The sequence below is a fragment of the Suillus plorans genome, assembly GCF_016647745.1.
Source record: "Suillus plorans strain S12 chromosome Unknown HD556scaffold_24, whole genome shotgun sequence".
NCBI lineage: Eukaryota > Fungi > Basidiomycota > Agaricomycetes > Boletales > Suillaceae > Suillus > Suillus plorans.
Window position 1 is genome coordinate 182,525 of NW_024537408.1, and position 103,273 is coordinate 285,797.

Consider the following 103,273-nt stretch of genomic DNA (forward strand, 5'->3'; position numbering starts at 1 on the left):
TAAAATATAACTTCCCATTTTTCATTCTTCTCTCAAACCGTGTGAGAGTACGTAAGAATAAAAGTGCAGGCAACGTGCCTTGAAGTAAGACTAAGACACATCGTTATTCTATTCTAAAGTTATATACTACCTTACAGGGGTTGACTATATAACTTTCGTTATCATTATTCTACTCTAGGTTATACACTACCTTACAGGGGTTGACTATATAACCATCGAACAGCTCTCATTCTAAGCTTTACGTGTATACATAAGACTCTCTCTTTCAACGGAAAGTGAGACACATATCTAAGGACGACAAAGTTGAAACAGACTTTCATAGGTTGAAACACGACCTACTAGGCTGAAACAAACCTAACGAATTTATCCAGAACACAGAACATTCCACAACACTTTGTATCAGACTACACAAGAAGAGGACAACAAACTAAATCCTCCCAAGAACTCACCACGTTACCTCCCACGAAGTAGAAAAGTCGGAGACCGTGGACTTAAGGACTGGCAAGAAGTCTTCCCTGTGTATAATTGTGTTGTCATTATACACAACTTTTATATAAGACCCTTAAGTAACAAGACATCACTGGAGCCCACCGCGAGGGAGGCTTCTTCTTGTACCAAACATAACACAACAATCGTAAACAAAGCACACTTCGTATAAATCATTCCACCCACACAACAAAACGTCATCAAACATATTTAAACACCACAAAGAAATCACAACAATCGTAAACAAAGCCATACTTTGTATAAATCACTCCACCCACACACCACAACATCAACAATCATATCAAAGCAACACAAACAAAAGTCAAACATGACTACACGATCCGTATTAACATTACCTAACCCTGGAACTAAGGCAGCACCTGCCAAATTCAAGGGTGGATTTTCAGAAGTCAAGGACTTTCTAAAACACTATGAAAAACTGTGTGATTATCACAATGTAACCTCTGATGAGGAGAAATGTGAATCTATTACCCAGTACATGTCCCGTCACGTAACAGAATTTGTAGAGGGACTACCCAGTTTCAGATCAAATAACTGGAGCAAACTCAAGGCTGACATTCTGAAGTATTATGATGCAGACCTTGACACGAAGCGATATAGACGCAAAGATTTATTGTCCTATGTAAGGACAACACGAGGAAAGAAAATCCCTACACTCACTGCTTGGAAGAAGTATGTGAGAGGGTTTATTCGTATTGCAGGATGGCTTGAACAAGCCAAGAAATTAACAAGCGAAGAATATGCAAGTTACTTCTGGGAGGGGATTTATAAGAAACTCCGTATTAAAATTGAAACACGCCTCATGGCAAAGGATCCAGACAGAGATCTATCCGAAGCCTTCCCAGTAGACCGAGTTATCGCAATAGCAGAGAAATTGCTACACCGTGACCGGTTTGATGCAGACCTATTAGTTTCTGAAGTAGAGACCGAGTCTGAAACTGACTCCTCAACTGAAGAAAACTCTGATGCCAATACAGACTCAGAGTCTAGTGAGTCTGAAACCGAGTTTTTTCGTAAGAAGAAGAAGGCCCCAGAGCCAAAAGATAAGAAAGTAGTAAAGAAAGCTCAAAAGAAAGCAAAAGGACATGTCAAGGAAGCCAAGGCTAAGACTTCCTCAAAGGATACTAAGAGTCCTGGTATCACTTCACCAGAACCTATGGATGAAATGGAGGGACTCATCAAGAGACTTAATGCAATCTCACTCGATGACCCAGACTATGCTCTGTATTACTACAGGGCAACACGAATTGATCCTACCATCAAAGATATGATAGCAGCCCCTATTTTGAAAAGAGGTAATGCTACCCAAGGAGAATATAAGCCTTACAACAATCAAAATGGACAAAGTAATGTAAGGCAAAACAATAATGCAAATCAGACATTCAGAGGACCACAACCAGGTACTAGGTTCTATCACCCACCAAACACCCCTTTCAATGAACGAACATGCTTTGGTTGTGGCGAAAAGGGGCATGGCATTCCAATGTGTCCACAAATCAATAAACTAATTGCTGACGGTAAACTCCAACGTACACACCGTGGGCAAATCGGAAAACCAGATGGAAGAGCCGTAAGACGGTTACCTGAAGAAACGATTATTGAAGCACTAAAGCGAGAGGACAGTGTGCCAGTAGCTCACTTTATTAAAGTGAATAGTGGAGATGCACAAACCTATAGTGCAAATAAGCAAAATAAATTTCAAGAGTCTAGGACTGCATACATTGAAGAGTATGTGAGTTCTGATAGCAAAGATAGTGACACGGACGATTCAATCAACCGGCACGAAGAGACTGATGAAGAAGAAAGTGATACAGATGAAGAAACATATGCATTCCCGGTTGAAAGGGTCACACGAAACTCCACACAAGGAAGACGTGAAAGATTTGAGGAGGTATTCCCTCCAGGTCAAAGCAAAAATCTAAGGAAACCAAGTGAAAAAGATAAAGGAAAAGATAATGTTCCCACCACTCAAGCCAAAAAGGCTGATACTCATACCAAACCTAAATCCACACAACCCGTTCCAACCACAAAGACAAAGCCTGCAAATAAGAAAGAGACAGGAAAAGGTCTAGATAATGGGTGGGATAGTGAAGACATTGTCATGGATGATGTGGATGAAAGGAAGATCAACGAGAAACACCCAAAGACCAATGAAACACCTTACAAATCAACCCCAAACTCGGATCGTAAGAATATGACAACACGTCAACGCGTCTCCGACATAGCAGCTAAGATTAAGCCAGAGAAAATTCTTGAAACAGTATTGAGGACTCCTATCCGACTTGAGGTAGGAGAGCTTCTTGGCACCTCTCGTGAGCTTAGCGGAATCCTCGCTAATGCTATTAAACCGAAGTCCTTACCTAATGACTCAAAGATAGAAGCACATTCGGTATGGACAAAGACACGCGGGCTATTAATCAAAATAGCTATGCATTGTGACGGTCAAGCAATTAACGCAATAATTGACACGGGTTCACAACTCAATATCGTAAATAAACACGTCTGGAAGACTATTATTAATAGGCCTATTGATATTGCCAAGTCAGTATCTATGAATGACGCAAACGGTGGTGAAGGCAAACTTCGCGGATTGGTACAAAATGTTCCACTAGACTGTGGAGGAGTTAGTACTCACACGAATTTGTTTGTTGGCGATCACGTACCATTCAGTCTATTATTAGGTCGTCCATGGCAAAGAGGAAACTACGTCTCCATTGACGAAAGAAAGGACGGGACGTGGTTATTATTCAAAAATCCACTCGATTTAGAAGTCCGTTATGAACTTCTATGCACTCCTGACGGAAATGATCCTAATTGGGACTTTGAACCGTCCACTTGGGTCAGTAATATGGGCGAAACAACCATGTTTTGCGAAATTAATGAAGAATTGCCAAATTCGGAATTTAGCGCGTGAAACTCTAAACTCAAAAATCACGTGACTAAACTTTTGCAAAATGATCTCCGTGCCGAGAATTTTATTGGTAAGAAATTTATCAGCAAAGGCCGGGATCAGTCAGCCAAAATTGAAATAAAAGATTTCTCAAAAAGCATAAAAGAAGCGCCAGAACCAGCGCTACGCCCAGCGCCCACTAGCCTCGTGTCTGAGAAATACAGCGCGAGGCATCCAGAAATCACACACACATCCATTTTTGGTAATCTATTGCATTTTCGGAAGATGCCGGAACACGTGTTCGACAATACTCGCGCCAAACTGGCCGATTTCCTTTTTGAGAATCCCGGCAATTTCCGGTTCAGCACTTCCATTGAGAATGATGCGCTCACACTTTCCTTCCACGCTACTGCCTTCTCCCCACCTGCCGGCAACGACCAGCTTGACATTCCCTCTCCCTCTTACTCTCCCGTGCTCTGGGAGGAGTCATCTCTGGACACGGACGATCCTGTAGAGGGCACTGGAGTTGGAGATTTTGTTGGAAGGGAGGGTACGTCTTTTTCTATCTTTGATTATATTCAAAATCTAACTAATCAAAACACTATCTCATATTCACCCCCTCCTCGACAATCCTTGGCCAACGCCAATGCTAATGTTATGCGCGGCACTTACGCCAACACCAACACCAACCTCGCGCCACTAACGCCAATGGCGCTGCTCTCTGCCCTCGCGCCACCAACGCCAATGGTGCTCTCTGCCCTCGCGCCACCAATGCCAATGGCGCTGCTCTCTGCCCTCGCGCCACCAATGCCAATGGTGCTCTCTGCCCTCGCGCCTCCAACGCCAACGGTGCTCTCTGCCCTCGCGTCCCCTCCCAATGCCACCTTTGGGACGGCCGCCACCATCCTTGCACCCAACGCTACCTTTGGGACGGTTGGCACCATCCTTGCACCCAACACTACCTTGGGCACGGCCGGCACCATCCTTGCACCCAACACTACCTTGGGCACGGCCGCCACCATTCTTGCACCCAACGCTACCTTGGGTACCGGCGCCACCATCTTTCCACCCAACGCTACCTTGGGTACGGCCGGCACCTCACCTTCGCATATCGCTACTTCGGGTATTGCGACTTGTTCGCTGCCCAATGCTTACTTCGTACCTAACACTACCGGTACTCTATCAACTTACTCACGCATACTACCTACATTCCCTGTACACTCTACTACCAATGAACCTTGCTTTGCTCCTACCTTGCTCCCAGACCTTGACATGGGTTTAGACTCTAACTCTGACACCATAATCCCGCCTATAGAGACCCTTCCAGACACAGTCTTCGTCAAGGACTTTGCCCGTGGACAAAAACAGGGTAAGGAGCTTCCATCGGTCCAAGAATCGAGCAAGAGCGAAGTATTTGATTCATTTGAAGGTACGAGCATTGAAATGATAAATTTTAATGACGTGCTCACTCTAGTTCTATCATCTGTAGAACGAGACGATGATATCATATCCCATTCCTCAGCTGCATCCATCACGTCAACGCCATCACCTGTCTCTCCGAAAGAAGACTCCATTGATGTCTTCCTAGTCCGTCCGTCGTTTGACAACGACATCGAGTCTACCTATTCGAGTGCTTTACCATCCAGTGCCTTTTTAGTGGCACCACCGAACTCTGTCACCAGTCTTCCCCACGAGGATGAATATATGCCCTCGCTCATGCCCTCTCGTCCTTTTAAGGGCAATCCTGAATATAATATGCCGTCTACAGCTACCTTGAGTGATTCGAGGCTCGCGCAGGATGACGAAGACATCCCTATATTAACTCTACCTGATGCAGCACCCACACCTACAGAAGGGACCATCCCTTATTGAGGCCCGAGTCGACCAGATGGAAGGAAATATGTTTCGTTTGAAGGTTTAACAAGACTCGAGGCTGAAGAATATCCGAGCTCTGAATTTGCGAAGTACAATGACTATCATTCTGTTTATATTCCTAACGTTGTTCAAGCCATTGAGTCCTATTGTTTCTGCCAAGACGAGATTATTGCTAATGATTGGAACTACCATATGTTCCGAGATGGAAGCTACCCTGGACATCCTGTCATCCCTGGAACTGTCAAACTGCCCACTGGAGGTCCGCGTTCTGGGAGGACTTGGCACGAACGGGTCCGAGAACTCAAAGACCACAGGGCACACACTCGGCACTTAATCCATGTCATTGAAACTGTCCTTTCGACTCGCATGCTTGCTGAAGCATCCTCTCGCGCGGGAACCATCAAATGTGACCAAACTCTGCACATCCAGGGAGGTCTAACTAACAAAGTCTACACTGGACACTACGACGACGTCAATCCTTTTTTCTCAGAGAGTGAGGCTAAACGGATGAACTCATATGCAGCTATTGCCGAAGCTCATGGAGAAGGAGAGCTATCTTCTAAAATTCTTGATTCCCTCCTAATGCCTTTCCCTGACGAGGACACTGTCAGTGCCCTTACTGAATCTCGTCTCCTCGATGTTGGGACTGTCAAGGACATCCTTCGTCTCGCATCAGACAGAGACCTTGTCCTTGGGATCGCGCGCTCAGGTCTCACCATCATAGCTACCTCCCCCTTTCGCAGTGAGATGTTCGAAGACCCCTTTTATTCAAAAGAGTGGTTCGTTCTCTCAGATATTGCCGAGGAACCTGAGGAGGAGCCGAAATCTAAGGCTAAGAAGTTTTTTCTCTAGTGCTCTAGAGGTAAACTTCTATCCTTTGTTATTATTTTTTCAACTTATCAATTTCTTTAATAGAAAATCTAAAAAACTCGTTACTGGATCTTCAAGTCTCAAAATTTCGTATATGTCCATCATGTCCATTTCCCCTTCGACTTCTATTGCCTCGTGTGAAAATTCACATAATCCCAAAAACATGGACCCTCGCGTCTTTGAACCAGTGCCTATGTATTTATATCTCCATTTTCATGTCACTCTCAGACTCAGAGTCTCGTTTCACATGTTTGTCTTTGCTTGTTTTGATTGTCTCTAGTGCTCTTGCCTATTCACAAAAACTACATTGCAGGCTTATGTGTATGAGTATAATACTATGGGAAAAAGGTGTAAAAAGTCAAGTGATAGCCTTAGATATGAGTTACCTGTTCTGTAATTCAATTCTTTGGTGGTCCAAAACTTTGTCCGAAAATCCTAAGTCCCAACAACAACAAAATCAAGTTTTAAGTCTAAGTCACTCAAAACCTATTGAACAAAATTCAAGTAAGAAGATCCTAGTGTATCCTTCAGATTTACTTGAAAATGAGTCTATAGAAGACTGTTTTGAGAGACTTAGAAATAATCCCACATCAAAAAATCAATCGTCAAATTTCAAAGAAGACACTATACTTCAAGACTCAGACTATAATGAAAATTCTGATACTGAGTCTGATATCTTAATTTCCTGTGACTCTACCAACTATCCTGAGGGAAATCCAGTGCTTACAATGTACAAGAGGGTTGACAAAAATGTCAAGCCCGTGTCAGGAACTTTTCCCCAAGGAGCCAGAGTAGATCGTCATTTTCCTCATGACCCACTCCGAAATCTAATCCCGTTAACCCCACATCCTCCTGAATTTGTTCCTAATGGACGTCTAACTCATGATCGTATGGTTGACCTTAAGATAAATTCACAAGGATTTCTTTGGCCTGAAGAAGATAAACTTTTTCAACACATCATGAATTTAAATCAAGAGACCCTAGCATTTGAAGAAACAGATAGGGGGACTCTCAAAGAAACATATTTCACCCCATATATCATTCCCACTGTACCTCATGTACCTTGGGAATATAAGAATATTCCTATCCCACCGGGGATACGTCAAAAAGTTATTGAACTACTAAAGTCCAAGATTAATGCAGGAGTATACGAACCAAGCCAATCTGCATACCGTTCACGTTGGTTCTGTGTACTCAAGAAGAATGGCAAACTAAGACTAGTCCATGACCTTCAACCTCTCAACAAAATTTCTATTCGAGATGCTGGCCTCATTCCTATAGTGGATGACTTTGTGGAGTCATTTGCTGGAGCTCAGTGTTACACCATGTTCGATTTATTCTGGGGATTTGATGCACGTAAAATGCACCCAGAAAGTAGAGATCTTACAGCTTTCCTAACACCATTAGGACTGCTGCGATTAACAGCCTTGCCAATGGGCTATACAAATGCACCTGCAGAATTTCAGAAATGTACCAGCTTTGTACTGCAGGATGAAATTCCACACGTAGCCAATGTTTTCATAGATGACCTTCCAGTCAAAGGTCCACAAACTATCTATCCTGACAATAAAGGTAATCCCGAGGTCTTAGAAGAAAACCCAGGGATTAGACGATTTATTTGGGAACATGCAAATGATGTTCACCGTATCATGCACTGTATAAAAGACATAGGTGCAACATTCTCCGCTACGAAAATTCAGTGTTGCCTTCCAGACGTCCTTATTGTAGGACAGCGCTGTACTCCGGAAGGAAGACTACCTGATACCGAGAAAGTGTCCAAAATTCTCAACTGGCCAATTCCCACTACGATTAAAGAAGCCCGAGGATTTATGGGACTTTGTGGGACAGTTCGTATTTGGATACTAGGATTCTCTGAACTAGCAAAACCTATCACCCAACTTTGGAGAAAAGATGCCCCTTTTATTTGGGGAGATAAGCAAGATATTGCTTTCGAAACTTTGAAGGAACGTATATGTTCAGCACCAGCAATGAGAAGCATTAACTATACTTCTTCAAACCCCGTATATTTATCAGTTGATTCCAGCTTCATAGCTGTAGGAATCATCCTTTCGCAAGTAGACGATGAAGGACGACGACGTCCAGCACGATATGGTTCTTTACCTATGGGCGATGCAGAGTCACGATACTCTCAGCCCAAGTTAGAATTGTATGGACTTTTCAGAGCACTTCGACATTACCGACTTCACATCATTGGAGTTCAGAACCTCCATGTAGAAGTTGACGCAAAATATATCAAGGGCATGCTTAATGAGCCCGACCTACAACCAAATGCCACAATCAATAGATGGATTCAAGGAATTCTCCTATTTGATTTCACACTTCACCATGTACCAGCAACAAGTTTCAGAGGGCCTGATGGCTTATCTAGACACCCTCTAGCTTCAGACGAAGAGATTATCCCTGAAGATGACTCTTGGTTAGACGAAATAGCCCTATTCACGTCAATCTCAAATTTCACTACACATCCATATAATCCCAATAACCTACCATCTATATTTTTGTCAGCTGCTGATCAAGAGCAGACTTTGACAGATATTTTCAAGTTCCTTACCACACTTGAAGCACCAAGTTTTGAAAGTACTGCTAAACGCAAGAAATTTGTCAAGCGTACAACTCGATTCTTTGTACAAAAGGGAAAGATGTACAAGCGTCTACCAGATAGACCCCCTTTGCTGGTTATTTTTGATCCTGATAAACGGCTGTCTATACTATCAGGAGCACATGAAGATTTAGGCCACAAAGGAGTTCAGTCTACCTTTGAGACTATTCGATATAGATTCTTCTGGCCACATATGTATACCGATGTTAAGCACCATGTACAATCTTGTCATGATTGTCAGATTCGAAGCACAAAGAAAATGCACATACCCATCACAGTCTCTACACCTGCCACAATCTTCACAAAGATCTACATTGACATACTCAAGATGCCTGCCGGGAATGGTATGAAGCATCTAGTGTTAGCTCGAGATGATCTTTCACGATATGTAGAAGGAAGAGCATTACGATCTGCCTCCGCCAAAGCTATGGCCAAGTTTTTCTGGGAAGACTTGTATTGCCGATATGGAGCAATAGGGCAGATAGTCACCGATAATGGCTCCGAAGTCAAGGGAGCATTCCAAAATTTACTTCAACAAGTGGACATTCCACAGATTCAAATTTCACCTTACAACTCACAAGCAAATGGGGTAGTTGAACGTGGACACTTTAATATCAGAGAAGCAATAGTTAAAAGTTGTGAAAAGCACATCTCACGATGGCCTGAGAAGGTTCCTCAGGCACTCTTTGCTGAAAACATTACCACAAGCCGTGCAACCGGATTCTCACCTTTCTACCTATTACATGGAGTCCATCCTGTTCTACCTTTTGACCTTAGTGAAGCCACATTCCTTGTTGATGGATTTCACACGGATATGAATCCTGTCGATTTCCTCGCATTACGAATACGCCAAATTGAACGACGTCCTGAAGACTTGAGACGTGCCGCTAAGACATTAAAGAAGGCCAGATTTAAGTCCAAGCTTCAGTTTGAACAGAAATATCATCTGAGGATGCACAGAAAATCATTCGCACCAGGTGATCTTGTACTAGTCCGAAATACCCAAGTTGAGAAAGAACTGAATCGCAAAACTAAACCACGATACTTAGGACCCTTTGTTGTCGAGAGACAAACCAAAGGTGGATCCTACATTCTTAAAGAAATGAACGGAACTTTGTCTAGACGTGGTGTAGCCTCCTTTAGACTAATTCCGTATATAAGCCGAAATGATTCCACTCTACAATCAATTGCAGATACTCTTGATAATGGTCAAGACTCTGAGAAAAATTCATCAGGATCAGATTCAGATACTTCTTTCCTCTCAGAGGACGAATAACAAAACACATCACATCATGAACGGCAAAGACACCACAATAGAAAACCGAATTCAACAGAACATTGCAAGTTTATTTGACATCCTTTTAGAGGATTGCAATAAACTTCACGAGTACTTTATTTTTCAAGATATCAGAACCCATTATAATCAAATGATATACTTCTGGGATCACAATCACCAGGAAGCATTATCACAAATATGTCCTACATGTGCAGTATACTTCGAAATTTTCAGACTCCTAGATGAATGGCACCATCTTGTCAACCCAGAGAACAGATGGAGGAGTCACCAACATCATGATTAATAAAATGACATGACCTACCCTTCAACTGGGGACAGTTGCGATTTTTCGTTCGGGGTGGATGTCATGCATGGTATGTGATTCATACCATGTCAGATATATATAGAGAGTGATAAGGAAGATATGAGAGACTGTCTAGCCCTCTGTCACTGAGTTACCTTTCTATTTTTCCTTTATTTCATTGTCTTGTATTTTATTTCTCACTTTTCAGATTTATTTTACCTTGTATTTTTATGAGCATGTGACCTTCTGTTTATTTCTCATTATTTATTTTTATTTGGCTACTTTCAGCCACAGATTTGTTTGTCAAAGTTTTGTATCTCTATTTATTTCTGACTGTTTATTTTTATTTGGCTTCTTTCAGCCACCAGATTTTATTTGTCAGCACATCATGTGACTGGGGAATATTCTGGTTTGTAACATTATTTAAGCTGACTCAACATGTTTAGTCATGATTGGTCATGCTTTGTAACAACATTCACATGACTCATCATGTTTTGTCATGATTTGTCATGCTTTGTAAATTCTTTGTAAGATTACACTGTATTTGTAATGTACTTAGTAATAAGCTGATTCATCATCTGGTTTGTAAGCCACATTCTTACCAATCCATCTGATAAATCATGCTTAGTAAGGGGGTTCCCAAAAGGTATAAAAGGACCCCATTTTCACCCATAAAATATAACTTCCCATTTTTCATTCTTCTCTCAAACCGTGTGAGAGTACGTAAGAATAAAAGTGCAGGCAACGTGCCTTGAAGTAAGACTAAGACACATCGTTATTCTATTCTAAAGTTATATACTACCTTACAGGGGTTGACTATATAACTTTCGTTATCATTATTCTACTCTAGGTTATACACTACCTTACAGGGGTTGACTATATAACCATCGAACAGCTCTCATTCTAAGCTTTACGTGTATACATAAGACTCTCTCTTTCAACGGAAAGTGAGACACATATCTAAGGACGACAAAGTTGAAACAGACTTTCATAGGTTGAAACACGACCTACTAGGCTGAAACAAACCTAACGAATTTATCCAGAACACAGAACATTCCACAACACTTTGTATCAGACTATACAAGAAGAGGACAACAAACTAAATCCTCCCAAGAACTCACCACGTTACCTCCCACGAAGTAGAAAAGTCGGAGACCGTGGACTTAAGGACTGGCAAGAAGTCTTCCCTGTGTATAATTGTGTTGTCATTATACACAACTTTTATATAAGACCCTTAAGTAACAAGACACCGCTTGATGTATCATTGGACTTTTTAGGGCAGCAAAGGAGACAACGAGCAGCAGGCATATGTACACTATAATGTTCTGAGTCCTTTGACATGTCGCTCACCGTTATTCAGGATCATCCTTTGTTGATGTGGTTGAAGCACCGAGAATTATTTCTGCACGAAATGATCCGTCTTGAAGGAAGATGTAATAGACTTGGTGCTCAATCTTGCTCGGAGTGTAATTGTCCCAGCCCAGAGTATAGGTGTCGGGACTGCTTAGGGTCAGAGATCTATTGTTCACCTTGCATCCTGTTGGCTCATGTGCGCCACCCGCTTCACCGATTGGAGGTATGCTTTCATGTCTGATTGGGAGATGAGGATGTAAGGCTAATATCTAATATCAATACAGAAATGGAACGGTCAATACTTCGAGCGAATCTCTCTGAAAACCCTGGGCCTTCGCATCCAGCTTGGCCACACCACTGGCCTGAAATGTCCTAACCCTCGTCGCGCATTCAATGATGATTTTATTGTTGTCGACACCCACGGCATACATGAAGTATCTCTCGACTTCTGCAATTGCGCAACAGCCCAAAGCCATATACAACAGCTACTTCAAATATCGTGGTTTCCTTCGACAACGTCAGATCCAAAAACTGCTGCGACATTCCACGTTCTTGAACACTATCACCTACTCTCATTTGAGTCAAAAGTATCTGCCTTCGAATTTTACAATGCGCTCAGCCGGATGTCCGATAACACTGGCTTACTTCCCATCAAGGTAAACTTAATTTTTAGGTGCCTTCAAAGTTAATCCAGCTTCCTCCAGGATCGGTATGATTCGTTTACACGGATGATACGCGAGTGGCGCCACTTGAAGATGCTTAAGCGCTCAGGGCGAGGTCACGATCCCAGTGGTGTAGATGGGACGGTTGAGGGCGAATGTACTGTATTGTGCCCGGCATGCCCACACCCAGGGAAGAATCTCCCAGCCGGTTGGAAAGATGCTCCTCAACAGTAAGTTTAAAGCAAGCTCCAGTCTGGAGGGGAATTTCTACTGATATAGGTACTGTTAGGTGGCTATATGGATTATTCCTTGCTATAGATGCGAACTTCCGCTTAAAACGCAAAGCTGTTTCAAGTGACAGTGTTGACCCAAGCCTGAGTCGAGGCTGGGGATATTTTGTCAAGGATAAAGCATATAAAGATTTCTTGCACAGCAGTGCGGACAGCGTCCAGGAGGTTCGTGGTTTGAATTATTCTTTTTCATATATTAATGGTTAGATTTGCAGAAATCAACGTGTTCAAGTCACAATGCTGTAAACATGGCTGATACGAAATCTAACCGCGGACTCGCTACCACTGGTTTAGGTACTGTCGACTGTGCCCGCCATAACATGAAACTGCCCAATGCCGTTGGGGATCTTCAAAAGGGTGAAAGGTAAATTGTCATTTGCATCCAGCAGTTGGCGATCTAACGCACGCATGTAGATATATTAACATGGACTACTTGTTTTTCTCAGCACTACGTCATACTGTACTCGACACTCTCAATGTATCCTACGACATCGCATGCCAGTGGCACAAAAAATTATGGCACCGCATGAGTGCCTTTCCGATTTCGATGCATCTCTCGCATGCCGTCAAGACAATCTCATTTTTCGTGCTGAAGTTCCACCTTCCCGCTCATATTGAGCAGTGCCAAACATCATTTTCATTCAATTTCAAGAACGGGGTAGGCAGGACTGACGGAGAAGCACCAGAACGTGGCTGGGCCAACATCAACCCCGTCGCTTCAAGCACCAAAGAAATGGGGCCTGGCGCACGGCGAGACACCCTTGATGACTACTTCGGAGACTCAAATTGGAAAAAGGTTGTTAGACTTGGTGCGTTGATTTTCGTGAAAAAAAATGGCAACTTAGATTTTTCAGGTCATACTATGCTTCACAAGATAAAAAATGCATTCCCAGAGCGCGAGAACCATCGTGAAGCCTTTGAGGACCTCAATGATGGTTTGCGAGGCGAATATGGCGCCGCCCTCGAACAATGGAGAGAACAAGTGGAGGCTTGGGAGTACGACTCTACACAGCCTAATCCTTTCGAACGAAAGGCAGAAAGTAAGCACGAGACAGTGATGGTAATGCTTATGTGCTCATTTTGATCTTGACACATTGCAGCTGTCACTATGGCTTCGGTACGACTAGAACTGGCTAGGGAGGACGAGATCGACCTTCAAACAGGAACTTGCCTTGCCCTACATGAGGATTGCACGCCTAGCATATTAATTAGTACTGGCTTAGAACTTGAGGAACAACAGTGAGTGTACTGTTACTTTTATGACATTGTTCTTACTTCAATAGACGGCGAATGAAAGCAAACAGAGCTGGCCTCGGAGTTCACGCAACAGATAATCAAGAAGGGAAGATGGTTCAGCAAAGCAACACTCTCCGACGGAGGATTGATACCTGGATGAAGATGCAGGAACTATACATGCCGTCACTTGCTGCACTACGTGTGAGCGAGAGTTCAGTATCTGGCAGCGTGACTGCTGCACCAGAAGCAATCAAGCTCTGGCTGCCATCCCAGATCAGCAGGACCGCACCTTGCAACAGCCGCCTCCAGGCCATCGAATGGAAGCTGCGGTATGCACAAGGTCACGATGCACTTCGCTCTCTGCGTTCAAACTTACATGCTCAGACTGCAATCCTCAAGTACAAGGACCGCAACCTCCGTGGACAAGGAGCAAACACAAGGGCACGGAATACATTGAAAGCTGTTGAGGCGAGGATTGAGGCTGCTGCCAGGACTTATGAGTATGCGCATAAAGCCCTTGTGGTTCTTTCACCGCGAGTGAATCAGACTGGGTGGCACTCATCACTGCGACCGCTAGACCGAGCTGACGTCCGCTCGATGACGGACTTATTATGGGGAGAAACAGAGGGAACGAGAAAGTTGTCGTGGATTTGGAATATGCGGGGAGCAGCTGCCAACAAGATCGACAAGGACAATGCCTCGGAAGGTAGGTGGCTCTTCATTTCATGGCTTCCTAGTCAGACTCACGGACAAGCAGACATGCGAATAGAATGGTGCAAAGCCAGGGCACGGGCGATGCGCTGGACAGAAGAGGTGGAATTGTTGAAGGAGGAGATGCGAAGGATTCTGCAATTTTTGGAATGGGACGCGCAGCGCTGGGATGAGCGGGGCCTGGAAAACACGTTAGAGGATGCAGGTGAAGATGAACGCGAGGGCCGTATGGCATACGCCAAACGTCAAGCTTCCTTACGTCGAATGCTTGCTGAGTCCTTCAAGACCAGCTGGACCGACACCTTGGCACTGGTGGACACATTTGATCACAACTCGCTCGTTGCTCAGCAAGACATGGACATGGACACATAGTAGACCTTTGTTGTAATATTAGTAGATAAACAATAAAGGCAATACATGTGTAACGACAGGCACATGCGAAACAGCGGGAGGGCGCGAGAAAGTGAGCACAAGTAGATAAATAATAAACGCAATACACGTGTAACAACAGGCGGGTGTGATAGCACACGCGAAACAGCGGGAGGGCGCGAGTAATGGCAGGTGGGTGTGATAGCACACACGAAACAGCAGGAGGGCGCGAGTAACGACAGGTGGGTGTGATAGCACACGTGAAACAGCGGGAGGGCGCGAGAAAGTGAGGTCATGTGCGGGAGGACAGTGGGAGGGCGCGAGTAACGACAGGTGGGTGTGGCGCGAGTAACGACAGGTGGGTGTGATAGCACACACGAAACAGTGGGAGGGCACGAGTAACGACAGGTGGGTGTGATAGCGGGAGGACAGTGGGAGGGCGCAAGTAACAACAGGTGGGTGTGGCGTGAGTAACGACAGGTGGGTGTGATAGCACACGCGAAACAGTGGGAGGGCACGAGTAACGACAGGTGGGTGTGATAGCACATGCAAAACAGCGGGAGGGCGCGAGAAAGTGAGGTCGTGTGCGGGAGGACAGTGGGCACAAGACGGCGGGAGGGCGTGACAAAGTGAGGACTGATGCATCAGAAAACGAAAAGGATGCATCAGCGAAGAAAGGACTGATGCATCACAGAAAACGAAAAGGATGCATCAGCGAATGGAGGGGATGCATCAGAAAACAAAAAGGATGCATCGGTGAACGGAGGGGATGGTGGTGGGCATGCATCAACCTGGAGTGGGCTGATGCATCAGCGTGAGAAAAGCAAAGGTAGAATTGCACCAATGATGCATCATTGGTGCGCTACAGTTGTACTGTTTAATGCATCAATATGACACGAACCTGTGATGAGGGAGACTCAGACATTGATGTTGGGGAGGATGATTCAGAAGAGGGTGATATATGGGATGACGAGGATGATGGGAACAACGATGATGGGAACGGCGAGGATGGGAATGGCGAGGATGGGAACGATGAGGGTGATGAGGATCGTGTTTTGGCTGACGAGGGTGAAGAGCTTGATGATGATATTCTTGCAGAAGAAGGTTACGGAGCTCTCTGATTGTCAATTGATTACATTTGCGCTGCACTCTGGTGCACCATTCTAGTCTGAGGATTCGTACTTTTCAATTTGTGTACTCATCTCTATATACAAAATACATTGCAGTGTCTGGTATGTATCGTGTAGATACAACAACTATCTACTCATTGTCAGTGTGACAATATGCTGAGGGGGAAGGTATCATCCGGGGCGTTGATGACATCACACGAGTTGTTTGGAGTGCAGACGCACGTCATTGTGTCGTGTCTATATCGAGTCGCGACGTCAGCGACATGGCCTGTCAAGCGCTGTGGCGCACAGCAATCTAAATCGGGTAACATCTCACTTGAGCAATTTTTGTGATGGACGTTCAATTCTCTGGAGGAAGATGGATGGATGGTGGGACCTAATCGCTGGCTCTTATTCTGGATACCACCGGCTTCTCGTAAACCATTTTATAGGCCTCGGACTGCATTTGTGATACCCAGAGGTGTTGAGCTTGACTTGAGTTGCATGGCACATGGCTCACGCTGGCGGCACTGCTGCATGAAGTGAGTCTGCCGTTTTTTCTGTTCCTCGCAGTTAATCAATTCGATTCTTGTAGCTCTTGATTGCGATGATCTCGTTCCTGTAAATTGATTTGTAGAGATTTGTCGAGTACGATATGGAGTGTACATTTAATCCGTTGTCTATTATATATGTAGTATTACATTCAAGTTTGGAGTAGTTTGAGCGAACACCGTAACAAAATTTTTGAGAGCATGGAATGATCTTCGAGCAACGAATAAAGTTATCTGAGAGGTGGTTGGGCGAAATTACACAATAGACAAGAGTGTGTTCAAGGCGCCTCCCAAAGTGAACTCAAGAAACTGAAGAAGATTGCGGCGGCGGCAGTTGAAGTAGTTGGGGTCGTCTGGTTTCGTTTGCCGTTAACACACACAGGTTAAACGTTGAGAGAACTGGGTCGATGGAAAGGAACGTGGTTCATTGCGTACACTACATGTGTGCGGTAACAACGAGCTAGTAGCACCATGAGAATGATGGGTGCAAGGATATCGAGATTTGAGGCGCGGAAGGAAATGCAAAACTTTAAGAACACATGCCGGAAATGAGGAGATGGACGAGCGTCTAGGAAGCACAAAGCAAAAAGCAATACGAGAGACGACCCTTCATCAAGGAACATAATATGGGGGGAGGCTTACCATGACACTTGGTTGGGCCGTTTTGCCCCAGATGGTAAAGTATCCCCGTCACCCTCCTTCACGTGGAGTCTCAACTGCTCTATTCTTCTGCCCTCGCCGCTCACTCATCTACTTCTAGTGACCGCTTAAGCATTTCGCACAGGTCTTCCTGGCGTTGTCCAGCGAGGACTGTGTCGCAACGCCCTGCATTGCAGTTGTTTTTGCGTTTGATGGCGTGTGCTAAGCTTTGAAAAGTTGGGTAAGACGAAGTTTATAAGAGCAGCAACAGGTAAATGTGAATTCGAGGGTCTGATGTCGTGGGAAGCACCAGTATCCCTCTCAAGCTCTTCCTCGGAAGCACCTCACAATAACCTGAGCTTTCCTGCAACTACTGATACCTCCAAATTCGAAGGGTCGCAACAACTTAATGTCCTTCGTTATCTCTGCAAACTCCTGGATACCTCATGTCTGCGGTTGTGTGTTGCTAGCAGAGACATCGTTTGTATCTCACATACTACCTCTCCCGCTGAGGTCTACCCTTTACAGTACTGCAATTCGGCTTGCTTCCCTCCCTTATCTCTGTGAGTTATTTCTTCCTTTTCCAATAGGAAAGCAATCCTTCTTGTTTAGAACCACGAGTCTCGTCTTTCCACACGTAGGTCTTTCTTTTCTTTTCTTCGCAATATTGGCTCAATGATAGTACTGCACATTAATCCCTAGGTACCTCTAGACCATTCTCCATCAGCAGGTTATAACCGGATGATTATACTCAGACATCCTGCGATAATGTGAGCTCATGTCCAGTCGATTGGTACGGTATTCGAGTATACGTGGCTATATATAGCCCGATCAATAAATCTTCGATTCATTCTTCCTTGCGTTTCCTGGAGTTCCGTCACAGTGGCGCCCACCAATGCTTAGCACTTGAAGCAGCAAACATTGCCTCGAGGCCCACCGGCACCCTTTATCCAACTTCTTGTTTTACTTTGATCATTAACCTCAACTATTCGCCATGAACAACCCCGGTCAATCGGGGAACTCTGAGTTGAGGTCAGTTCCTCCTCCAGACATCGAGACACCCAACGAAACAAATACTGCTGAGCCTGAGCGCCAGGTAAGTGGTTGATATTCATGAGGTTGAAACACAATGACGATCCATCCTTTCTTTAGGCCAACCCCGTAGCAAAATTTGTCGCTTGCTGAGCAAGGTTAAGAACTTCGGCCGTGTCACGGTCAAACTAGAATGATGTGTACGACTCGGATATTCCTAATGATTCATGATGTTGCTTTGACCTCATCCATCGTAATTAACGCCAGATATGATGTCGTGTTATCGAGGGTTTGAACGAATTTTGCTGAGTGGTTCAAATGTGTCAACTAAGATATTTCACTGTCGCGCGGATTGTATAGTGCTGAGATCAGGGGATGTGAGCTTTACTTCGCCTGCATGCCCTATAATTGAGAGTATCGTCATGGCACACCTTGAGTGGGTGAATTTCGGAATTGGTTGAAACAACAATGCAAGGGGGCGTCGTCCAGCCTGACATGCACCATCTTATTTTAGGGACGTATTCATATCCTATTGAATTCAAACTGTGTCAAAAGATCTAAATTACATCTCTGCAAGTCTTAGATATCCTGGAGTTCTGCCAACAACACTGGGATGGAGTCAGGAATTAATGTAGGCCGGCTATCAGCAGCTTTGACGTGGCATCTCTTGCCTCGTCATAGCCGCGTCACCGGTCCATCACGACTAAGGCGGACCGCAGGACCCACAAGATGACCGAAAGGGATAGGTTCTGCTGCAGTATCATCCGCCAAGCATAACCATTTTGCAAAACCTGTTCGTGATCATATAAAAGCAAGTCATTTTGCTACCGTCACCAGCATCCACCCACCTCAAAAGAATCATTCGAGCACCTCAACTATACCACCTCAAACAAACAATGCGCTTCTTCTTCCTGACCTCCATTCTTGCGTTGACAGCATCTATATTGTCTGTCACAGCAAGGCGACCAACCTGTAATCCAGCTGAGGATGAATGTCAATGGCACAATAGTGACTGTTGCAACGGCAATGACACCTGTGATGATGCCGTGTGCGTGCCTACCGACGAGCCCCCTCCAATTTGAGAACGGGCCGATTTTCACGTAGCGACACACTAGTGAGTGTTTCCGCATTTTCATTGGCGCAGTTGTTGAGCAATATGAACATGTAGGACGCTGGGGATTGAGAAATGAATAGAGGGGATATTGGGTGAAAGGAGTACACGATATGAGTGTATGAGGTTTCTGCGTACTGTTTGGTCTTGGCGTGAATATCACACCAGCATCACAACCGAGGCAGGCACTTCAAAATGGCTAGCTGCTATAACCATTTCGCTAAACGTTTTCGTGATAAAATAAAAGCAAGCCATTTTCCTACCGTCATCAGCATCTACCCACCTCAAAAACATTGTTCGAGCCCTCAGCAAATCATATCACCTCAAACGAACAATGCGTTTCTTTTTCCTCACATTGCGTTGACGTCATCGACAATGTGTGTCGCAGTAAGGGGACCAATCTGCAGCCAAACGTGACCAGCCTTGCGAAGCCGTTAGTGACTGCTGCAATAAATTCGCTCTTTGCGCTGGTGGAATATGCATCACCTAGGATATCCCCTTGCAAGTCGATTTGCATGTAGCGACACACTAGGGAGTGTTTCCACTTTGCCTTTGGTGCTGATTGAACAATTTGTGGGACACTGCTGATCGAGAAACAGATAGAGGCGATATTGAGTGGAAGGAGGACATGATACGAGTGTACGAGGTATCTGGCTTGGAGTAAACAGAGCACCATGGGTCGGACCTGCCAGCGATAGATCAAAGGCGTATTAGCTACGAAACGTTGATAAGATCAAAAGCCCACTTTTTCACCCACTTTTACTCGTTCACTCAACGTCCAGAGAGGGTCGGCGTCGATAGAGTGACAGTCCTCGTGCTGGCAATTTCAATCTCGAAGAGGTGCTGACCTGGCCATACGCGCTAACATTGGATAGCTCACAGCTAAGATGAGCATCTGAGGTTAAATTTGAACGTGATAATATTGTAGAAGATGTATTGTTCGAACTGCACTCACTGCAGACTCACTGAATGATCATGATGGGGTTATGGGTTACAACCATTGTTCATACCAAGCATGAGCGACTCAATTCCTTCAAAGGTTGATGGTGTGTCTTACTTTTCTCGTCGTTCCATCAACTCCACGACATCTACTCCTTCGCAGTTTGAGCCTGGGAGGTAGTTGCGCGAAGATGCGAAAGAAATCGTTGATGGGGTAGGTGACGAGCAGTGGGACGGGAATGGTCGACGGTTCACTTAGAATAGTTGTTCTTTACTATGCAACAGCACGCAAATAGCATGAAGGGAGAAATTTGAAAAATTACAAAGACTGGAGCGTTGCAAAGAGACAGAATCACAGACGGTTGAAGTCAATATTCACTAGCACTGATGAGTTTGCAAGTTCAAGTTGCCATGATATCGGCACAATATTATTATGTAATACGAAAGTATCCAATGCTTACGCCCAGTGAGAACCGGCCCTCACCGTATCGACGGAAAACGGCCGAAATATTGATGAGCCACAGACGTAATATTTCCGTAGATGAGCGCTTCATGCACGAGTTGTTCTCGAAGATGAGAAGCAGGAGCAAACAGAAACTTGCATCTAACGTTCCGGTAACATCGCCTATAAACATCTCTCGCTCCTCGACTTCCCTGTTCTGTACACTGCTTTCCTTCGTTGGTACAGTAGAGATATCCAGGACGTCGGTTGAAACATTGTCAATGTCAAGACCTATAGCAAATGAATCAAATAAATACTGCAACGAAAATATCACCTAAACCTATATCTCCTTGAGATCTTTTTTGTGAGACTAAATAACTACTTGAGCACCGCAACGAGGCTTGGAATAGAAACAAAAAAAAACAAATTTCCCGTGCTCCCTGCGAGCACTAGACAACCGTTCGCGCTAACTTTACCGAGCATTACACACTACTGCTAGTCGATATATGCACACGCTCTTGGAACGCGATTGAGGTCATGCCGGTTGCTGCATCGGAGTCAGCCACAAGTTTGGCATGATATTCTCGAACACCAAGGATCAGCCGTGGTCCTAGCACGAACATCTGCACGACCTCTAAAATCTGAAACAAGCCAGAGAAAGTCTGATCTTCTAGGAGATATTGGCTCTATAGAAATGATAGATCGTGGTCACATGTAGAGGTAAGTGAAAGATTGACATACCGTTAAAAATGTTGGAGAGAAATCAATAATGAGCTCGAAGCAAGAGACAGCAACAAAGCTATCATGTCCGACCCTTCAGTGGAAAAAAGGACAATAATCACGATATGAACTTACCTCGCAAAGTAAACCACATGAGTTTTCATCAACACAGTAAAACAGTCCCCGATAATCCCTCCTGCCGCATGTAATCGCAGTTCACGGAAGTGTTTTACCGCAATCCAGACTGCGAGACATAGTGTGAGGACCTCCCACACAATGGAGAGTATCCAAGCAGCAGAATACAGAACTAGGACATCTCCTGTATAGCCTAGTGACATTCCGGCCCGGCTTGGGCTCAAAGCCCCGGCTTAGGCTTGGCCTGGGGGGGCTTAGGCTTGCCATATTTCAAGCCTAGGCCGTGAGCCCAAGCCAGCCCAAAGCCGTGGCTTGAGCCGTACTAGGCCGCGGCTTGGTGGTATGCAAAGTTGTAGATTCGTAGTATAGTAGCACAAGAAAATACATGAAGTAACGCTACTCAGAAACCTCGTCATCATCTGAAATCAAAGCATCCCAAGCATCCTCCTCGTCTGCAATAACATCTCCGGTCCTCTCCTCACTGTCAGCTTCCAATTCAGAGTCGTCAAATTCCTCCGACTCCACAAGAGAGGATGGTCCAGGCTCGCGAAAGATAAGGTCGTGTCGTATCGCACATTTGAGACATTGGAGAGCTTCAACAATGTCTCCTTTAAGCCGGTTCCGTCGTTTACTGATGGTTATGCCACCTTGCGAGAATGCACGCTCGCTTGAGACTGATGACAACATGATGGATAGGTAATCTTGTGCGAGCGAGGCCCATACTGGATATCTTGGTGCATTTATCTTGAGCAAAATTGACATCAGTGCGAATTTTCCAAGTAGCGCAAGCCATAGAACGTACCCCCCACCAATGAATAGCAGATACACCTGCTGGTAGAGCTGCCTCAACAGTCTCCAAATAGCTCATAAATTCAGCCCTCCATGGCCGTGATGGATCGCCAATGGAAGTAGGGGTGGGGTTCATAAGTAAGTCGTCCTCCGAATCGCTGATGACTTCGCGGATGAGTGACTTGAGACCACCTGCCTTGCTTTTCTTGGATGTGGGCTGGGATGACGACAAAAACATAGTGTCTTCATTCAGCTCACGATAACGAGCTTTGAACTGGCAGCAAAATCAGACTACTTATTGTGCAAAGCCAAAAAAAAGCTCAACTCACCACTTCCTTCGCAGTGCTTACCACGTCATCATGCAAATTTTCTGGCCAGTGGCGCTTGAAATAAGTCATTTTCCCTACTGGATCAAGCACTACATTTGCAAGCATTAGAGTGATTATTGAACAATGAATAACAACTTACAGATTGCCATTATATATGCAGGGGACTGCGTTGTCTTCTCATAGTACTCGTCTACCTTGGCAGCAGCTGCTTGAAGGGACGTAGCGAACGATGCATACTTTGACCTTTCGGCGCGCGAAGACCAAGCCCTGTAGAGGGTTTCAAGCGCTGGGATTGCGAGATGCAGAGTCGAGCCACGTTCAGATGAGAATGCTTGCTGTGCAACATCGGAATACTAAACAAATTAACATAAGAAGTTAGTACACATAAATTAGAAACTCTCGTACTGAAAGAAGATCAGCGAATTGGCCGACACGTGTCCATTCACCAGCTGAGAGTTGAAGAAAGTCGATCTTGGCACGTTTTGCCAAGTCACGCTCTTGACGACCTATCTCGTATACAAAAGTATCAATGTGCTAGAGCCGATAATAAGCATCAATGAGTAGAAGTATGACAATATGAAATATGTACCTCCTTGTTTGTCTCGGCACGATTAAGCATAATATATGTCGAGGACCAACGAACTTTCATGTCAATCAACAGTTGGGTTGGTTGAGACACTCCTGCTTTGGTCTGCACACTCCGGTACATTTCCTTTCGCTTCGCGGATGACCGTTCCTGCAGGACATCAATATATCTTAGTAGTGTCATATGATTCTAACGAAAACGAACATACCTTGACACAAATACTTCGAACAAGGGCTATTTCATCCCGAGTGGTCGGTTCATGACTTTTTGGTTCGTGTGGGTTGTAATACAGCGATTTGCTGTACGTGCTGATCAGACTCTGTGTTGCAAGATTAATGACATGAGCCAAGCAGCTGCACAAATAATGAGTGTCATAGCGAGTTCGGACAATGACAGGACTTACTTGATTTTGCGCTGGCGCCAGGGAAACACTTTGTTATATTTAGCCTCGTATAGGCGTGCAAATTCTTGTAGTGTCGTCCCATTGTTTGCAGCATTGTCGCAGGTGACATGCCTAAGCTAAGTTATATGAGCGCTGTAGGACGTCGTAGTCAAATAAACTGATTTACCTTCTGTGCAATCCCAACACGATCAAGAATTTTGAATAAGGCCCCGCCCAGCCGCTTGCCGCTATGTGCATTGTTGACTTTCGTGAACCCGAGGAGTGAGCTTTCAATTTCCCATTGCATGGGTACCTTCTCTTCAATCCAATGCCCCGTGACAGCAAAATAACCATCGATGTTCTCCGCTTGCCATGTGTCGCAGGTGGTATTAATGTTTCCCTTGACAGCAGCACTCTATGAAGCCCAATGAGACAAAATACAACAAACAGACATCAAACAGACATCACTCACGTTCAGCGTGGTCCTTAGCCTTGTAAGGTGGTTTTTAAACATTCTCATAATTTCGGCACAAGTGCCCTTCCTACCCGGAATCCTGACTCCGTTGGTTGCGCGAGAAGCAACATGAATCAGCTCTTGAAATTTAGGGTGCTCAAGCGCTTGTATAGGCTAGAAAAATAAGCCATCAGTCGTGGTTTTGAACTGAGGAAGGCAGACATACCTGATCAGTCGCCACAAGCCATTCAATGGCAGCTTGTCTGAACAACTTGTCAGAATACGGTACGACTCGTTCGGCCTTGTGTTCAGTGAGATGGGCATTGATCCTCTGCTGCGCAGCGTTCTCCTTGCGAGCCTTGACGTCGCCAGGTAACATTGATTCGAATGAATGTTGGTTTGCCCATTTGCGATACTTGCCGGAAAAATGGGCCTCAGCGTGGCGACGAAGGGTGGTGATTTCATTGACAAGGACACATTTTTTCCTACAAACGAGTGAGTGAGTAGTATGAGAGTACAAAGGTAGACTTACGGGCAAACACTGCACTTTCGGTGTTTCTTCACTTTGCCATTGGCCCCAGTTTGCTCAAATGTTGCTCCAAAGAATGCGTCGATATCAGCAGTTTTGCCTTCCCGAGACAATCCTGGGTCCGCAATAGAGACATCAATGTCGATGAGAACCCATCTCCATCAACCAACTCGGGGGACTTCTCTGGGGCCTTCTGTTTCTTTCTACGAGGCTTAGGGTTGGTACGAGCATTCTCGCGGACTGAGTCGTGGTCTTCGTCGACAGATTCATCTTCGATGTCGACAAAGGCATCATCAGGATGCAAGCGTTTGTTGGATGAGGGAATAGGTGAGGGTGGGGGAGGCACGTTGGACGAGGAAATAGCTGTGGGTGGGGGAGGCATGGGCTTGGGTTGGGCAGAAACCTCCAAAGCACGCTTGGCTGCCTCCACGGCACGGAATTCATTGATGGCTTTGGTTTGGGATGGAAGGGCGGCCTTCTCCGAGTGTTGGAGGAGAGCAGCAGTGGGTTTGATCCTGCGTATGGGACGAGAATGCACGATAGGTTCATCTTCACTATCTGTGTGGACTGTGCTGGTCATTGCAGGCTGCTAGGTAGATACAACACATATACACGTACCACATATAAAAAATCGAACGTGGTTCAAAAACAGATTAAGTTTGCGAAGGCAGCGAAGTTGAAGCGCCAGGCAAGACTGTAAAGGCGCATGGATTGCTGAATGTTTGCTTTTCAAGACCGGGGTAAATATCAGCGAGCTTTAATAACATGACAACGGCGACTCACTGTGATCTCATTCTGACATACCTCATGGTATGATTGACTGAGAAGCTGATACCGATCGCAAGATGGCAACATAAACATAAACAGAAACTTACATACCGAAATAGATAGTGCACTGCTAAGCCACGGCTTGGGCCGGCGGCTTAGGCTTCGCAAAATTGAAGCCTGGGCCAAAGCCCTGGTCAGGCCGTGTCCTGGGCCTGGGCTGGGCCTGGCTCAATCAGGCCCGGCTTGGCCTGGCCCGGGGCTTGAAGCCGAGCCGGAACATCACTAGTATAGCCAATCGTGCACTGGTAGGTGCCGGAGAGAATGAGTTCCTCTGGTATCCATCAATGAGCCCTATGCACGTTCGTTTCCATCCATAATTAGGCGTACCTCCTGAAGTATGCATCGTTGACATTAAGGCTGTCACTCCAACAAAAGTGTTGATTGCCAGGAAGGTGACAATGAGAAATATCAGGATCTTTCTGGATTGTTGATACATGGCATGCAACCGAGTGATGATGATGACTTGCAGCATGTTTCAGTCAAGTTGATTATTCCTGAGGTCTCGCAAGCGCCAAGCTCACCCCACAGCAGTGCAGATACCAACACACCCATCCAATTCTGTACGATGTATATAATGAAGCCTGACAAATTTAGTCAGTGACCAGCCTCGGATAACACACACTCCAAAGACTTACATCTGTGGCAGTATAGTGTGGTAGTTATTAGCGAACCAAGAAGTTGGTAGTAAAGAACCAAACCCACTGCTACAGGGCACCACGGTTAATTGAAGGGGAATGGCAGGCATCTGTGCAGAAGACTCACTGTATCTGTCAGCGAGATGGTCGGAACACTCTCTGCATGCCGCTGGTTAGAAGAAACGAAGAAAGTGAATATACTAAGGCGACATACCCAGGATAGCCATGCTGATTACGAGACATAGATGATTAGCACAACATCGATTGTTTAGTCTTCTGAACATATGCAGCATATAAGATTCCAAGATAGCACACCTAGAATACTTTCAAGTCAGCACATCCTGATAACTGCGACACTCAAGCTACATACACTGAGGTACAGAACTGTCATCAGGGACCAGTGTTGCCTCTGTAAATAAGTGTATCTTCATGTGAGTTCCCTCTGCCATGAGACTCTGCTCACCCAGACGAGTTCGACCTATAAAAGAATTCTTAGCGAGATGGCTGCTCCGGTCATGGCATCGACATACCTCTTGTCCGAATGTGAGCGCTGAAAATACTTGTAAGATATCAGCAATCCTCTAATATTATCGTGCTCACACCAATCATACGTCACCCCAACAAAGGCGGCAACTGCGATACTGGAGCCAAGGTTAGATTGAGACATCGAAGTCAGTGCTCAGCTTCAACATCCGATTGCTCTCTACGAACCTGGAAAATAGCTGGCAAAACGATATACATCGATGGACGGCCACCACGCGGGATCATTTGAGATTGTTGACATATTGGTAGAGAATGGGTGTGGGTGAGAGGTGAACTTGGTAAACGTATAGCGGTGACATTCGCGCTATATGTACGCCGCGCTCGCTATAGTTTGGTAATCAATATATCAACAAGATCAAGGTAAATATTTGTGCATAGATCAAGTTGGCGGTTCTTGTGTTAGAAAATTGATGAACTTGTTCCCTGGCTTGAAGCTCCGTCTGTGGCTAGGTTGGGCTGTGCTTAGAGGGTTACATAACTCTTCACAAGCAGACGAATATGAGATTCGGAGGTACAATAATTCATGTTAACATGGGACAACACGAAGAAAGGAATGGTACAAGCTTGAAGCTTGAGCTCAGTAGGTGTGGACGTGCCATGACGCGACAATAGTAGATGGATTCCATCTTTGGCAGAAGCAGTGTTGGCACCAAATATGAACACATTGTGTAACACGAATATCACTGATTTCTGGCCATGCTATACATGGCAATGAATCATTTGCATTAATCATTAATCAGTATAAGCGCTTACGCCTAAAGTCAACATAGCAGCAAACATTGCCTCAAGGCCAGCGCGCACCCTAATTCTCCAACTTCTTGTCTTACACTTAGTGCTGCCGTGGTCCGGTCCTGAACCATGGTTCGAACCGGACTTTTGGTCCGGTTCTCCTGTGGTTCGGTCCACGGTCCAGATGTCAGCCAGAACCGGACCATAGTACGGTTCTCGGTTCTGCCATTGGGCGAACGGTTCAACTTTGGTTCGGACCGGTCCCGAACCGTTCCGAACCGCAAACCGAAAGAAGCTTGCCACATTGTTGAAGCGCGCCTTGACACCTTCCTTTGATGATCCACTTCGGCCTCAGAGATTCTCAAGCTTCAAGATTTACTTGTTTCCATCAAATGCAGAGGCCTATTGACAAGGTAAGTCATGATATGCACTATTCAAACTGACGAATCAGACCACACGTCTCGTTGTGCAACTCCTCCCGCAAACCCATCGTCCCACTCCCGCGAAACCACCGCCTCCACCCCTAAAGTCAACGCGCCGACAAAGACCAAGGCAACCAAAACCACTGAGTTTGAGGTGTCAGGTGAGTGACTTCATCTTCAATTAATTTGATGCACGCTCTAACTCTTTCGCTTGTGCTCACTATCTTGCGCCCGTTTTCTCATGCTTGCTCTCTCGTACCTGTCCTCTTGTGCCCGTTCTCTCGTGCTAACTCTCCCACCGATCCAAATCATTGCCCACCATTCGCAGTTTGTGAGTGTCGATCCTCGTTCGAGCAGCCTTTGACGCCTGAGGCGCTGGCAACATTCAATGCTGCGCAAGCCCGCACTGGCGTAATCTACATCTCACGAATACCTCCTGGCATGCGTCCTGTAAAAGTACGACATTTAATGAGTGCCCGTGGTGAAGTGGGGAGGGTTTATTTCCAACAAGAAGGTGCGTCTGCTCTTCACCATGCTCTTATACACTAATTGGATTTTTGTTCACAGGAGTCCGACGCTATCCCTAGCTCATGAGTATAGTTGTTCTATCAATGATGGGAAAATGCCGGAGTGTCCTCGAGTGAGCTGTACTAAAATTATACCACAACTAAATTCTTATTTTTTTTGTTTCAATCAGTGTTTTGACGGTCTTATAGCTGATATTAACTTTCATTCACCTCGAGATGTCCAACCACCGTGGCTAGATGACGAATTTGAGAAATGGTACTGGCTTGACTATACGCTGAAACTCGGCTGAGATCGTCGTTGCTCCTCTGAAAGTGAATGCCATGCCGCTGGAGGGTCTTCTCAGGTAAGTTGATCCTATATATGCACAACTATGGTGTTTGACTCCGTCCCTTTGGATTGAAGAGTCGCGAGTCTTCTATGACACTATACATGCAGAGTATTTCCTCTATTCTTTGTTGCTTTGTCATCCACGTTTGGCTCGCTACAGTTGTTAAAGGCGGCATATAGGAATGGCCATGTTTCTGTGACAGTCGAGGCAGAAGCAGCTGTCTTGTTGGATGTGTAGCTATGAGTAGGAGTCCTACCTATGTTTTTTTTGCTCATTGTAAATAAATCTGGTTCGGTTCACGTTCGAACCTGAAAATGACCCGACCTGACCATTCTGAACCGTTCACCAAGGTCCAGTTCGAGGTTCGTCGAGTCTGGTAGAACTGGACCTAGGTCCGGTTCTTGGTTCTCACTCGACCCTCTGTGAACCGGACTGAACCGGACCACGGCAGCACTACTTACACTACTTGGACCATTAAACTCAGCTATTCACCATGAACAACCCCAGTCAATTGGGGAACCCTGAGTCGAGGTCAGTTCCTCCTCCAGACATCGAGACACCCAACGACACAAAATACTGCTGAGCCCCGGGTAAGTGGATGATATTCATGAGATTGAAACTCAATGGCATCCGTCCTTTCTCTAAGGCCGACTCGCCCCATGGCAAAATTTGTCGCTTGCTGGGCAAGGTTAAGAATGGTGTTGTCAAAAAGATTTCCGTAAGTCGAAATCAATACTCAGTCCAGGGATAAGGCTGATATCTTACACGAGTGTTCAAAGTTCAACGATTCACGCAGCCGCGACCTCGTCCAGGTAGGTGACATTCCGATATCTGCTTTCTGTCTAACTTCTACTGGCTACACTGGGCTCAGGATACTTCTGCTATTATGGAACGAGGCACCGATCTCCACTCTCAGCTCAGCTCATGGTTTTTTACAGCAGGTGACGATTGATGGCATTGTCTACATGGGCAATAGCCTGAACGTGAAAACCCTGTTGTTGGGATCCGACGAATCCGAAGGAGACAAGGCCGAACGGATGAGAGCCGAGAGGGAGAGGCAGCAACCGGCCGAAGCGTAGAGCCAAGGGACATCACTGAAATTCACTTAGCATGATATGACAATACATAAATGATAATTTTACCCAATTTTGTGTGGCGATGACATGCTAGTATAATGGAATATAATAGTGTGCCATACTGTCGCCCTTTGATAATATTCTCCCTGCACGCAGCACTTCATAAGCAATTATAATGATATATCGAGAGACACACAGATGCTCACGATTTCCACTGTTCCTGACCTGAACGATTTCATGGTACAATTTCCTGCAGAAAATACCTAGCTATATAGTCATATTATATCTCACTGGCAACACTGGTCATGACTATGGTACCTGCCCACAGATTATCACTAACTGTCGCTGTTGTATGATGAGTACAGTTACTTTCTAAGATGTGATAGCATTGTCAAATATACTAAAATAAAAAACGACATATTAAGCCACTGCCTAAGTCAATCATTGTGGCTAGAACATATAACACGGTGTATGCTTTTTGATGCGTTGACTACTAGATAGAATTTTGTAGATTTGAATATAATTCATATGTATCCCTTTATCAGATATCTTGCTGGTTTTGACGCAAATGTATGGGAATCAATGTATTGCAATATAGCATACGAGGAACATTAAAGTTGGATTGAGTGTGGCGAAGTACGAAATACTCGAGAGCATCAATGTATGAGTGAATAAACAAAGAAAGTAGAGTGCGAGCACCATCAAAACTTGAATCTACTAGTACTAGACCTCTCATCCTCGGAGTCACTACACTCATCACTGTCTAGAGTGCGAGCACCATCAAAACTTGGCGCTGTTGAGATTGTTGATGAAGCGCACGTCATTTCGTTCCGCATCCATAAAGTCTCGTTCATCACCGTCATAGTCCAAACACAGTAAGCGGGAAAGGAGGTGGTCTTTGAGTTTGGGAACAAAGTTCTGTCAGATGATATTAAGGAAAGAGTCAAAACCATCACATGTGAACACAGCTTACTAAGACAGCGGGGTCACCATGGTGTTGTTCAAGATAGTGGGCTAAATTGACGGTGATGCCTGGATAGCTTGCTAAGCAATGGTGAGCTTCCAGGCTATACTGTTAAAATTAAGCATAATACTCACTGACTAGAAACGGTATGGTTTTGTAAGTTTGTTTGTAAACTATCAATCCCCTACAATTAAGCTTAACGGCTTCTGATTCCTTTGGTGATTCTCAGGCTTCCAAGAATAGCGCTACCACCGGAAAAATTACCAAATTGGGATATTCCAATAATCTCACTATTCCCACATACCTCCCTGGCTCTACTGCTGCACCAGAGCTTTCCCCTTGCTCACTCATGTATATAAGTAGTAGAATGGCATGTACATACATAAAATGATACAATAGACCACTTTTTTCATTGTCTGAGAGCTTGTACAGCAGTCTACAGTGCTGACTACAATATGTGCATCTCAGGACTAAAACATATTCGGTTTTTTGCCCCTTTAGCAGGGAAGCAATTCTGACTGTATATATCATATATTAGAGTGTTAATGAATATATTACACCGCTTGTTTGAGCCTCTGTAGTGTCCTACATCAGTAGATATGTTAAATTCATGAATACCTCTCAAAAAACATAAACCAGTTCGCATTTTTTAGTGTTTAGGTATATAGACTGGTGAATATTATTTCTAACATCTCTTTACTAGTATATACATCATATCAAGAGTATAGGTCAGCAGGATCAGTCCCTAGGGTCATATGTATTGTCATCTTCCTGGTGGTTCACTCCCTGAGAAAATTTTTCCTGCAGCTCCGGCCCTCTAGGATGGTAGGTAGTCTTTTACTATGAACATATGGAATATATTTATTACATAGGTATACCAGAACAATACCAGGATCCTTGTCTACAATCCAAAGTCACTTTTTGCCTACAATGTACCATATTTTCGCATTTTTGAGGTTTTTCACTACATTCTCACTACATAGACTATACCAGCTGTTCATATATCACTTATAGTACATATATGAAGCCTTCCCAAGGCCATGATCAGGTAGAAATATGTCAGAGTAATGATATCAAGCACATATCTCCTATTCTCACTGATAAGAATTCCCAGACATGAATATAGTAAAATATTATGATCAGACTATCTTGGAGTACACTATATATACCAAGTAATACAGTCCTCGACTATCAGAAGGATCCATGAATAATTGACAGCAGGGGAATCCAATAGATAAGAAATAGGTCGTGGGAAAGTCAAAAAGTCCAAACATCGAAAAAGTACTATGCACCAACAGTCTATGCAAGGGTGGTTGTTACGACTGGGATGAGTCGAGCTATCCTTGTCTGAGTAGACAATCGGTAAGATACCGGATAGACGTGAGTCTGCTCTCGAATGAGAGATCAAAGGTTCTGGCTAAGGCGAGTGTCGCTGACTCCCTTAGAATAGTGGTTCTTAGACAGTAAGGTTGGAGACCTTACTGAAGGACAATGTTCCAGGTAAAACCCAGTAGATTAAAGTAAAGAATACAACCGTAGGTAGCTAGGTTTATATACAAGTGTTCAAGCGGAGCTTGTAAATGTGTTATCAAGATAGAAGCGTGATAAGAGAAAGATAAGGCGGACAGCCCGCTTGGCGCAGATAGCGAAGATAAGAGATAAGCATGGTACGGACGGCCCGTTTCGTAAGTGAGATAAAAGAAATGAGTATAGGGGTTAAATGTTACTGTAACACAAACTCATCATCCAACAGGATGCGCCACAGCGCATGGAAAAGTTCACGTTTGCAATGAGCGAGGATGTCTTTGATGTTCTTCTTCTTGATGAACATGCTAATGAAGCGCACAATGGACTCTGGTAGCTAGAGATAAAGCACATTAGAACTTTCAGATGGGAAGGATGTAAAGCTTACAGAAGGGATAAATGCGATCGGGTGGCAGGCATTGGTAGTTGGGCACGCACGCATGTATTTTGATTGATTTCCAAAGAAAAGATATATTGGCCATGCGGAAGCATTCCCAAACTGGGTCAAGTGTGTTGCATCGGACCAGAACATCAGTCCAGCGATTACCCACTCCAATTTACAGCTACCATCCCTCTTCTGTTTCTGGAGCTCATCGTGAGCTTTGTTCCAGGCATCCGATGTGTAGAGCTCATCATACACTCGCTGCTCTTGACCAGTCAAAGGTGATTTCCAAAAGCGTTTGAATGGAGTGAAATGAAACCAGCACGATGACGCCTCTGAGAAGGCAGCACGGATAACTGCCACAAGCAGACGGTGATGAAAACCCGGGACAGTAAATAATTGCCCATTTCCATCTGGGTTCTTCTCCCTGGTTGGAACTAATAATTCGGCAGCTGACTCCCTCCAGCCATCTCTTTGGAAGATACCATTGGGGTCCAGTGTTCCGTCAGAGGTGTCAAAGCGCATCATTTCTGTGTGAATGTTTAGATTATCTGGTAGATCACCAATACTGAAATCCTTGGCCTTCAGTACGTCACTAACGAGGCGGGTGACCTGGGCTTCAGATGTCAACCCGCTAGTACTGGTCATCTTCCATGTCATGAGATGCCAAATGCTCATATTCTTCCATGGCCAAGGGGGCAACTGCGATGGAGGTGGACTGCCAGTTGAATGGTGGCCCGGGGCTGGCTCGCTGATGGATTGGGGATCAGATGGAATGTTGGATAGCTGGTCGACAGAAACAAAGGCATCCGGGTCATATGATGGACGGTGGCGATACTCCCTTCCAATTCCGAATTTATTGAGTGATGTCCGAAAAGAATCAAAAACATGAAGAATGATACGACGAAGTGCTGTTGGAGGTGGTTCTTCGATGGCAGGTGGAGGTACTGGAAGTTCGTCTCTAAATTGTAAAGGTTGCCGATGCAGTCTAGAGGGTCTAGAGGTAGGGACAGCTCCACATTCCCACTGCATCTCCAAGTCTGGAGCATGAGTTGATGTACCGGCCTCAGGCTCTGGGTCTTGTGGGGCATTACAAGCCGAGGTACTAGATGAGGCTTCTCCCTCAATGCTGGTGGTGAACTGAGGCACGGGACCATCAAGAGACTCGGACACTATGGCATTTGTGGGTGGAAAGCTGCCAGTGAAGGCAGGGGTTGGCTATTTATCTCTAAATAAGCAGGGACCAAAGCATGCTGAACTTACTTACCTGGGCAACACTGAGCTTTATTTTCTTTGCAGCAGGAGCTTCCTGCATAGATGCCGATATACGCTTGAAATGTTGGGACTGCAGATTCAACTGATTCTTCCAGTGCTTACAGTTCTGACGATGACGGGTCAAGCCACTCGGTCCTGTGAACGATCGGCTACATTCTCCTCCACATACGAAGTGAGTGCTCATCAAAGCGAAGAAGACCAGCAGAAAAGATGCCAAATGCTTCAGAATAAGTTTCATGGCCTCTTCATGCTAAAGGAAAGACAAAGTACAGGAAAGTAGTAGGATCCGAGTGATCCGAGTTATCTGAGTCATGCCTGGCGCATAGCAAGACCCCCGGCACCAGGTCTGCAGCGGTCATGGACTCCTTTAGACCCAGCTATCGTCTCTCAGGAAGCCATATCACGGGGTAAGTGCAGTGAAACATGAAAGGACGGGTGTGATATGCATGCAGCTAAAGTAACAGTACAAAAAAATAAAGTATATACTTGGCAGACCCGAAACATTTTACATGACATACGGTCAAGTGATCATAGAATGGATGTAACAATTTCGGAGCAGCATCATAACAGTCTGATCTATAAGAGAAGCTATACACAATCAGTGGAAAAGTACCTGTCAGAGCCCAGATACAATCAATCCAGCAGTACAATACTTACACAACATTGAAAGGCATCTCATCAATTTGAGTGTTGTAGAGTTCTGGTCCCAGTCTCAGCATCAATCATGCGGCAGAAAAATATGCTCACATTCAATATCTCTCATGGGGCCTGGTATACTAAAAGGCCCTCCTGCTGATGTGGTGAGCTGGCTACTAGCGTACTTGTGATGAAAGACATACCTTGGCTAACCCGCCTCCAATCTACTATTTTCTCAGCGCCCGTCCAGAGAGATGATATGTCCCCACGTCCAAAATCACCATGGCTAATGAAATCTTGAGATACCAGGACAATGCGAAAGTTGCTGAGAAGATTGGATTCAAGGAACGCTTGCACTACATTGATGCCTTCTGAGATGCGGAAAACTAGTACTCGGATGCATGGATGGCTAAGAAGGGGTATCACCAATCCTGGCTTGGTCCTCCGTGTGTGAATATGCAGGCACAAATGTGTCAGTCCATGAAGATGCTCCACACCCACTGTAGAACTCCACAGCACCCAGCCATTCAGAATCTCCAGATGAGTCAGAGAACGAAAGACTTGAAGTGTGGAAAGCGAGAAAGATGGAGTGTGACTAAATAACAATGATATGCTGAGTGAGAGTGATGTCAGCACGAGCTCATCCAAGGGCACCAGGAGAGGATTTGTTTTCTGGTCCAAATCAGATGGGCCTATCCATAGTGCCAGGTTCGTAGTACCTCTGCAGAGTGAAATGATCTCTGCAGCTATACTGACACATATGTTCCCCTTCAAGCACAAAGATTTTACAGCCTGGCGAGCAAAATTGTGGGGGTGAGGCCGAGAGTAAACCGATGACAGAAAGCGGGTGGCGACATTTTCATTCGGTAGAACAATTGTACGATACAGAAGTTTTTCAATCCTGCCACAGTAGTAGTACTGAGTAAATGCTCTCCTCAGCCAAACATAAGATGAGGGACTCACCAGTAATGTACTGTCTGAGAAACAAGGAGGAAAGAGCAGGCCATTTGCGTGGAGTCTGTACTAGCAAGAGAAAAGATCTCCCTCTCTAATTCGAGGGGAAGCATTGAGGAAGCCTGCCAAATTGCTAGTGCATATAATTGAAAGTAGAGCCACAACAAAGACAAGACCATCCTTCAGAAAGTATACTCTATGTATACCGAATTCTTACAGCCAAATAATGACATAAGCAACCTCTTGAATCGACTTGGATCATCCATGGTGCAGATCTATCCAAGTCGCCACCATGAAGACTTTCATTCCTAACTTCACACCCTGCCTTTGAGCACATCATCTACTTTGGTCTTGCCTTGTACTCACTACATGTATGTTTTATCCATGTATGTTTCTTTCCTTTCACACTGTCTTTTGCTCTCATCTGCGATAGATGGATCTACGCGAGCACGCTGGCATGCATTGTCGACGCAAATACTGGTCGCTCATTGACGGCAGTAGCAACCAACAGTTCTTTCTGCGGTCTGTTTGCTTTTGTTGCTACTGAGATCGCTCTACAAGTGAGTCGACGTCACGATTGCTTGCAGAATATCAGATCTGAGGTTGGTTCCAGGATAGTATTGGTGACGGTGGGTTGCGCTCATTGAGTGCCAGATGACGACTAACTACTGTACAACCCGCTTTGACTCATTCCCTTGTGGGTGAATATATTGACCGTCTCATTGATACCTCCTTTGGCTCCAACTGGATGCGTCTTTATGACTCCATGAGTAGAGACTAATGCAATTGCGCATTTCAAGCTGATCTCTTCTTGCAGTATCAATATCATTCGCAATCCATTCTGTAGCCTTGGTCGAATTCCCATCTGAGGTATATGGATCGTAGAGCGTGGTTTAGTCTTTTTGTGTATCACAGTAGTAGCAATGTTAATTGAAACATGCGTGCCAAGTAACTTATCTCAAGTAGGAAGTAAACAAAAATTGTAAGACTAAGCTATGGAAGTGATAGACCCAGAGCCTTCCACAAGGACTCATGAGTGAAATGGGCTATAGAAACTCTCTGTCCGTCAAAAAATGCCTCAACAACATGGGGGAGAATGTGTCCACAAAGTAAAATGATAGTACCAGGCTCATACCACAGCCTAAGATTGAGACGAGGTATAAAAAGATGACCACCCTTGAAAGTTCCTAGAGCCACCAAGGCTACCCAACACTGGGAAGGATCGGTGCTGTCTGGATGCAGTGGTGTTTGCCTATTGAACTGGATCGACCTACCTTCCCACAGGAGTCCATCTATTGCTGACCAGGCTTTGACGTGCACATACTTATTGCGGAGAGCCACCGCAAACTTAGTCATAGCCAAGAATTGCGGCGGGTCTACAAATTCCAAAAGAGCATTGACTCTCAAGTTCAAGAGTTCGAGATCGGATACCAGCTGGGTGGAGAGAGAAAATTGTTGGGCACTGGAAATAACATCGGCGGAAATAACAGGTTCCTTGTTCTAGATAAAACAAGGGATTAGATGAATATCCGAATGATTATAGCATATTACCTGTTGGCCCACGGCATGCCAAGCTGAAACCAACTTAACATTACCAGCCAGCTGGCCCGCCACTACATGATATGATTCCTCTTGATCTCGCCCTTTTTTGTCCGCCCCTTTTCCCATTTTAAGGGGGACAGCCATCCCAAACTGCATCACAGACTGGTATAAGGCCTCCTGCACCACACAATGAGTATCTCAAAATTAATCAATCAGTAACCATACCCGTCCTCATTCATTAATAGCATTGGGAATGTGTAACACAAGAGGCACTCCATCAGTGCTGACTGCCAACCGGGGTTGGTTGGGATCAAGCCACTCACGCAAGTTCTCCATTGATTGGTTCCAATGAGGTGGTGTGAGGTGCCGATAGGCCCGCTCTTTCACAGCATCATGGAACTTGAAGCTGGAAAATTCAACTAATTTTTGGCCGTCAATCTCAGTGAGAAAAAAACAGAAACCATTTACCTTGGGACACTTGGGCCTTTTGCACCAACCTTCCCATCATTGACCGAAGCTTCGTTCGAAATTGATTAGCCTCAGCTTTCTGGGTGCGACTGAAAGGAAATCAGTGACATTACAGCAAGAATTAAAATGAATGCACCGTTTTTTATGGGGTGGTGGACACCCATCATGTATCTTAACCATTGGGTCCTGGCTAGACTCCGGAGAGGAGGGCTCATCCCCTAAGAATATGAGTAGATCTTCGTCAGTCCAAATATCAGCATCGGCATCAGCCCCATTGACAGGCCCATAATCTTCGTCGGTGACACTAGAGGCTACCATCTAGAAACTCGTATCACAGTCAGAAGGAAAGTGTTGAGGCAAATGACAACAAAAAAGTTTCAAAAAGAGGCCCCACCACACATGTAACAGTCGAATAACCTACAAAAGGCTTGTCCAACCTCGCATGGTGTACCAAACCTCGCTCACCTACAAAAGGCCGGCGAGGACAGTAGTGGATGGGCCGCAACAAACAATTAAAGTAAAGATGGACTAAAGTTTACCTATCAGCCGGCCAACCAAAAAGAGAGGGTGGAGAGGTAATGTGAATTGAATGAGTAGCACAGTTAAATCGTGGAGAACATCAGGAAATAGACGATCGGGGGACCAGTCAGTCACCGGGCGGCGATGGACGTTAAGAGGAAGGGTATGCGCTCGGTCATGAATGAAATTAACATTCAAAACTCCAACCAGATTATGTAAGCCCAGCGGCTGACACAACGAGTCGACATATCCGAGTTATGAGTCCTACAACTACATTCATCTTATCTTCTTACTACTACAATCATGTTGTCTTCTCTCTTTTTCATCATCGCAATCTCAGTTTTTACAGGACCTCTGCCGATTTTTTGTCTCCCACTGAGGCCATAGAGTGTAAGTGGTATTGTTATTATTCATAAACAGACTTGATTTTTAACACAAGTCCTGTTGCGCCTGCCACATTCGTGACGCGCTGTGACACAGTACTGCACCGTCACAACATGTATGTCGCTATATGAATTCCAAACACTTTGAACTCTTGCTAATGATCAATATAGGTAAGTACTACTTGGGAATGTTATGAGCCATGCTGATCAAAGTCGTTGCTTATTGTTCGCAGGAAGTGAGTATGTCAAGATTTTCGAGCTCAAACCATTCTGATCCAAATTGTTGGCCACCGTTCCTCGTTCGAACAAGAGCTGTGCTGATCCAAGACATTGGCCACCGTTCGCAGGTCGTGAGTGTGTCAATCCTCATTCGAGCAACAGCCATGCTGATACAAGTTGTTGCCCACTGTTACAATAACATGTAACCGAGAACCCCTCCTACGGAGGTCATCATGACCTTAGCCCCTATCCCACCATATGCACCGTCTTGGAAGACTTACCGACTCAACAGAGACTCGTAGAGACGCCTAGAAACGGCCTGGATGCCGTTAGATGACCTAGACCAGCCTAGGTTACATCTGAACGGACCTAGATGGTCCTCGACCCGGATCATAAGGAAGCTCTGCCTCATGGTCAGAAGAGAAGCTGCATGCCTTAGCATGCGCAGTTAGACTCCAAGACATGCTACGCCTTGAGGACAGATAGAAGAGGCATGGTAAGCCTCATGTGTAGATAATCGCCCGCATGGCATCAGATAAAGATGCCCTTGTATAGACACACTCATACCTACCGAACGTAGTATTGGTCTGTGCACACGGACGACAGTATATAGAGCAGACAGAATCATGTATATTCCCTACTTGATTCTACTAGGTTTTATCCAGAACTTCCTCTGAAAGACAGTCCCAGTCCTTCAGTCTAAGCCGCACCTTAAGGAAAGCCGACGCTACCTTAAGTGGAATCCCTGAACCTCTCATTCGAGAGAAGATCCCCGTCTCTCCAGTAGCAAGCCCGCTATCAGATTAGGCAATCCGCCTAGGGAGAGCTCAAACTATCCTAGTCCGTAACACCCACCGTTCGCAGTTCGTGAGTCCGTTGATCTTCGTTCGAGCTCGAGCTATGCTGATCTAAGTTGTTACCCACTTCAAAGACAAGGATTTGGGATACATTGCAGGAACAATGTTTGGGGCCAGTTCTGAAATGGTGAGCTCTTACATTGCATTGCGTCTTAAGTTGACAACTGTGACTGCGTTCGCAATCACAATCATAATGATGGCTGCTGCCACTCACACAGATGCGCAGGCTCGCATACAAGAGGAACTCGATAATGTCGTGGGGCGTACACGGAACCACACAAGTTTAATCCTCAGCGTTGGATCGACGATGCAGGTCGTGTGCGCGGTGATCTCAAGTTTTTCACTTTTGGTTTTGGCCGCTGGTGAGTGGTTGACTCTAATCTAATTTTCAGGTCACTCACAGATTGATGTTTAGTCAAACGTACATGGACTACCTCAACGAGAAGGCCGCGATGTGCAACCTACTAATTGGATATTTGGTATGTTGCACATGTAGACTCGACTCTGGATGGGGGACTGATATGTTCCTAGTCGGACACTCTTCATCAACGCAGCTCTTATTCTATGGGCCTTCTGCCTTTCGGAGAATCCTGCAGCGAAGATTGATACACTTGCATTCTCGGACATTGCAAACATACATGCTACTCTGTTTGAGATATGTTTTACAAAGAGGATCTAACTGCATCCTACTCTCAGAAAGTGCGCAGTGTTTTCGTCTTTTGGCCTGCTTACCTGATGTTGATGGTGCTCTGGCTATGTCCTGCTCTCAGTATGTGCGTGTTCTTGTCTTTTACTACGTTGCATACTCGCTGATGGTGCTCTGGCCGCGTCCTGCTCGCAGTTTGTGTGTGTTCTCCTCCTTTGACCTGCTTACCTTACGCTGATGGCACTCTGGCCACATCCCGCTTTCAGAAAGTGCGTGCTCTCGTCCTTTGACCTGATTACCCCACGCTGATGGTGCTCTGGCTACGTCTGGCTCTCAGTATGTGCGTGTTCTCGTCTTTCGACCTGTTTACCCCACGCTGATCTTTCGAATATCTTGATAGGGTGGATATATGTGCACGCCAAGTGCCAGCACTTCCTCCGAAACTCGAACATACAAATCACAACGCATCAAGTTCGAAGATGACAACGCTAACAGTGCTACGGCCATCACTTTCTGGCTCTCTGCTCAGTGTTCCCCCATCTTTCGTGCTCCACCATCCATGTCACTCAGCACCGAGCTTCCACCATCTATCATCGACGGATTCACGCGTGCATTGTTTCTTGTGCTCTAAGAACGACACGACGCATTGAGTAAGTCCTTTTCATTTAGGCCATTTGTTTATCCTCATTTTTGTCGTTGCAGCCCCAATATATCAGATGCATGTTTGAATTATTGAATTCATCGTCACACGCAGTAAAGTACGAAGCTACTATGATGCTCACTACACTCATGCAGAACCCCGCTGCTGTGAAAGGTATGTTTATGATCAGGTCCCGTACGCATATATGCTCACTTTCATAATTAGCGGCTGCCTCGTGCTTTGTTAATTTAGATGCCGGGATACAGACCCTGGGTGGAGGTTTAGAACTGTGGCGTGGTTACTTCCAGTAAGCTCAGGATCTCTGTGGCGACGCACATTTGACCAACATACAGTAGGAGTGTTCACCCTACCATTTCAAAGAACATTGATGTATCGACAGTGGTTATGTAAGCAAGCCTGTTCCAATGATCGCTATACATTAACCCTCATCTAAATCTCAGGTTCAAGCAGGGTAGCTTTCAGACCACCGCTCTTGCTGTTCTCAAGCAGAACGATGTTCATGCACTGGACCTCCACCCAGATTTGCCGCAGTTCAGGCAGTTGAAGAACTTCTTCAAGGGCGTTTCTGTCACACTCATCCACTGGCCAGGCCTCAAAATTCATGTGGCCACATTCCTGCACACACTCTCAGCCCTTCACCAGCAAGCGTGTGCAGTGCAGACGTATCCGGAGCCAAAGGTTCTTTGTACTATGAAGTCAACTTTCAGAACCTATAGGGCTAGCTATAGGTGCGTCGTTTTACTTATTTATGTATGTACATCACCGACAAGTATTTATATATTTATTAGTGCCGGTGTCTCTTTTGCATTTCAGCACTGTGACTTCATTTTTGAGTCATTTTTTGTGTGCTTGCGCACATCTAAGCTTACTACTCCCAAGTATAATTCACTTCCGCAGGTGAACAGAACGCTTGTATGTGAGTACAATGAAACACTTTGATGATATTCTACATACACTAATTGCTAGTACTACCTCCCTGACATTCCATAGCATTCAGTATCGACGAAAGAAGTTGTGTTTGCCTATCGATTGCTGCTTCAATCCCTCCCGCAACTTTCAGCAGTGCCTCGGCTACTGACAGACTCGGACTCGGAGCTTCAAACTCGAATGCACGTGCTAACTTCCGCCGTTTCCGTGGTGCTTCAAGGGCTGCCGGTACTGATGTCCCCCGCTGTCCATTGAAAAGGTCATGGTCAAAGTAGCGCCGAGGCTGTTTGCAGTTGTCATTGGTCAGGTTGATTCAATCCTGAGTAGTACTACTTACCGTGACAGCCTGAGTGTGTTCTTCAACTTGAATGAAGTTAGACTCAGAGCGCTTTCTCTTCTGCCGAGTCGGAGTGAGCAGTAGTGGACTTGCACACTGAGATTTCCAAACTTGAATATCCTACAAATGAGTATGATGAGGATGACTACTGTATGTGTTTGATCTAATTACATACGAGTTTGAGTTTGGATGCGGAGTCCAAGTCATTTTGAAGCTTGTCTGCAACGTTAGACTCGGCTGCCTTGTTTAGTAGGTCTGTAGCTTCAGCCTGAACTTGATAGCGCGGCAGTTTATTGTAATTATAATATCCACAAGAATAGGTAGGGAGACCTTGCCCAGTTCCTCCTCCCCTGTTGCAGTTCTCGCCGTGACTCGATGGAGTAGTGCTGCCACCCTGAAAATTCATCAAGAGAGCCTCAGCGGCATCATTAAAGTCTGAAGGGCGGGAATCAAATGACATGTTTGTGGCTTTCTTCTCGGAAAGCACATGTATTTGAATCATATTTTCCAGACCTTACATTCTACTGCAGACCTTGTGGACAACTTGAATACTCCATGCAGTATGGCTTGTGCCGTGATTTTGCCTTCCAAAACTTTCTTCAAGCCTTCAATGAACTTTGTCTCCTTTTGATTAATGCTGCCATCAGATTTATACTATTCAGGGTGGTGTAACCAGTGCTGAGCTCCGTGACTATCATTTTTTGAATCCTTTTTACATATGTCATTCTGACCAATATTGTATTGTCGGCCGAACACAATGTGCACTAGACATGGTGTCACAGACGCGTCATGACCATGTCAATGGTGTCACAGGCGCGTCGCTGCACACAACCATGTCAACTAGAAGAATCTACTAGATGAGTGACGACACTGAGTTGCTCACTAAAACTTGGAAGGTAAGTATCTTCATTTATCTAGTCTTCAACCTTTTTTTTTACCCTTTCAGAGGTATGTGCCAAGGTAGCCTCATGATTCATCTCGAGCAGGGATAATGCAGGCTCCTTTGACACTTGCAGAACCTAGTGGTGACACAGACATTGTGTCAAAGTCCATAGGAATACAAGAATTTGTCAAAGAACATGGACAATAAACTCGACAAGGAGAAGGGCCGGTATGATTCCTTTCACTTCGATCTACAGCATTTTACATTAATTACTTTCTGCAGCGCTATCAAATCTTTCAATACACTATGCTGACCTCGACCAACCTCATCTCCGCCCCACAAACCCTCGTATACACTATGGTGAATTGAAGGCATTAGTGGTCACGTTGTACCACCTGCATAATTTGACAGCTGTACGCCCACTCAGACTTGCACTCTCCTCCACCTCGCTCACTCAGATGCAGTCTGCAGGCGTGTGTCTCTGTATGCAGTTGATTTGCTGTGAGTATTATATTTCAACTTTACAGCATCAAAGATGTGCTCTCACCTCGTATTGCAAGCCTTCAGATTACCAGCTTCAAGCTTGTCAAAGCAATTGGCGATGTGGACATATAAGTCCATCACCATAACTGGACAGAGCCGGTAGAAAATGGTAAGACATTCCGGTGTAATTATTTCCATGTCGTCTAATGTTCTGATGCCCATTGAAGTCATAGGACCGTGAAAAATTCTGATCCACCCTCTTCGTGGCTTCATCTTCTCAAGATCAGCCAAAATTTCATTGATCGATGGATAGGAAATATCTGGGTGGATCTCAAGTTCCAAGTCGGCGAGTATTGATGACTCGGACATTGGGTATATTGTGCTTGAGAAATTCAGTGTCCAAGCCGGTACTTCTATACTTATTACTACTGTTAAATCAGCAGATCGGTTCAAGATGACTGAAACTGTATTGGGATAGTTCCCAAATCATTCCACATGACTAGTGACAGTGAAGCTCCGGAGACGTACTATTGTAAATCTGTGTGTCCACCTCCATTTCTTTTTTTTTCAAAAACTTTAGATTCCCAGAGGAGAAGGAACATTACAAAGGCCAGGGTCAACGGGAAACTCTGAACCTTGTCTGATGCGGTCTGTATGGATCCGAACAAAGCAATCGGCTGCTGTTTTCTGGGTACTATATGTACGTGGCCCATGGTAATGCTGCAACACTTTTCCACTATGTTAGACTCACCTCCATCTTGCGCTGATGAGACCCAGATATTATCATTAAAAAGGCGTATTGCTCTCCTGGAGGAGCAGAACGCTGAGCTTCGCATGCCAACTGCCAGTGAAAAGACCACGTATGTCAACATTTTTGACCTTGCTATATGCTAAGCATCATTGGCAGCAAAAATCACACTCTTGAAGGCCGTGTGATACGAAGACTGGTGTGTCTCACTGAGCGTGTTGATGACATGGTTGCAGAATTCGATAGACGTGTTGCCCTTGGTGCATCTGATACATCGGAAGCTGATGCACTTGAATCCTCAGACCCCATGTATGTGCACACTTCATACGTGAACAGGAACTGACTTTTTATTGTTAGAGAGAACAGACGGTACTGAACATACAAGAAGCTCCTAGTATGGTGCCCTTCAGTGCGAAAGCTCGTATAATCCTCGGCCGACAGCTTTGAACTGGCTGAATTATATAGCAAGGTGTGAGACCTTACAACAACAGCGTGCTCATTAACTCTTAGATTTCATTAACTTAATCGTGGTGCTGATGCCGCAAGAGCAGATGACACTACGAGCCTCAAGTTTATCATCGCTGTGTGGTTGATGCAGATGGTACCGACTCCAAAACCCTCCATTCAGTGTCGAGACAAATCTGGTTGTGGGTTCTACCATGACGTGACAGGGAGATTACTATGCCCTGTTGATTACAACTGGAATGATGCTACGTGAGTATTCATTGTATCAAGGGTGCAACTTGTTAATTATATACAGTGTCTGAGAGGCCATTCGCTCTTACCATCCTGACTATCATGTAATGTCATACTCTTGGCCATCATTTCTATACAAGGATGGACAATACGACGCAATCAATCCTACAAAAGGATTCCTCAAAGGTGAACTCCTTCTGAAGGTACATACTAATCAGAGGATCCTATGTTTGATGCCCACAGTACTGACAACAGATCACAGGCGGTCAAACATATATTTACATCTCCTACTTCAGCAGAAGAAGACCCAGAAACGTCACAACCTGACACTAGCACCAAGACACCTTCACAAGTCCATCTCCCTAAACGTCAGAGGACTGCAGGAGAGAGGCGCACACAGTGTGATGTTGCAGGCCTCCTGCAAATGAAATCGATGCAGCCTAGAGCTCTTGCATATGCGGCCGTTCAGGTAGGACATAGCTCACATAATGATCACTTGCTAATGACAGAATGGATTCAGCTACGTTTTGCATTGTCCAGTGCAGGCGCATGGCGGATTATTGATGATGACTTCAACCACAATGAATTCTATCACAACATTGTCGATTATTTCGAACTTCCTTCTTCACCGGATGCAGCACAAGATGTAGAAAACCTCTTGTTATGGTGGAACCGGTGAGTATCACAGCCGATCAGTCTACCTCACCAACTCAGTGACATTGATGCTTTTCAGCCAAGTGTTTGGCTGCAGGAATGTGTCGCATTACCGACCTCAGAAGACCAGCACAATGTCAGTTGCCATGACTGCTCGACGTGCCTAACGAGAACCTTCTTTAAGACATTATGTACAACACTGTTTAATAGTTGTATTTGTACTGATAAAACAATCATGTAAAATTTTAATGCCACCACATTTTTCATGGACACATTATTATGTATATGTCCTGAGGGTTTGGAACTACATTATGCCTGTGTAAGATTCACCCCATATTTATGGCAAACTGGCAAAACTACATTTTATGAACTAGTGCGGTACGAGACTCTTTGCTGCAAAGATCCGCATAATGATTCCTCTATTCATTTTGCAGAATTATCTAATTAGATGTTACATACGATCCAATGAGATTTGCAATATATGAACTACCATATAGTCTTTCTGTGTAACATTTTAGCCGATACTCATATGATGTCTGAACTTAAGGATTTGAAGTCTCATGATATGTGTATCAACTTCGCTCCCTATAATGTGGCAAACTTCCGAAACTATATTTTTTGAACTAGTACAGTACAAGACTATCTACTGCAAATATCTACACAATGATTTATCTATTTACTCTGTGGAATTTTCTAGCTTGATTTTACATGCTGTTGAGTGACGTGCAAAATATGCAACTGGCAGTACAAAGGAAGTTGGTGACATATGATCCGATGTTCACATGGTGGCCTCAGCTGGAAAATACACAGCTGTATTTGACTGGTGAAGACTTGGTCCAGTCTATGTCACAAACTTCATGAGACTATAGTTTTGAAACTTGTGCAGTACCAGACTCTTTTTTACATAACTGAAAAATGAGAAACACTTGGTCTACATATCTTGATAAATATTGATGATGGAATATTGCACAATTATCACCGGTAAGACTCATACATCTCTTGGAGTAGCAAGTTGTGAGAGATTGCACAAAGCTGGCTTATGGTGCTTTGGTGATAAACCAATATAATACACTGAATATATGAGGGTGTCCGCACTTTTGATGCTTAATGCTAGTGTAGCTAAGTCTATGCAAACATGCTTCAAATTGGTCAACGAGGATACCCATATATGTATATACACGACCATATATAACCAACTATCATATTGTGACGGATTACGGTTATTGTCTACATTATATTGTCAAGATATGGGTTTATATTACATCTTGAATTTCAGTGATGGAGAGGACACCAAGTGCGAGCGCATCCAAACGGAGAATGAGGTCGACGTGTCGTGGCCAACTCGTGCGCTGTCCATCTTTTAGTTTAGCTTAGCGTAAATTACTGTACCTGGGAGACTCACCTTATAAGCCCAGGTACCCGCATCCAAACATCTCAGTTTCAACTCGAATACTGAGATGTAAGTTAGTATTTTCGTAATGTTCGACTCGAGGTCTAACATTATATTAGATTTGTACCTTTGTGTCTAGGTACAACGATTTGTTAATCTGAGTTTCAACTCGAATACTGAGATATTCGTACCTTTGTGTCTAGCTGCGCGTGACCGTCTCGCTATACTCTCAATAGGTTATGAGCCCTGCCCCGGCTATGGACACAACGCTCCCCGCTACCAGTTTGTCCCTATTCAACGTACCCAAGTTAGCTGAAGATGGCACAAACTGGATCACATACAAAGAACATACGTTGACGGTGATTGGAGCAAGAGGCTTGATGCGTTATGTGGACGGCCGGGCAACGAAACCTATAGCATTCCTGGTCGATGCGAAGACCGGCGCCGTGACGAAGAAAGACGGTACCATACCCACTCAGACAGAGATCGACGACCTTGATACGAAGCTAGACGAATATTATCAGCGCAACTCCCTAGTAAAGCAGCAGGTGTTTAGTACCATAACGGACAGGCTCCTGTTGCGCGTGCAAAAGCTGGAGGCTGCATCGGACGTCTGGACTGAGGTGTGTCTGATTCACGAGGGGAAAACAGAGTTAGTCCAGATCAACCTTCGTCGTCGCCTGCAGGAAACCAGATGCGAAGAGAATGGAGACGTACGAGCACATTTCGGCGAGATGCTATGGCTCCGTGAATTGCTCGCGGGAATGGGAGCCTCCATCGACGAGAAAGACTTCTACGCCATAATCCTAGGATCCCTCCCTGAATCGTACCGTCCCATCCTGTCATCCATCAACGCCACAGCCAAAATCACGCAAAAGGCCCTAAGTACCTACGAGCTTGTCAACGTTATCAGCGAGGAGTACGAGCATCGGTTGCTCACCGACAGGCGTCCGTCAAAGAGAGGTGCCAACTCGGCCCTTTCAGCGCGTGCTAACGACGCCAAGTCAAAGAGCACCGATGGCGCAGCACCCCAGTACAATCCCGATGCCCTCTGCCACAATTGTGACCGAAAAGGTCATTATAAGAACGAGTGCTGGCGAAAATGGGGAGGAAAAGAGGGTCAGGGACTGAAGCAGAAGGCAAGAAGGGGAGGACGCACCCAGAAGCAGAGTGCAAACGCTGCAAAAGACTCTGAGGCCCAAGACAACTATGCATTCGCAACATCAGACCTTGCGAGCATTGCTGAGGCCATGCACATACCTGCTGCATGCCGTGGAGCAATAGTCGACTCCAGCGCGACGTCGCACTTCTGTCCCGACAGGTCCAAGTTCCAAAATTTCGTCGAAATAAACCCCCAAAAGGTGTATACTGCCAATGGATCGATTGTCAGTGCTACAGGTCGTGGTGATGTAAGAATAGACTTACCATTGGGGTCAAAGAGAACGAGCGTCACGTTGAAGGACGCCCTATACGCCCCCACTATGGTGTTCACACTGATCTCCACGAATCGTATCGCCTCCGCCGGTTTGGCTGTCCTTTTCGAAGGGAAAATGTGCAAGATACTCTCGCGTGCACCCCAAAGGGACGTCATCGCGGAGATCCCACAGGTGGAAGGACTGTACACTGTTGGGACGAAAGCGCGTCAGGGTCACCACGCAAACATAGCAAAAGAAAAGCTTACCCTTGGCCAGCTACATCGTAGGCTGGGCCATGTTGGCCAAAACACATTGGCGGACGCTGTGAAGAAGGGGATGATAGTGGGCGTGGACCTAGACCCGGAATCCAAAGCCGAATTCTGCGATACCTGCGTGAAAGCTAAGTCAGCGCAGCAATCCTTTCCCAAAGAGACGAAAACGCGCGCACTCACCTATGGGGATCTAGTCCATACGGACCTCTGGGGACCGGCCCAGACGACGAGTTTGGGTGGCTGCAAATATTATGTCAGTTTTACGGATGACTTCAGCCGCCAAACGCGACTGGAATTCCTCAAGCAAAAGAGTGACGCACTTACAGTGTTCAAGTCCTACGAGGCGTGGGTGACCCGGCAGTCGCCAGGGGTGCGCGTGTTCAAAGTCTGTTCGGACAGAGGAGGGGAGTATCTGAGCACTGAGTTCGAGCAATACTTGCGTCACCAAGGCATCGAACGACAACTAACAGTGCACGACTCACCGCAACAGAATGGTGCCGCCAAACGACTCAATCGCACCCTGGTCGAGCATGCGAGAGCGATGCTCCTGGGCAAAGACATGCCAAAGTATCTGTGGGCCGAGGCCATTAGTTATGCGACATGGCTCAAGAACCGCTTACCTTCGAGAGCCATCCCAGGTAGCACGCCCTACGAGATGGTGCGCAAGTCCAAACCGGACTTGTCCCGAGCCCACAAGTTTGGGGCAACGGTTTTCGTCCATGCCCTGGAGGCTGGCAAGCTGGAGGCGAGAGCAGAGGAGGCAGTCTTTGTGGGGGTAGACACTGAGAGTAAGGGATACCGGGTATATTGGCCCGGCAGGCGTCGAGTCACGGTGAAAAGGAATGTCACCTTCACACCGATCCTGGCAGCCGATGGTATGCCGGACGAGGGGGAGTCTACTGCTGTTAATGAACATAATAGCGGCAACAGTAATAATAACTCACCTAATAGTGTCCAGCCCATCACCATGCCACAGCAACCTCAGCCATCTACTCCTCAGCAACCTCAACCATCTACTGCCCAGCAACCTCAGCCATCTACTCCTCCAATGAGGTCGACGAGGGCAAGACCACCCCCCGGATACTATGCGGCCCTAAACGAGGGTCAGACGGCTGCCCTAACGATGGAGAATCTGTTAGAGGCATCAGAGGTAGACCTAATGGATGAAGAAAATTATCTTCACCTTGCCTTGGCCGCCGCAGAGCCGGAACCCACACTCCAACAGACCCTAAATGGTCCTGATGCCGTTGAATGGCAAGAGGCGGTGGACTATGAGATAAGTCAGTTGGAGAAGCTAGGTACGTGGGAGGTAGTGGACCCACCCCGAGGCGCCAACGTCATACCGTGCCATTACGTCCTGGCCACCAAACGCGGACCGGACGGCGAGAAGCTGAAGTTGCAGGCACGACTCGTGGCTAACGGGCAGAGGCAGAAGCTCGGCGTCAACTACTTCGAGACCTTCGCCCCCACCGCCAGCATGATAATGATCCGGATGGTCCTAGCAATGGCGGCTCAGCGAAACTGGGAGATACACCAGGTTGATATCAAAAGCGCTTACCTATATGCCAGCATCCAGGAGGAAATATATATGTGTGCCCCGCCCGGCTACTTGAAGGAGGACCAGCATGGAAAGGTGCTGAGATTGAGGAGGAGTTTGCCTGGCCTGAAACAGGCAGGATTCGAGTGGGCTGAGGAACTATCAGGCGTGTTCCTAGCGATGGGATTCAGCCGGTCCAAAGTCGATCAAGCCGTTTACTATAAACGTACCTCCAACGAGCATACAGTCATCACAGTGCCCATGGACGACATGGCCATAACGGCGAACCACGTAGCCCACATCCAGCGATTCAAGTCCGAACTCCAGAAGCATTTCGAGATATCGGACCTGGGAGAGCTAAAGTGGTTGTTAGGTCTGAAGGTAACAAGGGATAGAGTGGCACGTACCATCACGCTGTCTCAGAAGGCATATGTTGCGACCATCGTTGAACGTTTTTGTTTGGGCGACGCCAAGAGCGTACAGACCCCAATGGAGGCTACAACAACCCTGTCAGTAGAGCAAGGCCCCGCGGCCCACGCCAAAATCCAGGATATGCGTGATGTACCTTACCAAAGGGCCATTGGGTCCTTGATGTATGCTGCCACCAGTACGCGACCGGACATTGCATTCACGGTCGCAACATTGTCGCAGTTCATGAGGAACCCCAGCAGAGCCCATTGGGAAGCTGCAAAACGAGCTCTCCGTTATTTAAAGGCAATGGACGGCATGGAACTTACCTTGGGAGCCACAGACGCCGGCCTAGAGGTGTTCGTCGACGCCGATTGGGCGTCGCAGTCTCATAGACACTTGATGTCAGGATATGTCGTCATGTTCAACGGTGCACCCATAGCCTGGAGTGCAAGGAAGCAGCCGTTAATAGTGTTATCGACGGCAGAGGCTGAATATATCGCGCTTACCAGTGTGGCGCGCGAGCTCCTCTTCCTACAGCTCCTCATCGGCGAACTCTACGAAGCCCCAAGCCTCCCAACCTCCATATACTGCGACAATCAAGCAGCCATTGTGTTAGCCTCCAACGGGAAATTCCAATCGAGAACAAAGCATATCGACTTACGATATCACTTCGTCCGTGGACACATCAAGAACGGCATCTTCAAGCTGTTCTATTGCCCCACCGAGGACAATGTGGCCGACACATTCACCAAGGCTCTACCGCGACCCAGACTCCAACGACTGAGAGGGATGATGCGTTTGGATAACGCTCGAGGGGGAGTGTTGGGATCTGACAAATCCGAAGGAGACAAGGCCGAACGGATGAGAGCCAAGAGGGAGAGGCAGCAACCGGCCGAAGCGTAGAGCCAAGGGAGAGGACACCAAGTGCGAGCGCATCCAAACGGAGAATGAGGTCGACGTGTCGTGGCCAACTCGTGCGCTGTCCATCTTTTAGTTTAGCTTAGCGTAAATTACTGTACCTGGGAGACTCACCTTATAAGCCCAGGTACCCGCATCCAAACATCTCAGTTTCAACTCGAATACTGAGATGTAAGTTAGTATTTTCGTAATGTTCGACTCGAGGTCTAACATTATATTAGATTTGTACCTTTGTGTCTAGGTACAACGATTTGTTAATCTGAGTTTCAACTCGAATACTGAGATATTCGTACCTTTGTGTCTAGCTGCGCGTGACCGTCTCGCTATACTCTCAATACCTGTCCCTTCTATCATCCGTCTTGTCAATATGAACAGTCCCGTTAAGGGTGCTCAGAACCCGTACGGCAAGACGCTCAGTTCGCTTCCCTGGTAGGAAATGTGAACCGTGGCTCCCAGCTCGAGATTCTATGGGTCGGCGGAACAGATGGCTCATCCAATGTACGTGACTTCACACATGGTGCCATTGACCAGTGATAATCAATCTACAGTGACCGCATGACACAGGCCCACTGATGCACTACATGGCCAAGCGCAACGGCTCTTGCTCAACATACAACTCGACGAACTCCGAGTGGTTCAAGATCTCTGACCTTGGTCTCGAGGCGGACGGCAATACCTGGTATCAGGCAAACTTGAGTCAGTACTGTTCGTACTTTGCTTCGAACATGGCACTAATCATCGCGCAGATCTACAACCCTCCCATTCAGTACACGTTCCCCGGCCCTCCTGTTGCAAGCTTTGTGGACGCCAGCTCAAGCTCTGCTGAGCCTTCTTCCGCCGGCTTTGTATCGGGTTCCTCAGCAGGGACTACATCAACCTTTGCCAACGGCCCTTCCTCCACCATTATCGCGTCATCCACCCCAAGTCCAACAGTGATAGGGCAGTGCATGCTTAGTGGCCGTTCCGTCAACGAGGGTGTTGTCAAGTGAGACAGCAGGAACAAGCGGACGCACAAACAGAGACTTGTCTGTTCGCACTAAATGCGAATATTAACTGGCGAGGGTGGGCTTGACGTCTCCCTCCCTCATGGTTATCATATAACAAGGTTTGAAACCTCGTGGCACTGCGTGCTGCATCACGATATTATTGATTCGGTTATCCACGTACATACACAATCATTTTTAACTCACTCACTCACATTCACTCTCACTTCGGCTCCTTTGGAGCGAGCCACTCTCTGTTGCATGTTCGTTCTGCCTTGTGGATACCTTATCTAAGGCTTTGTATGTATCATTGCGGGCCGAGTTTAACATACTTCCTTTTTGTAGTGGTGGCAACAGTCATCTTTGAACTTGCTTTCAAGGTCAGTCACTAAGTCTTCATTGTTTGGGACGTCCTCACAACCTCAAATCGATAGAGCTACCTTGTCGTTCCTTTACCTAATTCATGGCACTGCTACAATTCTTTCTGCTGCAATGTCTTTGTCCGTCCGTTTCTTAGTTGCATCTGAAAGCATTTAAGCAGTAAGCAAAACAGCTTGAGTGGTTTCGACACTCCACTGCGTACACGTTCTTCAGCTAAGTCACTTCTCAGGCTATTACTCGCAATCGTGTTCGCTGTTGACAATACAAACTCTGGTCAGTTCTTCATTTTACAATCGCTGACAATGCTGACATCAAGTCTCAGCATATCGAACAGTAGACTATACCGAGAAAAAATGAAGACCGAAGCAGAGTTACTGTCTCTTCCTGAAGAACTAATATTACATATTCTAAGCTTCCTTCCTTGGCAAGATATCATACGTTGTACATCCGTAAGCTACTATCAAATCACTGATCGGTGTTACTCTGGTACTGATGATCGTCTGGTAGCTTTGCAAGGCCCTTCGCAAGATGTATATATCGTCCTCCGAGCTTCAGTATATCACCGAACTGGGTGGCCACTGCTCCCATACTAGCAGCACCACGAATTCAAATATGTCCTGCTCTTGTTGAACGATGTACTTGTGAGGTTAGTTACGACTTCAAGTACTCTCTCATACAATGCTGCCTTCTGGGGTCAATGCGGGATCATCGAATCCAGAATCAGGTCGAGGCTGGTGCGTCTTGACTCAGTTTAGAGTGTGGAGGACGCATAGGATGGAAAATGGAATTTGAAACACGAATCGCGTCGCTAATGCCATATCTCACCACAGCACTAATGCACCCAACGCGGAGCCCATTCAGTCACATAGTCTGTAAAATACAGGCAGCCGAGGTTGAAAATATGCCGTTCCACACAGGCCAGCGGATGTCGGCCGATTGAATGTGTTTGCCCGAGTCTAACATTCGGCCGACTGACTAACTGATGGACCATTGGAACAGCTGGGCCTATACACGGTGTTGCTTAATATTAACATGTCGGCCGGTCGCCAAGAAACAAAGATGGTGGATTGTGACGCTCTCAACCCGGCCCATGTAGACAATAGTGAGTCGTGACTGTGTGTACCAGTCAGCCGATGCGAATAATGGGTATGAAGGTATCATGCAGGCCGATGCAGAATATATCTCCTGTGCGTGTCAGTCAGCCCATCGAAAATATATTGCTCGTGCTGATCAGATGGCCCATGCGATGACAATGAATTCACGATGGTCTCCAGTCGGCTGATAGGAACAATTGTCTGGTATAATTAGGTGGGCCATTGGAACCTATCCTATCTGGTCGGTCGATGAAAACATATTCCCGATGCCATCAGGTCGGCCAATACACAGGAATGTCTCATACAATCATATGAGCCCATGACACTGACACCATCATGTGGGCCGGTGGAAAGACATTTCCGATGCCATCAGGTCGGCCAATATAAAGGCATGCCTGATACAATCGGGTGGGCCAGTGAAACCAATACTATCCGGTCGGCCGATGGAAAGACATTCCCGATGCCATCAGGTCGGCCAATATAAAGGCATGCCTGATACAATAGGGTGGGCCAGTAAAACCAATACTATCCGGTCAGCCGATAGAAACACATTCCCGATGCCATCAGGTCAGCCAATATGAGGGAATGTCCGAGGCAATCGGGTGAGCCGATGAAAGCAATACTATCCGGTCGGCCGATAGACACAATTGCCTGATAATCGCAGATGGGCCGCTGAAACTGATGCAATCAGGCCGGCCGATGAAAATAAACCCTCTATGCCATCAGGTGAGCCGATAAAAATGAATGCCTGAGAAAATCGTCCGGGACAATGAGGAGAATGCTCGGGTTCTATCAGGTGGGCCGGTGTGGAACGGGTCTCCTTTGCACATTGGTCGGCGCATTTTAGCACCATCGCTCTGTCGCCAGCTTTGACAATTCAACATCAATTCAAATGAATCTGGAACATTTTGATGACTATGTACAAAGTTAAATGTAACTGTAATGTACCATTAGATGTAATCACGCATTTGTCTAGGCTGAAACTGAGAAATCCCAATCTACATTCATGTAACTTGCATACTGTGGCCGAGGTGTCCCCACAAAATTGTGAAGGCTATCGCGCATGAACCACGTCCACACAATGTGATCACCGGTGAATGTGACCCCATGCCTCACGATCAGTCCAGAGCAAGCAACCATGGCGCCAGAGTTGTATCGCAACTGTATACCGAGGTTGGATAAGGTCATGAGCCCGTCGTAATATTCGCCGACACTGGTCATTACGTCGAACCCCTCTGGAGGAGATCATGGATCTCTGTGAAGAGGGCATTGCCGGTTACAAATAACCGCTGCGCAGTTGAGCACCGAGGCCCAAAGTTGCAAACAAGTATATATCTCATCGTGGCCGTTGTCCATAGCCCATCGGGCGAGTTTGATCTGGGTTTTAACCGAAGCCCAATATAACTCTGGATGCATCACCCGCAGAGCCGCAGAGGCCAGGAGCGCCGAGCGCTGCATGGATGTTATAACTATATGAGCTCCTTCCCCCTTGAGCGTACCTGACACCTCAGGAGCGAATGCACCGGTGGGTGGAAAACCATATGGCTGGAACAGTTGGAGTGAGCAGACATTACAGTGGAAAAGCAGGCCTGACCTCTCGGCCTTGCTGGAACCAGCAAGGAGCCATGTTGATGCATCCGGGAGTCAGCGGGCGCCGGTCACTCTTATGAAAATACCCAGCGTATGTTCGCCAATGGGTCTCTTCTCCACTGGTCATGCTTGTCTTGAGGAGATGACCCATGCCGATGGTGGCTTCTTCCATCTCGGCCTGTTGTGTCAGTGTGAATGTTGGCCGATAAGCAACAATACATCGGCATACTTGTATCCAGAGGCTAATAGCGTCTGGTAGGTACCATAGGATAATCCGGCCACCAGAATCCACCAAAACCGAGGGCTTGTCAAGCAACTGTTGAGAACTATGAGGGAACTTTTTAGACAGAGCCTCTTCATGTTTTGTGATCCGGCCGGTAGAGCGTTTGTTGAGGGCCTCGTTGTAATGAATCATATCAAGATTAAGGTGAACTGTGGTCCGTCAGGAAACCACTGATTATATTTAGGAATGACTTACTTGGGTGTAAATATGCATCAGCAAGAACTCGGGCCAACTGCTGACATGCAAGCATGGTTGGCACATCCAATGTGAGCGGAGGCAAGACCGACTGTTGCTGGCGACCAACGTGGAAAGCAAACAGCTGGTGCACAAAGTCACCAGCGATGGTTGTGGTATGTAACACCCAGTCAGTCTGAATTGGAGTCATCTGCGGGGGCAGAACAACTGGCATAATTGATGGTTAGCTTATATGGGACAGGACCGAGATTCATTGAGTAATACTATATACATTTAGAGCATGAACGTAAATTCGGCGATACTACCGATGTCTATTTCGTAAGTATGCACACATTGCCGGTAATGAGGGTCAGATCGGCGATAGAACAGCACAATTGATGTGAAGTCAATCCTTGCCAGACAATTGCCTACCAGAATTTAAGAGCTCTTCCTCCAGCTCGGCAATCGGTCCCTCAAGTTGAGACATGGTGGATGCGGCTGCAGCGGCAATCCCGGCCTTCTGCTCCAGCAAGGAAGCCATTGATTCGCCGAGATGTTGGAGGTGGGCTCTTGCAGCCACAATTTAATTGAAGAGGGCTTCACCGTCCACTTGACCGGTTACCGCAGGACCCGGTTCAAGGATAGCTCCCAGCGGCTAAGGATTGACATGAGAGTAAGTCCATCATCATGAAGCAGAAAGAAAGTGAGAGAGATAAAATGACCGACCAGTTGTTCAAAGTGGTCATGGGTCATCTCCATGACCTCTTGCAGGTTCAAGACTGGCAGCTCAAAACTCAAGCGGTCAAAGCGATCCTTCCACCAATCATAGGGATAGTTAGGAACAACTCAGTGGTGGGACGTCAATCCAGGGCGATGCGGAGAGCAGTGAAGAAAGAATTCATCATGCAATTCCTCGGCTGTGATGGTTCCAGTTTGGAATCGGGTAAATCTGCCGATGATGCTGCAGAGAAGGTCGGGCATGGTTGGGTGGATGTTGAGGACCACTGATATGTTAATATATTGGAATACAAAACACTGATTTGGCATCAGCTACAAGATCACAATGGCCGACCGACCGACGGACGATGATGTACTTACATCTGCCTCCCACTGAAGATGCCAAATGAAGGTGGCTTTGTAAGCCGGCGTTCGAGGGATGTGGTTTCGGTCGCAAGCCAGCCAGATCGCGGCGAATCGAGACGTAGCAAACTCTAGAACATTGGCAGCATCCCACGGAGTAAAGTCACTCAGTTCATATGCAATGTTAGGGAGTTGGACATGATGGTGGTAGTTAACATCAACACGGAAAAAACTTTTATGGGGATCAGCATTGTACTGATGACTAATCTAGCAGCTGCATGTGGACCCCGGTCACTCCGCAACCTCAGCCACCCCTTTTGTTCTCTCAAAGCTGTCTTCTGCATGCTGGGATAGTCGGAGATACATTTTAGCCTGGCGGGCTGCACAGCAGCGGTGCCCAATGATGTCCTTTGCATCGGCCTCCTGCATTCTGCGGACCCATTGTTGAGATTTATGCATAAAGAATGCAACCGTCCATGTCATTTCTCGACCGACCAGCAGTAGCTCCTCTTCCCAACGATTTCGCAGTGCCAATGTCCTGAGCCAATGGACACGGTAAACTATTTGGCAAGTAAATTACGACTATATAGGAAGAGGTAGGTCGGCGAAGTACATACATTCATTCATCCAGTCATTGCTGGTAGAATCCCCCTCGACGTCAATGGACCAAAACCAGGCTAATGTGCTATTTCTTTGACCACGGGCATTTGGGTCTGCCACCACGGTAGTGGCCTTGAGGTCGGCCTTCTCCAATAGCCGATACTTCATCAATAAGTCATCGGCACCGAGATTAATGAGCTGCTTCCGGCATTTTGCGTAGATCTGTGTGTTGAGGTTAAGAACTCTGTCAACTGAGTGCACACGAGCCCATGCTCTGGTCGACCGTGCTTGTGACTTTGCTGACCGAACCGTGGTGCGAAAGAGAACAGCCTTGTTGGCCAAGTTGACCCTCACAGCATGCAATGCATCGTTTGCTTGGCCCTCTCTTAAGGATATTTCTTGTAGCACAAGGTCGGAGACGCCCCACTCGGCGCACCTTTCGATTCCGATGTTTGACGGTAATGGAATCACCACGGTCTCGGGATTGAACTCCACCGATATATTACGTTGGTCTTCATCATCTGACCGATCGGGAGCCTCCGATGATGATCCGACGGAATCCAATTCTGTTGCGTCCAACATAACTGTCATACCGTCCAAATGGTCGCAGCTGTTGAATTCATTGCCAAGAAATGTCGGTGCGACCCTCACAAATTCATCTAGTTGACCTTGCAATCTGTCACAACGCCGGGCAATAGCCAGCTTCTGATTGTCGGTCGGCCGTTTCCCCAACTTGTTGACATCGATCAGGAGGGCTACTTGCACTTCCTCCAGTGTCATTCCACAGGCCAGCCAAGTTGCAGCACCCCGGTGAATCTCACCAGCGGGCCATTGTGCCTGACGGTTCAGTAGGTGCAACTCTTGCTGTTTTCTTGTTGGTGCTGTGCCACAAGGACATCAGCATATTCAATATACAAGAGTCCCATTGCAATGGACCTTTGGTCAACTGAACTTCGTATATATCCATGGAGCTGGGATTATGAAGTCGGTCATCTTCAGCAGCAGTGGCCTCTGCTTCCCATTTGACAAGGGTGTCATCCTCGGCGGTCTCGCTCAACCGGTCAAATGCATGTCGGCTGTCTTGGACTCCCTGCATGGCCTCCTTAAATTTTCGGCAAAGGAATTTGCCTAAATGCATTTGAATTTGCTAGCTGGATAACATGATATTGCTCACTGATGCGTATCATCTTCATAAAATTGCAATCATTCATCTGAAAGTCCAAACACTCCTTTCGGTGAGGGGTGGACATCCCTCTTGCTGACGGTGATATGATGTTCAAGGGCGCCCACAGGGTCTCCATGATTTCACCGTCGATTCTGGCGGCACCTGTTATGAAATTGGATGCATACCGCACATAGCATTTGTCTTGATGGCCGTGGACATGCCAGAGCCCGATGCCAGGAATAATCTCCATGCCCCATGGAAGGTCAAGATAGGGCGAGTCCTCAATCCGCTTGCTCAGATGCTTGTTGTATTGACAATTGATGTCATAGAAAGTCAATGCCCGATCAATACCATCGGTGTTGTACCCCAGAGCTTGACACAGCGCGTAATCCATATTCATTTGTCTTTGACCGGCCGACTCATCAGTTAAACCTGGCCGATTTAGCAGTTGGAACGGCGAACCTTTCCCCCTTCTGAAAGTCCACCATTGAATGAGGGACAAAACACCCGTGTCTCGCGCAAGCACACCCTCCTATCCCTGTGGCTTCCAGCCGGTGGCGGGAAGCATTTGCTTGGTTGACTGCTCGGTGGTTATTACAGTCTGACCTTTGTACAATGTCCTGCGCCTGGGATAGATGCATTTTGTATTGGGCGTCGCTGACCATGAAGCCCAAGCCGTCAGTCAATGCCACTTCATCGGTCGGATTGGTGGGATGTAAATGCTCGGCCTTGAAATTGCCATCCATGACCAAAGATCTGGAATATAGCCATGCAGGGTCGGATCCATTTCTGTCTGACATACTGAGGTTTACACCGGGCTGAGGACATGCAGGACAGAAGAGTGCAAGCTCCCCTGCCTTCGGCTTTCGCTTCTCATGGCCAAACCCATGCCACTTGAGCTGCTTCACTTGTCTCCACTGCCTGCCGACCCTCATCAATTCTCTGTACCGGTCCTTTCGGCTATTGTGAGCAATGCAATGCAGGAAATCCACATCACTCACTGGAACCAGATGAGGGAACACGCTTGATGTGATTCTTCTTAATTTACTGTAGTAGTTCATTGCCGATGTCCCGCATTCCAGGTTGTCCAGCAGGAAGTCGTCCAACACCGCAAATGTAAATGCTGTCTTCGGCGAAGTAAAAGATGCAGGGAAGAGGCCGGTTTCAAATAGTTGCATGTCCGGGCTCAGTGCACCGGCGCACTGACAGAATCTGATCATCATGGAGTGGAGCCCGGACGTATCCACCACCATAGTCATCTGAGGATCATTAACCAATGGTATCCATGGGCCATCTGTGAATTGGTCTCCTTCATCATCTGTGTCGCACCACTCATCGGTCAGTCCGGGGCAAGGCTCGCCTGCATGGCCAAGGTGGACTTCAAACCCAATCTTGGTCAAGGAAGTGTCTTCGAAGAATCCCCCAGTCCATTGACTGATCCGATGGAAAGGCATGCGGCTGTGAAACGTCCGACAGCAATGGGTACAGAAGAGCGGTTCACCCATGCAGCCATGACATCTGTAGACTCCATCCTTTGGACAGACAGAGCACATCCTGTTGGAAGGTGGACCCTCTCGCCGAAGGAGCAAGTCTAAGTAGTCCTCGGTCTTGTACTGCCACTCGCGCAGATAGTCATTTTGACTCTTGATATTTGGTGTCAGCACATGAGACAAGGCAAGTGAATGGTGAGCTTGCCATGGACTTGCGAAGATGAAAAGGCTTCAAGTTACATTCACCTAGGTCGTAGTGTTCATGGTCGCCCTCCTCATGAAGTCCTCTGGTAGATCGGTCCTTTGTAGGCGATTTTCTGGGGGATGAATGAACCGATGTTGTTTTGTTGTAACGTCGAGCTTTGACAAATCGTCCCATATCTCCTCTAGATGTTTGTTTGTTCTCCCATTGAACCAAAGAGGATGTCTTTGGAGGACTCCAGGCCTTTGGCTTTGACTTGACCATGGACGGAAGTAGTGCTGCGTTTGTCAGGATGTGTTGTTTGGAATGAGATGCTTAGACTTTGGGACGGTGTAGAAACAACAATACTGAGAGGAACAAATGAAGCTCCTGACTGTATCTGTAAATGTTGTAAGGTCGCGCGTTGCCTAGTCTGCTATACTTGAGACGACAAGTGCGTTCGACCCTAAAGGGGAAGCGAGTGCAGCAAGGATCTAGTAGTGCGCGCCGAAGGCGCTACTGGTCGGCTGATGCGAAGCGCGAGAAAGCGCGCAGGTGCGCGCGAGGCGCGGGAAAGCGAAGGTACGCGCGAGGCGCGGGAAGCGCGCGCGCGTGAGCGGAAGCAAGTGAGAGTAAGTGTGAGTTTGCTTAAGTGGTGATATGATGCAAGACAAGAGATATGAGCGCGAGGTGTCAAGGAATAGATTGCAACTATACTCTGCTAGGTAGTATGTGGGTGGTAAGTGGGAGGTCGAGTCCAAAGTTCGAAAGTTTGAAGGTGGGTAATAGTATGTAATGCTGGCGCTTATATACGGCGCCTAAGTGCTGTCATGCAGAGCCGAAGCGCTACCGAGTAAGGTATGTAAAGCTATATGTAAGTAAGGGTCCATGATATAAATAAAGGTGGGATGATATGTAAATAAGGGAAATGGAAATACACGCACTAGAGAGCTTGGTGGACAGTGGATGGATGCTTCCGGAAGGCTGGCGCTATAGGGCGATCAAGCGCGGGAAAGCGCGCGCGTATATACATCGTGAAGCGCGGGAATGGTGCGCGCATGGCGCGCGTTGCATGGGAAAGCTGCGCCTCGTATAGGGATAGCTGCAGATAGCACACAGAGTGATGCTGCAAGTTTGTGCTGTGTACTCCCTAGTGAATACTGCCATATCACACCATGAGAGGCATGAGTCTCTACAATGGTTTAGTGCTTACATTCAACTGCCAAATGCAATGCCTAGTATGTAATAGTCACTTTGATCTCTCGGTAATCATTGGCATGGATATTCACGGCGCAATTCCAATGACCGATAGTGATTTGTGTATATGATGTGTCAAGAGCACTTCAGATCCTCCAATTTCATGCCACCCACCCACCTATGCATCTACACCACTCAATAAGTCTTATAGTGATAGGGCTCACACTATTCGGCACAATCTAGCCCTTACGTTCACTTATGACATGGGTGTGTCACTTATGTGAATCATAACTCACATGAGCTTCCTTCCATTTTTCGTTCCATCAACCACATCAACGCTCTCCTACACGTACATTTCCAGGTTCTTTACTCCAAGCTACCTACTGTGATATGCCTCGGACAAAGATAATCACCGGTGATCAGCCTCGGTTGAACGACCAAGAGACAACCACACTGCAGTCCCATGTTGAGGACTGGGAGAAGGCAAGTGGAACTGAGCAACGACAGATTTTCAAAGCGGCCGCCAGAGAGGCAAAACTTTTTGCTCCAAAGATGGACAAAGAGTTCTTGAAGCAACGAAAAGAGGTAAGCTTTTCGGCTTTGATCTCGGGTCATGCTGCATTACAGTCATCATGCACAGAGATACAGGCAGTGGTTCTACAATCACAAGAAACCCAAGGTTAATGCCAAAGTGCCGATGAAGCTGCAAAAGAAATGGACAGCCCGCCGAGTCATCGAAGAGGAGCGGAAGGCCGACATTCTTCAGCAAATACATGAAGAAATCGAGGAGGAGACTGGGCAGAAGCCTGAGCAGAAAGAAGTCCTCAGAAGATATCAACCTACCATGACGGCAATCATGAAAGGGCTCAATGATGATGAGTTGGAGGAAGCCCGGGCAAAGGCCGACCAGTGGACAAATCAAGCGCCTGACCCTGTAGTCCAGGCCAAGACAGCTAAGAAGAAGGGCGAAAAAATGATCAAGCACTTCGCCAAAGAGATGTTTACTCAGGCCGGTATGAGACTCTTTGTATTGGGATCCTGGAAAGACGAGAAGGGCGCCCTGCTTACATCTGGGCAAGTTGATATGCTCGGTCGGTCGGTCATTGTGCTTACATGGTTTGGCAGGTTTGACTTCAATGAACACCTCGGAAGAGGATCCAGCTTCATGAAATGCAAGGACTGGCAGGTCATCTTACCGGCATGGGAAGATTTTATTGGTGATGAATTCGGTAAGTCTCAAGACCATCTGAGAGGCGCTTCATATAATTCATGTTGCCTCCACCAAGACCAGGATCAAGACCAGGACGGCACACTGTTGGGAGGCACTCGCCGAGTCCCCAAGCCTCATTACGAGTTCGACCTGGACCGTATGGATTTGCCGATATTGCCTGATATTAAGGGTGTCTCGCTTGAAGTCAAGAAGGCAATGATTCGGTCATTCCTCACCATTTATTACAGTAAGCCGTATGATAGAAGACCTGTGCCATTATCTGACACCCGCCGCCATAGGAATATGTTGCGGAAAACGGAAGGTCCCAGTGCCATGGAGTGACATAATGAAGGGGCAGTCACGGTTCATCTCCAGCACATACCTGCCAAATGATATCAAGATCACAGACCCATCCAAAATGCAATGGAATGAAGCCAATGCCTTGTTGGAATGTTGGTTGGACCGACAAGACCACCAGGTTGGACTAACATTAAAGTTCAAAGCGTGGATTGACGACAAGGGCAAGATGCATTCACCGGTCGGTGAAGGGTCTGATGGGTCTGATGGTGATGCTGATGATGAGGGCTTATGGCCCAGGCCAACTGCAAAGTCATCGGCCGCTGCTGCACTCTCATTGGCCAGACTTCCAAAAAGGCCGCCGAGGTTCATCAAACAGGCTCATATCGGTTCTGCTGATGAAGACTCTAACAACACCGATGCCTCCGACCGTGTGGAGAAAGATGCAATTACCGCACACAGTGACCAGGTGGGGCGCGAGTCAGAGTCAGATGACCGACCGCGACCGAAGAGCTTGCGTAAGAGAGCTACAATTGAGCCTGCCATCATCTCACTGCCAACAGACTTCGCACAAATGGGCCGACCAGTGGTAGAGTTGGTCAGGAAAGTTACTCATAACAGACAAGCCACTACTGCAGGCAGGACCGGCATGCCCATCGAACAGGTGACCGAGGGATCAGCCGATGAAAGTGGTGGCAACACTGCACCCAAAGCCGGCTATGACGCAAGTGGTGCTCATCATCGTGGCCAGCACATTCGTAGCTTCGGCCCACATTCAACTCGTCGGGGTATGGAACATCTTCTGGCAACACCAGCGGCAAATGACCGGCCGACCAAGAAGACCAAGGCAACTAGGAATATATCGCCCGCGGTAAATGACGGGTTGCCGAAAAAATCATTTGCCGCCAGAGACAGGTCACCGGCGGTGAATGACCGGTTGCCCTCGCCCGCAGTAAATGACCGGTTGCCGAAGAAATCACTTGCCGCCAGAGACAGGTCACCGGCGGTGAATGACCGGTCGCCCAAAAAGACCAAGGCTACCAGATCGGCGGCTCGCTCGCTATCTGATGCACCAGCCAGGAGCACAAGGAGTAAGATTGACAACGGGCTTGGCGCCCGAATTCGACAAAAGCCCAAGAGATATGCCGACTATGTGTAGTTGTCGGCGGTCTCACATGTTATGTGGCTTGTTCCATTCTCCTCGGTCTTCAATGAGTTTGGTATTTAGATGGTATTTAAACACATGATATATACATTGTTATCTCCACTCAATCTTCTACACTACTGAATTGGAGACTGTCCCCGGCCCATTTTCCTCATTGCTAGTAGCAATATATGCAGGGGATCATCGATCTCGCAGGTGCATGTTCATCAGATGTTCAATTTTCGCGACATCAGCGCTGGCTGTCACAAATTGGTTACGGGCATCCTGGTAATCAGAAATCAAACCCTGGTTGGCAGTCCAAGAGATCTCTGCAACGTTGCCCTCGGTCATCTCCTGTAACACGGCGATCCTTGACATGAGTTCGATGATGAGAAGACACATAGACCTACTCATCGCAGCATCAATATTTTCCAGCCTCAAATTGGCTCGGCGCAGCAATTCTTCGCCTGCCTCGACTGTCTGACTCGGCGAGCCATCACTCGGTGCTGGAGATGTGGTCGGCAATATATTTTCAAAACACATGTCATATGATGCCTGAGTGTCCGCTGTTGGATTTGATTGTCAGTGTCTGTGACTTACATTCAGAAACCATTTGAACCCACCTGCGTTGACCAAGTCAATCACCGGTGCAGCAATCAAACCACTTTCAACGTGATCATCTCCTGCCATTGGTGAAACGCCCCAGCACATGTCAAAATCGCCTAAGTAATATTTAGTCACAGTCGTCAGTGCTAATAACCAATGCTCACCTATATATCCCACTGCTTCTGCAGATGCACAGTCATTCCAACACATATCGTATTGACCGGCTCCGCCGGGTATTGTGATATCCATGGTCTTATTCTTTCTGGTGTCCGTAACATCGATGGTCTCATTTTCTTCGGTGTCCGGCTGGAGGATCGGCGCCAAATCGATCGTCGGTAGACCTTCCTCGCCATTCCATCATAGATCATATTCACCTGCTTTCAGTGGTACGGCCGCTTCCGCCGGATCAGTCAGCGCCGGAGTTACCTCAGTGTCCCAACACATGTCAAACGCTAATCACTTCGTTAGATGTCTAAAATATTCTAAAGGGACTCGAGTTACCTTGGCTTCGCATGTGCGGTTCAGCCGATGGAGTTTTATTCGGTCTTTCCACCGTTGGCATTGGATCATCCTTGAAATTCCAGGACATGTCAAATACTAACTGTTGTCAACAACCACTAAAGATAAATTTAACATGAAACTTACTTTCAGTACCAGCATGTTGGGTGGGAAGTGCTTCGGTTTGTGTCTGCCAGGATGGCATAGTTGAAAGTAAATAGTTTGTTAGTTTATATGGCCTGGATATATTCGGTTGCTCAGGGCTAATGCGAGTTTGATGGTGTTTCGGGCCGTTTTGAGGGGAGGGAGTTGTGCACAACTTTGGTGGCACCCACTGGTCCCAAGTGACGAAAAAATTGCAGTCGGTTTTGATGCGGTCGTCCTGTAGCCTTCGAGCGTTGTCAACCAAATTCTCGTGGGGACCCATAGAGGTCTTTGGGAACTTACACTCTGCAGTTGGTAAACAATGAAGAAGTCCGAACGTTGCTGCCGCACTTCGGCCATTTCCGTACTTCGGTCATTTCGTACTTCGGTCATTTCCGTACTTCGGCCATTTCCGGCGGCCTTACAATGTGGCGCCCTTTGTTGCATTTTCTCATTCCTCACTCACATTCAACATCGTCGCCGTCACCTCGCGCCAATTCTGAACCATGCCGTCACAACACGAATCCGATCTTGCTTTGGCGCTTGCCGACAAATCTCTGCGCGATTCGCTTAGCCGAATCACACACTGGGCAGCTGATGGCCGGGAAGTGATGGATCAGGCGCATGAGATAGCGCGGCAGCTGGTGTGTCTTTTTTCACTCTCATTATTATGTACCTACTCACCATGCACAGTCTCAAGCGCTGCAGCAGCATGGCAGGACGTGCTCGGTCATCTCGCCGTTCCTCCTTTCTGCAGCCGCCGAAATCCGGGCGACCATGAATCAAGGTCTTGTCCCCCAATGGGATCGTGTGTGCCATAACGATTATCGTATGGAGTCACATCCGTTCTTCCCACAGACTGCTGGATATCGTGAGTCGGCATTCTTTTCATTTCAAATGGGTGCGCTAATACCATCACAGAACACACAGCTGCTGCACCGGCCTGCCGGCATGCACCTGCACATGTGCCTGATCCGGCACCTGATCCGGAACCTGCAGTTGCACCGGCACCGGCACCAGAACCAGCCCCCACAAGGCTGTCTGTTCCGCCGATCGCCTCACTCCCTCGCATCGGTCATTCTCAACAGCCCGTTGTTCCTAGCACCATTACTGACAAGGGCAAACGATCTGACCGGGGGGCTCGTAGAACCAGAGAAGACAGCCCTGATGCCAAGTCGGGCAGGAAGAAGCAAAAGGTGTTGAAACGTCTGTCAAAGGCTATCATCTCCGACACCGAGGATGAGGACAGGCGGCCAACAGGCACCATCATAGTCAAGGTATGTTTTTCTTTGACCATTTTCAACTAACCACTTACATGAGATTAGCGGGCCAAGGTTGCTGAATCTTCCGGTGTAGCGCCGGTCAAATCACAGGTAAGCATGGCAGTAATGCCAGTGCCTATATTATCGCTGAGGACTTTGCAGGGTACGACGAAACACGTCAAGCAGGTGAGATTTACCTCATCCTGTCAATCTGCCGAACTCAAGACTCTTCAGCCGGCCGCCGAACCAAAGATCGGCCGAGCCCAGCAAAAGGGCAAAGGAAAGGAAAAGGCTGTTGACATTGCCGGGCCTATCAGAGGGCGCCGGCCACTGAGGGCCAATGATGAGGAGGAGGAGGTCAGTGAGGCAAGTTGATTTCGGTGACAGAGTACTAACTTGTTCACAGTACACTCCACCGTGCGACAGATGCATCGGGGAATCTTGCCTTGTTGTGGTCGGCAGGAAGGGGCAGGCCATCAAGTCCTGCGCCAAGTGCCATTTTATGAAGGTACGGTGTGAGCGACCGATGTCGGTCGATACCCGCGGCCCTGCAACAATGCGGGCTCCAAAGTCACATCCTCGGCCAAAGGCCGCACCGGCCTCCAAGTCCAAGGCCCAATCCAGGACCACCAGAGCAACCTCGCGCGCACGTCCACCGACTCCCATGGTGGAATCTGAGGATTCTGTTGAGGATCCCGGTAGGTAATTTTGTTTTTTTTTGCCATGACACGCTCTAACTCACCTTCGCAGAGGTGTCTGGCCACGATGATGCCGATATGGATCTTGTTACCGACGCCGAGCAGCACACTGACATTCCTACTGAGATGTCGGCTGAGGCCGCTGATCAAATCATGGTTGACCAGCCTGGAGCCATTGCTTCTGCGGACGACTTCCCCCACGACCATTGGCTGGAGAACACTGACGATTTGCCCGTCCCTCATGTCCCACCAACTCGTGTCGCCGATGCTGTTTCCCTTCCTTCGGCGCCACCAGCACCTACCATCCTCGAACGTGTGCTCGCCTTAACGGCTCAAGTCAATGCCATGCAAACGGCCGATGACAATGCCCTTGCTAGGGTGAATGCGATGGAGCACGATTTTGACGCTCGCATCTCCTCGATGCGTGCCGAGCTTTCCGCCGTGCAGCTTGATGTCGGCACCACTGTGACATTGGTGAATGGACTTGTCGGTCTTGTTGAGAAGCTTCGGCAGGAGCGGGTCCTTGCCAATCCATCGTTCCCACCACCGATGGTGAGCCATGGCAATGATTCCACTGCCACCGCATTCGGCATGAGGTACTTGAACGGCGTGTTTGGTCCTTCCATTGCTCCTATCCCCCTTTCTGTTGGCGTCGGTCAAACCTCGGCTTCCCGCTCTTTCGGTCGTCCTGACATGCAGGGCAGCACTTCCATCTCTGGAAATTTGTCTTCGGCGTCAGCACATGCCGGTCCCTTGTCAGCTCCTGCTCCAGGTGGATCACATTTTCCTTCGGCCACACACTCCCCCCCCTGATCACTCAGTTGATTACATAGTTGTACTGTAGATCACTTGTCCGTCGGCGAATTACATCTACATATCACTTGGTTTTGAATTGAATAGTTCTGATGTGAATCCTATCGTACATTGACTCCTGTGTGATTTAAATGTCAGCCCAGTTGATCTTGATGTGTTTCAGTGCCCGTGGCAGAGTATACTTCTGTCTGTTCAGATTTGATTTATGAATACTTCTTGCCTCCTGGCCTGTCGGCATAAATTATATTGGTCTTATTGATTTGGCACAATAAAATTATACTGCATGTGCCCGCTCAATTGTTCTATATAATTTTGTCATGATATTGGCACAACCATTGCAGTTTCTGCCGATTTATCGTACATTATATATGACCGAGATTAGCTTGACTGACCGAGGTGTTTCTAGCACACATAATAGCAGCTAGTCTATAAAAAACCTATTGACCGACTAATTTCACAAGTCCATCATGCATGCTCGTCCATAAATACCTACGTATTGACCAACTGGCTCATCCACGATATTTGACCGAGTGCCTTTTGACCGAGGCGGTTCTGCCAGGTGTATTGTGGGAGCTGTTCGCTGAACACCAACCGATTGACCGACCCATGTCCATGATCGTTCTATATACTTAGACTCTCGCCCTATCTGTGTATATCAGTACCACCGCCCACTCGGCCCGCTTGTTCGTATCAGGCACATACTTTATACACTACCTACCAAAGTCAATAGAACAGTCTGCACTGGTATACTACACTACACAGTACTATGGGCCCACTGTTTGTATCAGCTAAACACTTCCATTGGCCCACCTGTATTTAACACAGTAATACATTTATGGGCCCACCTGTATGTAACACAACAATACATTGATGGGCCCACCTGTTCATATCAGATATATATTTCATACCCTACCTACCATATAATACCTACCAAAGGCAATAGGAAAGTGTACACTTATCTACTATACCACACACTATGGGCCCACTGTTGGTATCACATATACCCTTGACATGGGCCCACCTGTATTTAACATAACAATATATTGATGGGCCCACATCAGCTGGCCTGTTCAGAACAGGGTACTTTCAACCTTGGCTGTATGTATTATACAAGGTAAAGTGACTGCAGTATGTGAATTTGAAACCTAGCGTACCGTGTCCAGATTGTGATTCCTGTTGTTGAGAATGCACGCACCATGAGGTGCCGCTGGGCCAGAATCACGTCAGCCATGTCAAGGGTTGACCTGCCTTCAACGGACTCATCAGGAAAACGTTAGTGTGCTTATTTTGCCTTATTCTACTTGCAAGCCACATAAGGCCGTTAAGGAACATAAGAAATTTCGATCACTCTAAACTAAGGACAACAAGAAACATAAGGAAAAATAAAGACGCATAAGCAAATTTTATTTCTAAAGGGACATTTCTATATAGTCCTGAAATAATGATACTGCCGCGGAAGTGTATATATTAGTGGTGTCATCGAGATGTGCAAAAATGAGCACGGAAGTGACAATAGTAAAATATAATGATGGTTACTTGACTGGCTGGAACGGACAAAAGCAGTGATAGGAGCAGTACAGTCCTCCATACCCAGGGGTGTTGGGGGTGATGCTGTTGACACTGGAGATGTCGATTGGATGCGAGCATGAAAGCGGATACGAAAAGACGGTGACCTGAAGATCCTCAAGCAGAGGGGAAGCGCGCTTTGAGTTGCTGGATGGTGAATGGTAATTAGGCCGACAACTCACCTGATTTATTTCTCGCAATTGGAACATGCCCTGGGCTACAATACTCCAGGATTTGTTGGAGTAAGTGTCGTCACAGATAACCTTGGATGCGAGCATGAAAGCGGATACGAAAAGACGGTGATTTGTTGGAGTAAGTGTCGTCACAGATGACCTTGGATGCAAGCAAGGTTCATGTAGATAGTCCTGGTAAATGATTAAACTGTAAAAGGGGAGGACAGAGGATGACGACAAACCTGCCTCTCATGCTACTTCAAATGCATGATGGTCGACATACTTATTGATGTAGAATGCGCGAAATACATTGTAGCTGTCATGAGGGGTGATTTCACGAGGCAAGAAATCAGCACCATAGAGAGGAATAAGATGAGCTGTGCGGAATATACAATCAATATGGATAAGTGAGATATCTGGTGTGCCATCATCATTAGTCGACGGTGCAACAATGTGCATTCCAGTGTCAGGATCCCGGCTGTCTGTGATGTACGAGAACCAGTGAACAACTGCACATTGCAGGTATTTCGTCCGGTACTTGAAACCGAGAAAGCGCAATACTCTTGCAACGGCAAGTCCATCCAAGCCACAATTGACCTCGTTGTTTGTACTGACCAATACACAGTCATGCCTAGCAGGACCTCCTTGCCATGATGTCGTCGCCCGAATGTGCTCACGTCGCATGCCTCCAGTGCCACTGAGGTCACTGGGGGCATGGAATGATGCTGCTGCCGAGCTGAAAACCGAAACTCGGCCCATGAAAGATGGTGCTGCCACAGGGTCGAAATTGGGGGCCTCGTGGTCTCCAACATGAAGCTGGTCGTAAAGGAACTGCTGGATCATTGTGGGGAAGTTCGGGAGTTCAAGTTCGAGTGCAAGTGCAGAGACATCATGCGCACCACCCGGTACTAGAAAGTTTTAGCAAATAATGTGTGATAAAGATGAAGACCTACTGGGGAGCGCAGCAAGTTCCACGTGAGCCTGGGCAGCAGGTCCATCAACTATCTCGGCCGCATCTACCTCGACGGACTGATTTGGTCGCTCGTTGATGCGCAAACGGTCAGGAAGAGCCTGTAATGTGTCCGCAAGTTCGTTGTTGTCATTGTCATCACTGTCATTGTCGTCACTGTCATTGTCTGGAAGCTCGCGACTACCTGTATATTACAAGTTAAAAATCTAAAAAGCCTTAAATACAATGAACACTCACGATTTTTCAGTGCACGCAATGCATCAGATACACACGAGCCTTGAAGCATGCCACGAGCTTCAAAGTCGCTTCGCACTGCTGCTATTTTATCGAGGCGTTGGTTGGTGAGCAGCATTTGGCCTAATGCTTTGTATCTGCTGGAGCGACGCCAAGGCTCTTTAACGGCCTTGATGTGCTTCGACTCGGTAATTGACGAGCAAAGGCCATTTGGGGCACCAAAGAGTCGAATCATGAGGAAATAGTGGTTAAGAGAGTGTTGGCGTGGAAGTGAGAAGTCAGGCACAACTCCTGTCGTCTTGAAGATTTCGCGGTACTGGTGAAAACGGTTGAGTGCATCTTGAAGTTGGGTGAGGTCATCCTCTGTGAGCGTGTCTCGTCGAACTATGTAACAGAAATCGAGAAATGCGCTAAATGCGCGAATGACATCCCAAGGTACATGTCCTTTGATGGCGGGTATATATACCTAGATAGTAGTAGTATTAGCTTATGCATTATAAAGGAATTCAGTCGCAACATACCTTCATCAGCGCCTTAGAGTCGTCACCCGTCCACTGCTTGAATCCACGCCCTTGTGGAAAGCGTCGTAAACCTGCAAAAGGAGCAATGGCTGCGATCCTGTCAGAGTAATGAGTACAGTGTGTAGATAATGATTATGTGTTGACAAAAGACTCGTACCTTCGATCAATATCATCCATAATTTCAGCTGCGCATGAAGCCCTGTGTGTGAGTAACAAATATTCTTCTACCCAGTTAACAAGGTGATCTTTAAACGTCCCCTTGATGATCTGGTGCAGGATGTCCGGAGAGATAAGTTCGTGGATATCGGCTCGAGGGAAATCATTTGTGAATGGCTGAAAAAACGAATGAGAAGTTAATCTGAGCAAAACATGAGAACATACCACAACCTCTTGAATGATGCCATATTCATGCCAGAGGTGGGCATGCTGCAGTTCTTGAACCAGGAGGTCGGTGTGTTCTTGGCACCGGAGCAAAGATGGACCACCGCTGTCGAGATTCTTACGATGATTTAGACACCTTGAACAATGTCAGTGTAAGTTAATGAATCAAACAGAAGGGGACGCACTTTGGACACCAGTTTTGAACAACTCCTGACAGCATGAGTTGCTCTGGATAATCTGCTATGTATGGGCCTAGCCCATAGATGATACGTCGATAATGACTGTCGGGGCAGCGCACAATGTCAGGGATCGTCATATTCAACTTCACAGACTCAAATATCTTGGCGAGCGAGGAGTGAAACATTTGACAGCAGAAATTGCGGAAGTCTTTGTCGTCCAAATGTTCCTTTGTGCCTATAGTACATATAATGCGAATCAGTATTTAAAACAGTGCGTCAAAGTGACGATGCACTTTTGGGAATAGCCAGAAAGCCCACCAGTACTACACCGTTGTGATGTGCGCGCCGAACTCCATTGAAAATGTTGCCGATTGACATATAGAGTGGATGATACTCAGTGTGTCCCGTAGTGACCGAGACTGTAGTCTTGTCGCTGCCAATGATTAAAGGCACAAAGGTCGATCCGTGAGTTTCTGGATCCTCTGCGATAATGTCCTGTATAAAAATGTACTATTAGTTCAAGGAAAGGAGCTGCGAGGCGTGAAATCCATACCGCTTGCTTCCAGGCCCAATCACCAGAGAAAAAGTTCTTGTAACAACGCTGATCATTGTTAGTATAGTCCCGATACGGAACATATTCTATCTCAGCGTCAAAGTCAGGGTTGGAAAGCATGTGATGAACAAGTAGACGCGGATCACGGAACCACACATCGTATTTGGCAGTCATCCAGGGTGGAATGTCTTCAGCTGGCTTGACTCCATCATAAGACATGGTGAAAGTCTCCCAGGCGACATCACCGAGGGGAGTCGAATCGATAGTTTCATATAAGTCACGATGGCCAGTGAACGGAGGACTATCATTGTGTTGAATAAGTGTTGCTGCCCAGAGGTCGAGAAGAGTGTCGATTTGAGCCGCAGACATTTGGTTACGTGTATATAAGAACTCTGCTGTCTCAAATGCAACCCGGCTTTCATACGGCGTCCAGTCAGTAGGTGAGGCTTCAGTTCTGGATGGTGGAGGCGCATTCTGGTTAATAAAGTTGCCATGAATATCGCACTTTCGGCCTGTACTATGAGTGAGAACTGAATGGGTGAATGATGCGAATCAGTTACCTGTAAGAAGAGGATGGAACGTCCGGAACAGTGGCCCCAACTGCAGGCCCTCCTCTGGCATAAACGCTCCATCATTGTTTTCATCAAAGTCGTGGTGCTGGGGACTTGGAGGTTGATCGTCAAAGGCAGGATTCTCGAGACTTGGAGAGCGAAGGTCGGGAGCTGCTTGATGGAAGGTTACACGATTGTGCAAAAGGCTGTGTGCTGTGCGGACATGCTTCGTTTGGCCTGACTTATTTTTGAAGACCCGTTTGCAACCAGGAATGCGACAAGGCAGTCGGATCATTTTGCTAGTAGAAATGATAAACACGATGTACTAGCTCGATGTAATGGCACTGTGTGAACTTGTTCGTTTCGGGTCAGATTGAATTAACAGAACTTGAAACCGAGGCTCACCCTGAAGTGTTGAACTTTGTGACGAACCTTAGTCAGTAGTTTTTTTCTTGAGTCGTTCGTTTTTGATTGTCCCTCATTCTTTCATCACTCTCTTCCTAATGTCCCGTCCAAGAACACGCCCTGGCAATGCAAACAAACATCCTGGAAATATTGTCCGGGAAGCAAACCGAGTGCAGCGCCGATCCAAGGAAGAAGTCGCTGCTGAAAAGGCCCAGAAGCAAGCTGAGAAGGATGCACATGCTGCAGTGATAAATGAATCACGTACGACAATTGCTGCAGCCGAGGATGCAATGGCCATCCAGCAGAAGACCGTGACAAACGGTCCCCCCAAGCTCATTCGGCCACGCATCATCACCAGCAAGAAGAGTACGCAACCTGTAGTTCATCGTGAGTCATGACCCAATGCTTGAATTACTTACCCGACCATTTCATATATAGCTTCTCAATCAACTACAGCTCCTCAAGACAATCAGACCGGTCAACCGGTAAAGAAGAAACATGCCGGGTTGAAATTGAACTTTCGGGACAGTGTTGATGCCAACCGCAAAGTGTCCAACAGTGGAGTCACGATTCCGACTAGTGACAGTGACACACGTGTTGGAAGTACAATTGGCGATGGGAAAATCAAAACATCGTAAGTCTTCTTTTGACTGTGATGCTGATTCTAACAGAACTCACCCTATACTACTTCGATTACATCTGTGAATGCCGAATCAGCTCCAATCTCCGGCAAGTCATCAGTTCTGACCTAGAAGGGCCCATTCCCGACTGGGCAGACAAAGTCGCATCACAGACTCAACGGAAGCCATGTGCGCCACCAAGCACCCAAGCCTCTGTGAGGATCGCCCAACATCAACTTGCTGATTCTGACCTGGATCTTGATGATGATGAACCTGAAGAGTACAGTGAGCCGACACCGACAATGCAGAGGGGAAAGGTCAGTACCCATTTGAATTGTGAACATGTACTCATGTAAATTAGAAAATTGTGCATGTGAAAGAGAAACCGAAACTCACATCGAGAGGCAAGAAGCGCTCGTTCCAAAATGCAGAGCATTCTGCTGAAGAACTCAATGCTGCCGATGAATTCAATGCTGCCGAAGAATTTGAGATGATGCAGGATCCAGACACTGCCGAGGACCCAGACACTGCTGAGGACCCAAACGCTGCTGAAGGATTCAAGGAGAATGAGGAGGCTGCCGAAGATGAGAGCTATGTAGTTTCGATGACGGATGACAGTCGACGCACCATTGGTGCTAAGGCTAGCGTGGCACGACGCACAAGCTCTGTAAGAACTTTTTCGCTGATTACGAGAAATGACTGATACTCTAGTAGATGTCAGTTAACATCTCCAACCAGAAGACCATGGGACAGCATACCGAGGGCAAGGGCAATACCAAGGTTGAGGCCCAGGTCAAGACTGAGGTCGAAGCCCCAATAAACATACGCTCAAAGATCAAGAAAGGAAAGGCCAAAAATTCAAACTTACCTTCCGGATGCCTCGAAAATGGATTATGGCGCACGAAGTTCCTTCCATGCCTGATGTTCTGGGTTGGCAACAGTGACTATGGATGGTCCATACCGGAGAATGAACTTGTGTATGTTCTCGAGAACATATTTAACGCGGTATATGATTCGCGTAAACGAGGACCTTGTGATTTTGACGTCGATGGCTTTCCATTTCAACTGGTCTGCATTTTTGTTTTGACTTATAATGGCTGCTGATTCACATTTCCTAGGCAAGCCAACGCATTCACAAGTGGCGGGCTGCATTCGGTTCAACAGCTGTCAGTGTTCTGATGGCATTCTTTGCTTCAACGCCAGAATATGAGACTCAGGAAGCTCGTGAGGAATATGCTGAGTATCAGCTTCAAGACTGTCGCTTCGTGTATGACGATCCCGATAATGACGAGCAGCCAGGCGCATTTTTGTCCGAGTACATTTTGCGCATTTTTGCTGCCCACCTCACCGCAATCTCTGGCAAAGTGAGGGTGGATGCACTCGTCGAATTTGGCAAGCCTGGTTACCTTACTGCACTCGCGCTATCGGCTGTGTCAGTAAGTCTCCATTTTATTTTCTCTTTCTTTGCTTCCATTAAACTTGAATGCTGACTATATTTATAGGCTGAACGTGCTCTCGTCTTGGTTCAAAATTGCTTATTAGTCGACGCTGATCCCTCTGACAACTGTGGTAAAACCCACAAGATTATACAGACGCTGAACGAGGCAACTAATAAGATTAGCCATACTGGAACAGCGTTTTCATCTGGAAACTGGGAGACGGATACCATGGCGTACATGGAGAGCATCAAGGATCTACCTCACGAACATATCCAAGAAATCCTTACTCGAGCAGAAGGTTACATGAAGCATGCACGTCCCCAACGTCGCACTAGCGACACAGGTGACGAACCTTCTGGTTCCAGTGGCTTAATTGCTCCAGTCAACAAACGCTCCCGCCTTCGTATCTGTAATGTTCATTTTTCCTCTTTTTTTCAACCGCTAATAACATTTATTCAACAGGAGTCTCGATGCATGATTTTTCGAGTACGTACTTCTCAGATCTTGTACTCACTAGAGTCACCTCACAGATACCATCATTCCCCATCGTTTTCCAGGTCGTTCATTGCCAGCCGCAGTCACTCGCTACTCGCATACTATACCATGTTCCCAAGCCGACTCCATTTACTGTCAGATTCGGACGCTATGCACCAGCTTGCTTAAACTCTTGAATGTCCTTATTTCGCCTTAGTTTACATTTCTGGCCTGGTTTTTATGCTCCTTAATAGTATCGCTTTTGTGTCCTTGCGGGTCTTATATGTGCCAGTGGCCTTATTTTAAGGAGATGGACCTACTTAATCTCCTTGTTTTGAGCAATGAAAATCTTGGCCTTAAGTCGAACTTAAGGCAAATAGAACACTTTAAGGAACGTTTAAGCACACTAACGTTTTCCTGATGCTGGCGAACGTGGCTGACAATTCTATCTGGACACTGGCTATAGGACCAGGCCATGAGTTTCTGCATGTCCTCAATGGTCATGGCCGACGCGTGATTTCTGCTTCCACCTTCAGCACCCTCGTTGTTCTTGAGGACTTCCATCATATCCTGTGCAGCCGCAGACAAGGCTGGGTTTCCTGTGACCACCCCAGTGCCCTCGTTGCAGTGATAGGGACCACGGTAAGTCTCACCCTTGCTGTAGTATTTATGTGGAGTCCTGAGGCCTCGAACACATGCACAGAAATACTAGACGAGACGTACGCGTTCTTCCACATATCCTTGAACACGGAGAAGATGCCCCATGTTGTGCTCAAACTCCATCCCTCCGTCAATCCCTTCTGGACAAGGAACAGCTCGAGTGCCGATGCCGAGTATCTGTTAGGGATGATGTCGAACGCACGACTGTATGCATCGATATCAGACTCGCCATCAGCCTGAGAGTGAGTGCCCTCTGCTTGGGTAGTTCTCTTCTGCTCAACAACGTCCGCGAGAAACCATCAGCCCCATTCAAGATGGCCGGCGTACTGCGATCGAGTCCCTTTCGCCTTCAGCAGTGTTTGTCGTGCTTCTTCGCGCTGTTCCTGAAGAGCTGAGGTCAAGGCAGTAGCTGCCTTCCGTCCTGGTTTATTTATGGCCACCACGATTTTCTTTGTTGTGCCCCGTGCCATTTATTTAAAGTACAATATAGTATAGAGTATGATTAGGATAAATATGATCGAGCGGATGAGAAGGAGGTGTTGTACAAGCGGGGTGTCACACTCTAGATATGAATTATAGGAGTCAGTACATATAGAAGTTCAAACACTTAAAGGGGCATCTTCGCCTTTTTCCACAGCATCAAACAACAGCGCCGGTTTGCACTCGTCACATCATATGAACTACACGCTGACACACACCTCTCTACAGCCACAATGCTCCAGCTCACGTTCTTCAAAGACAGCACGAGAGGACAACAGCCCAGCAGCCATTCTACTACAACAGCTTCAGGCGCGTCCACCACTCATAGCGACATACATGAGGGTGACATCGCACACTTTGCCCAGGTTGGCTTTGATGCCTTAGTCCAATCGCTCGCAGTCCAGCAAGGGTTTCAGGCGGATGTCATCAGGACCGTTTACAAGTACCTCTCAAGCTATGAGAAAACGGTTGAGGTCATTGAGGCGATGAGGGAGGCAGCCGAGGTGCACGCCGTTGCTGAGATTCTAAGCAGGACAGAGGGCGACGACGTTGAGGACGACAGCATTATGGATGATAGCGTCAAGGAAGACAGTGTCAAATCGGAGGAGGAGGAATAGGTGTATTGCCAAGGGGCCATAACTTAAGAGCCCTATTTACGTGGAAGCATCTGTAGCAAGAGATCAACGAGTTGAAGTGCACTAATGACTAGAGAAGGATGGTCTTTTGATGACAGAATTTGGGAGTGCGGTGCTCGTTCAGACTTGCCCTCGCGCCCTCGCCCTCGACGTGTTCTGTCCGAGGTCAAACACCTCCTTACAGCTCAACTCTGATTCTCACCTTCTGCAACCAATGCAAACCCTGATTAGGCGTTCAAGACAGTGATGACGACAGCTTCAAACGACGTGTCAGAAACAGACTGAAAGTGCCTGGAGTCGTACATACGCATGTCAGAGTCAATAGCGTTAATTGAAACACTGGCTTGCATTGCAGACGCAGATCTGCAGAACAAGATAGGCATTTCGAGACGAGGCAGCAATGTTCCATGGCTTACCTCGTATCTGAGCTTCAGGAGCATCGTCCAACTTGGACAACATGATTGTGAAGGCCTCAATGGCTTCATCGTAACGTTGCGTGCCACGCAGCGCTGAGTGACAAATGGTACCCAACATGAGACGAAGGGTTCAGTTCGGTGACCTACGCATCGCCGAAGTCAACATGGGCTACGAAAACATGGATGCCATCGCACCTTTCGGGCGTTGAGGAGCGCATCCTCCCACAGCATTTTACTCAACTTTACCTGGCTGCAATTTGCAAAGAAGACATCGGATGCAGAACCCAGGTCGATTGCCATCGAGTATAGGTCGATAGCCTTGTCGTAATCACTTGCAGCGAAGGCAGCCTCTCCATTGGCAGTGCAGAGTGCGCTGCATTCCTGTTTGAAATCTGAGAAAAATGCAGGTGAGGATTGTCGCCTGCTCGACATTAAGGGCTCTAGACTCACCGTTGGACCAATCAAGGCAGTCGGCTTTGGTCATTTCGTCACTTGAAGTCATCATGTGTTGGTATGACTTCACGGCATCTTGGAGTTTACCCGCCCGAAGGAGTGCATCACACCGTTTATGGTGTCTTTCGCCACAACGGCTTTAAGTCCCAGCCAAGGAACTGGACAAGAGATTCTGTTATGAAAAGCGTCATATAGGCATCATCTTGACGTACCACCACCAAATCTTCATATACTTCATGAATGTCCGATTCTGATGATAAATTGCTGGAGTCAATAGCGGCAGTGAAATGGTCGGTGGCTTCGTCGTAGTGTGCGCCATCCAAGGCTTTGATCCCAAGTTGAACGTGTAGATATGCCTAATGTGCGAGTTGTAAAGATGAGTGTTGATGAGAGTAAGTATGGATGTCACTTACTTGCACGATGCCACATGCGAGAGTGTTGGCATTCGGACAACCAGCAGCGAGCTCTTTGAGGAGCAGGTTTGCCTCGTCATGTTGATCTGCATTAAAGAGCGTGATGGCCTGAAATACGCAATGAAGAGAAGAGTATGCGAGACAAATGTAACATACCATACCTTGATCAATAGCAGAAAATGAACGATTTCTGAATCCTGGTCCGTGTACATGGATGCAACATCAAATGCTGCCCTCGCATCCAGGATGCAGCCTTTTCCACAAAGGGCAATACCCTTGGAGATATAGCCCATCAATGAGGGCCGAATCCTGATGGACTATGTCACCGTCGAGTTTGCTCTGTATAAGGCGGCAATGATTCTCACCTTGATTGCGTCCAGGAGGGCGTGGTCCCAGTCGCATTTTCGCGCCATGACGAATGACCGATGGGCATAGGAAGTATGGTTGTTCGGACTGGTGTTGATATCTTGAGTGAGTAGTCCTTCGGCGGTAGATAAGTCTCCATTTACACAAGCAATACGGGAGGTCGTGATGGCTAGGATCTGCAGGAAACATGCTCTAATTGTGGTATATGAGTCAAAAACGGAAACATGCCTTTGAGCAATGGACATAGGGAATATGGTTGTTCGCATCGGTATTGATATCTTGCATGAGTAGTTCTTCGTCAGTAGATAAATCACCATCTATGCATGCATTGTGGGCTGTTGTGGTGGCAATAGTCTGCAAGAAGCATGCTCAATTTGTGGTAGATGAGTCAGAGACGCAAACATGCCTTTGGAGCATCTGCTAGGTGATCACGAGTGGTTGGTACTGCAAGATAAAGGATTGCGTCAGTTCCCACATCGCGTCAGAAAGTCTCGGTGAACTTTACAGAGTGACAGTATTCCCCCATGCTACAAATTTATCAGGTGATACCGGGGCGGGTGTGATGCATGGCGGGAGGGTACAAATGAGCAACAGCGGGAGGGCACAAGATGGCAGGAGGGTGCGAGAAAGCACGTGGGCAACAGCAGGAGGGCACAAGACGGCGCAAGGGCGCAAGAAAGCGGGTTCGCACAAGACAGCACGAGGGCGGGTGGGATGCATCAGACGGAGGCCCAGGGATGAGGGAAGCAAAGGGTCAGCGGTGCGGTTCATCCTACTACCAAGTCAGTGAGTCATTTATGAGAAGAATGGCGCTGAAGGAGCAGACCTTGACATCTTCGCGTTGTTTATGAGCTGCTACAGCCTGGTAGTGTTCCAAAGCAGCGTACAGATCTCATGGAGAGTTATGCAAGATGCACTGAAGATGGCGGAGCTGTGGGAGCTGATGGATGTAGCAGGAGTGATGTTGAGAACAACTAAGGGCATATCAACTTACTGTTCACTAAGGCAAGAACATGCTGCAGCGTGATGTTAGCCGCAAATATATCCAGAGTACTGAGTCACATGGAGTGGTGTCGGCGTTGAACAAACCGTGCGGCTAGATCTAGATAGTGCTAGTGCGGGACAAAGAGCAATGCAATTGTGACAAACGGTCACGCTGCCTTGTTAGGGCAGCGCGGGACTGGTCTGAGTTGAGGCGCGTTGCAACATTTAAATGAAAGGGTAAGAACTACACACCTCTAGGAACATCTGGAGTAGCAGAGACTGTAGTGAGAATGTAAGGCTACAGTTAAAGCAAAATTTGGAGGGAAGGGAACCAGAAATACGATTTTTCGCCGCGCTGCGCGCCGCATTTTACAAGAAAAGAATGGAAAAGTTGTGGTAAAGTGCCCGCCGCACTTTATTTTACCGTAAAATCTTGGGATTTTACGGGTGGCTAAGAGCTCCGGCGGCAGAATTTTACATGGATGGGGCGGGCGGGCGCACTCGCTCATTTTCGCCATACAATTAAGCAAATTTAAACATGTATATTGCATGGGTGCACGTATATACAACTATACATTATAGACAGAGAAAAAAGCACAAACCTTGCCTTCTTTCTGCGTGTGCGCACGCGAAATTTCGACAGAATTGTGTCGCAACAACAGCTTTGATGGACGCGACATATGACGACACAAGAGGCCCGGCGAGCTCCGTCGGTGAGTGGTTTCTGTGCTTACGAGTAATCCTCAAGTGCAGGTACAGCAGCGCATCCTGTAATGGGAAGACGACGGAACGGGAGCTGCAGATCTGCACGTTGAGCGTTAGCACTGGTAGGTGAGACGCGCCGGGTCGCGGATTTGTCAGCGAGGTCACGTGCTTTGGTGTTTTACACGCCTGCAGTAAAATGAGGCAAAAAAACCAACTTTTCAACACTACACTACATCTCAAGCCTTGTCACATACTATCATGTCTAGCTCAATAGCAACACTCCCCACAGATCATCAATCAGCCATCACTTTCTCACAGACTACACAAACAGCTTCAACAAATTTGAACCAATCTCCCGGCCCCCTATCAACAGGACTTGTCATCACACTGTTTGCAGTCCCCCTTGTCCTTACTGGCTCTTCTTCATGGTTATCCAAGGCCCTTTCCCTACCCTCCCTTGAACACACCGCCATCATTGCATCTATACTCAGCACCTTATTCTTTGCCTATCTCCACACCAAGCTTCTCAGAAGATTTGCACACCCTGCTGGGGTGCTTCTTCAGTGTATCAATTGGCACCTCATCATTGTATACTATTTTATTGATTTGTATTCAGGCAAGTCCACTAGCCCTATCCCTAACTTAAACTTACTTGGGCTAATTCTTGCTGACTCAGCCCTACCTACACATACTGTAGAGTTATGACCGTAGCTTCATGCCCTTTCGAGTGTGACCATGTCACACTTAGCTTCGCAGCTTTGTACGCCCTTGTGACGTGTGACCTATCCAAGTTAGCTTCACCCCGACTGACTCGGGGTTGCAACCCAACTCGGTGCAACAATCTTCTCTCTTCCTTTTGGTGGTGACATGGACCAAAATATCCTCACATCATTGCCTTGGGCCCTCTGCTATGGCACATTTAGAATGGATAAAGGGATGGTCAATACCCTATATAACGATTTTTGGTCGCACTGCTAACTTGTCTGTAGCAATTTTTGGTCTTTTTGTTGATGATTTTTCCTGTTTTACCGCTTGTCACAAAATAGCTTCGCTCCCCAAAATTTAGTGTGACCGTCACATCAAATAGGTTCGATTCACTGTGGGGTGGGACATGTGACAAAGTTATGGTTGTAACTCTACAGTACTCCATCAACTGTAGTCATTGATTGTATTCTTTTTGTCTTGATGATAGTCATGGCAGATACAGTCTTTTGGGCTGTTGTAGCCTGCAGGTGTAGTGAGGATAGCCTGGGATTGTATGCAGGAGTGCAAGGTAGGGTTTGGGCTGGCCTGTGTTGGCTTGGGGTTTGGCTACACTCATTGGGACAGGGTATGTATGGTTATCTAACTCAGAGTCTCTTCTGACATCATCTTTCAGTGATTGGAGATTTATTCCAGCTGCTTAGCCAGCTATTCACATGTGGACTAGTCACACAGTCTAATGTGACTGCAGGTATGACTCCTCCTCCACTGTATTCTGTAAGTGTCCAATTTCTATGCTTAAACCTATATTCTAATCATGGTTTCAGCTTTATGATACTGAAGTTTTAACTTATAGGAATGTACATAAAGTTTAGTTGAACTACATATTGTACCACCTGCAGCTGGCTGCAATGTTATTTGATTTGTCATCAATGTAGTGCAATAGCTACAATAACAGGCGATAGTGTCATAATGATCTATTAATCACCTATCATTGTAGAAGGTATATGATACATCCACGCCTTTGAGTAAAAATGTAAGACAATGATACATCAGTTCACAGAAGGTGATACATCACCTACTGCCAGAGATTGGTATATTGAATTTTGTGATACATCACACTGTGTGAATGATATATTATCAACCCTAGTAGTAGTGTAGTAGCGGGTCCGCCGGGTTGACAACAGACCTTTCCAGGATCATGATATATCACATTACAGTAGGACTTGGATACCTGCAATGGTCAGTGATATATCACTCAGGCTGAAAGTTTAGCAATATGTGATATATCATCAGCTCTAGGCTAGCAAGCTGTATACTACAATGATAGACCTTTCCAGTACTAGGTTTAGAAAATGAGTCACTAAGATTGTGATATATCACTGGTAGGTTAGCAAAACGTGATATATAACCTGCTATAGTACTCCTAATACTCAGCACTCTAGCCAGTGATATATCACCTCCTAGCTCGCAGATGCATCTGTGAGCTAGGAGGTGATATATCACAAGCTGTGTTGCATGATATATCGCCTACTGTGGCGATATATCACCTCCTAGCTCGTGGATATATCACCTCATAGCTCACGGATGCATCTGGGTTGAAGCGTTTAGTCTTGTGCAAGTCTGGCAGCTGTGACGAGGTCTTGTTGCATTCACACAAATCTAGTCCAATACACACCAAAGTCGAGTCACAGGGACACCACAACAATCTCACTATTAACATCTCTGACACAGGTTACAGGTACTATATAGCGCAGTGATTTCAAGAAGAGGTTGGTTCCATCGATGCCCTCTTTGTGGAGGGAGTGATCTGGATGAACGAACACATCCTGTGCTAACGATGCCCTCTTTGTGGAGGGGGTGATCTGTATGAACAAACACATCCTGTGCTAACGATGCCCTCGAAGCACAGCGATTTCAAGATAAATGAAAGCATCCTGTGTCCGATGTGCCTCTGGTAGTGCTTGGTGCCTGTGCAATCAATGATTTTCTGTCAGCAGGTTGTTATTGACTGAATCTATCATACCATTCAAAGAAAATATCAGTATAATGATAATACCCTGGACAAGGGAATTGGGGACTGGCGCTCGCCGATGCTATGGTAGAGTTAAAGGATCCAGCAAAAACCGGTATTCGACACAACACACTGTCGACAGGGAATGCTCCGGCAGTTCCAGCAAAATTTCATCGCTCACAACAATCTCCATATTAACATCTCTGACACAGGTTATGGGTATATTGGTATAGTAAGCAGGTAGCTATGAGTGCAAGACCCATAATAACATCACTTACGAGTTTTTTTCCTCGACTCCGAAGCACTGGGCTGTTCAGAGTTTCGCTTCTTCTTCGGCACTACATTTCCCATCTCATTCGCTTCCTTTGCTCGAGCTGAAGGACGTCCCTCACGTCCCGAGCGCCTAGCCTTGGTTCCAACTATCTGTTCCGAGGACATCAATGGCTCCAAATTAGGCACCAATGCGCCCTGTTCAGCTTCAAGTGGTAAGGCAGGCTGGGGTAACAAGAGCGACAGGGTGGGCTGGGGTAACAAGAGCGGCATGGCAGGCTGGGGTAACAAGAGCGGCAGGGTAGGCTGGGGTAACGAGAGCGGGGGTAATGAGAGTGGCAAGACAGGCTGGGCTAATGAGAGCGGTAAAGCAGGCTGTGGTAACGAGAGCGGCAGAGAGGGTGATGAGAGTGGCAGGGCAGGGCAGGGTAAAGAGAGTGGGAGAGAGGGTTGGAGTGAAGGGACTGGCGGGAAAGGCTGGTGAAGAGAAAGTAGCGGAGTTACATGTGTAAATGACAGATCGTGTGCGGGGAACAAATTAGCATTATTCGAAAATGAAGATGGCAAGCTTGGTTCCTGTGTTTGAGGGAGCGCAGTGGACATGATTGGATTTTCATCAGATGTATATTCGTTTCTCCAAGCGGTGATTGGTGAGTCTGGTTGCATTGGACCTGCCAGATTGTAAGAAAACAGGTCAGGGTACTGGTAGCCTTGCGGTCCATTCAGTTGCGGTGTGAGGTTAAAGTCCATGCTGTAGACATGCGCGGACAAGGGAACAGGATCGAGCACAAGTCCACAGGTATTCGATTCCTGCCCTAGTGGCAGACTGGAGCTTGACGCATGGTGATCTAATGGATCATCTAGTGAGATGAGGTTGATGGGAAATGGGAAATGGGAAATGGAGGAGGCAGACTGGGTCCAGATGTCGAAATGAAGTCGATAGTTGATGGAGATGTACTGGGTGCAGATGCAGGAACTGAAGTTCTCGGTAAAGAAGCACCTATTGATATATTAATATATCAGTTGTTGACCTACAAACCAACTAAAATTGTACCTACCATAGATGCGACCCAGGTGTCTTTCGAATGGTAATAAATATTGTTCGTGGAAATTGGCTGTTGATGTCTTGAAGCTCAGACCATCTAATGTTTTACCATGGTGATAACTGACACGGATGTGGTACAAATAAGATCAAATTCTCTATAGCTAATAGTATTAGTAAGAAAGATGTACCTCAACGTCATAATATCGCCTTCGCACAGAGGATCCTGCCCACCCATGACAAGTGAGTAATGCCATCCGCCAGTCAAAGTTGAGAGTTCCTCGAATATCTGACCCAGGACAATAGGCAGTTCTTGAATTGCGCATCCAAGAGAAGAAATCAGTTGAAGTCTAACAAATCGCAAGGAATCAGTTACTGGTAAATTTCCTCCTTGGTCCGATCCTTTCCCACTGTAACAGAACCTAACTTTCTGGCTGCGTTAATACGTAGAGTCTCATCGCGGACCTCATCCTTTACATCTTCCAACTCCTTCGAAAAACATTCGCTAGTGTGGTGCCAGACCGCACGAAGCTTCTGGTCAGGTAACACAAGTTTATTTTCCTTGATGTCGTCAGACACCAACACTTTGACTTTTGTTTCATAGTGAAGTTGCGAATACACCTCAACTTCTTTGAGGTCTCGGGTGCCTCATGCACGCTGTCCAAGCAATGTAGATAGGATTTTGCTGGTCGAAGTCCCGCCAGGTGTAGTCTTTCCTTTCGTGTTGTTGCGAAACCACTCTTGCAGTTTCTGTGTGACAACTAATCAGTTTTCTATAATTAGCTCATAGTCAAGAAACACACTTTACGTCGATGTTGGGTGGCATCGTTGAGTACCTCCATAAGTTCCGCATCCAAGTCGGTCAGTTTTTCAAGATCACTGACAGGAATAATAGTGTTTTCATCACCAAGCTCGGCAATGACCTCGTCAATGGCTGCATCTGAGCCAAGACCAGATTCACCAATGTTGACGTCCTCGTCAGGTAGGTTTTCGTCCAATCCCATAGGCCAAATCCTCATGTGTTCTGGGAACTGGCTGAACCATTTGGGGTACAGCAGCTCAAAAAATCGGACTAACTTTTTTTCTTTTTGCATTTGTAGGTACATCAGTACTTCATTTTGTAGCCATGTAAGTTGCTCTGTGTTTGTCCATCTTGGAGGGGCCATCTGCACCTACAATGTTAGTGTGACGTCTATCCATTTTGCCTGGTATGCTTTTTGCTCACGTTTTTTCCAGGTACTATAGACCAAGCACAAACTTTGTCGCCTCAACCTTATTTATCTAAAATTTTGTTAGGTAGACCAATCAATACCAATCAATCGGTCAGCAGTACAAATACTATTTTATTTCCTGCTAACTTGACCTTACTGCTTTCATTCATACTCGTGAATATGTCCCAGCCAGATATTAGGTGTCCCCACAACCGCCGTGTCCAAATGCTACCCCATCCCTGCTTCAGACTCGAGCAGTTCATCGAGGCGATTCGGTTGGTTCAATGTGGATATGGTAAGCTGTTTTCTTTAGTTCTCCATAGTGTTTGCCGATACTGACATACTTTTGTAAAGTTCCTCCATCATCTCCGCAACCATTTGGTTGGTTCTACTGAGCTGATGGTGAAGAATGTGCACTTCATGCACGATATGGTATGTACAGTCTATCTACTACTTTTTTGGCTCACACTGCTTATACGCTGTACAGTAGACCCTCGCCAGGATGTAATGGACAGCCCGGGGGAGGATGACACCTCCATCGAAGACATTTGGATTGGCCCTGCCGACAATGCTGCTGAGGATGATCAGCCTGGTTCCCAGCTCAAGTCCCATTCCAGTGAGAGGGAAGAATTGGAGGTAGAACCTGTTGATGCCAGTACCAACGCGAGTGCCGAGACACTCATTGACATTGACCCTGCCAGTGAGTTTGACTGGTTCATAAGTGTTGGTCATTATGGAGTGGGAATATTCAGTGACATGTAGGCTACCTCTTCATTACTTTGATCTGTACCGTGTCTAACGATACCCATCAAGCTATACTGCCCGAAAACTTCAGTCTGCCAGCACATCAGTGCATTACTTTACCACGCTCCATGAAGCCCAGGCACACTTCCAGGATGTTTTCAATGTATGGTGTGGCGAGGCGGCTTGATATCTCTGCACAATAGATACTTTGCCATTTGTATATATTAAAAAATATCGTGTGACATGCTCAATGAACTTCATATTACAGTGTTGCTCCTTTGAGTGTGAGTCAGACATACTCAATCATTTCTTATATTAGTGCTTGTCGCAATCTTTACGCCGAAATCAAAGATGCTCAGAAGATCCTTGTATTTGGTTACCAAGGTATTTCTGCATGCCGAGAGTGATCGACGCAGGCGCAGCATGATATATCACAGTGCAAAACATACAGTCCTCTGAAATATGTCCTATGGTGTCTGGTGAATGTGTAAATTTTCCTGTTCATCCAAATGATTGACTTGACTGATTGACATATGGCAGTACGAGTATTCTGGGCATGAAGATTACAGTACATGACAGGATAGTATGGTATAGTGTACGCGGATCAAATCAAATTGATCTATCTGTCCCAAAGTGTGGCCCATTTAACACTGAGTTACCTGCAAAGCTTCATAGTATTCAGCCCATATCATCAATGCCCCCAAAATACAAATCTGAGGAAGATCGTCGCAATGCTAGATTGAAAAGCAAGCGAGCTCACTATGCAAGGTTAGTTTTAATTACTATTCTCTAGAATCAATTGTCATTTTATTCATTCTACTCTAGAAACAAGACTATGGAGCAAGCAAAGTCACGAAATCATTGGCGAAAGCAGTCTCAAATGAGTGATGTACGTCTTTCTCCAGTGTCACAGTTCACAGATATCTGCTGATTCTGAGTCACAAAGTCCGTCATCTCAAGCTTTCACAACCTCGACATATTATACATTGAGCTGGGCTACAAAGCAGGAGTTCTTGAGCACAATGCCCTACAGAGTCGCTTTCTTGCACTACTCCAACGCATCGACACAGAAGGATGGGATGTAATATCCCCTGAGCTCGAATATGTGTGTGCTTTTGTGCACAATTTGCACCGGCGTGTTACATTGCTGTTAGAGACTGTACAGCTACGTGCATCGGGGATCGGACACAATGATCTATCGCAGCAGTGTGAGCAATTGCTCTGTTTGATAACATGACGGCTGGCTGCAGAAAGGGAGCTCGTTGCTCTTATAGATCAAGGAGGTACTGAAGTCTATGACGATGCCATGTTGGCAGGTTCACTTAGCTGGCAAACACCATCAGAATGAGTCGCTCATTTGTTTTTCATATTATTTGTAGTGTCTACTGTGTATTGCATAGTCGTACTTAGAATGTCTACTCTACAAAACGGGTGAGACATGGCGCAGGCTGGATTCAGTTAGAAGACAATCGGAGTAAGGAAGAGATATAAGGTTTTTGGTGAGGCCCGTGGTATGCAGCCAGTATCTCAGGTATTCCACCTGAGCTGAGGAGAAGAGCAATTGCGTCTCAAACTTCTGGGTATTCCACCTGAGCTGAGGAGAAGAGCAATTGCGTCTCAAAATTCTGGGTATTCCACCTGAGCTGAGGAGAAGAGTAATCGCGTCTTCAAAATTCTGGAGCATCCCATAATAGAGATAATACATACTATGCTGCGCAGCCCAGTGATTTCAATCACTTAAGAAGGGTTTGGCTCCATTGATGCCCTTTTGTGGAGGGGGTGATCTGGGTGAATGAAAGCATCCTGTGCTAACGATGCCTTCAAGGGACTCTGATATGCTTCTAAAGGATGAGGTTCGAGATGAGACTCTACATATTAACGCAGCCAGAAAGTTAGCAGTGGGAAAGGGTCAGACAAAGGAGGAGATTTACTGGCGACTGATTCCTTCAGCTGATTCCTTCTCTTGGAAGCGCAATTCAAGAACCATGGCAGTGCTTGGTGCCTGGGCAATCAATGATTTTCCGTCAGTATGTTTTTACCTACTAGATCTATCGTACCATTCAAAGAGAATATCAGTATAATGATAATACCCTGGGCAAGGGAATTGGGGACTCGCCAGTGCTATGATGACGGAGGTAAAGAATCCGGCAAAAAGCGGTATTTGATGCAACACACAGTCTTGTCATCAATCATGGTTACTAGTTGAAGACAGCGAATGCTCCGGCGGTTCCAGGAAAATTTCTTTGCTCACAATGATGCTGCAGGAAGAGCAGTGAGAAATGAGACAAACGATACTCCACAACAGACTCGCCAGGAACAGCAACACAAACACACTAGCTTCGAGGCAGCACCCAGTGGTTGTCTTACAGTTTCTTCTGTTTACTACATGGTTCCGCATTCACCTGCCAAATGCCAGTTTGAAGATCCCGACTTACGAAGCACACACGATTTACCAACAGATGGTTTTGACTTTTCCTCACTTGATAATATTAATGAGGATCTCTATGATACATCTACAGAGCCTCACAAGCGAAAGCGCACTGCTGGGGTAAGTGTATATCAGTCAAGACTTTGACTATGTTTTCACTGGCATTAGGATGATCCTTTACGTGTATGGAAGTCTGACGCCAGCCTGTTCTTACTGGAATTTCTTTGCTTGGAGGGCCGTGGTGACTTTGCGCAGGTAACGCGTTTCTGTGGGGAAGAACACCCAATATACCGGTGTCAAGACTGTCATGGAGCAGATCTGGTGTGCCATTCATGCGCTGTGCATGTACATGAGAGGCAACCACTTCACAGGATGGAGGTATGTGCACTACTTATTTGTGCGTGAGCAATGATCTAAATAACATTGCAGTGTTGGAATGGTACTTCATTTCAGACCACCACGTTGAAGGCCCTGGGAGTCCACTTTCAACTTGGGCATCCTATTGGTGTTCGATGTATGAATCCGATATCTGCATTCAACAATGACTTCGTTGTCCTCGACTACAATGGTGTCCATGAAGTCGGACTTGATTTCTGCGGATGCGAGTCTGCTCAGCCGCACATCACCCAATTGCTATGTGTTCGCCTCTTTCCTGCAACTACAGGGGACCCTAAATCAGCCGCTACATTTTGTGTACTGGAGTATTTTCAAATGCTGTCATTCGAATCTAAGGTATCGGCATGGGAGTTTTATAATACAATTGCTCGCAGATAACACAGGCACACATGTCCTAAAGGTAGGCTATGTGTCTTACATCTAAATTCATCTTTACTCACTGTATCATCCAGAATCGTTACGAGCCTTTCCTCCAGATGATACATGAATGGCGCTTCATAGTCCAAATGAAACGCTGCGGCCAGGGTCATCATCCTGGAGGCATTGAAGAAACAGAGGCAGGCGCTTGCGCCGTCTTATGCCCTGCCTGTCCCCATCCGAGCAAAAACTTACCTGTTGGGTGGGAAAATACACCACCGGAATTCCAGTAAGAATGTCCAGATCAATTTCAACGTTGATTTTTACCCTAGCTACAGATTTTTGTATGCAATATTCCTCGCTATTGACGCAAATTTCTGACTTGTTCATCGTAATGTATCATCAGATGCCATTGATCCTGGATTGAATCATGGATATGCATTTTTCGTCGAAGAAACTGCATACAAGGACATCCTGGCTTCACGCAACAGGGTAGCCAATGCGCAGGAGGTAAGTCAAATACAATTACACGAGTCTCTGTGCTAACTATGATCAATTGTAGAAGAGCACATGTTCTAGTCACTCTGCAGTGAACCTGGCAGATACGAGGGCTTCTCATGGACTTGCAGCGACAGGTGCAGGGACTATTGACTGTGCGCGGCACAATTTCAAATGCCCTTGTTCAGTTGGCGACTTGCAAAAGGGGGAGAGGTGCATTCTTTCATCGATCATATCATAGTCTTGTTTCCGAACCCACCGTTCATAGGTACATTAACATGGATTATCTATTTTTTTCAAGCATGCGTTCTTCACGTGATGTTCATGTCCTCAACATATCTTATGATATCGCCTGTCAGTGGAACAAAAACCTTTGGTCGCGCATGTCGGCATTCCCACACAAGTATCATATCAACCACGACGAAAAGGTCATCACATTCTTCATGCCTAAATTCCACCTGCCAGTGCACATCACTAGTTGCCAAACAAAGTTTTCATTCAACTTTATCAAGGGTGTTGGGTGAACAGATGGTGAAGCTCCGGAGCGTGGATGGGCAGATATCAACCCTCTTGCTACCAGTACTCGCGAGATGGGACCCAGATCCAGGTGAGACACTATAGATGACCATTTTAATGACTGGAATTGGAAGAAGGTCTGCGCTATGGGTGAATGATCATTCTATCAATCAGTGTTCAAAGCTAAGCTACTCCCACAGGTGCCATTCTCCTCCAAAAATATAAGGCCGCAGTACCCGAGGCTGAAGAACACAGTCACGATCTTAATGAATTTGAGGCTGCCCTTGATGCAGACCAGTTAGCTGGATGGAGGACAGAGATTGAGATGTGGGAGTCAGACCGCTCTTTGTCAAACCCGTTTGAAATGAAAGCGAGGACTAGTATGTGCCGTTTTGTGCCCGAAAATTAGTGTCACTGAATGAGTAATTTACCAGCTGTGACCCAGGCTGCCGTGCGTCTGGCGTTATCGAAGGCTGAGGCAGAAGCAATCGAGCGTGGTGAACATATGTCCCTTGACGATGATATATCACCATTGGTCCTTATCTCATTGGGAATGGAACTGGAGGATCAGCAGTATGTGTAAGTATCATTTGTTACACTCATGGCTGAATCGCCTCTACCTAGACGACGTGTTGAGTTTGAGGCGAAGAGCATTGGACAGCATGCCACCGACACTCAAAAAGTCAAGATACTTCAGCACATCAATGCCCTCTGCCGCAGAATTGGCACCTGGTCCCGCGTACAACTGTTGTACATGCCCTATGTCTCCCGCCTGCGATCGCCTGATGACATCACCTCCGAGGACAAGGTCCACAAAATCAATCTTTTTCTCCCTTCTTCATTGCCTTCGAACTTCCCATGCGACATTCACTTGCTAAGGTACGAATGGGATTTATGTGAGGCACAGGCAAATGATGCTTTGACCGACCTTCGCACTGTCATCAATATGACCTACCACCTCTACAACTACAAGGACACCTTTGTTCGAGGTCAACACGCGAATACTCGTGCTCACAGCATCATCCATTCAGCTGAAGGCCAAATCGGTGCAATATCAGCCAAGTACATCGTTGCCAGAGATGCGCTCATAATACTCGCATCAAAACTCGGTGAGAATGATGACTGGCAACGTGTACTGAAGCCACTGGACAGGACGAAAGATGCTGTCCCGCTCAAGCATGACGAAGGAAAGACAGTCGGCCAACAAAGTATTTCATGGATATGGAAAACTGCTGGGGTGTCCAACAATCGGGAGGAAGGGCTACAGGATTGTAAGTATTCAATTATGATGTGTATAACTTGATTAATAGGCTGTAGCGTTACGCGTGGAATGGTGCAAGGCACAGGCACGGGCTCATTGGTGGGACGAGGAAGTACAGCTCCTGCGTGAGGAAATGCGCCGTGTTCTTGCTTCTCTTGAATGGCAGGCTGGATGGTGGGAAGCGCAAGGGTCATGACGCCAATTTGTCTCACATGCATTCACAGAGGGCGCGGTTGCATATGCACACCGTCAGGCAATGCTACGCCGGAGAATGTCTGCACGGTTCAAGTCATTGTGGGAAGCTGTCCCTTCATGGACTGTTCAGCCTTTCGTAGCCTGATAAATTTAGCGTATATACAGATTTGTTTATGACGGAAATTTTGTTTATGGTGGTTTATAATCTATGTTTTATGCTCACTGATATATCATGGTACCTGCAGGACACTCAGAGTGATATATCAGTAACGAGAGACAATGATATATCGACCGCTGACGACAGACAATGATATATCGGCCACAGGACACTCAGAGTGATATATCAGCCGTTGACGACAGATAATGATATATCGGCCACAGGACACTCAGAGTGATATATCAGTAATGAGAGACAATGATATATCGGCCACAGGACACTCAGAGTGATACATCAGTAACGAGAGACAATGATATATCGGCCACTGATGATAGACAACGATATATCAGCCTCTGACAGACAATGATATGGGCTGATACATCGCTAGCAGGATGATACATCACTTGCTAGCAGGATGATATATAACCCTAACGCAGGACAACTAATACATCACTGTGTAGGGATTGAAGGTGTGGATGTATCACGTACCTTCTACAATCACAGTATATGATACATTATACTGCCAGGAACTTCTGACAATAAGGTACCATCTTTAACTCATGATGGACATGTTCATACATGGTCAGTTTCTTTGAGTGAGTCAGAGAAGGAGCTTCAACAGGTACATCAGTAAATCACAAATTCTTCCACAGAAAGTATGAAAATTGTGTTCACATGACAGTAAGCCACAGACTTCACAGTTCCACCACAATCACAGCAAATAGTGGCCGCAAAGTATACATCGTCTCCAGTCACTCACAGTTCTACAGTACAACTTGAAAATTTAAGTAGCCTGAGTACTACTAGTATGACTTGTAGTAATAGTTGTATTGTTAAGTCTATCACTAGCAAATGACTTGGTTTCGTGTGACTTAGCTTTGATGATTGAACTTAAGCCGGCAGCAAAAATGGTTTCAGATCTGAGCATGACATAAATTCATTCATGCCTACAATACAACATATACTATGTACATATTCATGCAAGAACAGTGTATCTATCGAGTGTCATAATAATGTGAAGGGGACCCAGAAGCACTCAATCCAGTAGTGCTGCTGAAGTCTGGTTCAGTCCGGTTCTTGGGCCTCTGAATGCGAACCCCGAACCAGACCATTGGTCAGGTTCGGGCAAGGAGTACAAATACTGGACCAGACCCTTGTGAAGGTCCGGTTCAAGTTCGAAACACATTTGAATGCTCAAACGCAACATATAATTTGAAAAAAATCGTAAAAATTACATGAAAAAATCGACACAAATGAGTAACTACACGACATCCATGAGGGGGTATTCACGAGCAGCCGCAAACTCAGCTTGTGCCATTGCAGATATGTGACCCTGATGATACGCACTCTTTAGCAGTTGCAGGGTCTCAAACATTGTTGGCAACAAGCAGTTTTGGCGTGTGGTCCCAGTGATTCCACAACTTGAAAAGGCCCATTCTGATGCAATGGCAGAGCCCTGAATGGCCAGATAGTCTTTTGTGATACAGGAAATGGTAGGATATTGAACCAAATGATGCTAGGAATATGGTGAGCTTGAGGAGAAATAGCAATACAAAAAACTAAACTTACCCCCCACCATGCCATTGCCACCACATCATCAATGTTCTCTAGTGGCACTGCAAGATAATCATCAAGCTCTTGATGAGGCCTTCGGCTCATTGTGTCATTAATGACATGAGATTTGACAGCATCATGCATCCAACCGTGGCCATACAACCCTTGACAAGTGAGTGAATAGCAACAGCTCGCTCTGCATTAGGCGACGAACTTAAAGTATGATGATAATATTTGTCAAACTATGTGAAATTAGCGCATTTGTGACCATGAGACAGACATGGACTTACAACTTTTTGCAAGCATTCCATACCTGCCTCAAAGTCATGACACTCCCATTTACTCTTCGCATATGCGACCTTATAGTTAGGGTCAAGTGCTAGAGTACATTAGAGGGGGTGTTATATAGTAAATGTAGCATGTACTGAGACAAATAAAATAGACATCGCTTTTGTCGATCTTGTGGTACCATTTGTGAAGATTATCGAGACCAGAGTTGATGGCCATTGAGAAGTTGTCGAACTTTGAACAATTGGCCATGTTTTGCCAAGTCTCTTGCAGAAACTCGAGGACTGGTGTAGGAAATAATTCCTAGCTAGCCTTGCAGAGACTGTTTTACCTAGTAGTATGTTTGCACCTTAGCTTACATAATCAAGTTACCTTTTCACCAGTTCCACTATGAGTCTGAGTATTCAGCAAGTTTCTATCATATTTCCTCTCCTCTGAGCCTTGAGCCTGGTTCAGAAACCCTTTAGGGTCAAATAGCAGCTAGGTTCTGCAAGACCCAACACATTGTTCAGTATACACCATCTGAATTGTTGTACCCACACTGGTTACCAATATATCACCTTGCTTGTAACAATCTGCATCAATATCATGACATTTTGCTGGCCTGTCTATCTATGGGCCTATGAGTATGCTGGCCAGGACAGGTCCTATGGGCCTGGCCACTCAGAATCTACAGGCATGTCCCATGTTACTTACATACTGGCCAGTACTGGTCCTATGGGTCTGGCTGATCTCATTCTACAGGGTTGTCCCATATTATATACATACTGGCCAGTACTGGTCCTATGGGTCTGGATGGTCACATTCTACAGGCAAGTATGACATCACTTACATACTGTTCAGTAACGGTCCTACGGATCTGGCCAGTCACATTGTATTTCTTATATTACTAGCTGTTACGACAAAGCAGTCGTGTGCGACTTGGATGGTTCTAACAGCGACAACCACAACAGTGGTACCAAGTGCTGAGGATCGTCGGCCTCTGGAGACAACCAAAGGTTGCATACGCTGGCGTAGCTTGCCGGTTGACGAGTGTATGAAGCTCGTCGATGAGCAAGGGGTTACGTAGCGATGATAGCAGGGGCTATGTCAAGCAGGTAGCTTTAGCAAGACAGTGAGTTCAAGGGAAAACCAAGTAAGATTAAAGTAAGGAGCATCTACTTTAATCTTCGTCCTTATATAAGGCTACTCTATCGTATCTAAGCTCAGCTTGAAGCTGGGTTCTAATCTGCTTATCTATCGAGTCAGAGATACCATGCATGAGGCAGGCTTCTATCTAAGATAGGACCACAAGGTGTCCTTCTATCAGTACACGAGGCAACACGAGGCTTGCCTTCTATCTTGATAACATAAATAGGTCTTCTAGACCTATGTCGTCATATGCGGTCCAGACCGCTTACTAAGCCAGCATCTTCTGGGCTTCTCTTCTGTGTTCTATCATCAGGGCACCTGATGCCTGGGTATCGTGTTGTTGCCGTGCAAGGTGGCAGAGGGCAGTGGTGGCAGAGGGGACTCATGTAGCGTGTTGTAACACTAGCCTTAACTAGTCCTACGAGGCTGGCCAATCACAATCTATGAGTGTCCCATATTATTTATTTACTGGCCAGTACTGGTCCTATGGGTCTGGCCAATCTCATTCTATGGGCATATTTCATATCACTTGCATACTGGTCAGTACTGGTCATACAAGCCTGGCCGGTCACATTCTACAGGCATGTCCCATACTACTCACATACTGACCAGTACCGGTCCTATAGGTCTGGCAGATCAATATATAGAGACCATGAGCCTGGGACCTGTTGCTTGGATGCTGGCCAGTACATGCTCTATAGGCCTGGCCGGTCACAATCTATGGCTCAGGTACTGGCCAGTACTGGTTCTACGTGGCTGGCTGAAGACTATGGACCTGGGACCTGTGACTTGGATACTGGCCAGTACATGCTCTACAGGCCTGGCTGGTCACAATCTATGGGCATCTCTCTTTTTACTTAGGCACTGGCCAGTACTGGTTCTATGTGGCTGGCCAGTCACCCTACCACCCCCAGCTCACATTTTATTAATCATTACAGTATGTACAATGAGCTTCAGCCAGAATGGCCCTACAGGCTGGCCAGTACAGCACCTACATGAATCTAGTACAGTTGGCCAGCCTCCGGCTGAACACATTGTACAGCCATTTGGCACATCTAGGGTACAGGTTTTACGTAGGGTCTTGACTGAACTATGTGCTGTTAGGTCTTATCTGTGTGTTTATGATCTCTAGAGGGCGGTGTAGCACTCAGGCTCACACTGAGCACATATTCAGCTAATTCCCAATGCATGTCAAACACTCGAATCACTTCCCAATGTTATCCGACACTTACCCGCTCAATCCGATGTTTATCCGCTAACCCGACACTAATCCGACGGACCCGACGTTTCCTGTGCATCGGACCCAATATTTTCCCGTGCACTTGTCCTCCCTATGTCCTGTCCTGTTGTATCTATCCCCACTGTCATATCCCGCGTTCCGGACCCAGACCAATCACACACACATCATTTCCGGACTTCCGGATCCAGCCGACTTCTCTCTATCGTCTGGATCCGACCCGCGTCTAACTTCCGCGCCTTATCCCTTTGTATGTTCCTACTCCAGTTAGACTATATCATTTTCCGTACCTCATTTCATTTCCGCCTTTATTTTCATCTGTTCTAATCTCCGGGTTCATTTACTATTTTCCGATAGACTAGTGTTTGACTTTTCTATACACTCCGTCCACAGCTTTGTATAGCTTCGGACTGCGCGTCTCTGTTCTCCGATAAGTCCTTAGTAGTATATAAACCCTGTAGAATCTATGTACATCCTTAGTTCAAATATCATCTTAGACTCTGCTCATTCTCTCCTCCGTCCGACTTGAGTTTCTCTCTCGTCGACCTCCGCTCGTCTTAGGATTGATTTCTATAGACTTGTCACCTCTGCCTCTACCTCTGGTAGTCCTCCGCTGTTTCCTTCCTAGTTCGGACTACGTCTGGATTAGTCTTATCTCTTGTTCCCGAACGTCCGCCGGAATTCCTGCGCATCGGACATCGGATTCTGGACATCATCCGGTAACCTTCAGACATCGTTCAACAGCCCTCGGAAGTTAGGGGCACATACTCAGGTAAGGGGTGCAGCGCACGAGCTGAAGCCAAGCCCTTCGGATCCGACCCTTGAGCACGTTCTTAACACCCACTAGGTGCGCAGTTATCTGTTTTCACATCGCTAACACTGTAGACCGCATTATTACATATCCGCAGTACCACATGTCTTATTACATAGGACATCGGACCCAAAAATTACCGCTACTACTTTCGCCTATAGCACTCCGAAATTCTACATAGACACTATATATTTCGAATGCCTCCTACTTACTTATTTACCTTTCTACCTCTGAGTAGGAGGAGGTCATTAGGTATTTGTAGTTCTTCGCTGAATTCCGCAAATATCATCCTTTCATTATCTGAAACACTCCAAAAACACTGACAGTAACCTGCCATTCACTATCCCCGACATTCTTTACATTCCCGACACTAACCCAACATAACCCGAAACCTGAAAACATTGGACCCGATGTTTTTACCTTCGGACTCATAATTATATCTTCGGACTCTGTTTCCCACACTTCGGACTATCTTCCTTTTAGTATCGCTGATTATTCTAATACCTTACAGCGAACCCCTCGGGTCGAACGCACTTGTCTACAAGTATAGCAGACTAGGCCGCGCAAGACCACAACATTTTATATTGCTGATTACTTACTTCATGTAGTCTTCAGCAATTGTTGTCTCATTACAGCGGGCAAGGAAAAGGGGCAGGCAGAGTTGAGGTGGACCATGACTGGATTGGTAAGAGGCCTACTGATGCTGGGGCTGCCAAATAATTAAATTATGTAAGCAAGAAGGCTGGAATGAGAAGAGAAGCGGGAAGCAAGGAGTAGGTAAGCAAGATACCAGGTACAGGTCGACCTGCTCAATATGGATGGGTGAGTGCCAAATATGGACAGCACAGCCAAAATATGTACTGGACAGATGATGCATCACAAAAATAGGCTAGTTAGCCTGTTCTGATGCATCAATATGACAGTATTGCCTGCAATCTGCAAAAATATTGTCAAATTTTGAAAAAGTTAAAGGGGGGGGGGGGGGGGGGTAAAAGAGTCTTGATAATCTGCTAAACATTATACAGTAGACATGCTCATAATGCATGAACTTTTCAGGATCCCGATGATGTTCCTATGTAATTGTTTACATATTGCATATTGCATAATGCATGGCCTTGGCATGGCTTGTATGCATTATGAAGTACGAAATTAATAGGGTGGGACATAAGGTACTGCATGAATGCATTGTTCTGCTTATGTGGCATTGTTTCTTTGAACTATGTATAGAAGCTAGCAAGCAATTACAACAGTATTATACACAAAAATGCCCCTAAACTTGAAGCGGAAACCCTGTGATAAGCTCACAGCATACAACTGACCTGCAAAACAGCAAAAAATCATCACAAAGGACACTCCTCAAACTTCAGCTCTTTCACCTGAATGCTCTTCTCGTCAAAATCTCACTCTCTCAGACTGGATGATGGTCTATTCATTCATTGACTCTCATCCTAATGTCACACAAGCCAAAATTGTAGAACACTTTAAATCTCTCAAATCTGGTGCTCTCATTTTCACACAGTCAACTTTGTCTCGCAAGTTAAGGGAAAGGTCCAAAATGGAAGCCTGTGTCAATGATAACCCTAATGCATTGTCATCGAAATGGCCAAGGGTTGTCACCAGACCTGATGTTGAGCATGCCTTGAATTCAGTCATTTTTCAAAGCCTACAAGATCCGCGAGTACCAACAGCACGGGGAATCTTGGTCTGTGGACACTGAAGCTGTTGCTGCAGAACAAGAACATTGTCACAGGATTTTAGCAAAGTTTGCTCCTCGAGATTGGTGGAACTTCAATGAGACATCCTTCTTTCCATAGTGAGTGTTCATTTCATTTTGTAATTTGCAGTGCTTAATTTATTCATTTTTAGCACACCTCTGGATCATGGTCTCACAACACGACAAATGAGTGGCAAAAAGAAGGAGAAATTTCGCATATCCATTGGGTTAGCTTGCAACACAGATGGAAGTGAGATACAAGGTTAGAGGCTCCATATGATGATTGATGAATGTTAGCTAATAACTTGAATGTGTGAGGGAATTAGACTAGCATGTGATAAACATAATAAACATACCAATGTCAATACCATCATGTCCAAAATGCAGAAAAATCTTCACGAAGGAGTCCAGCATGACTCACCACCTTAGCCAGCCCTGAACCTCATGCCATAGTTCTATTTGCAATATGGTTGACATTTTCGCAGTTTGTAGAGTTGGTTGAACCACACCTGCGATCCCTTGATTCTCCTTCGCCTCAGTTTCCTTCCGATGACCACCATGACAGGGTTTCATATCCTGATGCTGGAGATGGAATGAATGTTGACATCAGTGGAGACCACTTCAATGTAGCGGGAGAGGAATTTAAAAGTGCAGAGGAATGGTATGAAGGCGCAGGGACTTGTTACTCTCGGGACAGCACAACCTTTCTGGATCTATTCGACGCCGATGAGTATGTGGACTGCAGGAAAGATAATCATTTTTACCCTTTTGCATCGAGGAATGAGTGGGAAGTCACTGGTTTTCTGCTTCAGTCCTTGCTCAGCATGGCAGCAATCAATGAATTTTTGGCACTCTCAATGGTATGTGATCTTCTGCGCTGGTGCATAGTCCATCCGATTGAAGCCTCTCCTCCTTTCTCCTCCTCACCCTCTTATTGACAATTGCCTTTACAGATTCAGGAACTAAACCTATCTTTTAAGAACACTAAAGAATTACGAAGCTGTGCTGAGATGCTCCCCAAGGGACCGAGCTGGAAGTGCCAAATCATTACCTCACTTCACAGCACGAAACACCTGATCCGACTATTCTGGAGGGATCCTGTCAAATGCTTAGAGAGTCTGTTCAGTAACCCCCTCTTCCATGACAAGCTCAACTTTGTCCCTTGTCGTGTTTACACTGCTGCAGGGTGGCTTCTGCATGTATATTCGGAGTGGCTGACGGGTGATTCTGCTTGGGACATCCAGGTACATGCATCCAAAACTCTATAATTCGCACCATCTCATCCTAGATTTTGCAGAGCTAACTGCCTAGAGGCACTACAATCCTTGGGACTGTACTGTCTTCCGACAAAACAAACATCACTACTATGACTGGTGCCAGGGTCACTCATCCAAGGGCGAATGGAAAAATTTTGTGTCACAAGCTCTTATGGATGGTTGCCTGGCATTTTACTATAGCAGTAGCAAGAAGGCGCTGAAGAACATGGATGAATTTCACCTCAGAATGGGCTTATTCTCATAAAGAGCTCGAAGATATGCTGGCACAGTGAGCCATGATTGGGATGGGTGAGTTTGTTCATGGTGATGTGAGTGCAGGCAGTGATTTTGAGGATGTCAATATCATTTTATAATCTGGTACTAGTAGTAGTACTCATCTACGACAATCAACACAGTTTATGCTTCCTCGTATGGTGCCCTACAGCCTGCATGATGTGTTTCATCTGCAAAATATGTCTTATTAGACTGGTGACCAGCCCCTCTATGAGGCAAACCATCAATAGAGGGACTGGTAAATCTGGGTTTGAATTTGGATAGTGCGTGCTTTGGAGTCGTCACATGACGGAAAACCCTGTTCGGGACTTAGACATTGCTTAGATAAGTCTGCTAAGTTATTCAATCATACATTACAAGTATTGTTGTTCTATGTGACGTCACTCATCATCTCCAGCAGTGATCAGCTTTTATTCCAACTGCTGCGGGGCAGCCTAACATTTGAGATGTGCTCTAATTATGTATTCTGCTTTAAATCAATCTTTTTTCACTGTGTCTAGTGGTCCTAACTTTCAAGCTCTTCTCGACTCGGAAGGATTCCAGGATGTCTCAAGGATGGCTCGAATGTGATGGAGACCTCTTGATACTTGTTGAGACTGATCTAAATCGCTCCATGGACTCTGGCTTTGTCGACATTACCATGGGATCTCCAGCATCAATCCCTACACTGGGTACCAGACGAAACTGGATGTCTACTCACGATCAGATCAACAGCGCACTCCAAACACTGCGGGATGGTTGCATATCTATCCTAGACTTCCTCATCACAATACTGGACCCTGCTGATGCATCTGTTGGATTATCAAACCTTCATCATGGACACTCGGTACCGATCGTCTACCTCATACCTATATATTCTCGCTTGTTCCCGCACCTTGTGCTATCCTCAGTTGACTTCATACATCGCTGAGGTTAGTACCATCATAGTATTCAGCATCTACTTAACTAACAACATGTGTAGCTATCTGCTACAGGTATACCAATATAACTAGTTGACTTTGTACGTCGCTGAGCTATCTGCTGCAGGTTATGAGCCCTGGACACGCACAGTAAAATTTCAAATTAGGCATGTGAAGAAAAAGACTCACAATGTCCGTTTCAAATGGAAAACTGGGAGAAGACTTTCTCCGGATCCCGAAGCTAGCTGCTGATGGGGAAAATTGGATGATGTATAAGGAGCGTCTACAATGGTCGATAGATGCTTGTGGATTGCTCGGCCACTTGGACAGCACGGAGCAAAAACCAACCGACCCACAGACCTTTCCTAATCGTGGACCATCCTGGACACCAGCAACCCCTGATGAAGTAAAGGAGGTCAGCATGTACAAAACAGAATTGAAAGACTGGCGCACGGGCCAAGCAATCACAAAGCAACAAATTGTGGGAACAATTCCCAATTCCCTATTCATCCAAATCAAAAATCTCGACACAGCTAAAGATATTTTTACGCACCTTTCGAGTCTATTTGAGCAACACTCGCATGTAGTCTCTGTCGAGCTATTGCGCAAGTTGCAGGACCTAAAATGCCCCGAAAAGGGCAACATACGTGAGCACTTCGACAAGATGCGCACCGTAAAAGAACAGTTGTCGTCGTTAGGCCATGCACCTTCGGACGAAAGCTTCACGGCC

The 103,273-nt window shown here is 46.4% G+C and overlaps 27 protein-coding genes across 27 annotated transcripts; 14 read left to right on the plus strand and 13 right to left on the minus strand.

The window, feature by feature from the left end:
- Nucleotides 1-11,732: 11,732 nt before the first annotated feature.
- Nucleotides 11,733-14,915, plus strand: HD556DRAFT_1474044 (uncharacterized protein; the record flags this gene model as incomplete). The annotated part of the gene is made up of 10 exons (XM_041308493.1): nt 11,733-11,918; nt 11,980-12,351; nt 12,400-12,587; nt 12,647-12,812; nt 12,863-13,011; nt 13,062-13,456; nt 13,502-13,687; nt 13,748-13,886; nt 13,931-14,589; nt 14,638-14,915. Coding segments are annotated over 10 exons (2,718 nt in total), but the record flags the coding sequence as incomplete, so codon positions are not given.
- Nucleotides 14,916-15,853: 938 nt separating this feature from the next.
- HD556DRAFT_1307820 (uncharacterized protein) lies at nt 15,854-16,833 on the plus strand (the record flags this gene model as incomplete). Its single annotated transcript, XM_041300062.1, has 5 exons — nt 15,854-16,067; nt 16,190-16,232; nt 16,525-16,614; nt 16,710-16,734; nt 16,768-16,833. The coding sequence occupies 5 exons, from the start codon at nt 15,854-15,856 to the stop codon at nt 16,831-16,833; spliced, it is 438 nt and encodes a 145-aa protein (XP_041160853.1).
- A 4,066-nt stretch (nt 16,834-20,899) lies between these two features.
- HD556DRAFT_1367231 (uncharacterized protein) lies at nt 20,900-21,738 on the minus strand. The gene is given in 4 exon segments (XM_041302834.1): nt 20,900-21,081; nt 21,092-21,472; nt 21,528-21,585; nt 21,642-21,738. The coding sequence occupies 3 exon segments, from the start codon at nt 21,668-21,670 to the stop codon at nt 21,269-21,271; spliced, it is 291 nt and encodes a 96-aa protein (XP_041160854.1). The 5' UTR covers nt 21,671-21,738; the 3' UTR covers nt 20,900-21,081; nt 21,092-21,268.
- Nucleotides 21,739-24,142: 2,404 nt separating this feature from the next.
- HD556DRAFT_1236201 (uncharacterized protein) lies at nt 24,143-24,656 on the minus strand (the record flags this gene model as incomplete). Its single annotated transcript, XM_041297804.1, has 2 exons — nt 24,143-24,355; nt 24,408-24,656. Coding segments are annotated over 2 exons (462 nt in total), but the record flags the coding sequence as incomplete, so codon positions are not given.
- A 1,766-nt stretch (nt 24,657-26,422) lies between these two features.
- On the minus strand, nt 26,423-26,840 carry HD556DRAFT_1442599 (uncharacterized protein; the record flags this gene model as incomplete). Its single annotated transcript, XM_041306474.1, has 5 exons — nt 26,423-26,488; nt 26,544-26,582; nt 26,637-26,651; nt 26,704-26,732; nt 26,774-26,840. 5 exons carry the CDS (start codon nt 26,838-26,840, stop codon nt 26,423-26,425), a joined length of 216 nt encoding a protein of 71 aa, XP_041160856.1.
- A 4,022-nt stretch (nt 26,841-30,862) lies between these two features.
- HD556DRAFT_1367244 (uncharacterized protein) lies at nt 30,863-31,303 on the minus strand. Its single transcript, XM_041302835.1, has 2 exons — nt 30,993-31,303; nt 30,863-30,919 (listed from the first exon to the last, which is right to left on the minus strand). The coding sequence occupies exons 1-2, from the start codon at nt 31,292-31,294 to the stop codon at nt 30,901-30,903; spliced, it is 321 nt and encodes a 106-aa protein (XP_041160857.1). The 5' UTR covers nt 31,295-31,303; the 3' UTR covers nt 30,863-30,900.
- Nucleotides 31,304-34,703: 3,400 nt separating this feature from the next.
- Nucleotides 34,704-35,483, minus strand: HD556DRAFT_1236227 (uncharacterized protein; the record flags this gene model as incomplete). The annotated part of the gene is made up of 1 exon (XM_041297806.1): nt 34,704-35,483. A coding segment is annotated over one exon (780 nt), but the record flags the coding sequence as incomplete, so codon positions are not given.
- An 876-nt stretch (nt 35,484-36,359) lies between these two features.
- Nucleotides 36,360-37,809, minus strand: HD556DRAFT_1474166 (uncharacterized protein; the record flags this gene model as incomplete). Its single annotated transcript, XM_041308494.1, has 6 exons — nt 37,681-37,809; nt 37,545-37,633; nt 37,365-37,495; nt 37,086-37,253; nt 36,859-37,034; nt 36,360-36,432 (listed from the first exon to the last, which is right to left on the minus strand). The coding sequence occupies exons 1-6, from the start codon at nt 37,722-37,724 to the stop codon at nt 36,360-36,362; spliced, it is 681 nt and encodes a 226-aa protein (XP_041160859.1). The 5' UTR covers nt 37,725-37,809.
- Nucleotides 37,810-39,718: 1,909 nt separating this feature from the next.
- On the plus strand, nt 39,719-40,128 carry HD556DRAFT_1442603 (uncharacterized protein; the record flags this gene model as incomplete). Its single annotated transcript, XM_041306475.1, has 4 exons — nt 39,719-39,785; nt 39,836-39,884; nt 39,938-40,001; nt 40,054-40,128. 4 exons carry the CDS (start codon nt 39,719-39,721, stop codon nt 40,126-40,128), a joined length of 255 nt encoding a protein of 84 aa, XP_041160860.1.
- A 201-nt stretch (nt 40,129-40,329) lies between these two features.
- HD556DRAFT_1367260 (uncharacterized protein) lies at nt 40,330-42,854 on the plus strand. Its single transcript, XM_041302836.1, has 7 exons — nt 40,330-40,508; nt 40,569-40,776; nt 40,871-40,982; nt 41,034-41,115; nt 41,165-41,215; nt 41,270-41,368; nt 42,655-42,854. Exons 1-7 carry the CDS (start codon nt 40,477-40,479, stop codon nt 42,722-42,724), a joined length of 654 nt encoding a protein of 217 aa, XP_041160861.1. The 5' UTR covers nt 40,330-40,476; the 3' UTR covers nt 42,725-42,854.
- A 1,343-nt stretch (nt 42,855-44,197) lies between these two features.
- Nucleotides 44,198-44,583, plus strand: HD556DRAFT_1442606 (uncharacterized protein; the record flags this gene model as incomplete). The annotated part of the gene is made up of 3 exons (XM_041306476.1): nt 44,198-44,319; nt 44,367-44,516; nt 44,565-44,583. The coding sequence occupies 3 exons, from the start codon at nt 44,198-44,200 to the stop codon at nt 44,581-44,583; spliced, it is 291 nt and encodes a 96-aa protein (XP_041160862.1).
- Nucleotides 44,584-44,805: 222 nt separating this feature from the next.
- On the plus strand, nt 44,806-45,582 carry HD556DRAFT_1236392 (uncharacterized protein; the record flags this gene model as incomplete). The annotated part of the gene is made up of 5 exons (XM_041297821.1): nt 44,806-44,921; nt 44,943-44,952; nt 44,978-45,106; nt 45,166-45,372; nt 45,424-45,582. The coding sequence occupies 5 exons, from the start codon at nt 44,806-44,808 to the stop codon at nt 45,580-45,582; spliced, it is 621 nt and encodes a 206-aa protein (XP_041160863.1).
- Nucleotides 45,583-51,967: 6,385 nt separating this feature from the next.
- HD556DRAFT_1474189 (uncharacterized protein) lies at nt 51,968-52,489 on the plus strand (the record flags this gene model as incomplete). The annotated part of the gene is made up of 2 exons (XM_041308495.1): nt 51,968-51,998; nt 52,065-52,489. 2 exons carry the CDS (start codon nt 51,968-51,970, stop codon nt 52,487-52,489), a joined length of 456 nt encoding a protein of 151 aa, XP_041160864.1.
- Nucleotides 52,490-55,342: 2,853 nt separating this feature from the next.
- On the minus strand, nt 55,343-56,492 carry HD556DRAFT_1442610 (uncharacterized protein; the record flags this gene model as incomplete). Its single annotated transcript, XM_041306477.1, has 6 exons — nt 55,343-55,410; nt 55,458-55,503; nt 55,553-55,726; nt 55,778-55,980; nt 56,027-56,233; nt 56,438-56,492. The coding sequence occupies 6 exons, from the start codon at nt 56,490-56,492 to the stop codon at nt 55,343-55,345; spliced, it is 753 nt and encodes a 250-aa protein (XP_041160865.1).
- An 884-nt stretch (nt 56,493-57,376) lies between these two features.
- HD556DRAFT_1236249 (uncharacterized protein) lies at nt 57,377-60,487 on the minus strand (the record flags this gene model as incomplete). The annotated part of the gene is made up of 6 exons (XM_041297810.1): nt 57,377-57,645; nt 57,703-58,566; nt 58,622-58,813; nt 58,860-59,254; nt 59,313-59,803; nt 59,852-60,487. Coding segments are annotated over 6 exons (2,847 nt in total), but the record flags the coding sequence as incomplete, so codon positions are not given.
- Nucleotides 60,488-61,981: 1,494 nt separating this feature from the next.
- Nucleotides 61,982-64,384, plus strand: HD556DRAFT_1307831 (uncharacterized protein; the record flags this gene model as incomplete). The annotated part of the gene is made up of 6 exons (XM_041300063.1): nt 61,982-61,985; nt 62,080-62,303; nt 62,359-62,813; nt 62,844-62,947; nt 63,005-63,175; nt 63,228-64,384. The coding sequence occupies 6 exons, from the start codon at nt 61,982-61,984 to the stop codon at nt 64,382-64,384; spliced, it is 2,115 nt and encodes a 704-aa protein (XP_041160867.1).
- Nucleotides 64,385-64,570: 186 nt separating this feature from the next.
- Nucleotides 64,571-65,678, minus strand: HD556DRAFT_1442614 (uncharacterized protein; the record flags this gene model as incomplete). Its single annotated transcript, XM_041306478.1, has 6 exons — nt 64,571-64,935; nt 64,993-65,091; nt 65,140-65,316; nt 65,350-65,427; nt 65,477-65,572; nt 65,621-65,678. 6 exons carry the CDS (start codon nt 65,676-65,678, stop codon nt 64,571-64,573), a joined length of 873 nt encoding a protein of 290 aa, XP_041160868.1.
- A 445-nt stretch (nt 65,679-66,123) lies between these two features.
- On the plus strand, nt 66,124-68,390 carry HD556DRAFT_1442615 (uncharacterized protein; the record flags this gene model as incomplete). The annotated part of the gene is made up of 8 exons (XM_041306479.1): nt 66,124-66,261; nt 66,311-66,488; nt 66,539-66,894; nt 66,943-66,990; nt 67,042-67,065; nt 67,114-67,236; nt 67,286-67,577; nt 67,630-68,390. 8 exons carry the CDS (start codon nt 66,124-66,126, stop codon nt 68,388-68,390), a joined length of 1,920 nt encoding a protein of 639 aa, XP_041160869.1.
- Nucleotides 68,391-70,378: 1,988 nt separating this feature from the next.
- On the minus strand, nt 70,379-73,813 carry HD556DRAFT_1442616 (uncharacterized protein; the record flags this gene model as incomplete). The annotated part of the gene is made up of 10 exons (XM_041306480.1): nt 70,379-71,037; nt 71,083-71,283; nt 71,337-71,799; nt 71,855-71,951; nt 72,012-72,187; nt 72,236-72,371; nt 72,421-72,649; nt 72,708-72,909; nt 72,968-73,479; nt 73,528-73,813. 10 exons carry the CDS (start codon nt 73,811-73,813, stop codon nt 70,379-70,381), a joined length of 2,961 nt encoding a protein of 986 aa, XP_041160870.1.
- A 1,474-nt stretch (nt 73,814-75,287) lies between these two features.
- HD556DRAFT_1236420 (uncharacterized protein) lies at nt 75,288-76,033 on the plus strand (the record flags this gene model as incomplete). The annotated part of the gene is made up of 2 exons (XM_041297823.1): nt 75,288-75,611; nt 75,662-76,033. 2 exons carry the CDS (start codon nt 75,288-75,290, stop codon nt 76,031-76,033), a joined length of 696 nt encoding a protein of 231 aa, XP_041160871.1.
- Nucleotides 76,034-76,772: 739 nt separating this feature from the next.
- HD556DRAFT_1442618 (uncharacterized protein) lies at nt 76,773-77,586 on the minus strand (the record flags this gene model as incomplete). Its single annotated transcript, XM_041306481.1, has 4 exons — nt 76,773-76,811; nt 76,868-77,114; nt 77,180-77,320; nt 77,444-77,586. 4 exons carry the CDS (start codon nt 77,584-77,586, stop codon nt 76,773-76,775), a joined length of 570 nt encoding a protein of 189 aa, XP_041160872.1.
- Nucleotides 77,587-77,829: 243 nt separating this feature from the next.
- Nucleotides 77,830-78,213, plus strand: HD556DRAFT_1442619 (uncharacterized protein; the record flags this gene model as incomplete). Its single annotated transcript, XM_041306482.1, has 1 exon — nt 77,830-78,213. One exon carries the CDS (start codon nt 77,830-77,832, stop codon nt 78,211-78,213), a length of 384 nt encoding a protein of 127 aa, XP_041160873.1.
- Nucleotides 78,214-78,301: 88 nt separating this feature from the next.
- Nucleotides 78,302-82,437, minus strand: HD556DRAFT_1535997 (uncharacterized protein; the record flags this gene model as incomplete). Its single annotated transcript, XM_041309614.1, has 19 exons — nt 78,302-78,387; nt 78,434-78,454; nt 78,648-78,740; nt 78,795-78,816; nt 78,843-79,039; nt 79,098-79,164; nt 79,313-79,456; nt 79,514-79,621; nt 79,675-79,830; nt 79,879-80,055; nt 80,123-80,233; nt 80,706-80,770; nt 80,874-80,932; nt 80,969-80,981; nt 81,116-81,142; nt 81,466-81,754; nt 82,112-82,161; nt 82,221-82,250; nt 82,380-82,437. The coding sequence occupies 19 exons, from the start codon at nt 82,435-82,437 to the stop codon at nt 78,302-78,304; spliced, it is 1,773 nt and encodes a 590-aa protein (XP_041160874.1).
- Nucleotides 82,438-84,554: 2,117 nt separating this feature from the next.
- Nucleotides 84,555-86,615, minus strand: HD556DRAFT_1442622 (uncharacterized protein; the record flags this gene model as incomplete). Its single annotated transcript, XM_041306483.1, has 7 exons — nt 84,555-85,414; nt 85,468-85,554; nt 85,613-85,719; nt 85,788-85,946; nt 86,024-86,186; nt 86,253-86,346; nt 86,400-86,615. The coding sequence occupies 7 exons, from the start codon at nt 86,613-86,615 to the stop codon at nt 84,555-84,557; spliced, it is 1,686 nt and encodes a 561-aa protein (XP_041160875.1).
- Nucleotides 86,616-90,881: 4,266 nt separating this feature from the next.
- Nucleotides 90,882-91,754, plus strand: HD556DRAFT_1431856 (uncharacterized protein; the record flags this gene model as incomplete). The annotated part of the gene is made up of 5 exons (XM_041305057.1): nt 90,882-91,021; nt 91,065-91,076; nt 91,224-91,246; nt 91,323-91,443; nt 91,499-91,754. The coding sequence occupies 5 exons, from the start codon at nt 90,882-90,884 to the stop codon at nt 91,752-91,754; spliced, it is 552 nt and encodes a 183-aa protein (XP_041160876.1).
- A 9,044-nt stretch (nt 91,755-100,798) lies between these two features.
- On the plus strand, nt 100,799-101,338 carry HD556DRAFT_1198998 (uncharacterized protein; the record flags this gene model as incomplete). The annotated part of the gene is made up of 2 exons (XM_041296341.1): nt 100,799-100,954; nt 101,048-101,338. Coding segments are annotated over 2 exons (447 nt in total), but the record flags the coding sequence as incomplete, so codon positions are not given.
- Nucleotides 101,339-102,188: 850 nt separating this feature from the next.
- On the plus strand, nt 102,189-102,554 carry HD556DRAFT_1442625 (uncharacterized protein; the record flags this gene model as incomplete). The annotated part of the gene is made up of 1 exon (XM_041306484.1): nt 102,189-102,554. The coding sequence occupies one exon, from the start codon at nt 102,189-102,191 to the stop codon at nt 102,552-102,554; it is 366 nt and encodes a 121-aa protein (XP_041160878.1).
- Nucleotides 102,555-103,273: the final 719 nt, after the last annotated feature.

Bases quoted from the DNA above. Each gene is read 5' to 3' on its own strand.
- HD556DRAFT_1367231 (XM_041302834.1), bottom strand. From the start codon at position 21,670: ATGAAAACTCATGTGGTTTACTTTGCGAG. The intron at 21,586-21,641 runs GTAAGTTCATAT...CGGACATGATAG, and splicing joins CATGTGGTTTACTTTGCGAG to CTTTGTTGCTGTCTCTTGCT. The intron at 21,473-21,527 runs GTATGTCAATCT...TCATTTCTATAG, and splicing joins TCTCTCCAACATTTTTAACG to AGCCAATATCTCCTAGAAGA.
- HD556DRAFT_1367244 (XM_041302835.1), bottom strand. From the start codon at position 31,294: ATGATATATACAGTCAGAATTGCTTCCCTGCTAAAGGGGCAAAAAACC.
- HD556DRAFT_1367260 (XM_041302836.1), top strand. From the start codon at position 40,477: ATGGTGCTCTGGCTACGTCTGGCTCTCAGTAT. The intron at 40,509-40,568 runs GTGCGTGTTCTC...ATATCTTGATAG, and splicing joins CTACGTCTGGCTCTCAGTAT to GGTGGATATATGTGCACGCC. The intron at 41,116-41,164 runs GTAAGCTCAGGA...AACATACAGTAG, and splicing joins CTGTGGCGTGGTTACTTCCA to GAGTGTTCACCCTACCATTT.